Source organism: Anomaloglossus baeobatrachus, chromosome 2, assembly GCF_048569485.1.
Source record: "Anomaloglossus baeobatrachus isolate aAnoBae1 chromosome 2, aAnoBae1.hap1, whole genome shotgun sequence".
NCBI classification, from domain to species: domain Eukaryota; kingdom Metazoa; phylum Chordata; class Amphibia; order Anura; family Aromobatidae; genus Anomaloglossus; species Anomaloglossus baeobatrachus.
Genome location: NC_134354.1, coordinates 366,966,356 through 367,093,814, shown reverse-complemented (window position 1 = coordinate 367,093,814; position 127,459 = coordinate 366,966,356). Strand labels below are relative to the sequence as shown.

The window sequence follows — 127,459 nt, the reverse complement described above, 5'->3', positions numbered from 1 at the left end:
TGAGCAAGAGGCAGAGGGAGGAGCTAGAGGCAGAGGCTAGAGTCAGCGGGAGGAGCTAGAGGGAGAAGCTAGAGGCAGAGGCAGGAGCTAGAGGGAGAAGCTAGAGGCAGACGCAAGAGCTAGAGGCAGAGGGAGGAGCTAGAGGCAGAGCGTGCAGCTAGAGGCAGAGGGATGAGCTAGAGGGAGAAGCTAGAGGCAGAGGGATGAGCTAGAGGCAGAGGGAGAAGCTAGAGGCAGAGGGAGAAGCTAGAGGCAGAGGGAGGAGCTAGAGGGAGGCGCTAGAGACAGAGGGAGGAGCTAGAGGCAGAGGGATGAGCTAGAGGCAGAGGGAAAAGCTAGAGGCAGAGGGATGAGCTAGAGGCAGAGGGATGAGCTAGAGGCAGAGGGATGAGCTAGAGGGAGAAGCTAGAGGCAGAGGGAGGAGCTAGAGGCAGAGGCTAGAGTCAGTGAGAGGAGCTAGAGTCAGAGGCAGGAGCTAGAGGGAGAAGCTAGAGCCAGAGGCAGGAGCTAGAAGCTAGCGGGACAGAGCTAGAGGCAGAGGGATGAGCTAGAGGCAGAGGGAGGAGCTAGAGGCAAGAGCTAGAGGAAATTAAGTACTTTTTTTTCTTTACAAAGTCCTAAATATTCCTTTTAGTGTCCAAGTGACCTCAAACTATCTGGCTAGGTAATAACGGATGATAAGAAGTGGGAACCAGCTATCTTTTTAACCCCTTCGACACCTTTGACATACATGTGCATCAATGGTTATGTCCCTGCCTTTGATGTGGGCTCTCATGCCAAGCCTGCATCTTTCCCTACCATCTTTTCCAGCCATCTGTACTTTTAACAGTCACAGGTGGAGAGGATATATGGAACGGGGTGGTGCATTACACAAGCGCTCCCTTCTGTGACTTAATATATGTCTATTAATAGCATACATACAGTGGATATAAAAAAGAGTTAGAAGCTAGAGGCAGAGGGATGAGCTAGAGGCAGAGGGAGAAGCTAGAGGCAGAGGGAGAAGCTAGAGGCAGAGGGATGAGCTAGAGGCAGAGGGAGAAGCTAGAGGCAGAGGGAGGAGCTAGAGGCAGAGGGAGGATCTAGAGGCAGAGGGATGAGCAAGAGGCAGAGGGAGGAGCTAGAGGCAGAGGCTAGAGTTAGAGTCAGAGGGAGAAGCTAGAGGCAGAGTGTGCAGCTAGAGGCAGAGGGATGAGCTAGAGGGAGAAGCTAGAGGCAGAAGGATGAGCTAGAGGCAGAGGGAGAAGCTAGAGGCAGAGGGAGAAGCTAGAGGCAGAGGGAGAAGCTAGAGGCAGAGGGATGAGCTAAAGGCAGAGGGAGAAGCTAGAGGCAGAGGGAGGAGCTAGAGGCAGAGGGAGAAGCTAGAGGCAGAGGGATGAGCTAGAGGCAGAGGGAGAAGCTAGAGGCAGAGGCAGGAGCTAGAGGGAGAAGCTAGAGGCAGAGGCAGGAGCTAGAGGGAGAAGCTAGAGGCAGAGGGAGGAGCTAGAGGCAGAGGGAGAAGCTAGAGGCAGAGCGTGCAGCTAGAGGCAGAGGGATGAGCTAGAGGGAGAAGCTAGAGGCAGAGGGATGAGCTAGAGGCAGAAGCTCTCCTAGCTACAGTACACATGGGGTTAATTACCCGATGTGTACTGCAGCTACATGTGCTCAGAGCAGGAGCCGGCACTGAAAGCTGAGAGCGGCGGAGGCTGGTAACGAAGGTAAATATCGGGGAACCAAGGTAAGGGCTTCTTGGTTACCCGCTGTTTACCAGCGTCCACAGAAGCCGGCTCCTGCTGCCTGCACATTTAGTTGTTGCTCTGTCGTTGTCACACACAGCGATGTGTGCTTCACAGCGGGAGAGCAACAACTAAAAAATGGTCCAGGACATTCAGCAACAACCAGCGACCTCACAGCAGGGGCCAGGTTGTTGCTGGATGTCACACACATCGACATCGCTAGCAACATCGCTGTTACGTCACAAAAGTTGTTCGTTAGCAGCGATGTTGCTAGCGATGTTGTTTAGTGTGACTGGGCCTTAAGTGACATCGCTAGAATCCGGCTCTCTGTCTCTATATTATGCTGCTCTCAGATTAAGTGGCAAAAACCTGGTGACAGATTCCCTTTAAGGCCAGAATCACACTTGCTAGTGCCTCGCGTGTTTCTCGCGCGAGTCTCTCATGGTAGAACTCGGCATGGCCTCACACTATGCATACAGGAGCGTCTGAGCTGCATAGAGATACATGCAACCGACCCGCTCCTGTCAGGGGAGTGTGCGGCCATGCCGGGTTCTACCATGAGAGACTCACGCGAAAAACACGCGAGGCACTAGCAAGTGTGATTCTGGCCTAAGTGCAACTTCCCACCTGTTTGTTTTCCCGCTAGGTGCACTTAAATATTTGGCTACACCATAATGCACAGAGCACCTGTATTTAGTTTGAACAATCATTGTGCTGACAGTTTTTTTAAACTAATGTTAAAGGCGTTTTCCACTACTAGGACAGCCCCTTCTGATTCCACATTTCCCCTAGGTGAAATAAAGCCTATTCTCACCGCGGTAGCCAGCTCTGTTCTAGCGGTACCAAAGCTCACGTTGTGTTGTGACGTCATGCACGCCCCATGTTCAACCAGCGTAGGATTCTGTCTCACCACCTTCAGACAAATGAGTTAAAATCAGATCACACACACCACATCCGGAGATACCAATTGCTCCCGGCGAGCAGAGGAAAATGGGACGCAGTGCAGTGGAGCGCGTGAGACTTGACGGTGAAACACATCGATGCGTTCCACCGCAGGTCCTCTATGCGTTCCACTGCACTGCATCCCAGGATTCTCTGCCAGAAGCAATCGGTATCGATGGATGGGGTGAATGTGTGTGCGATCTGATGTGTGATTGTGTGCACAATCTAAATATGTGTGGGTGTGCGATCTGATGTGTGTGGGTATGCGTTCCATTACAGGTCCTCCTCGGCGTCTGGTGAGTATGATTGCAGGATCTTCTCTCTTCTTTCTTCTGGGATGTCTGCTTTCTATAATAAAGTGTCCTGCAGTATTCTAACTTTTTTAGCTGCATGGACACTTTTTTAGGCCTGCGACACACATCCTTGCCGCCGCCACGTGTTTGTCATTTTTTACACATACCGGCGGCACGGAGACACGTTAAGTAATGCTACCCTATTGTAGCAGGCACACACACGTAAAACCACACGGAACGTGTGTCCGTGTGCGTTTGTACGTGTGTGCGTTTTTCAAAGCGCTGACATGTCAGTGTTTTCTCCCGCAGCACGGGTGTCACACGGCCCGCACCCGTACCACACGGGTGTAGTGTGGATGCGGTCCCGTGTGACACGTGCCGGAGAAAACACACGTGTCAGTGAAAAAAACCCAAAACATTAACTCACCTTCTCCAACCCTCCTGTCTCTGCTGCCTCTTGCTGCTGACCGCCGCTCATTATTCTCATTTAATATTCACTTCACTGCCTGGCAGCAGCGGGGGGATGGGAGGGCTGGAGCCGAAGATCAGCACCACGGACAGCAGCGCGGACAGCAGGAAGGACCAGGTGAGTATGTAAATTACCGGTTCTACGTGTGCTATCGCGGATAGCACACGTAGAACACACGTGGCCCGCTCGTACCAGAGACACGAACTTACCTGCACGCAACACGCAGGGGAAATACGTGTCTCTCGGCACATGCGTGATTTTCATGTGAGTGTGGCAGAGGCCTTAGTTGCATGGATACTTCATAGGGCTTATTTTCCAAGGAGGGCTTATATTTAAGCCTTCCGCTGAAAAAGCTGAAAATTCCTGCTAGGGCTTATTTTGGGGGGAGGGCTTATTTTTGTAAAAACACGATTTGTATCAATATTACGCTTTAATATGACAGGTCAGCAGCGGACGTTATACACCAATGTCAGCTGCTGGCCTCTTATTGGCCGGCGGCTGTTATTGGAATAGTTGTGCAGAGAGTTTGTCTCTGTGTGGCACCGGCAAATCAACTGAAAAAAGCGCTGACTGCGGTGGCCCCTGCATCGGCTGCGATTGTCAAGGCGTCTATGTGCCTGCGGGCTGCAAGAAGAAGCCTCAGGGGCCACATGTGGCCCATGGGTTACGTGTTTAAGAGCCCTAGTCTAAAGTGACTGCCTCTTCGTCATAGTAAACAATTCCATCTGGCAATTTACCTGAATTTTTCTTTTTTATTTAGATGGATAAATAGCCTGTGTAGGTAACAGAATATATTTCAACAGAGACTTATATGAATTTTTGTGTGGAAGAATGAACAAACAGCAGTGCAACAATTTGTGTGCTAATTTTGCACATGAAGGAAAATAAATGATTTTGTATAAAATGCATTTTGGTTACTAAATTTAAGAGCTATAAGCTTTGAATACTTTTTTTTGCAGGACTAATCGAAGTTTTTATTGCTTTTTATTCAGATTTTTGGACACAATGAAAATGTATTTAATTTAATGACAAATCAGGATTTAGTAATATTTTTTATTAGCGCTATTAACTTAAAGGGAACCTGTCACCAGTTTTATGGCCTATAAGCTGCGGCCACCACCAGTGGGCTCTTATATACAGTATTCTAACATGCTGTATATAAAAGCCCAGGCCGGGTATAACATAAAATTTATAATACTCCCCTAAACCGGTCGCTGTGGTGCTCGTTGGCCCCGTGGGCGGCGCTGTTCTCCGGGACCAGCGCCTCCTCTCTCGGCCATCTTGCTCATCCTCCTTCTGAAGCCTGTGTGCATGACGCGTCCACGTCATCCACACTCGCCGGCACGGAGGTCCTACGCATTCACAGGAAACACATCATGGCAGCAACAGGGGTCATCACCTGACACCATGCTGCCATCGTAACTCATTGGTGCCCCCTGTTCGTATTTCCGGGCTGCAATCCCCGGTGGAATGTGTTAGATTGTGCTGTCAGATTTTCGCAGAGCAATCTAAGGGGTTAACAGGTGCGGGTGGATCGGAGTCTGTTAGTTGCACATGTCTGCTGATCAGATGAACAGACATGTGGAGATGACATTGCACGAGCCCATAGTAACATGAGGGAGGCAACCTAGGACAAATATATATATATATATATATATACATCCTAGGTCGTGAAGTGATCAATTAATAAGCGAACAGTACACCTTGATTTATACACTGCCCATGCAAATTTACCCTTCTTAATATTTTCAATAGACTACCAGTGATAACCCCCTAATGAGTGATATGCAATTCCCGTGAGGCAGATTATGACAACAGCCAATTTTCAAACCTTAGGCTAGAAGTTATTATTTAGGGTATGCTCACACGAGCGTGAAAATCGGATGAGTGCAATGCGAGAAAATCTCGCATTGCACTGGGACCTTATGTTAGTCAGTGAGGGAGAGCAGTTAGTCAGCTTTTCTCGCATCCAGATTCTGGATACGAGAAAAGCGTCAGCATGCTGCGATTTTCTACTAGAGCCGTATCCCTCGCACCCATTCAAGTGAATGGGTGCGAGAGATACATCGGACTGTACTCGGATGTTATCACAGTGCAGTGCGATATACGCATAGGCTGACAAAGGCCCGTCCTTAGCTGTGACCTGATTGCAAGATCGGGTCACAGTCGCATGACACTCGGCTCACGCTCGCAGCAGAGCCTGAGCCGGGGGTCATTAGCATGTCACATCGGATGCCATACGCTCGTCTGAGTCCAGCCTAATCCTAATAGTTTTAATAGTGGAATAGCTAGTCCTTACCAACATTACTTTGGCACTGTCATTCCCTTTACTACACTGGAAACTTAAGGTGGCTTTACACGCTGCAATCTCGCAAGCGATCGTACCCGCCCCCGTCGGTTGTGCGACACGGGCAAATCGCTGCCCGTCGCGCACAACCTCGCTTAACCCCATCACACGGACTTACATGTCCTGCGACGTCGCTCTGGCTGGCGATCCACCTCCTTTCTAAGGGGGGAGGTCTTGCAGCGTCACAGCGATGTCACACGGCAGCCGTCCAATAGAAGCGGAGGGGTGGAGATGAGCGGGACGTAAACATCCCGCCCACCTCCTTCCTTCCGCATAGCCGGTGGAGGCAGGTAAGGAGATGTTCCTCGCTCCTGCTGTGTCACACACAGCGATGTGTGCTGCCTCAGGAACGACATCGCTAATGAGAGGTAAACGATTTTTTGTTTTGGACGACCTCTCCGCGGCAAACGATTTTTGCCGCTTTTGTGATCGTTTTAGGTAGCACATAAATGTTACACGCTACGATATCGTTAATGACGCCAGATGTGCGTCACAAACAACGTGACCCCGACGATAATTCATTAACTATCTCGTAGTGTGTAGAGCCCGCTTTAGTCTCTCCTGAACCGTTATCCTGCCCATTTCATGGCAATAACTAAAAACTCTCTTCTGGAGAGCAAACCATTGTAGAGCCCCCTGAAGAAGCTTAAATGAGGCCGGCATACTCCACCCACCTTGGGTCACACCTGTACACATCTAGTTAATAGCACTCAGTCTGGAATACACAGCTACACATCCAAATGACAAGAAAAGATAAGGCTGTGTTCACATGAAGCAGCCCTGAGCCTCTGAGACCCCTGAACTTCCTGATATAGAACCGCTAAACACTGCAGGGAAAGCGCTGTTTCACTTGGTAATCTTAATATGTATTAGCTGGATGGTTTTGCTGCGGTTTCTTTTCATGATTCATTGATTCTGGAATGAGGATTTCAGAAACCACAATATTGCAATTATGATGCATTTTTTTGGCAAGTCCTCTGCGTGTGAAAGGAAATCAAGACACACTTATTTTTTGCGGGACGAGCTTTACTTTTAAATGAAAGCATTACTTTTACCCTATAGTTTACTGGAAAACAGGAAAAAAAAAATCTAAGTGCGGTGAAATTGCAAAACAAGTACAACTGCATGATTGTTTTGGGGTTTTTTTATTCCCTGTGTTCACTATATGGTAAAACTGATGGGTCAGTATGATGCCTGAGGTCTGTACGAGTTCGTAGATACCAAACATGTATACTTTTACTTTTATGTTTATATTTTTTAAGTTGCAAAAAAAATGAGCCACATTTGTCGCCATTTTCCGCGACCCGTAGCGTTCTCATTTTTCGGGATCTGGGGTTGAATGATAGCTTATTTTTTCCACCTTGAGCTGACGTTTTTAATGATACAATTTTTGCGCAGATGCAATGTTTTGATTGCCTGTTATTGCATTTTAATACAATATTGCAGCGACCAAATAACATAATTTTGTTGTTTGAATTTATTTTGGCGCTAAACTGTGTACCGATCTGATTAATTGATTTTATATTTTGATGAGCTTCACCCACTTTTCAGTGAGTGGTGGAAAAGTTGTACATTTTTTCTGCAAAACAGCTGTGCACAAAATCTCCAAGTATTGTGTGCCTTGTCTTAAACTGGTGCAAGTCCCTCAGTAAAGCCCCCCTATACTTATTGCCAGAATCCGGGGGGTTCCTTTAGAGTAGCCCCCCACTAATCATAATGTGATTGCATATCAGGTTGACGTCCCCTCACTGTGAGGTTTTTTTTTTTTTTTTGTTTCATTTATATTTTCCTGCCATCCTTCCTGGGGCCTTTAAATGTTTTTTTTTTTTTGCCCTTGATCTCTATATGGGGACTGGGAAGAGTTGCCGTTTTTAATGGCACCATTTAATTTACAAAAAAATGCACTTAACAACTTGGAATAAAAACTGATGCTGTTTTGTCATTTTACTGCGTAGCTGTAGTTTCTATCGCAGCCTTTCTTTGGGAATACAGACTTCTTTTTGATAACGGTTTATTCCTTTTAATGGGAAGTGACTAAAGGAAATGAGCAGAACATGACATGATGATTTATTTGGCTTTTTATGGATACAGCGATATGTTTTGGCTGTTTTCAGGTTCTCCAGCTCAGATGATAAATGGCAGTGATTAGTAGATGAGCAGCAATACCTGAGCAGGGCCATTATACAGTGTAAGGGGCTGATCAGTGAGGGTGGTGGACCCCAGTGGATTTCATATTGAAGACTGGACATCAAAATATCAGTCACTGACAAGCCTTCACAGGGTATTTCCCAAAGACACTGGCCGATCGCTAAGAGTCCCAGAGATCCCAAGATTGGGGCCTGGAACCAGATAATGAAACTCTGCAGAGCCACGTAGTGAATGGAGGGGGATGTCCGGAGCTTGGCCTCCACTCCATTCATTGTCTATGGAGAATTCTATGTAATATTTCTATTATACATGAACAATTGGGCATAATGATCGCGACTGCAACCGGGACCGGCAGGTGTAGGGGCTCGGCACCAACCTTGCACAGAAGCAGCCGGCTGCTCTCAGTGATAGAGGAGATGCGCTGTTAAGTGGCAACCACGCGGCCTCTTCGGGCGGCACCGGGTCCTCCTCGCCCATCATCACACAAAGTAATGATGAAGGATGGAGTGGAGTGCTCCGCTCTATCCTTCGTCATTCTCCCCCTGTCCCTGCGCTTGACATCTCAGTGCAGCAGAACACGGTGACGTCACTACTGCGCCCTGCTGTGCTGAGACTGCAGAGCGCTGGACAGTGACCGGAGCAGCGGGGGAATAAGGAATTGTTATTTAGACAATGAGTACATGGTGGCCAGATGCCTATGATGGTGCATTAAATGGTATGGGGGCTGCATAATACTTTTATGAAAGACAACTTATGCATGGACTATGGTGGGTGCATTATAATGGAGGCCTATGGGGTCCATTAAATGGTATGTGGGGCTGCATAATATAATATGAAGGACTATGGGGCTGCATTATAGTATATGGAGGCATATGGGTGTGCATTAAACAGTATGTGGGCTGCATAATACAATATGGGGTGCATTATAAAGCATGGAGGACTATGATGCTGCATTATAATATGGGGTGCATTATAATATATGGAGGACTATGGGGTGCAGTATAATATATGGAGTACAATGGGGTGAATTATAATATATGGAGGACTATGGGGTGCAGTATAATATATGGAGTACAATGGAGTGAATTATAATACATGGAGGACTATGGGAGGTGCATTATACTACATGGAGGACTATGGGGGGGAGGTGCATTCTGATATATGAAGGGTTATGGCCGGTTTCACACATCCGGCTTTTTGCCGGTTTGCTGGATGCGGCACTCTCCCGTACAGTTAATACAGTACAATGACAGCGCAACAAGCGCCGGTCACATGCTGTCATGTGACCGGCGCATGTGACCCGGAAGTTACAGCGCTGTCATTGTACTGTATTAACTGTACGGGAGAGCGCAGCATCCGGCAAAACGGCAAAAAGCCGGATGTGTGAAACCGGCCTATGTGGGACCTATTATACTATATGAAAGGCTATGTGGGGGCCATTATAGAATTTGGAGAGCCCTATACAAGGGGGAACAAAGATAAAAGCAGGGAATGGGAAAGTTTTGTGCTGAGGACAGAGGCTCTTTCCCAGGCTCTGCTATACATCTTTCCCTCAGCACCCAGCTTTCCCATGCTGTGATATCATAGGACAGCTGGGTTCTGAGGGAAACATGTATATCAGAGCACGGGGAAGGCACATGCCAAGGAGAAGATGGCTATCAGAACATAGGAAAGCTGGGTGCTGATAGAAATAGGGATTTCAGATCATGGGAAACCTGAGTGCTAAGGCAAAGAGCCAAGTGTCAGTGGAACTATTCACCCCAACTATATATACCCCGAGTGTCAGTGTATGATAGGGGGGACACCCTGATCCAAACTTTGCACCGGGGCCCTTCAAACTCTAGTTGCACCACTCTGGACAATGGCATCTGTGCTGCAGAGTGCCTGTAAAATGTAGGCTCAGCCATGAAGCACTGGCAGCCAATTTCATACTATGAATGGGCTGATGGAGGACTGTCTGCAATGTGACCGCACGCTGCACACAACCCTGCCGTCTGCGTCAGCCGGAAGCATCTGTCGCGCTTCTGGTTACAGCAGGTGACGTAGCAGTTCCGCTTCCAACCGGGTGTAGGCAGCAGCTGGTGACGTCAGCCTGTAGCTCTGAGCGCATTGGTGGATCCGCACTGTGCCCCGCCTACCGTAAGGGGCGCGAATTCTGAGGCGGCTGCAGGCTGTATTGGCGGGACTGTCACCGGAGAGCGCGATGGCCGCCAGCTCGGAGCTTCAGGTGAGGGGGAGCGGTGCGGTTATGTACCGCCATTTATTGTCTGGCCCTGAATACACAGTCTGCGGCTTTTCTGCTGGTTGCCGGGCTTTGTGTACACACGGCATTGAGGGCGCTGCTGTGAGCTGCATAAAGGTCTGTAGATGAATATTATCTATAATGTAGCGTGTGTGTGAAACTAATGACTATGTACACAGTAGATATGTATATACACATGTATGTGTATATATAGGTAACACACACGTGTATGTACATATTCATTCGTTACATATATAATATATACATATTTAATATGCATTGCTTATATAGCGATAACATACTCTGCAGTGCTGTGTGTAGCAGACCCCTGTGTGACTGGCGCTTTAAGGCTGTGTGCGCACGTTGCGTAATTACATGCATTTACGCTGCAATCTGCACTGCAGCGTAACTGCATGCGTCCTGCGTCCTCTGCACAATCTATGAAGATTGTGCATAATCCATGCTCACGCTGCGTTTTAGAACGCAGCGATTTGCATGCTGCTAAGACGCTGCATTCTAAAAAGCAATATGTCGCTTATTCCGTGTGCTCAGAGCGCATGAAATTGGCTTTTTCACTGCATTCATTACGCAGTGTTTCTGCAGCGATTTGAAGCGCACGTGTGCTGTTCAAATCGTTGCAGAAATTTCTGCAGGCACAACTCAACGTGGGCACATAGCCTAACTCCGCATTATGATGGGGCTTCACTGCGTGACATTGGCCATTATTGGTGCTATGCGTGCGCAACACTGCCGCCTAATATTAGAGAATGTCGTCACACTGCGACAAGCAGAATATCCAAATGGTGCCAAGGTTTGCGCCTTTCTGGTGCCATTGTGCCCCATTCATTATCATTACTATACATTGTAGCAGCTCCATAGCGCGATCTTTGCTGCAGCCACAGACTCGTCCCTGCTGTATATTTCCTAGACCTTCCTCTATATGAGGAGGGCGGACATATCATTGGTGCAGCCGCACAGGGCCCAAGAGGTAAGGGGCCCATTTCTAACTCGAAAGCAGGTAGAATAGTGCATTTTGATGATTTATTGGACTTAAAGGGAACCTGTCGCCACTTTTTTGGCGTATAAGCTGCGGCCACCACCATCGGGCCCTTATATACAGTATCTAACATACTGTACATAAGAGCCCAGGCCGCTGTGTAGAATGTAAAAATCAATTTATAATAATCACCTAACGGTTGCACGGTGGGCCATATGGGCGTCTCCGTTCTTTCGGCCATCTTCGTCCTCTTTCTGAAGCTTGTGTGCATGATGCGGCTATGTCATACACACTCGCCGGTCCTGCACAGGCGCACTACAATACTTTGATCTGCCCCTGCTCAGGGCCTTAATGCCGGCGAGTGTGGATGACGTAGGACGCGTCATGCACCGCGGCTAGAGAAGGAGGACGAAGATGGCCGAAAGAGGTGGCACAGGACAATGGAGAAGCCCATATGGCCAACCGCACGAGGTAAGTATAATAAAGTGATTGTTTATGTTCTCACAGCGCCCTGGGCTCTTATATACAGTATGTTAGAATGCCGTATGTAAGAGCCCGGTCGGTGGTGATGGCCGCAGCATATACGCCAAAAAAGTGACAGGTTCATTTTTAAAAGGGCCCATATTGCATTCTTTCACAAGGGCCTTCTTCTGTCTGTGTCCGCCAGTGAGGAGAACGTATGATTTTTAAAAATTCATTGTAATCGTACAGTGAAAAGATAAATCAAAATATACAGAGTATCTATCCTCTATACAATGAGAATTTAAAGCGTTCTCTATATTACCGTTAAGGGCTTTGTGCGGAAAGTGAAAGTCTGCCCACCCCGACTGCCGGTTGCTGTACGATTATGTTACAAATATGTGCAGCTTCGGCCACCCCCATGTTGTCTCACCCTTAGACAATGGGGTCAGGGTTGATATGGTCTGATTTTCATAGTTTGACTTGAATGGTGAACTGACTGGAGGGGAGGGGTGCCTGTTGTTATTGGAGCGGACAGGGAGCTTCTGACATTGATGCTTCATACATTCAGGGGCTGCCTAAAATACAGAAGTGGGGGGTCTAGAAATATGGATTGTAATCTGGCATCTTTTTGTAATAAAGGTTGTAGTATCCATGCAGCTCCTCCAGATTTGGATTGTAGGTACCCGATTGTTTTTCTTTTTTTGTTTTTGCAATATAGAAGATGATTCCTTATTATTCTGGTGGATCTGTTAATCTGGTTTTCAATTGAAAACATTACAACTGTTATTACAATATGAAGCCACAATTAAAGGGAACCAGCCGGCAGGATTTTCTCATGTAAAGGCAGTGCCATACTGGTGCTAGCATGGTGATTAAGATCATACCTTCACTTTTCAAATTGGATCTTTGATTGCAGAAAATACATAATGTTTGTCCATAAAGGTCCAGAAACTGGTGCATTCTTTAATTGATTGACGTGTGCAGTCAGGCGGCCTTTGTCAATCGGGTCTATGTAAATTCCTCCTGCATCATCCTCTTGGTTTGCCCCTTTTCTTTATTTAAATTTCATGCTGCGCCACCATTACCGCTGTTGGCAGCGCATGTACATTGCTAGTGTAATGATGCGGCATGTGTGTACAGCAGTCTCCTGCGCCATTTTATTGAAGACACTGTGGAGAAGATTATGAGCGACATCGGCGCATGTGCAGATTAATTTATTTTGTTTTTATTTCATCTGCGCATGCGCCAAGGCTGCGCATAATCTTCTCCACAGTGTCTTCAATAAAATGGTGCAGGATATTGCGGTACACACATGCTCTGACTCTGGCGTCATTTTAATGAAGACAGCATTACACTAGCAACACGCACACCCCACCAGCATTGGTAATAATGGCACAGTGGAAAGGTTTTAGAGCCTACCAGTCGTTTAACATTTTATTTCTTAAATCAATAGTGCGCATGAAAATAAGCAACTTTATAATATATCTTAGAGAAGTCTTCATTCTCTGCCAAAATCCGTCATTATCAAAATTCTCTATTCTGAAGTAAAATCTGTGTTCATTGAAGACTTTCCCATTACTGAGATAAGAGCTGAGAGCTGCTACTAATCAGTAAAGATGGGCGAACCCGTGGATATTATAGTTCGGTGGGTCCAACTGGATTTAAAAAAAAAAAAAATCCGGTTCGGGAGAGACTTGAACCTGAACATCTGTCCGATGTTAGGGCTCATGTGCATGTAACTGCTGAATATTCTGCAGCAATTTGACAGCACATGTGCACTTCAAATCGCTGCGTAATGAATGCTGTTTTTTTTGTAGAAAAAAGCCGATTTCATGCGCTATGGCTGCTGCCCTCACCATAGACAGAGTGGGAGCTGCATCCATAGCGCACGGAATAATTGACATGCTCATTTTATGAACGCACGGATTTGGATCAAAATTTTGGCATCCAAATCGCTGCATTCATAAAAGCATCGTACGCATGTACCATGCACAATCTTTGTAGATTGTGCAGGGAACGCAGTACGCATTTATTTACGCTGCAGTGCAATACGCAGCGTAAATGCATGTGAGTACGCAACGTGCGCATGAGCCTTTATGCAAGCAAGGGATCCACTGGGCCACAGCACACAAAAAACTCAGAGGTGCTTGATTACAGAACCACACCTGGTTCTTCCCACATCCTCTAAGGCTATGTGTCCACGGTAGAATGTACCTGCGGATTTTTCAGCATGAAAATCCGCGGCAAATCCGCACCTTATTTTTGCTGCGGATTACCGCGATTTTGCCGCGGATTTTGATGCGGATTTTTTTTTCTCCCCATTTTATACCCAAAATCCGCACCAAAATCCGCAACAATAATTGACATGCTGCAGATTTTTCCGGATCAAAATCCGCGGCAAATCCGTCGCGGAAAAATCCGCAGCATGGACACAGCATTTCCAAAATGCCATTGAAATGGCTTGGAAGTGCCGCTGCTGCAGATTTTCGGAAAATCCGCGGCAAAATCCGCGGTAAATCCGCAGCGTGGGCACATAGCCTAATGGTGAAGTTGTTGACCTGCAGGTTTGAGAGCAGGTGCCACTCGGGAAGACTGATGCTGCGATGGCTGGCCCCAGGGGCACAGATACAGTCTCTCAAGATAGGAACAGCAGCATCCGGGGTCGTGGATTCAGCCGGGATGGATGTGGTAGCAGCTGTCAATGTGCTGAAAAGCTGGAAAAAAATTCCAAGTGTGTTGACATTAGGAAAAATAGAGGTTAAATTCCACAATTTATTTTTTGGATCTTTCATTTACGGAGTTCAATATATGGTAAAATTTACTGGGCAATATGATTCTCCAGGTCAGTATGACTACGCAGATACCAAATATGTACAGATTTTTGTGGTGAAAATATTTTAGGAAATTTGTAAGAAAAAAACTTACTTGTGTTGTCATGTTCTGTGACACGTAATATTTTATTTTTCAGGATCTGTGACTTACTTTTTGTGCCATGAGTTGAGAATTTTACTTAAAGTTTTGGGGGTAAATACAAATTTTTTTTGCAGCAACCCAAAAAACGTGATTCTGGGAGGTTTTTTTTTTTTTGTTTTTTTTTTTGTCCTGCCATTTATTGATCGGATTAATTTAGGATCATTTTCCTCTCCAACTGCTTCACTGATGCCTCTACCCTGTGACAGTCATTGCACTGGTTGTCTATCCGCTACAGAGTCCAATATAAACTTATCATTCTCATTCACAAAGCTCTCCACAGTTCTGCACCGCCCTACATCTCCCCCCTCATCTGTCTATCACCCTACTGTAAGGGCCCAGGGACAGAGGACCTAAAATGTTCTTTATGTCACAGTTGCTGTTCTGGCACGAGGTTGCAGGGGCCGTGTTCCCTGGGTGGTCTACCAGGCCCTGATGTTCCCTGCTATCCACCCCCACACAGTATCCACAGCTGATGGACAGTCCACAGACACGGTCTTGGGGATAACGGTTGCTTTAATACAGCGGGAACAAAGGAAAACAACACAGAATATACTGTATGTTTCAGTCTTTTGTGAGTAGGCCACGGCAAATACAGCTTGGAGTTGAATGCTGAAGTGCAATTAGGGTTCTGGAGCTTTTAAGAGCACGATTTGTTTCAGATTTAATTTTGGTATGCTTTTAGCAGGTTCAGAGTCTCTTGAGCTTAGAGGGTAGATATGATACAGTAATAAGATAGTACAGACCTGGAGTCCTGGGATTGATTTCACTGCTAGTTAAGACTACTTTCACACTTGCGTTGTTTTCCTTCCGTTACAATCCGCCCTTTTGGAAAACAGCGGAATCCGTTAACGGATTCCGCTGTTTCCCATAGACTTGTATGGGTGACTGACTGTGCCAAAAGGACCTGCGTTGCTTCCGCTGGGTGACGCTCCATTGCTTCCGCCCAGCGGGAGGAACGCAGCATGTAAACGTTGTTTTGAGCAGCGGAATCCTCAGGCTTTCACTGCGCATGCTCTGTGATTTTTAAAGAAAAAAAAAACCTTTTTATTTTGTCTCGCAGTGGCCGAACGTTCAGCTGAGCGCTCGCCCGGCCGCCGGCAAGTGAGAGCGCTCAGCTGAGCGCTCGGCCGCCGGCATGCTCGGCCGCCGGCAAGTGACAGCGCTCAGCTGAGTGACCGGCCACCGGCAAGTGAGAGCGCTCAACTGAGCCGCCGGCTATTGAGAGCGATCATCTGATCGTTCACAATAGTCTGCTGCCGGTAAAACTGTAAAGAAGAAAAAAACAAAAGCTTTCCGTTGTTTTGTACGATGCGTAGCATCCGTTGTGCCACTATATGCAACGCATCCGTTGCATCCGTAACACAACGCAATGCTACGGAAGCTGTCCAACGCAAGTGTGAAACTAGCCTAAGACACATGCAGTACTTGTAAGCAAATGTAGAAAGTTGCCCAGCGTGCTACGGGGACCGGACGGCTGGTGTGTGGACTATGGCATGAAAGCCACTAATATTGCGGTGGGGTGGGAGACCCTCAAACTTTCCCAATCTGCGTGCATTATGGTCTGGTATATACTCGGTATGCCCTACTGTCTGAAGAGATGTATATCTGGCTTATATATTCCCAGCATCCACACCTTAAAGCGGGCCTTAAAAATGCATTTCTTTAGACTAGCCTATCACCTCCCTCTCTCTCATCTAATCTAGTCCCTTTCTGCCCTTCATAAAATTTACTTCTAATTCTTGTCCCTTATGTCTTCTGATTGCATTCATCTTCATGTACTTTTTTACACTCTGTACTGTAAATTCTGGCTGGTCGACTGGTCCACGCAGCTAGTTTTGAATCCCCTACTAAATCGATGGCTGGACCATATATGATCTTTTCCCCTCCCATTTACCTTTTTTGCCTCCCCTCTTTCCTCATAGACTGTAAGCTTACGAGCAGGGCCCTCACTCCTCTTGGTATCTTAATTTTGCTATTTTGTATTGTCTCACTGTCTGTACGTGTCCCCTCAGAATTATAAAGCGCTGCAGAATATGTTGACGCTATATAAATAAAAATTATTATTAATTCACTTTATATTTGATTGCAGCAATAATAAATATTTTGTTTTTTATATATAATATTAATAAAATATATATATATATATATATATATATATATATATATTTATATATAATTTTATTTTTATTTTTTTTAAATTATTTTATTATTAACAGAGCAAAAGATGGTGATTTAAACTTTTTTTTTTTTTTCTCCAGATTTATACAATGTCCCTCCCCCCTTTTTCTTCTATTTACTAATCAGTTTAGGGGACTTGACGCTGCAATCGTCCAATTATTTGTGCTATACAGAGCAGTCCATCAGCCCTGCTACCGTGTTTCCCCGAAAATAAGACCTCTCCCAAAAATAAGTCCTAGCAGGAGTTTTCAGGGAGGCATAAGACATAAGACATCCCCCGAAAATAAGACCTAGCCGCGGTTCACTAATGAAGTGTCCATGCAGCTAAAAATGTTGGACACTTCATTATAGACAGCGGGCACCCCCAAATGAGAGAAGATTCCGCGATCCTACTCGCCAGACATCAGCCGGGAGCGGGGGAGCGCATCAAAGTCCTGCGCTGTAACACACACATCAGATCACATATACACACACATCAGATCACATACAGTGCCTACAAGTAGTATTCAACCCCCTGCAGATTTAGCAGGTTTGATAAGATGCAAATAAGTTAGAGCCTGCAAACTTCAAACAAGAGCAGGATTTATTAACAGATGCATAAATCTTACAAACCAACAAGTTATGTTGCTCAGTTAAATTTTAATAAATTCTCAACATAAAAGTGTGGGTCAATTATTATTCAACCCCCTAGGTTTAATATTTTGTGGAATAACCCTTGTTTGCAATTACAGCTAATAATCGTCTTTTATAAGACCTGATCAGGCCGGCACAGGTCTCTGGAGTTATCTTGAGCTCCTTCCACAAGTTGAGCTTCCTTCCTTTAATCTTGAGCTCCTTCCACAAGTTTTCAATTGGGTTAAGGTCAGGAGACTGACTAGGCCACTGCAACACTTTGATTTTTTCCCTCTTGAACCAGGCCTTGGTTTTCTTGGCTGTGTGCTTTGGGTCGTTGTCTTGTTGGAAGATGAAATGACGACCAATCTTAAGATCCTTGATGGACCAGCGGAGGTTCTTGGCCAAAATCTCCAGGTAGGCCGTGCTATCCATCTTCCCATGGATGCAGCCCAGATGGCCAGGCCCCTTGGCTGAGAAACAGCCCCACAGCATGATGCTGCCACCACCATGCTTGACTATAGGGATGGTATTCTTGGGGTCGTATGCAGTGCCATCCAGTCTCCAAACGTCACGTGTGTGGTTGGCACCAAAGATCTCGATCTTGGTCTCATCAGACCAGAGAACCTTGAACCAGTCTGTCTCAGAGTCCTCCAAGTGATCATGAGCAAACTGTAGACGAGCCTTGACATGACGCTTTGAAAGTAAAGGTACCTTACGGGCTCGTCTGGAACGGAGACCATTGCGGTGGAGTACGTTACTTATGGTATTGACTGAAACAAATGTCCCCACTGCCATGAGATCTTCCCGGAGCTCCTTCCTTGTTGTCCTTGGGTTAGCCTTGACTCTTCAGACAAGCCTGGCCTCGGCACGGGTGGAAACTTTCAAAGGCTGTCCAGGCCGTGGAAGGCTAACAGTAGTTCCATAAGCCTTCCACTTCCGGATGATGCTCCCAACAGTGGAGACAGGCAGGCCCAACTCCTTGGAAAGGGTTTTGTACCCCTTGCCAGCCTTGTGACCCTTCATGATCTTGTCTCTGATGGCCTTGGAATGCTCCTTTTGTCTTTCCCATGTTGACCAAGTATGAGTGCTGTTCACAAGTTTGGGGAGGGTCTTAATTAGTCAGAAAAGGCTGGAAAAAGAGATAATTAATCCAAACAGGTGAAGCTCATTGTTCTTTGTGCCTGAAATACTTCTTAATACTTTAGGGGAACCAAACATAATTCTTGTGGTTTGAGGGGTTGAATAATAAATGACCCTCTGAATAAACTTTTCACAATTTAAAAAAAAGAAATAACATTCTTTTTTGCTGCAGTGCATTTCACACTTCCAGGCTGATCTACAGTCCAAATGTCACAATGCCAAGTTAATTCCGAATGTGTAAACCTGCTAAATTTGCAGGGGGTTGAATACTACTTGTAGGCACTGTATGTATATGTGTGTATATATGTATATAATTAAAATATATATATATAATATTACACACATCAGATCACATATATACACACACACATCAGATCACATATATATATATACACATCAGATCACATATATATACACACACACACACACACACACACACACACACCAGATCACATATTTACACACATCAGATTATATGTATATATATATGTGTGTGTGTATATGTATATACATACATACATACACACACACACTACAGATCGCATGCATATACATACACACACACACACTACAGATCGCATACACACACTGACCACATCCAACGATGTTGATTGCTTCTCGGAAGTGTGCACTTGCGATCCTGTGCACTGAGCAGTGGAGCTTACAGGACCTTGCATCATGTGATGCTGAGCTCTGAGCAGTGGAGCTTACAGGACCTGCAGGACTAATGCATCACATGTCCAGAAGCAAGTGGTATCACTGGATTTGGTGAGTGTGTGCGCGCGCTCAATTGTCTATGCGATATTTTGTGAGGGTAGGCTGTCTGATATGTTGTGAATGTCATCCGAGTTGGTGCTGGTGTGGAGCTCCCTCTGGTGGCCAGGAATGGTAATGAAGCTGAGTCTGAATCTGTGACCCAGACAGGTGTTGAAGTTTATTGGGAATCCAGGAAATCCTATTGCAAATCAGCCTAGTGTATTTAGGGGAGCATTTTCTGCCTGGCGACTGCCGGTGATGTATTTTCCTGCTTGCTTCTGAAGATGTCTGGGAGTTATCCCTTTTTAGTTTCTCCCATTTCTTCTGTGCCTGAATCTACTCCAGATAAGTTTACTAGTTTCTGTGATTTAATTACTGAAATTGCACTTAAGGTTGTTTCTGCATATTCTATTTGGTGCAGTGTTTGGTTTCTTGTATGTGATCTGTCGTTCTGCTTTTGTGAGCAGGGCAGTTCCTCCAGCAAGAAAGGCAGGTTTGCTCCCTGTTCATGTTTGGATTATTTGCACTTTAGAATATTATTTGTTCTGTGATTTGCTCCTTCCCATTATATCTGCAGTAATGTTTAAAGTGTCTAGCAAAAGAGCACCTCATATAGTGGGGGAGAGACCGTGTGGTCTTAGGACTTTTTTTTCTATCATGAGTTTGGTGGTTTTTTTTTTTTTTTTTTGTTTTTTTTTTTTTTTTTTTTTTTGCTGGCTGCAATCAGTTATCTGTCCTGCCCTATTGTATCTAGTAAGTCGGTCCTCACCTTTTCTGATCTATATTTTCTATCTGTGTATTGAGTTTTCTTACATCGCCATTGTTGCATGTTGGGGGCTTGCTATTTCTTTTGTGGACTGCTCCGAGGCAAGTTAGGAATCCTCATTTCTATCTTTGAGGTGTAGCAACTTTCTCAGGCAGTGACGAGGTGTCTAGGTGTGTTGGGAACAGCCCATTGATACTTCTAGTGTTGTCTGATAGGGGATTGCGGTCAGCTTAATTTCAAACTACTCTTGTGTTTTTGTTCCTGATTTAATGGGATTTTTTGTGATCGTCCACTGTTACCAGATCATAACTCTGATGGGTGAGTGTATGCTGTCTGATGGGTGAGTGTATGCTGTCTGATGGGTGAGTGTATGCTGTCTGATGGGTGAGTATATGCTGTCTGATGGGTGTGTGTGTCGGCCAGACGCAGGGGAGGACAGCGTGCAGCATAGCTTCTGGGAATGCCCGCTTGAGAGCACAGGGAGATCTGGCAGCCACGCAGACACCCGGGGCTGGTAAGTATGACGAACCTGGGAAGGGGGGGGTCTGCTTTTTGTGGGTGTACACTTACCCTCAACCATGTCTCCTCGAGAATAAGACACCCCCTGAAAATAAGACCTAGTGCTTTTTTTCGGGGCGAAAAAAAAATATAAGACAGTGTCTTATTTTCAGGGAAACAGGGTGTATGTAGCAGAAATGAGGATCATATCTTTGAATTCAGCCGGTTTTCACAGGAGGATCGAAATGACATACACAGGGATCATCATCAGACCCCTGAATCTCGTGACCTCTCATTGGTGTCCCTCAATCAAGTCACATGCCAATGTGAGCACGGAATTACTCTTTTTGGCACTTGTTAAAAACCATTGTCCCATTCACAGCAGGATTTATCTGGTTAATAGGTGAAGGCAGATCTGAGGTCCGCCGCGGCTGTAAGAAGTACTTGATGGCTGATTAAATCAGCCTAAAGGCCACGTCTCACTAAGCGACATCGCTAGCGACATCGCTGCTGAGTCACGGTTTTTGTGATGCAACTGCGATCTTGCAGGCGATTGTTGCTGTGTGTGACATCCAGCAACGACCTGGCCCCTGCTGTGAGGTTGCCGGTTGTTGCTGAATGTCCTGGACCATTTTTTGGTCGTTGCTCTCCCGCTGTGAAGCACAGATCGCTGTGTGTGACAGCGAGAGAGCAACGATCTGAATGTGCAGGGAGCCGGCTTCTGCAGACGCTGGTAACTAAGGTACACATTGGGTAACCAAGCAAAGGCTTTGCTTGGTTACCCGATAAGTACCTTGGTTACCAGCGTCTGCAGCTTCTAGAAGCCGGCTCCCTGCACACGTAGCCAAGGTACACCAAGTAACTATAAGCAAAGTGCTTTGCTTAGTAACCCGATGTATACCATGGTTACCAAACACAGCATCGTTACATAGGTCTCTGGTGGCTGGCGGCTGATCTCTGATAGCTGTGGAGATCTGCCTGTTTGACAGCTCACCAGCGACCACGTAGTGACGCTCCAGCGATCCCTGCCAGGTCAGATCACTGGTGGGATCGCTGGAGCATCGCTAAGTGTGACGGTACCTTAAGGTGCATCAAGGACAGGGACATGACCTTTGACGTACCAGTTCGTCGAAGACTGTGAAGGAGTTAAATGCTGCACTAGCAAAAGCTGAGAATTCATAAATCTTATGCACAGACTTGTTTTTTTTTTCTCCTGAATGAGAGAACTGAAGCACTTTTTAAATCTGCAGCGTGTCAGTTTTCAGCACTTTTTAGCGTGTCAGTTTTCCGCATTTTTGCAGCGTTTACACTCCTAGAAAGCAATGAAAGTGATAAAATGTTGCAAAAATGCAACCGCGTTTTTTGTGGCATTTTTGGTAAGTAACATTCCTTACTAAACATGCACTGCATATGAACCACATATTTATTCTGCATCTAAAAAAAAGCCTCTAAAATGCTGAAAAACAGTATTTTTTGCTACCAAGAGAGCAGATTTCAATAAATGCCGCAAAAATGCAGAATATGAACATAGCCTAAAAGAGTCATATTTTCATTTGTCACTGTTCTAACCCCAGTGAGACCTCACTTTTGAAAGTGTATTTTATTTTTATTTATTTATTTATTTTTTTACTGTTATGACAAAACTGCAACCCAGTGGGTATAGTTTACTAAACAAAATGTAATTGTAATTGCAGCATAAAAATTCCATAAGACTAATGTGTGTGACTTCAACCTTGTACATTAAAGAAAGACCCTTTGCATAGTTTAGCTGCTAAATATTTTATGGCTGCTTGAACGCCTTTTAATTTTATTGTATTGGTTTATTCTATAAACATTAGGTGTGTTTGGCCACAGAAGATAACCGTAATGGACTGAAAGTCCTGGAGAGCGACTCGGATAGTGGCCAAGGGAGCTGCGGAATGGGCTCTCCTACAGACCAGCAGAAAAGTATGGACTTCCTGGAGAATGAAGGTATACATAGATTTAGAGATGACCTGCATGCTTGTGTGGCATTTTAATAAATATTTTCTCATGATATTATGATACTTAAAGGGAGTCTGTCAGCAGGTATTTGCTATGGAATCTGATAGCAGTATAATATAGGACAAGAAAGCCTGATTCCAGCGATGTCTCTTACTGGACTGCTCAGTGCTGTTTTGATAATTACTGTTTTGTCTAATATAAATGTAGCAGTGCTATGAATGCTGAGCTTTCTATAACCCCACCTATACACCTAACTGGCAGCTTCCTGTGTACAGTTAATTGTCAGCAAGCTGCCAATCATTTTAGGGGCGGGTTTACACAGATTAGTCTGACTGCTATATGTAGTAAAGCATTGATAATCTGCTGATAAAATACTGATTGTAGTGAAACTACAACACACAGCCTAGTAAGTGACACATCACTGGAATCAGTTTCTCTGCCTTCACATTATGCTGCTCTCAGATTAAATATCAAAAACCTGCTGACAGATTCCTTTTAATGATCTTTTCTTAGAATTCTACTTTTCGCCCTGTATTTCCTTTTTGAAATGTAACCTCTAATTGACCCATGTTACTCTTCCTCTTGGGCTGGGTGCACATGATCAGGACACAGCATGTCCCCACCTGTGATGCCGCGAGTGCTCTCCGCAGGAGACCACAGCGGCACATGCCCACTATCAGGGTTCAGGGCGCTGCGGGATTTTTCTGTGTTCTCCCTGCAGAGATCACTTAAATTGACATGCTAAGGCTCAGAGAGCTGCGCCGCAGGTCAGTCTACGCTGCGGAGAAAAGCACAGTAGTCATGGGATTTCTGTAAATCCATCCGCTGTGGTTGTACTGCACAACACAGCACAATCACTCCGCTCCCAAAAACACTGCAAACCCTGATCGTGGGCATGCACCCTTGCACAGTTCACCCTGTGATACTGTCAGTATTTATTGGACTGTCAAGACTGTGTATAAGGATACAACTTATTTCCCACTTTTTCAATTCCAAGGAAAATAGAGGAATATCTTAAGGCAAATATCTATGAAGAGAACGTCTATAGTATTTATTACAACAAATGACTTAGAAAAGCTGGCAGATTTTATACTTCTGAATTTTTACAAACCGCTTTTATTTAGCACTATTATACATCAAATTGTGAGCTTTATGGCTCCAATATAGGGACTGGGTCCTTTTTTTATAAGGGTTTTTAGCTTTTCTAAAAGTAGATGCCAAGTGATTCCTGTAATGAAAACTAATAGTGGGCAGTCCTCACTTTCCCCTGTTTCACTGCAGCTTCTCAACATCGGCTCTGGTCTCAGTGGACTGCACTGGTGACATCAACGCTGCAGTCAGTCAATGAGCTCAGCAACTCTGATGTGCAGAGAACAAGCTGTTGCACTCAATGATTGTCAGCAGCCGGGATGTGAGCTGTCAACGTGATGGTATCGCAGCAGTCTGAACAGGTCAGAGCGAGGAGGATGAGTACTATCTGGATTTGTTTTTTACAGTGCAGGAATTGTTTGGGCTTCACTTTTCTAGAACTGTAAGGCTATATGCGCACGTTGCGTAATTACATGCAGTTACGCTGCGCTTTGTAGCTGCATGCGTCCTCTGCATAATCTATGAAGATTATACAGGAGCCGTGCGCACGTGGAGTCTTAGAGCGCAGCACTTCGGCTGCTGCCCGAAGCGCTGCGTTCTAAGAAGTCACATGTCACTTCTTCTGTGCGCTTTGCCTGCAGCCCCTGCTCTGTCTATGGGAGGAGCTGCAGGCAGAGCGCATGGAATCGGCTTTTTTTTTTCTTTTCACTACGGACATTTTCTGCAGCAATTTGAAGCGCACGTGTGCTCTTCAGATCGCTGCAGAAATTTCTGCAGTGACTGTACGCAACGTGCGCACATAGCCTAAAGCTCCATTAACCCCATAGCGACGGCCTAACGTCTCAAGACGTCGGAAAAACAGGGTACTTATTCTGTTCCGACGTCTTGAGACGTCAGGCCGGAAAAAGCTTGTAGCGCCCCCCAGTGACGAAAAATCTCGGGGGTTTCATCTACCGGAGGTAGCTGAGACCCCCAAGATTATGAATCGGGGTGTTTTTTTTTGGACCCCGATAATGTGATCGCCGGTATACACCGTATACCGCCGGTCACATTAAAAAAAAAAAAAATGGCAAATAATACTGATTTCTTTCTCATCTGACATGATCAAACATGTCAGATGATAAAGAAATATAAGCCCCTAGTGCCCCCAAAGCCCCCGGTACCGGAGAAATCAACCCACCCCCACCGGACATCCAAAATGGCGCCGACGCGCGGCGAAAACTGCCGCCGCGGCCGGCTCTGCATTCATTTCCCTCCGATCTGAAATGATCAAACATTTCAGATCGGAGGGAAATGTCCTCCCCCTGATCCCTCCTCCGGTACACCGGAGATCTCTGGTCCCCCGGAGCACCCTCCGGTTCTCCAGAGCTTGCAAGATGGCGCCGACGCGCGCTGAAAACTGCTGCTGCCGCTGCCAGTGCATTCATTTCCCTCTGATCTGAAATGATGATACATTTCAGATCGGAGGGAAATGTCCTACCCCTGACCCCTCCTCCGGTCCACCGGAGCCCTCTGGTTTACCGGAGCCCCCTCCGGTTCTCTATAGCGCTCCCCCTCCCCCCCCCCCCCCCCCCTCCGGAGCATGCAAGATTGCGGCGCACAGCGCGCGGCCGCATTCATCCTGCTCTTTCTGCCGCATGTGACACGTCACATGTGGCAGAAAGTTGTCCCCAGGTCCCGCCGTCACCCCCCCCAGCCCCCGGTTTTACGTTACCTGGCTGCTGGTGCTCCGTCCCCGCGATCACGCCGCCTCCTTCTTGAAAGCTGGCGGCGCATGCGCAGACAGCGGCTGTCAGCTGGATCCCTGCAAGCAGGGACGCTGACGTCGCTGCTGCACAGGCTGCTGCACTGTGGACCGGGGGAGGGTGAGTGCAGTGATCTGCAGCCACACTCCTCACATGGAGAGGCTGCTGTTCCAGAAAATGGGGGGTACGTTCTGTGAGCGTGCCCCTCATATTCTGGAATGAGGTTACTGCAGGTCACTCTGCCCTAAGTTGGACCGGGGCAGTGTGAGTGCAGTATTCTCAGATTACTGCACCCACACTGCTCATGGAGAGCTTGCGCTTCCAGAAAATGGGGGATACGTTCTCTGAACGTGCCCCCCATATTCTAGAAGGTCCAGAGTCGCCGAGGGACCTCCAAAATGGATTACAGCGACCGAAATTTATTTATTTTCAATAAATTGGTGAAAGAGGAATGTTTTGGGGAGTTTTTTTTTTTCAAATTTTTTTTTTGTCTTTATTTTTTTCTATTACTTGACTGGGTTAGTGATGTCGGGTATCTGTTTAGATGCCATGACATCACTAACCCCAGGGCTTGATGCCAGGTGACATTACAGCTGGTATCAACCCCGTATATTACCCCGTTTGCCACCGCACCAGGGCGTGGGATGAGCTGGAGCGAAGCGCCAGGATTGGCGCATCTAATGGATGCGCCACTTCTGGGGCGGCTGCGGCCTGCTATTTTTAGGCTGGGAAGAGTCCAATAACCTTGGCTCTTCCCACCCTGAGAATACCAGACCCCAGCTGTCCGCTTCACCTTGGCTGGTGATCTAATTTGGGGGGGACCCCACGTTTTTCTTTTTGTGGTTTTTTTTTTTTTTTTTTTCTTTTCAAAAACGCCTGGGGAGCCCTCCAAATTGATCACCAGCCAAGGTGAAGCTGTCAGCTGTGGTTTGCAGGCTACAGCTGTCTGCTTTACCCTAGCTGGCTATCAAAAATAGGGGGGACCCCACGTCGTTTATTTTAATTATTAATTTTTTGGGGGGCTAAATGCAAGGCTAGGTACCCTTTAGTGCGCACTAAAGGGCGCCAGCTTAGAATATGCAGAGGGGTGGGACGTTATATATGTTTGACATCTATCCATTCATCCATTGTAGCATTTTAGGCTATGTGCCCACAATCAGGGTTTGCATCGTTTTGGGCGCAGAGTGTTTCTTTGTCGCTCCATTGGGAGACCCAGACAATTGGGTGTATAGCTTCTGCCTCCGGAGGCCACACAAAGTATTACACTTTAAAAAGTGTAACCCCTCCCCTCTGCTATACACCCTCCCGTGCATCACGGGCTCCTCAGTTTTTATGCTTTGTGCGAAGGAGGCACACATGCACGCATAGCTCCACAATTTAGTCAGCAGTAGCTGCTGACTATATCGGATGGAAGAAAAGTGGGCCCATATAGGGCCCCCGGCATGCTCCCTTCTCACCCCACTCTGGTCGGCGGTGCTGTTAAGGTTGAGGTACCCATTGCGGGTACATAGGCAGGAGCCAACATGCTGTTTTCCTTCCCCATCCCTGCAGGGCTCTGGGTGAAGTGGGATCCATAATCGGTCTCCAGACACTGGGACCGTGCTCCCTCCGCAGCCCCTGGGGAATCTGCTGGACAGGAGCTGGGTATCGTCAGGGACATGGCCCTGCTACTGTGAGGTACTCTGTGTCCCCTTGGGGACGGCGCATGGAGCGCTTGTGTCATAACACGCTGCAGCACTGCTGGGCGTGTTAGTGCGCCGGGACTACCGCGCTGACCGCGCTTGTTTGCCGGCCGCGCTTATAACTCTAGTCCCCGGCTTCTGCGGCCTAGTACCGCATATTCCCTCCCCGGGCCTGCCAGTCAGGGGAAGGGAGGGACGCTGCACTGGAAGATTCCCGCACTTTCTAGGGCAAGGTGCTCTGTGTCCCCGTTGGGACGGTGCATAAAGCACCTTGGGCCCAGACGCTGCAGCGACTGCGGCGTGCGTATGGGTCCGGGACTACCGCGCCGACCGTGCACTGCCGGCCGGCCGCGATTTTAACTTTAGTCCCCGGCTTTTGCGGCCTAGTATGGGATTCTCCCGCCCCAGGCCTGCCAGTCAGGGAAAAGGGCGGGACGGTCGGTATGACGCCGACAGTGAGGGCTGGAGTACACTGAGCTGTCCTCCGCCCCCCTCACTACCCACGCTGGGGCACCAGATTCCCGCACTTTTTGTGACTACGCCCACGCCTCCCTCCTCCTCAGAGAACGCCGTCAGCCATGTTTTCAGCAACTTCTGGCTGCAGCTGAGGGAGACCCGGGGCAGGGAATCTGGTGGCCACAAGCCACATCCGCAGCCCCTGGGGGAATCTGCCGGACAGGAGACGGAGTATCGTCAGGGACATGGCCCTGCATCTACAGGTACTCTGTGTCCCCGTTGGGACGGTGCATGAAGCACCTTGGCCTCAGACGCAGCTGCGACTGCGGTGTGGATTTTTTGTCCGGGACTACCGCGCCGACCGTGCCTGTTTGCCGGCCGCGGTTTTTACTTTAGTCCCCGGCTTTTGCGGCCTAGTGTGTTAAACTCCCGCCCCTGAGCCTGCCAGTCAGGGAGAAAGGCGGGACGGTCGGTATGATGCCGACAGTGAGGGCTGGAGCACACCTCGCTGTCCTCCGCCCCCCCTCACTGATCACTATAGGCCACCAGATTCCCGCACTTTTGTGACTACAGGGACAGAGCCCTGCATCATAACGTACTCTGTGTCCCCTGAGGGACGGTGCATGCAGCATCTGTGTTACAAACGCCGCAGCGGTTGCTGACTGGTTTGTGAGACTGGGACTACCGCGCCGACCGCGCCATGTCTGCCGGCCGCGTTTTTAAATTTAGTCCCTGGCTCTTACGGCCTAGTGCCATATACTCCCGTTCTCGGGCCTGCCAGTCAGGGGTAACGACGGGACGGCCGACTGGACGTCGGCAGGGAGGGCTGGAGCATACGTTGGTATCCTCCTTCCCCCTCACTGAGCACTGGGGGGCACCAGTTTTTCAGGTGCTGTCCCCCCCCTTGGTGCCGCAGTGTGTGTATATATATATATATTTATATGGTATATGATCTCACTGTTCGGCAGCATTATTTGTTTTTGGCTGTATACCCTCACTGATTACTCTGCGGACAACATGCTGTTGTCTGCTCTTAAAGAGTAAGGGTGCCTAGGCACTGGCTTATTTTACAACCGGTACCTCTTGTGCGGCTATATTACGGGCACTGCACAGATGACAGCGACAGAGTTTCCATGATGAAATCAGCAAATCTCTGAATAGCTTTCACATCACAGGACTCTGTCTATGGACAGGGGGTCTGCTAAGATACTGGAAGCCTTGCAGTCCAGACCGATACCACAGGGCCAGGGAGCTGTGAGTTCATCGCTCCCGGGTCCCTCTGAGTCGGTACAACATCCTGGGGTAACACTCAGATCCCACGGTGAGAACTCCGTCACGGATCGCGGCCTATGATAGGCTAAGCGGGCCCGCTGGGAACCTTCCCCGACTTCATCAGGAGTGCGTGTTTCGATCACTCTAACTCCATAGGGGCCGTCCAGTAGCACAGAACTTGACGGACAAGCGCTTACTAAGCGCCTTATTGACACGCGTTACCCTTTTCCCCCCTGACGTGCTTAACGGTTGGGCTCAGTGTCACAGGGTGGATCCTCCAGTCTCTAGGCTGGCGGCTAGATCCGTAGTATGAGGGGCAGATGTCCATCTCTCACGAATGCCACTGACAGGCAAATAACGCTTATGATGAAATCCATCTATGAAGCCATAGTCGCATCTTTTGCTCCAGCCTTCGCAGCCGTGAGGGCACTCCAAGCTATCTCAGCTTCTGCGGCTGAGATTATTGCAGTTGCACATAACTCTGCCACGCAGGTTGTGTCCTTCACTTCTCAGGCGTAGGTTTTTTCGTTCTACGCCATGAACGCCGTTCCTGGACTCTGCGAGCCGTACAGCGGTAGCATCCACCAATTCAGTGGCAGTCTGCAGGGCCATGTGGCTACGTGAATGGAAAACAGGCTCTGCTTCCAAGAAGTTCTTAACCGGTTTGCCATTTTATGGCGACCGTTTGTTTGGCGAGCAATTGGATGAAGTTACTAGACAGTCTCGTCCTTGCCGCAGTCCAAGACCGATGGGTGAGAGACATTCTGTCTCACGGTTACAGGATACAGCTCGGCTCTCGTCCTCCGACTCGTTTCTTCAGAACATCTCCGCCCCCCGAGTGAGCCGATGCACTTTTTCAGGCGGTGAACACTCTGAAGCCTCGATGTCACAAGGAGACTTCCTACCATCAATTGACATCAAGGATGCTTATCTCCATGTGCCGATCGCACCCGAGCTTCAACGCTTTCTGCGTTTCGCCTTCAGGGATGAACACCTTCAGTTCGTGGCACTGCCATTCGGCCTGGCGACAGCCCCACGGGTCTTCACCAAGGTCATGACAGCAGTGGTGGCGGTCCTACAGGGCCACTCGGTGATCACTTACCTAGACGATCCTCTAGTCAAGACACCCTCCTGGGTGGCATGTCAACACAACCTGACCATTGCTCTGGAGACTCTCCAGGGGTTCGGGTAGATAATCAACATTCCAAGGTCAAAGCTGACACCGACCCAATCACTGACTTATCTCGGGATGGAGTTTTATACTCTCTCAGCGATAGTGAAGCTTCCGCTGCATAGTCAGCGTTCACTACAGACAGGGGTGCAATCTCTCCTTCGGGCCCAGTCACCCCTTGAGGCGCCTCATGCACTGTCCCAGGAAGATGGTGACAGCAAGGGACGCAGTTCCCTTGCGCAGTTTCGTCTGCGTCCGATTCTTTCGGACACCGCAAATGGAACAGGAGGTCGACGTCCCTAGACAAGAACGTCTCTCTTGCAGCAAAACCTCTCTTCAGTGGTGTCTTCTTTCCACTTCCTGGGCGAAGGAAAAATCCTTCCGGCCCCCAGCCGGGGCTGGGGTCACGACGGACGCGAGTCTGTCAGGGTGGGGAGCGGTCTTCCTCCACCACTCGGCTCAGGGAACCTGGACTCCGACAGAGTCCTCCCCTCGGTTAAATGTTCTGGAGATAAGGGCAATGGATTTAGCCCTAAAGGTGTTCCAGCGGTAGCTGGACGGCAGGCAGATCCGAATTCAGTCGGACAACGCCAAGGCAGTTGCGTACATCAACCACCAGGGCGGCACACACAGTCGTCAAGCCTTCCGAGCAGTTCGGCAGATGCGGCTGTGGGCGGAAGCCACAGCCTCCAACTTCTCCGCAGTTCACATCCCGGGCGTAGAAGACTGGGAAGCAGATTTTTCTCAGTCGCCAGGGCGTGGACACAGGGGAATGGTCTTCACCCGTATGTGTTTCTAGAGATCTGTTGCCGTTGGGGAACGCCGGACGTCGATCTAATGGCGTCTCAGCACTACAACAAAGTCCCGGCATTCAGGGCTCGGTCCAAGGAGCTCAGAGCTCTGGCGGCAGACGCGCTAGTTCACGACTGGTCGCACTTTCGACTGCCTTATGTATTTCCTCCTCTGGCACTACTGCCCAGAGTGTTACGCAAGATCAGGTCAGACTGTCGCCGCGCCATCCTCGTTGCTCCAGACTGGCCGAGGTGATTGTGGTACCCGGATCTGTGGCACCTCACGGTGGGTCAACCGTGGGCACTCCCTGACCGACCTGACTTGCTGCCTCAAGGGCCATATTTCCTTCGGACTTCTACGGCTCTAATCCTCACTGTGTGGTGGCTCCTAGCGTCATCAGGGATATCTCCAGATGTCATTGCCACCATGAGACAGGCCAGGAAACCAACGTCCGCCAAGATCTATCACAGGACTTGGAGGATCTTCTTATCCTGGGGCTCTGATCAGGGTTTTACTCCCTGGCCGTTTGCCTTGCCCACTTTCTTTCGCAAAGGGTGGCCTTCCTAGTGGCAGTCACATCACTCAGACGAGTATCTCAGCTGGCAGAGCTGTCATGCAAAGCCACCTTCCTGGTGTTTCACCAGGATAGGGTGGTTCTACGTCCGGTCCCGGCCTTTTCTCCCTAAGGTATCCCCGTTTCGTCTTACCCTCTTTGGGTCCGCATGCAGTTCACCAATGTGAAAAGGATTTGCATTTATTAGATCTGGTGAGAGCACTCCGGCTCTACATTTCTCGCACGGCGCCCCTGCGCCGGTCTGATGCGCTCTTGTCCTTATCGCGGACCAGAGTAAGGGATTTCAGGTTTTCAAGACAACCTTGGCTCGGTAAATCAAGGAACCGATTCTTGAAGCATACCGTTCTTTTGGGCTTCCGATTCCTGCAGGGCTGAAGGCCCATTCTACCAGAGCCGTCGGTGTCCTGAGCATTGCGACACCAGACTACGGCTCGGCAGGTGTGTCAGGCGGCTACCTGGTCGAGTCTGCACACTTTCACGAAACACTATCAGGGGCATGCCGATGATTCGGCAGATGCCAGCCTAGGTAGGCGAGTCCTTCAGGCGGCAGTTGCCCACCTGTAAGAGGGGGCCGTTTTTCGGCTCTTTTTATCGAGGTATTCTTTTACCCACCCAGGGACTGCTTTTGGACATCCCAATTGTCTGGGTCTCCCAATGGAGCGACAAAGAAGAAGGGAATTTTGTTTACTTACCGTAAATTCCTTTTCTTCTAGCTCCTATTGGGAGACCCAGCACCCGCCCCTGTTCCCTTCGGGCTGTTGTTCTTTTGTGTACACATGTTGTTCATGTTGAATTGTTCTTTTGGTCCATGGTTTCAGTTCTCCGAACATCCTTCGGATTGAATTTACCTTAGGCCAATTTATAAGTTTCCTCCTTCCCGCTTTTGCACCAAAACTGAGGAGCCCGTGATGCACGGGAGGGTGTATAGCAGAGGGGAGGGGTTACACTTTTTTAAGTGTAATACTTTGTGTGGCCTCCGGAGGCAGAAGCTATACACCCAATTGTCTGGGTCTCCCAATAGGAGCTAGAAGAAAAGGAATTTACGGTAAGTAAACAAAATTCCCTTCTTTCCCTGCATCCATAGCGCTGCATTGTGCAGTAGAAGCACAGTGGAAGGATTTTTAGAAATCTCATGCCCACTGGGCTTCTTTTCTCCGCAGCATAAACCGACCTGTGGCGCAGCTTCCTGAGCCTCAGCATGTCAATTTATGCTGCGGAGATGAGTGTTCTCTGCAGGTAGCATAGAGCTCCACAGCAGCCTGAACCCAAATCGTGGGCATGGGCAGCTGCGTTCTCCCGTGGACAACACTCACATCTCTGCAGGAAGGTTGACACTCTGTACTAGACGCCGTGTCGCTGGATCATGGCCACATAGCCTAAAAGTGAGAAATTTGTTGCTACAGCAACATTTTTGTGAAGTACCTGTGGATTCAAAATGCTTACTATACTCCTGAATAAAATCCAGTTTCCAAAATGGAGTCACTTGTGGGGGGTTTCTGCTGTATAGGTACCCAAGGGGCCCTGCTAATGTGACATGGTGCCCGCAATTTATTTCAACTTTTCCAGAATTCAAATGGTGCTCCTTCCATTCCAAGCCCTCCCATTTATCCAAACAGAGGTTTTTGGCCACATGTGGGGTATCCCTGTGCTCATATGACATTGGATAACAAGCTGTGGGGTCCACGGTTTGTTGCCTCTTGAAAAAGTAACAAATATGATGCTAAAGCAACATTTTTGTGAAAAAAATGAAAATTTTCAATATGGCAACCTAAGCTTATCAAATTCTGTGAAGTACTCTTGGATTCAAACTGCTCACTATACACCTAGATAAAAGCCTTGAGGTGTCTTGTTTCCAGAATGGGGTCACTTGTGGGGGACCGCCACTGTTTAGGCACCTTAGGGGCTTTCCAAATGCAACATAGCGTCCGCCAATGATTCCAGCCAATTGTGCAGTCAAATGGCGCTCCTTCCCTCCCGAGCCCTGCTGTGCACCCAAACAGTTGATTTTCATCACACATAAGGTATCAGCATACTCAGGAGAAATTGCACAATAAATTTTATGCTGAATTTTTTTCCTTTTACACTTGTGAAAAAAAGCTACCTGGTTGAAGTAACAATTTTGTGGTAAAAATGTATTATTTTATTTTCACAGCTCAACATTATAAACTTCTGTGAAGCACCTGAGGGTTCAGGGTACTCACCAAACATCTAGATAAATTCCTTCAGGGGTCTATTTTCCAAAATGGGGCCACTTGTGGGGGACCTCCACTGTTTAGGCACCTCAGGGGCTCTCCTAATGCAACATAGCGTACGCTATTGATTCTAGCCAATTTTGCAGTCAAATGGCACTCCTTCCCTTCCGAGCCCTGTCATGCGCCCAAACAGTTGATTTCCACCACATATAAGGTATCGCCAAACTCAGGTGAAATTGCACAATAAATTTCATGGTGATTTTTTTTTCCTGTTACCCTTGTGAAAAAAAAGCTACCTGGTTGAAATAACAATTTTGTGGTAAAATTTTATTTTTTTATTTTCATGGCTCAACGTTATAAAATTCTGTGAAGCACCTGGGGGTTCAGGGTACTCACCAAACATCTAAATAAATTCCTTGAGGGGCCTAGTTTCCAAAATGGGGTCACTTGTGCGGGGTTTCTGCTGTTTAGGTACCTTAGGGGACCTCCAAATGTGACATGGTGCCTGCAATCTTTTTCAGCCAAATTTCCTTTCCAAAATTCAAATATTGCTCCTTTCGTTCCAAGCCCTCCCATTTGTCCAAACAAAGGTTTCAGAGCACATGTGAGGTATCACCGCGCTCATAAAAAAGTGGTTAAACCTTGAGGTCAAATTTTTGGAATTGCCTCTTGAAAAAGTGAGAAAATTGATGCTAAAGCAACATTTTTGAGAAAATTTATTAAAATTTTCAATATGACAACGTAACGTTAGCAAAATCTGTGAAGTACCTGTGGATCTAAAATGCTCACTATACCCCTAGATAGAAGCCTTGAGGGGTCTAGTTTCCAAAATGGTGTCACTTGTGAGGGGTTTCTTCTGTTTAGGTACCTTAGCGGACCTGTAAATGCAACATGGTGCCCGCAATCTATTTCAGCCAAATTTGCTTTCCAAAATTCAAATATTGCTCCTTCTGTTCCGAGCCCTCCCATTTGTCCAAACAGAGGTTTCTGACCACATGTGGGGTATCGGCGCGCTCATAAGAAAGTGGGGAACAAGTTTTGGGGTACATTTTGTTGTTATTTCCTCTAAAAGTGAATAAATTTGGGTTAGAGCAACATTTTTAGGTAAAATTAAATTTTTGCTTTTTTTCATTCCACACTGCTTTTGTTCATGTGAAGCACCTGAAGGGTTAATAAACTTCTTGAATGTGGTTTTGAGTACTTTGGGGGGTGCAGTTTTTAGAATGGTGTCACTTTTGGGTATTTTCTATCATCTAAGCCTCTCAAAGTCACTTCAAATGTGATGTGGTCCCTAAAAAAATGGTTTGGTAAATTTTGATGTAAAAATGAGAAATCGCTGATAAACTTTGAACCCCTCTAACTTCCTAACAAAAAAAAATTTTGTTTCCAAAATTGTGCTGATGTAAAGTAGACAAGTGGGAAATGTTGTTTATTAACTATTTTGTGTCACAGAAATCTCTGGTTTAATGGTATAAAAATTCAAAAGTTGAAAATTGCTAAATTTTCAAAATTTTTGCCAAAATTCAATTTTTTTCATAAATAAACGCAAAAAATATTGTCCTAAATTTGGTACTAACATGAAGTCCAATATGTGACGAAAAAACAATCTCAAAATTACCAGGATCCGTTGAAGCGTTCCAGAGTTATAACCTCATGACGTGACACTGGTCAGAATTGCAAAATTTGGTCTGGTCATTAAGGTGAAAATTAGCTCCGTCACTAAGGGGTTAAGGGCAGTGCAGAAAAAAAACTTTCCAAAAACAATGGCAAATGTTTTTCATGATTTCCCCAGCAGGGATCTTTTGTTGTTCTGCAGTAATGGATTTAGCACTTTCTGATAAAATCTCTAAAACAGCAAACCATGAATCCAGTGTGTGAATGTTGGACAACGGCAGTTGCTTCAACCACAGCGCAAAATATGGCACTAGTCACCTAATTTGCGCACCTGACCATTTTCATGGCTGTATTTCTTTCTACATTTTTTTTTCTTTAGTGCTGTTGTAAAGCAATGTGTGTGGTGGGGGAGGGGTGGTGTAGGAAGAGAGTTTAAGGACTTTCAATGCCAATTTATGCCGTTTTTCAGATTTCATCAGACGATGATCTAATTTTTAAAGCCTCATTCACACATCCTTGTAAGGTTAGTGATGCACAGACTGGCTGCCATTCTCCTGACCTGAACTTGACAGTGTTATATATTCCAATGAGGCTGTCAGGTTTGGGTCAGGAGCCCTTCAGCCATATGGTGTAACACAGACGTCTGCATGAAGCTTTAGATTGTAAGATTTGCGCATCACTTCTCTGGACATGTTTGGCATGAACGCCAAGAGATTTCCTGGTGCTTGTGTCATTTGCTATATGCAGTATATCACAAAACTGAGTACACCCCTCATGCATTTGGAAATTTTTTTTTACATCTTTTCATGGGACAACACTGAAGATATGACACTTTGATACAATATAAAGTAGTCAGTATACAGCTTATATAACAGTGTAAATTTGTTGTGCCCACTAAATGACACAACACAGCCATTAATGTCTAAACTGCAGGCAACAAAACTGAGTACACCCCTAAATCCAAAATGGTGAAATTATGTCAAAATGTACATATTTTGTGTGGACACCATTATTTTGAAGCACTGCCTTAACTCTTGGGCATGGAGTTCACTAGAGCTTCACAGGAGCCACTGGAGATCTCTTCCCCCTCCTCCATGAGGATATCACACTGCTGGTGGATGTAAACCTTGTACACCTCCACCTTCTGTTTTGAGGATGCCCCACAGATGCTCAATAAGGTTTAGATCTGGAGACATGCTTGGCCAGTCCAGCACCATTACCCTCAGTTTCTTTAGCAAGGAAGTGGTGGTCTTGGAGGTGTGTTTATGGTCCTTATCATGTTGGAATACAAAGGGAGAGGATCCTGCTCTGCTCAGTATTACAGTACATGTTAGCATTCATGGTTCCCTCAATGAACTGTAGCTCCCCACATCCGCAGAACTCATGCAGCCCCAAACCATAACACTCCCACCAATATTCTTGACTGTAGGCTAGACACACTTGTCTTTGTGTTCCTCACCTGGTTGACACCACACGCACTTGACACCACCTGAGCCAAATAAGTTTATCTTGCTCTCATCAGACCCCTGGACATCATTCCAGTAATCCATGGCTATATTCTGCTTGTCGTCAGCAAACTGTTTGCGGGCTTTCTTATGCATTATCTTTAGAAGAGGCTTCCTTCTGGGAACACAGCCATGCAGAGCAATTTTATGCAGTGTGCAGCATATGGTCTGAGCACTGACAGGCTTGCCCCCCCCTTCACCCCCTTTAACCTCTGCAGTCATACTTCTATTCTGAAAAGTCAACCTCTAGATATGGCGCTGACTATGTGCACTCAACTTCTTTGGTCGACCATGGCGAGGCCTGTTCTGAGTGGAACGTGTCTTGGTAAACCTCCGTATGGTCTTGAGCATTGTGCTGTAGCTCAGGTTCACGGTGTTGGCAATCTTCTTATAGCCCAGGCCATCTTTATGTGGAGCAACAATTCTCTTTTTTTCAGACCCTCAGAGAATTTCACACCTGAAACCTTGTAACACTGACACACCTGACCTTGGGGAGGAAAAAAAGGCTAATTGAGCATGATATGGCCATTTCCACTTAAAAGTAAACTCACTTTTGTTGCCATTGGTTTAGACATTAATGGCTGTGTTGAGTTATTTAGAGGGCACACAACGTTTACACTGTTATACAAGCTCTAAACTGACTACTTCACATTGTATCAAACTGTCACATCTTCAGTGTTGTCCAATGGAAAGATGTAATAAAGTATTTACAAAACCGTGAGGGGTGTATACACGTTTGATGTACTGTACAATAATATTGTCATTTTAGCTTTTTAATACAATGTTATTTTTCTCTGAAGATTCAGATGATGAAATCCTTGTACTTAAGAAATCTAAAAATAAGAAAGTGTTTGAAGAAAGTGACAGTGACCCTGATTGTGACACCAATGTCGTTCCTACCAACACTGAGCCGAGTCCTGAAAGTGATGAAGAGAGCAAACCGTCAGATAGGTCAAAGCCTCGGAGAATCCGAGCAGCTCTTCTGGACAGTGATGATAGTGATGGAGACCTAGATGCAAATGATGAGCTAAATGATGTAGGAGCAACCAGTGATAAAGACAGTCCACAGAAAAACAAGTCTTCCAAAAATCAAAGTGGTGTAAAAATGAAAGAAAAGAGCAAATCAAAGCGAAGAGCAGAAAAGGAGAGCAAGAAAATGGCAGCAATTGAAAGGAATAAAAAGGATAAGAATACATATGTAAGTATTAAGAGGTTGAGTAATGGGGTATTGGAGCCACAAGACTCCATCTAAAAATCACCATCAGTTCAGTGGGCTAATCTTAAAGAATCAGTTCTAGGACATTGCTGCTTCTTAGGAACGGTCTAAAAATGATTATTTTTTTTTTTTTTTTTTTTTTTATGTATTAAAAAATAAATAAATAAATAAAATACATAAATACGTATACATTTGAAAAGATTGATAATTTTTGAGTTTTTGCTAGATGTGTAGCATTAGGTGCATCTTTTCTTCAATCACATGGTCATAACATGATATCTAAAATATCGTCCCCCATATTGTATTAGTGTCCTTTCCACATGCACACGTCTGTAATGTTTACTGCACACAGGATTTTTTTTTCTGTGCAATTGCATTTAAGTATGACAAAAAATAATAGTGCCATCCTCCATCACATGCCATATTACAGGCAAGGCACTTTGTAACTAGAAGCCTTGGTTTTCGGTAATCATATCTTACATAGTGTCACCAGCACACCAAATTTTTCTTCTGAATGCCACCGTGTGGCCTTTTGTGTTTCCTTATCTATTTAACTTAAATTATGCCTATTGTTACATCTTCAACTGTCTTCATATTTTCCTATCAAAATGCACTAAAGTGTTTTTGTCTTTTTTTTTTTTTTCTTCATTGTAAATTTCTTTTATTAGCCTCAAAGGGAAGATTCTCAGCCTCATTTCAATGACAGTGGCTGTCTTTTAGCTGATGGGGATCTCTTTGATAAAGATGAGGAAAGCGATAATCCTGAAGAGGAATCTCTAGATGCCATACGTGCCAACGTGAAAAGCAGGTTGAAAAGTGGCCATGTAAGTACAGTATTACTGAAGAGTCCAGTGATAGTTTACCTATAGCCACTCTTAAAGCAATATAATCAGCATAGCTCAATCTGATGTATGGTGTTTGTGATGCTTATTTGCAACTTTATGCATGACATCAGTAAAACAGAGAAAGAACACAATATATAGGTAGATAAGGGTTTTCGCCACAAATATTGATCTATATGGATTTGTAAGCATCATGTAGAGCAGTGTTTCTCAACTTCAGTCCTCAAGACCTACCAACAGATCATGTTTTCAGGATTTCCTTAATGTTGCACAGGTGGTGGAATTATTCCCTGTCTAATGTTGAGGGGAAACCTGAAAACATGATCTGTTGTTGGGTCTTGAGGACTGGAGTTGAGAAACACTGATGTAGAGGGTATAATTTGTGGCAATAACTGCTGCAAATCGACATTTATGGATTTTGCTGCAAGTTCATTGTAGATTTGCAGTGAAAGTTTCAGGCGGATTTTTCCTTGTACCCTTGAAGAGAGGAACCACTGCAGGCCACATGTGCACCATAACCTAGAAGAAACGCCGTACCTGCCTCCCAGACTGGTGTGGCCTCTCTGATCACAGTTCGAGTGGCTCAGGTCCAGGAGGATAGTAGGGCATCAATGTAGCATTTCTCCTCTGTTTGTGAATAAAGGCAGTTTGATATATTTTTTTGTAGTTGGGTTATTAACTTCCATAAAGCCTGGAAGTAGAAAAGTGAAATTGCAGTCTGACGGAAGATGCCACTTTGCTAATAAGACATAATTTTCTTATGTTAAGATTTTGAGCATTGTCTTGGAGAGCGGGTGCACATAGCTGCTGCGTGCAGTTTACACAAACTTCTCTTAATTGCCAGTCAGAGGGCAAGCTGCTGATATACTGCAGACAGATTTTGATGTATGTGGTGACTCTCCTATATAGTGACCACACTTGATGCCCTGTAATTGCTTCCCGCTGCCTCCTCTGCTCAGTATGGCCATTTGTACCTCTTGCTTTCAAGATGGCAGCTGCAGTAGCATGTGAAACCTCGCTTTCCCTGGCTTGCTATTCCTCAACAAAGGTTGGAGTGGTGTGCTTCTATCTTACGACTTCACCCTCCATGCCACTGCAATTTCTATCTAAAAATCATGGGGAGCGGGCCGATGGTCTGAGCAGAAGTAAAGGGAGAGCACCATGCAGTACTGTAGTGACTGTACATGAGACATGTATATTGCCGTGTCAGTCTGAGGGTGGAGGGGCACTTTAAGTACTGATAACGCCATTACTGTTTAAACAGTTTGATAATTTTTATGCCTCACAGTCTCATTTATCTGATGGTGTAATGGAGGAAGAAGCGTTTGAGGAACAAGTAACAGAGCCTTCAAAAAGAAAGGTTAGATCTTTTTGTTCGGTTTAAAACTGTTTCCTATGTCACAATACTGGGCTGCTCTGATGTATGACCATCCAACCTATCAATCAAGATAAAGACAATCTATTCTATGTAATACGCCTGTTATAATTATAAAATTTGTGTCCTTTTTTTTTTTTTTTTTTTTTTTTTTTTAATTCCTGATAAATACGCTGCCTTTCTTTGTCGCTCCATTGGGAGACCCAGACAATTGGGTGTATAGCTTCTGCCTCCGGAGGCCACACAAAGTATTACACTTTAAAAAGTGTAACCCCTCCCCTCTGCCTATACACCCTCCCGTGCATCACGGGCTCCTCAGTTTTATGCTTTGTGTTGAAGGAGGCACACATTCACTCAAGCTCCCATTTTAGTCAGCAGCAGCTGCTGATTGTATCGGATGGAAGAAAAGAGGGCCCCAACAGGGCCCCCGGCATGCTCCCTTCTCACCCCACTAAGTCGGCGGTGCTGTTAAGGTTGAGGTACCCATTGCGGGTACAAAGGCTGGAGCCACATGCCGTTTTTCCTTCCCCATCCCTTAGAGGCTCTGGGAGAAGTGGGATCCTAACCGGTCACCATTCACTGGGACCGGGCTCCCTCCGCAGCCCCTGGGGGAATCTGACGGACAGGAGACTGAGTATCATCAGGGACAGGCCCTGCATCTATAATGTACTCTGTGTCCCCTTGGGGACGGTGCATGGAGCGCCTGTGTTACAGACGCTGCAGCGGCTGCTGTTTGTTTTTTTTTGTGACGACCGGGACTACCGCGCTGACCGCGCCTGTTTGCCGGCCGCGTTATTAAATTTAGTCCCCGCCTTCTGCGGCCTAGTACCATAACTCCCGCCCCCGGGCCTGCCAGTCAGGGGTAAGGGCGGGACAGTCGACTGGACGTCGGCAGTGAGGGCTGGAGCATACTTAGGTGTTCTCCTCCCCCCTCACTGATCACTGTGGGGCACCAGATTCCTGCACTTTATTAGTCACGCCCACGGCTCCCTCCTCCCCTGAGAGCTCTGGCAGCCATATTTACAATCACTTCTGCCGGTGGAGGATTTCAGAACGAGCTCTACAGCTCTGGGAGGCCCAGGCAGGGAATCTGGTGGACACACAACCGCTTTGGGCGGTCGGTAAGCCACACCGGTTACCCGGTGCTGGCCCCCCTTGGGTGCCGAAGTGTGTGTGTATATATATATATATATATATATATATATAATATATTACATTTTCTCTGTTCGGCCGCATTGTTTTGCTTTTGGCTATATACCCTCAGTGATCACTCTCAGAGGAGACTACAGCATGTCGTCCGCAAAGAGCAAGGGTGCCAAGGCACAGGCTTATTTTGCAACCTGTACCTCTTGTGCGGCTATGTTACCTGCAGGTTCCACCTACCCTCACTGTGTGCAATGCTCGGCCCCTGTGGCACTCACTCAGCCGGAGCTTCGGGCACTGGTGGGACCCTCTGCTCAGGTAGAACCGCCGGCTTCCACTGTCCAGGTGGCAGGGACAGAGTTTGCAGTTTTGGCTGAGAAACTCTGAGTCGCTTTCACAATCCATGGCTCAGTCTATGGACAGATGGTCTGCTAAGATACTAGAAGCCTTGCAGTCCAGATCGGTCACACAGGCCCCGGGCACTGTGAGTTCATTGCCCCCAGGCCCCTCTCGGTCGGTGCAGCAGAGTGCTCCTGGGGTGACACCTAGGTCCCACGGGGAGGACTCCGACACGGACCGCAGTCCCAGACCGGCTTCATCACGCTGTTCGGGGTCTCAGCATGAGGACTCTCTGGAGGATGAGGCGGAGGTCGCAGCTCAGGGCTCTGATCCTGACGTTGCTCTCAATCTTGATACACCTGAAGGGGACGCCATAGTAAATGACCTTATAGTGTCCATCAACCAGGTGCTAGATCTTTCTCCCCCAACTCCACCTGTAGAGGAGTCGGCTTCACAGCAGGAGAAACACCAGTTTAGGTTTCCTAAACGTACACAAAGTGCGTTTTTCGATCACTCTAACTTCAGAGATGCTGTCCAGAAGCACAGAGCATTTCCGGACAAGCGCTTTACTAAACGCCTTAATGACACACGTTACCCCTTCCCCCCCTGACGTAGTTAAGGGTTGGGCTCAGTGTCCCAAGGTGGATCCTCCAGTCTCTAGACTGGCGGCTAGATCCGTAGTATCAGTGGCAGATGGTTCATCGCTCAAGGATGCCACTGACAGGCAAATAGAACTCCTGATGAAATCCATCTATGAAGCCATAGGCGCGTCTTTTGCTCCGGCCTTTGCAGCCGTGTGGGCACTCCAAGCTATCTCAGCTTGTCTGTCTGAGATTAATGCAGTCACACGTACCTCTGCTCCGCAAGTTGTGTCTTTGACTTCTCAGGCATCGGCCTTTTCGTCCTATGCCATGAACGCCGTCCTGGACTCAGCGAGCTGTACAGCGGTAGCGTCCGCCAATTCGGTGGCAGTCCGCAGGGCCATGTGGCTACGCGAATGGAAGGCAGACTCTGCTTCCAAGAAGTTCTTAACCGGTTTGCCATTTTCTGGCGACCGTTTGTTTGGCGAGCAATTGGATGAAATTATTAAACAATCCAAGGGAAAGGACTCGTCCTTACCCCAGTCCAAACCAAACAGACCTCAGCAACGAAAAATTCAATCGAGGTTTCGGTCCTTTCGGCCCTCAGCCAGGTCCCAATCCTCCATGTCCAACAGGTCAGAGAAGGGCCAGAGGAACTCTTCTGCATGGCGGTCTAAGTCACGTCCTCCAAAGACCGCCGGAGGAACCGCCTCCAAGGCGGCCTCCTCATGACTTTCGGCCTCCCCAAACCGCATCCTCGGTCGGTGGCAGGCTCTCCCGCTTTTGCGACGCCTGGTGGCCACATGTCCAAGACCGATGGGTGAGAGACATTCTGTCGCACGGTTACAGGATAGAGCTCAGCTCTCGTCCTCCGACTCGTTTCTTCAGAACATCTCCGCCCCCCGAGCGAGCCGATGCACTTTTTCAGGCGGTGAACACTCTGAAGGCAGAAGGAGTTGTGATTCCCGTTCCCATTCAAGAACGTGGTCGCGGTTTTTACTCCAACTTGTTCGTGGTGCCAAAAAAGGACGGATCATTCCGCCCCGTTCTGGACCTCAAACTGCTCAACAGACACGTGAGAACCAGACGGTTCCGGATGGAATCTCTCCGTACTGTCATCGCCTCGATGTCCCAAGGAGACTTCCTAGCTTCAATCGACATCAGGGATGCTTATCTCCATGTGCCGATTGCACCAGAGCATCAACGCTTCCTGCGTTTCGCCATCGGGGACGAACACCTTCAGTTCGTGGCACTGCCTTTCGGCCTGGCGACAGCCCCACGGGTCTTCACCAAGGTCATGGCATCCGTGGTGGCGGTCCTACACTCTCAGGGCCACTCTGTGATCCCTTACTTAGACGATCTCCTAGTCAAGGCACCCTCCCGGGTGGCATGTCAACACAGTCTGACCATTGCTCTGGAGACTCTCCAGAGGTTCGGGTGGATCATCAATTTTCCCAAAGTCAAAATTGACACCGACCCAATCACTGACTTACCTCGGGATGGAGTTTCATACTCTCTCTCAGCGATAGTGAAGCTTCCGCTGGACAAACAGCGTTCGCTGCAGACAGGGGTGCACTCTCTCCTTCGGACCCAGTCACACCCCTTGAGGCGCCTCATGCACTTCCTAGGGAAGATGGTGGCAGCAATGGAGGCAGTTCCCTTTGCGCAGTTTCATCTGCGTCCACTTCAATGGGACATTCTCCGCAAATGGGACAGGAGGTCGACGTCCCTAGACAGGAACGTCTCTCTTTCACTGGCAGCCAAAACCTCTCTTCAGTGGTGGCTTCTTCCCACCTCTTTGTCGAAGGGAAAATCATTCCTGCCCCCATCCTGGGCTGTGGTCACGACGGACGCGAGTCTGTCAGGGTGGGGAGCGGTCTTCCTCCACCACAGGGCTCAGGGAACCTGGACTCCGACAGAGTCCTCCCTTCAGATCAATGTTCTGGAGATAAGGGCAGTGTATCTAGCCCTAAAGGCGTTCCATCGGTGGCTGGAGGGCAGACAGATCCGCATACAGTCGGACAACGCCACGGCGGTCGCGTACATCAACCACCAGGGCGGCACACGCAGTCGTCAGGCCTTCCAAGAAGTTCGGCGGATTCTGCTGTGGGCGGAAGCCACAGCCTCCACCATCTCCGCAGTTCACATCCCGGGCGTAGAAAACTGGGAAGCAGACTTTCTCAGTCGCCAGGGCATGGACGCAGGGGAATGGTCTCTTCACCCGGACGTGTTTCAAGAGATCTGTTGCCGCTGGGGAACGCCGGACGTCGACCTCATGGCGTCTCGGCACAACAACAAAGTCCCGGCATTCATGGCACGGTCTGAAGATCACAGAGCTCTGGCGGCGGACGCATTAGTTCAGGATTGGTCGCAGTTTCGACTGCCTTATGTATTTCCTCTGGCACTGCTGCCCAGAGTGTTGCGCAAGATCAGGTCCGACTGCCACCGCGCCATCCTCGTCGCTCCAGACTGGCCGAGGAGGTCGTGGTACCCGGATCTGTGGCACCTCACGGTGGGTCAACCGTGGGCACTCCCAGACCGACCAGACTTGCTGTCTCAAGGGCCATTTTGCCATCTGAATTCTGCGGCCATCAACCTGACTGTGTGGCCATTGAGTCCTGGCTCCTAGCGTCCTCGGGGTTATCTCAAGATGTCATTGCCACTATGAGACAAGCCAGGAAACCAACGTCCGCCAAGATCTATCACAGGGCTTGGAGGATCTTCTTATCCTGGTGCTCTGATCGGGGTTTTATCCCCTGGCCGTTTGCCTTACCCACTTTTCTTTCTTTCCTTCAATCCGGAATGGACAAGGGTTTGTCTCTCGGCTCTCTCAAGGGACAAGTATCGGCGCTTTCCGTGTTTTTTCAAAAGCGTCTAGCCAGGCTTCCGCAGGTCCGCACGTTCCTGCAGGGAGTTTGCCACATAGTCCCACCTTACAAGCGTCCGCTGGAACCCTGGGATCTTAACAGGGTGCTAACGGCTCTTCAGAAACCACCTTTCGAGCCGATGCGGGATGTCTCTCTATCACGCCTTTCGCAGAAGGTGGCCTTCCTAGTGGCAGTCACATCACTTCGGAGAGTGTCTGAGCTAGCAGCGCTGTCATGCAAAGCCCCCTTCCTGGTGTTTCACCAGGATAAGGTGGTTCTGCGTCCGGTCCCGGAATTTCTCCCGAAGGTGGTATCCCCTTTTCATCTCAATCAGGATATCTCCTTACCTTCCTTTTGCCCTCATCCAGTTCACCAATGTGAAAAGGATTTGCACTTGTTAGATCTCGTGAGAGCACTCCGGCTCTACATTTCTCGCACGGCGCCCCTGCGCCGTTCGGATGCGCTCTTTGTCCTTGTCGCTGGCCAGCGTAAGGGGTCGCAGCCTTCCAAGTCAACCTTGGCTCGGTGGATCAAGGAACCGATTCTTGAAGCCTATCGTTCTTCTGGGCTTCCGATTCCTTCAGGGCTGAAGGCCCATTCTACCAGAGCCGTGGGTGCATCCTGGGCATTGCGGCACCAGGCTACGGCTCAGCAGGTGTGTCAGGCGGCTACCTGGTCGAGTCTGCACACTTTCACGAAACACTATCAGGGGCATGCCTATGCTTCGGCAGATGCCAGCCTAGGTAGGCGAGTCCTTCAGGCGGCGGTCGCCCACCTGTAAGAGGGGGCCGTTTTTCGGCTCTTTTTATCGAGGTATTCTTTTACCCACCCAGGGACTGCTTTTGGACGTCCCAATTGTCTGGGTCTCCCAATGGAGCGACAAAGAAGAAGGGAATTTTGTTTACTTACCGTAAATTCCTTTTCTTCTAGCTCCTATTGGGAGACCCAGCACCCGCCCCTGTTCCCTTCGGGCTGTTGTTCTTTTGTGTACACATGTTGTTCATGTTGAATTGTTCTTTTGGTTCATGGTTTCAGTTCTCCGAACATCCTTCGGATTAAATTTACCTTAGACCAATTTATAAGTTTCCTCCTTCCTGCTTTTGCCCCAAAACTGAGGAGCCCGTGATGCACGGGAGGGTGTATAGGCAGAGGGGAGGGGTTACACTTTTTAAAGTGTAATACTTTGTGTGGCCTCCGGAGGCAGAAGCTATACACCCAATTGTCTGGGTGTCCCAATAGGAGCTAGAAGAAAAGGAATTTACGGTAAGTAAACAAAATTCCCTTCTTTTATGGTAAAGATTGAAAGGGACAAATGGTCAGTTTTTTTAAACTTCATCCTATAGTTGATCTAACTATTGTTTCTTCTTTAAGGAAAGAAAAGCAGCACGAGTAAGTAAGGAAACCATAAAGCAGTTGCACAGCGAGACCCAACGGCTCCTGAGAGGTAAGCTTTCACTGTTACATTTGTGCGCATCGTTACACCGCTCCTAGTATAGGACTAGCACAAGAATAACACTGTACCACTGTTGTTCCTAGAGTCTGCAGTGTCTCTGCCATATCACCTACCTCAACCGAAAAGCATTCATGACTTTTTCAAGCGTCGATCAAGACCAGCTTGTCAAGGAAATGCAATGCAACTAATCAAGTAAGAACTTATCAATTAAGAATTTGTATTACTTTTGTTAGGGAACAGTGCCTGAATGTTGCTATTCTTGTGGGGGTGAAAATAGAGCATCAGTCTGCAATATACACTGGAATTTCACCGCAGTCTGGTACTGATGCTGACACTTTTTGCAGGAACTATACTTAAAGGGCAGTTCTTCTGTTACAGCCGTGTGGGGGACTATTTTGTACTCTTGTCATTTATTGTAACATTTTGTATATTATAGGTCCTCAACCTATCATCTAATAAATGCTGAAGAGAAAAGGGAGGCTGATGCAAAACCCGCCGAGCATTCTAGTTGTGACTCTTTATCCGCACCAGAATGTGCTGTAAACTCTGAATTACCTCTCCAAAATCCACAGGCTGCTAACCTAGAAGAAGCTGTGACAGATCCCGCTGCAGATGGTGAACATCAGTATGTTGGGGACTTGGAGAACAAAGCAATAGATGTTGACAATTCAGAAAAATCAACTTTACTTTCTGCTACGGTTGATGTGTTAGATAATCTGGAAAGTAAAGATTGCATTGAGGAAAAGACCACTGCAACCACTGAAGAGATACAGGATGTTTCCGAGGCAGAACTCAGGAGTATGACAAATGATCATGGTGACAAAATGGAGAACAGCGGCTCGAATATTGCTGGGGCTCAAGAGAAGCACAAGATTTCAAAACTGGAAAAACTACGTGCCTTAGGGATCAGCCTCTCAATAAAGCCTCGCCTCTGTCCAGATGACGGGTCTTTTGTGAACTTGGATGAGCCAAAGCCAAACAAAGGTACTAGATTACTTCAAAATGAGGGTTGTCAGGAAAGTGTAAATGAACTCCGAGTACCCCATCACCCACTCCTAGCCCCACATCTCTTGCTACATATTATTATTATTATTTTTTTTTTTAAATATAGAGTATATACAAGAGATTAAAATTTAAAAGATCCATATGCAAATTTCTATCCAGTTGAGAGACGCTTCCCAATGTGGAGTACTGCAATTGCTTTAGTGATCATACATGATCTGCACAGTATGATGCATTGCTTTGATGCCTGGCAGGCTGCAGTGGCTGTCCATCATAGAAGCTTTATAAAGGGCCTAGATGCCTTTTATTGAGAAATCTGATATTACACATCATGGGTAGAAAGCTCCTGTAATGTGACACTAATTCATGGACTTATTCTAAAAGTCATGTTTAGAGTCATGAAGGAATTTTTCTCTTAACATGAGGCAGATGCCAATTGCCTCACAGATATTTTTTTTTTTTTTTTAAACTTTCTCTAGTGGTAGAATATCATAGTACTTCTAACAAGATGGTGCACAAGTAGGATCCAGTCCCATGCAATGTAAGAAGTAAAGCTTGGCACTCTTATGTTGATTTGTTGAATTTTATTTCAAGTATCCAAATTTAAACAGGCACATCGTTTCAGTCAATGACGACCTTCATCAGTTTGCGAACATGTTTAATTTCAACTGGTTTTAGGAGGGTCGAGCACTGAGAGCTGCGGTGGATGCCACGGTCAGCTCCCATCACTCGGCCTTCCTGAAGTCAGTTAAAATTAAACGTCCACAAACTGATGAAGTTCGTTCTTGACCAAAACATTTGTGCCTGTTTAATTTTGGATACTTAAAATAAAATTCAACAAATCGCCATATGACTGCCAAGTTTTACTTCTTAGGATTTTAGGTTAAACTTGATATGATCTATTAGCACTGAAAAGGGTTTTCCATGCTTACTATGTTGATGACCAGTTCAGATTTGACACCCAGCACTCAACCCATCAACTGTTTTTAGCTCTGGCAGTGTTCAGATATAAAAAGGATTGGAGCCAAACAGTACAGGTCTGCTCGCTGTGTAGTGGCCATTCTACTGAAGTAGCTCCTCTAGAAGTAGATAGGAGCTGAGCTGCAATACTCTGGCATGGCTACCACACATCTGGAGCAGTGATGGTCACTTTCATTCACTGTTTGTACCCAGCCTGGCCTGAAAACAGCTGATTGGTGGGGTGTCAGGTCCCCCATCAATCTGATATTGTTGACCCATTCTATGGATAGGTCATCAATATTTTAATCCTTAAACTCCTTTAATAACTATAAAAGTATAAAATATTTTCCAGATCTGTGCAAATAGTCCACAAAAAATGACCACACAATTCACCAATTTAGTTTAGTAATTTGAACAGGTCTATCCATTTGGTATAGAGTCCTATTTAAAGGAATCTTTCTTGCACTAAATTGAGTTTACGGTACTTGTTTTAAGTGTGTGATCAATATTAAAGTTCCGGACAACCTCCCTCCCCCCCCCCCCCCCCCCCCAATTTAGATAAAGTGAAAACCAATTAAAATACATCCCTTGGATGAGACCGCTTTCATCCAAGGACTGGCCACCCAAAAAATATATATAATATTTAATGTCAACCTCTCACTTGTCATGTGGCCTTGAGCATCATTTACAACTTACTGATGACATCTCCTGCTGTTCACAATTTATTGTCTGCCGAGGCATGGCATCCATCTCTTCTTGAAGGATAGCCCTCAGGTCACTGAGGATCTGGGGTACAGAGTTGCGAGCCTCTACACAGTGACTTAATTGATCACATATTATTTCCATGGGATTTCGGTCTGGAGAAAGTGCAGGCCACTGGATTTGAAGTACCCCAGTCTCCAGGAGCTGTTCCCTAATGATGAGACCTCGATGAGCAGGAGCATTGTCGTCCATGAAGATGACACTGTAAGCTCAGTGACCATTTCTGTCTGAGAACATTCTGCTTGATGGCAAGTTACTGTTGATCAATATTTAGGTGTTCTCATGATGGCAAATTGTAAACATTATGATTTTGAGGTTAGTGTAATTACCAATTCTAATTGAACCCCGTAATGTATTGGTGGATTCATGGATCAAACACCTGTTGTCAATTTTGCGTTAAGCTCCTTGTTAGAGAACAGCAAGTTGTGCAAACAATCCTGAAACATTGAACAGTTGGACATGTGCGCTCAAATTCCTAGAGAAAGTCACATTAAGTTCACCTGAAAAGGTTAGAGGGCATTAAATCTGCATCTTCTCGCAGAAAAAAAATGCACTAAAAAAATGTGTGCTCTTTTTGGGGGCTTTTTTTTTTTCTTTTTTGCATGCGTTTTTTAAAATTAAATCAATGGATGGAAGTGCTTTCAGCACCAAATCTGGAAGGAAAAGTAAGGAACGTGCGCGCTGCACTTCAGAATTCTCTTTTGGCTTTGCTGGCATAAATATGGACATGCAGACAGTGGTGGCGGCACAGCCTTCTCCATTATAGTTTATGGGAGTTGTGAAACAAATGTTCCTAATACAACAACCATAAAGGGCTGTTTTATCAAGTCCTGGGGTAGTGAAAACCCGCACTATGCCAGCCCTGACAGTACACCATGCCAAATTGATTGAGGAGCTCACCACTTAATGAATTTGGTGTGGCTAGTAAATTTCCATGTGCGCTATGCAAGAAATGCTACTACAGTCAGGGGTTTGAGTAGAATTTCCAGCGTAGAAAATGCTGGAAGATTTGATTAATTTGAGGGGGGGGCATGCATGTATCTTACTATATCATTTTGGCGAAGTCGATTCAAAGTTGCTTTGATAAATCAGTTTCATAATCTTGGAAAAAAAGAGCATCACATGCATGCAGGATATTTTTCCTCTAAGGTATTAATTGAGTTAATAGGGAGCCATATTTTCCAGATTTGTAGAGTTTCAAGATACCCACCATCAAACGTTTGACACATACTTTTGTTATCCCGTAATAGTCTTAAGGTAACATCCCTTTTAATGTTTTTTACTTGTACCAGAAATGATTGTGCTTCCACAGCATCTGCATTAAGGCTGAACCATATAAAAAAACTCGTCCTACGTCTACAGAAGAACAATTTTTTGTGTGCTTTAATTCAAATTTTATATAAAATGAGGGTTTGTGTTTGTTTGTTTTTTTTTTTTCTTTTTAATTTTTCTTTTCCCACAATATCTTTCCAATGCTGTCTTTAGATCTTGAAGCATTAAAGGAGCGATTCCTGAAACATAGCTTGCGCAAAGTAAAGGCTGTGACTGAGAAGAAAGTGAATCTCAACATTGTCCGCAAAGAAGTAACTGCTGATGGCAAAGAAGAGCTAAAAGCAGATGTTGTGCCTGTCACTGTAGATGGTGAGAACCATGAAGACAAAGCACATGGCAAGCCAGGTAGTGTGGATTGTACAGTTTTTTTTTTTGTTTTTTTTTTTTTTTTTTTTTTCTGAATCATCTTAGTTAAATTGTATCTTGCTCTTTATACTTAAATGTGTATTTGCTTTTAACCAGGTGAAAAACTTGAGACTCTTAAGGCAAAGCTTCAGGTGGCAATGAAGCAGAGACGATTTGAAGAGCGTCAGAAGCGCATAGCGCTGTTTAATCTTGACAATGAAAATGGCTATGATGATGAGGAAGAGGAGGAGGAAGAAGAAATGACAGACGAGTCTGAAGAAGAGGAAGAACAAGAAAGTGAAGCAAATGGCAATACAGAGGTAAGTGTAAATTTAGGACCGTGCATAATTTTATTTAACTCCTTAATGATCTACGACATTCCTTAGCGTCCTATGATGAAAATGTAAGTATGAACAGGCACTGGATCTGAGCTTTTCATTCCAGTCAGATGCCGGCTTTATTGACATAGTCTACATCTGCAGAAACCTTCAGCTTGATGTGGTTGCTGCAGTTTAATCATCTGAAAGCTGCTCTCAATCACAGACCGAGGCATTTAAATAGGTATCGCTTCTACTTCACTGAGGGTGAAGGAAGTTGGAGCTGCTTATTCCCACTATTAATTGGGAGGACTGGGAGATCTTTGAATCTCCCCTTTAGTAAACAACAAATTGACTCAATTATACATTATTCACCAAGCCTACCTAACTCCATCCATGTTGTACTGACTGGCTAGATTACCCTCTTCGGAATGTCTGTGATGTCGCACCTTAAACACTGATTTCTTTGTCGCTCCATTGGGAGACCCAGACAATTGGGTGTATAGCTTCTGCCTCTGGAGGCCACACAAAGTATTACACTTTAAAAAGTGTAACCCCTCCCCTCTGCCTATACACCCTCCCGTGGACCACGGGCTCCTCAGTTTTATGCTTTGTGTGGAAGGAGGCACACATCCACTCATGCATTCTCATACATAGTTATGTCGGATGGAAGAAAAGAGGACCCCGATGGGGCCCCCGGCATGTTCCCTTCTCACCCCACTATGTCGGCGGTGTTGTTAAGGTTGAGGTACCCATTGCGGGTACGGAGGCTGGAGCAGGGACAGAGTCACCGGTGTTGGCCTCTTTCGCTGAGAAACTCTCTGTCACTTTCTCAATCCATTGCACAGTCTATGGACAAATGGTCATCTAAGCTCCTGGAGGCTTTGCAGTCCAGACCGGGCCCTTCACAGGCCCCGGCCCCTGTTAGCTTGTCTCCTCCAGGCCCCTCTCGGTCCGCGCCGCAGCGCGCTCCCAGGTTAGCCCCTAGGTCTCAGGCGGAGGACTCCTGCCCGGACCGCAGTCCCAGACCGGCTAAGCGGCCTCGCTGGGACTCTTCCCCGGCCTCCTCACGCTGCTCGGGATCCCAGCTTGAGGACTCTCAGGAAGACGAGGCGGACGTGGGAGCTCAGGGCTCTGACCCTGACTTCGCCCTTATCCTTGATACACCTGAGGGGGACGCCTTAGTAAATGATCTTATCTCGTCCATCAACCAGGTGTTGGATCTCTCACCCCCGCCTCCTCCGGTAGAAGAGTCGGCTTCTCAGCAGGAGAAACACCAATTTCGGTTCCCCAAACGTACGCGCAATACGTTTTTTGATCACTCTAACTTCAGGGATGCTGTCCAGAAACCCAGAGCGGTCCCGGACAAGCGCTTTGCTAAACTGCACACTGACACGCGTTATCCCTTTCCATCTGAAGTCGTTAAGGGCTGGGCACACTCTCCCAAGGTGGATCCTCCAGTCTCCAGATTGGCTGCTAGGTCCGTTGTGTCTGTTGCCGATGGCTCATCCCTGAAGGATGCCACTGACAGACAGATAGAGCTCTTGGTGAAGTCCATCTATGAGGCCACGGGCGCGTCTTTCGCCCCGGCCTTTGCGGCTGTGTGGGCTCTCCAAGCAATCTCGGCTTGTCTGACTGAGATTAATGCTGCCACACGGAATTCTGCTCCGCATGTTTCTTCTTTGACCTCTCAGGCATCAGCCTTTTCGTCCTACGCCATGAACGCCGTCCTGGACTCCACTAGCCGTACGGCTGTAGCATCTGCTAACTCCGTGGCAGTCCGCAGGGCCATGTGGCTGCACGAATGGAAAGCAGACTGCTTCCAAAAGGTTCTTAACTGGTTTGCCTTTTTCTGGCGACCGTTTATTTGGCGAACGATTGGATGAGATTATTAAGGAATCCAAGGGAAAGGACTCCTCCTTATCCCAGTCCAAACCTAAGAGACCTCAGCAGAGAAAAATCCAATCGAGGTTTCGGTCCTTTCGTCCCTCCGCCAAGCCCCAATCCTCTTCGTCCAACAGGCCGGAGAAAGGCCAGAGGAACTCCTATGCGTGGCGGTCCAAGTCACGTCCCCAAAAGGCCGCAGGAGGCACTGCCTCCAAGACGGCCTCCTCATGACTCTCGGCCTCCCCTAGCCACATCCTCGGTCGGTGGCAGGCTCTCCCGCTTTGGCGACGCCTGGTGGCCACATGTTCAAGACCGATGGGTGAGAGACATTCTGTCTCATGGTTACAGGATAGAGTTCAGCTCCCGACCTACGGCTCGTTTCTTCAGAACCTCTCCGCCCCCCGCACAGGCCGACGCACTTTTTCAGGCACTGGCCGCTCTAAAGATAGGAGTTGTGATTCCCGTTCCCCTTCAGGAACGTGGTCGCGGATTTTACTCCAACTTGTTCGTGGTGCCAAAAAAGGACGGGTCATTCCGTCCCGTTCTGGACCTCAAGCTACTCAACAGACATGTGAGAACCAGACGGTTCCGGATGGAATCTCTCCGCTCGGTCATCGCCTCGATGTCACAAGGAGACTTCCTAGCATCGATCAACATCAAGGATGCCTATCTCCATGTGCCGATCGCACCCGAACATCGTTTCCTGCGTTTCGCCATCGGAGACGAACACCTCCAGTTCGTGGCATTGCCTTTCGGCCTGGCGACAGCCCCACGGGTTTTCATCAAAGTCATGGCATCCGTCGTGGCGGTCCTGCACTCTCAGGGCCACTCGGTGATCCCCTACTTAGACGATCTCCTAGTCAGGGCCCCTTCTCGGGTGGCGTGTCAACAAAGCCTTGCCGTCGCTCTGGCGACTCTCCAGCAGTTCGGGTGGATCATCAATTTCCCGAAATCCAAGTTGACACCGACCCAATCACTGACTTATCTCGGGATGGAGTTTCATACCCAGCCAGCGTTGGTCAAGCTACCGCGGGACAAACAGCTTTCTCTGCAGGCGGGGGTGCAATCACTTCTTTGGAGTCAGTCACACCCCTTAAGGCGCCTCATGCACTTCCTGGGGAAGATGGTTGCAGCTATGGAGGCAGTGCCGTTCGCGCAATTCCATCTACGGCCACTCCAATGGGACATTCTTCACAAATGGGACAAGAGTGCGGCTTCCCTCGACAAGAACATCTCTCTTTCCCTTGCAACCAAAACATCACTTAAGTGGTGGCTCCTACCCACATCTCTGTCTCGGGGAAAATCCTTCCTACCCCCAACCTGGGCTGTGGTCACCACGGACGCGAGCCTGTCAGGTTGGGGAGCGGTTTTTCTCCACCACAGGGCTCAAGGAACCTGCACTCCGACAGAATCGTCCCTTCAGATCAATATCCTGGAGATAAGGGCAGTATATCTAGCCCTATTGGCTTTCCATCGGTGGCTGGAGGGCAGGCAGATCCGAATACAGTCGGACAACGCCACTGCCGTCGCCTACATCAACCACCAAGGCGGCACTCGCCGTCGTCAAGCCTTCCAGGAAGTCCGGCGGATTCTGCAGTGGGTGGAAGCCACAGGCTCCACCATCTCCGCAGTTCACATCCCGGGCGTAGAAAACTGGGAAGCAGATTTTCTCAGTCGTCAGGGCATGGACGCGGGGGAATGGTCTCTGCACCCAGACTTGTTTCGAGAGATCTGTCGCCGCTGGGGAACGCTGGACGTCGATCTCATGGCGTCACGGCACAACAACAAGGTCCTGGCCTTCATGGCACGGTCTCAGGATCACAGAGCTCTGGCAGCGGACGCTTTAGTCCAGGATTGGTCGCAGTTTCGACTGCCTTATGTGTTTCCCCCTCTGGCGATGCTGCCCAGAGTACTACGCAAGATCAGGTCCGACTGCCGTCGCGCTATTCTCGTCGCTCCAGACTGGCCGAGGCGGTCGTGGTATCCGGATCTGTGGCATCTCACGGTGGGTCAACCGTGGGCACTTCCAGACCGCCCAGACTTGCTGTCACAAGGCCCATTTTTCCATCTAAATTCTGTGGCCCTCAACCTGACTGTGTGGCCATTGAGTCCTGGCTCCTAGCGTCTTCAGGGTTATCTCAGGATGTCATTGCCACCATGAGACAAGCCAGGAAGCCAACGTCCGCCAAGATCTATTACAGATCTTGGCAAATCTTCCTATCCTGGTGCGCTGATAACGGTTTTCCTCCATGGCCGTTTGCCTTACCCACTTTTCTTTCATTCCTACAATCTGGAATGGACAAGGGTTTGTCCCTCGGCTCTCTGAAGGGCCAAGTATCGGCGCTCTCCGTGTTTTTTCAAAAGCGTCTAGCCAGGCTTCCGCAGGTCCGCACGTTCCTGCAGGGGGTCTGCCACATGGTCCCACCTTACAAACGTCCGTTGGAACCCTGGGATCTTAACAGGGTCCTGACGGCTCTTCAAAAAACACCTTTTGGGCCGCTGCGGAATGTCTCTCTCTCACGTCTTTCGCAGAAGGTGATCTTCCTGGTGGCAGTCACATCACTTCGGAGAGTGTCTGAGCTTGCAGCGCTGTCATGCAAAGCCCCCTTCCTGGTTTTTCACCAGGATAAGGTGGTTCTGCGTCCTGTCCCGGAATTTCTCCCTAAGGTGGTATCCCCTTTTCATCTCAATCAGGATATCTCCTTGCCTTCCTTTTGCCCTAATCCAATTCACCAGTGTGAAAAGGATTTGCACTCTTTGGATCTAGTGAGAGCACTCCGGTTCTACGTGTCTCGCACGGCGCCCTTGCGCCGTTCAGATGCGCTCTTTGTCCTTGTCGCTGGCCAGCGTAAGGGCTCTCAGGCCTCCAAGTCAACCTTGGCTCGGTGGATCAAGGAACCGATTCTCGAGGCCTACCGTTCTTCCGGGCTTCCGCTCCCTTCAGGGCTGAAAGCCCATTCTACCAGAGCCGTAGGTGCGTCCTGGGCATTGCGGCACCGGGCGACGGCTCAGCAGGTGTGTCAGGCAGCTACGTGGTCTAGTCTGCACACTTTCACGAAACACTATCAAGTGCATACCTATGCTTCGGCAGACGCCAGTCTAGGTAGGCGAGTCCTTCAGGCGGCGGTTGCCCACCTGAAAGAGGGGGCCGTTTTCGGCTCTTTTTATTGAGGTATTCTTTTACCCACCCAGGGACTGCTCTTGGACGTTCCAATTGTCTGGGTCTCCCAATGGAGCGACAAAGAAAAAGGGAATTTTGTTTACTTACCGTAAATTCCTTTTCTTCTAGCTCCTATTGGGAGACCCAGCACCCACCCCTGTGCCCTTTGGGCTGGTTGTTCTTTTGTGTACACATGTTGTTCATGTTGAATTGTTCTTTTGGTTCATGGTTTCAGTTCTCCGAACATCCTTCGGATTGAATTTACCCTAGACCAATTTATAAGTTTTCTCCTTCCTGCTTTTGCACCAAAACTGAGGAGCCCGTGGTCCACGGGAGGGTGTATAGGCAGAGGGGAGGGGTTACACTTTTTAAAGTGTAATACTTTGTGTGGCCTCCAGAGGCAGCAGCTATACACCCAATTGTCTGGGTCTCCCAATAGGAGCTAGAAGAAAAGGAATTTACGGTAAGTAAACAAAATTCCCTTTTTCTGGCACATGGTTTGTGTTGTGCAATTCTTCTCTACTTCTGGAAAAGTATAGTCCTCTTCCTATCCTCCCTGATATACATTCACGTTCCTCTAAATCCTAAAATACGTTTATTTGGGCTACTGGAGGAGACTATAGAGTCCTCATACTGAAATCTTTCTTAGAGACACTTATGCCAGGAAATTGATAGCTACAACATGGATGGTTACCTCTCCCCCAAGGTTAAAGGCCTGGATTGAACCTGTAAACAATATAATCTCATATGAGATAACACTGCATCATAATAGAGGATACCCTCAGAAGTTTGATAAGGTATGGGACACAAGAAACTCATCGTCGCAGACGGTCTTTCACAAATTGGGTATTACCGTGTTTTCAGGGGTATAAGACGACTGGGCTTGTAAGACGACCACCAACTTTTCCAGTTAAAATATAGTTTGTGATAGACCGTATATACTCGAGTATAAGCTGACCCGAGCAATGTACCAATTGTAAAGTTATCTCCCCTACAGTAATGTGCCCATTGCTTAGTAATGTGTCCTCTAGTAATGTGCCCTACATTATTGTGCCTATCCTCCAACAACCCCCTACCCCCTCCTTGTAGTAATGTACCCATTGTTTAGTAATGTCCTCCTACTGGTTACCTTCTTGTCCCCAATTATGCCGATGTTTACACACAATAAACATTATTCTCACCTGTCCTCCATTCCAGCGGTGTCCTCAGCTGCTTCTTGCAGACCGCAGGCACATGCACAACTCGGTGATCTTGTCCGCTGCACAGAGCTGCCGCTGCAGGCTGCCATCATGGCTTTAATGCAGTTGAATGCTTTGCGACACCGTAAAGCATTCAACTGCAGTAAAGCGCTGACAACAGCGGCGTCCCAGTGTATGGGATGTGATCATGGAGGAGTGCTTCTTGCAGACCGCAGGCACATAGACCCCTCCATGATTGCGTCCAATACACAGGGCTGCTTCTGCTGTCAGCGCTTTACTGCAGTTGAAAGCTTTGCTGTGGCGCCATAAAGCATTCAACTGCAGTAAAGCCATAATGGTAGACAACAGCACCATGCATCGGACGCGATCATGGAGGGGTCTACGTGTCTGCGGTCCGCAAGAAGCACTCAATGATTGCAACCCATACACATGGCCTGCCGCTGCTGTCAGCACTGTACTGCAGTTGAATTCTTTACAGCGCCGCAAAGCATTCAAGTGTAGTAAAGCCATGACAGCAGACAGCAGCACCATGCACCGCCCTCTAAGATGACACCCGACCTATAAGACAACCCCCAACTTTTGAGAAGATTTTCAGGGAAAATACAGTATGTATATTACCAGTTAAAGGTTACATATAGCTTGGAATTGTAGGTGGGAATCTTACAGTGGGCAGCAAAAGGTTTTATTGTTATACCTGAACAGTTTAAAAATGCTGAGCTTGTACTTCAGGTTTGATGACCGAAGAGTAACATGTATATTGTTTCTATGCTTCTTCAATACTGCATGGGTTTTAATTGACTTGCTATTATCGAACTATGCAATGATGCATGGCGCTGAGGAACTTTTTTTTTCTTTTTTCTCTTGCCAATACACCTGTTGAACAGTATGCTATTCTTTTGTTTCCTACTTCTGAAGAAGTATTGTGGAATGCATGTATTATTGTTAGGTAACAGTTTTCAATCAAACAAAAAATAAAAAGCAAACTTACCCCCCCCCCAAAAAAAAAATCTATCAAAATGACCCATGTGACCTAGAATAATTATCAATAAAAAAAGTCCTCTCCGGATGCAAAAAATAAGCCCTTCCCAAGCTCCATCCACGGAAAGCTGAAGTTACAGGTCTCTGAAACTTCCGACACTAACACATTATTTTTTTTTTCTCTAACTTGAAGATATTTTTTGCACCATTAAAGTTAATTAAAAAGTTGTAGCAATTAAATAAACCCCGTTGTTTTACCTGTTTTTCTAGTTGACGCACTGAATTTACCTATAGAAGAACCAATGTTCCATGTTTTTATTCTGACTTCATAGACTTTAGAGTATCTCCTTGGAGAAGATGGCAATGAAGAGGAGTCGAAAGATGAGGGTCTGGAGGAAAGTGATATAAGTAAGGTGACACTCTTTGTGCCACGGCCTGTACGAACAGAATCCACTTTAATGCTATTTAAAGACAGTTCAAATAAACTTGGGTAAGTTGTCTTCTCCTTGGCAACCAAATCTTTTCCATCATTATGTTTCTCATAGAACCTTAGCCTTTTTATTGCAACAGGTTTTGTGACATTTTGCACCTCTGGTATCCTGGACAATTTTCTCAATTTTGACATGTACAAATAAAAACTAAAGGAAAAAATAAAAATAGTTAAACCTGCAGCCTGTCTACTTCCCTCCCAGCCATTCTCTCATCCTTTTAAAATGGCTCAATTTTAGGCTAAGTTCACACATTGCATCTTTTGATGCATCTTTGGTGCATTTTTGACATCACAAAGATGCACCAAAATGCATGAATTTCCTGCCTCCAGCAAAGTCTGAGATTTCTATTTTGCTGTCCACACTGACGTCTTTTGTTGGCTGCGGTTTTGAAGATTCACCCAAGATGCAGCAAGTCAATTATTTCTGTGTTTTTACTGCGTTTTTGAGCCCTTCCAGTCAATACATTTGACTTAAAAACGCGATGCATTTCTTTGTCGCTCCATTGGGAGACCCAGACAATTGGGTGTATAGCTTCTGCCTCCGGAGGCCACACAAAGTATTACACTTTAAAAAGTGTAACCCCTCCCCTCTGCTATACACCCTCCCGTGCATCACGGGCTCATCAGTTTTTATGCTTTGTGTTGAAGGAGGCACACATGCACACAATGCTCCACATTTTAGTCAGCAGCAGCTGCTGATTATATCGGATGGAAGAAAAGAGGGCCCCTAACAGGGCCCCCGGCATGCTCCCTTCTCACCCCACTGAGTCGGCGGTGCTGTTAAGGTTGAGGTACCCATTGCGGGTACACAGGCAGGAGCCACATGCCGTTTTCCTTCCCCATCCCTTAGGGGCTCTGGGGAAGTGGGATCCTAACCGGTCATCCAGCCACTGGGACCGGGCTCCCTCCGCAGCCCCTGGGGGAATCTGCCGGACAGGAGACGGAGTATCGTCAGGGACATGGCCCTGCATCTACAGGTACTCTGTGTCCCCGTTGGGACGGGGCATGAAGCACCTTGGCCTCAGACGCAGCTGCGACTGCGGTGTGGATTTTTTGTCTGGGACTACCGCGCCGACCATGCCTGTTTGTCGGCCGCGGTTTTTACTTTAGTCCCCGGCTTTTGCGGCCTAGTGTGTTAAACTCCCGCCCCTGAGCCTGCCAGTCAGGGAGAAAGGCGGGACGGTCGGTATGATGCCGACAGTGAGGGCTGGAGCACACTTCGCTGTCCTCCGCCCCCCTCACTGATCACTGTGGGCCACCAGGTTCCCGCACTTTTGCGGTTCCGCCCACGGCTCTCTCCTCCCCTCAGAACGCCGGCAGCCATTGTTCTAATTCTGCCGGTGGAGGATCTCAGAATCTGCTCAACACTGCTCTGGGAGAGGGGGATCCTAACCGGTCGCCATGCTCTGGGACCGGGCTCCATCCGCAGCCCCTGGGGGATTCTGACGGACAGGAGACTGGACATCATCAGGGACAGAGCCCTGCATCATAAGGTACTCTGTGTCCCCTGAGGGACGGTGCATGCAGCATCTGTGTTACAAATGCCGCAGCGGTTGCTGAGTGGTTTGTGAGACTGGGACTACCGCGCCGACCGCGCCATGTTTGCCGGCCGCGTTTTTAAATTTAGTCCCCGGCTCTTGCGGCCTAGTACCATATACTCCCGTTCTCGGGCCTGCCAGTCAGGGGTAACGACGGGACGGCCGACTGGACGTCGGCAGGGAGGGCTGGAGCATACGTTGGTATCCTCCTTCCCCCTCACTGAGCACTGTGGGGCACCAGTTTTCAGGTGCTGACCCCCCTTGGTGCCGCAGTGTATATATATATGTTTATTTATATGGTATATGATCTCACTGTTCGGCAGCATTATTTGCCTTTGGCTGTATACCCTCACTGATTACTCTGCGGACGACATGCTGTTGTCTGCTCTTAAAGAGTAAGGGTGCCAAGGTACTGGCTTATTTTACAACCTGTACCTCTTGTGCGGCTATATTACAGGCAGGTTCCACATACCCTCATTGTGGACAATGCTTGGCCCCGAGGGCACTCACTCAGCCGGAGCCTCCGGCACTGGTGGGACCCTCGGCCAGGTGGTACCGCCGGTTTCCACTGCACAGATGACAGGGGCAGAGTTTGCATGTTGGAATCAGCACATCTCTGAGTAGCTTTCACATTCCAGGACTCAGTCTATGGACAGAGGGTCTGCTAAGATACTGGAAGCCTTGCAGTCCAGACCGATAACACAGGGCCAGGGAGCTGTGAGTTCATCGCTCCCGGGTCCCTCTGGGTCGGTACAACAAGGGGCTCCTGGGGTAACACCCAGATCCCACGGTGAGAACTCCGTCACGGACCGCGGCCTTTGATAGGCTAAGCGGGCCCGCTGGGAACCTTCCCCGACTTCATCAGGAGTGCGTGTTTCGATCACTCTAACTCCATAGGGGCCGTCCAGTAGCACAGAACTTTACGGACAAACGCTTACTAAGCGCCTTATTGACACACGTTACCCTTTTCCCCCCTGACGTTGTTAAGGGTTGGGCTCAGTGTCACAGGGTGGATTCTCCAGTCTCTTGGCTGGCGGCTAGATCCGTAGTATTAGTGGCAGATGCCATCTCTCACGAATGCCACTGACAGGCAAATAAAGCTTATGATGAAATCCATCTATGAAGCCATAGTCGCATCTTTTGCTCCAGCCTTCGCAGCCGTGAGGGCACTCCAAGCTATCTCAACTTCTCTGGCTGAGATTATTGCGGTTGCACATACTCTGCCCCGCAGGTTGTGTCCTTCACTTCTCAGGCGTAGGTTTTTTCGTTCTACGCCATGAACGCCGTTCCTGGACTCTGCGAGCCGTACAGCGGTAGCTTCCACCAATTCGGTGGCAGTCTGCAGGGCCATGTGGCTACGTGAATGGAAGGCAGGCTCTGCTTCCAAGAAGTTCTTAACCGGTTTGCCATTTTCTGGCGACCGTTTGTTTGGCGAGCAATTGGATGAAGTTACTAGACAGTCCAAGGGAAAGGTCTCGTCCTTGCCCCAGTCCAAAGGTTTCGGTCATTTCGGTCCTCAGCATGTTCCGTTCCTCCACGTCCAACAGGTCAGAGGAGGGCTAGAGGAACTTTTCTGCATGACGGTCTAAGTCACAAGGCGGCTTCCTCATGACTTCGGCCTCACCAAGACCGCGTCCTCGGTCGGTGGCAGGCTCTCCCGCTTTTGCGACGCCTGGTGGCCACATGTCCAAGACCGATGGGTGAGAGACATTCTGTCTCACGGTTACAGGATAGAGCTCTGCTCTCGTCCTCCGACTCGTTTCTTCAAAACATCTCCGACCCCCGAGCGAGCCGATGCACTTTTTCAGGCGGTGAACACTCTGAAGCCTCGATGTCACAAGGAGACTTCCTAGCATCAATTGACATCAAGGATGCTTATCTCCATCTGCCGATCGCACCCGAGCTTCAACGCTTTCTGCGTTTCGCCATCAGGGACGAACACTTCAGTTCGTGGCACTGCCATTCGGCCTGGCGACAGCCCCACGGGTCTTCACCAAGGTCATGGCAGCAGTGGTGGCGGTCCTACAAGGGCCACTCGGTGATCACTTACCTAGACGATCTTCTAGTCAAGACACCCTCCTGGGTGGCATGTCAACACAACCTGACCATTGCTCTGGAGACTCTCCAGGGGTTCGGGTGGATCATCAAATTTCCAAGGTTAAAACTGACACCGACCCAATCACTGACTTGCCTCGGGATGGAGTTTCATACTCTCTCAGCGATAGTGAAGCTTCCGCTGCATAGTCAGCGTTCACTACAGACAGGGGTGCAATCTCTCCTTCGGGCCCAGTCACCCCTTGAGGCGCCTCATGCACTTTCTAAGGAAGATGGTGGCAGCAAGGGAGGCAGTTCCCTTGCGCAGTTTCGTCTGCGTCCGATTCTATCGGACACCGCAAATGGGACAGGAGGTCGACGTACCTAGACAAGAACGTCTCTTTCCCTTGCGGCAAAACCTCTCTTCAGTGGTGTCTTCTTTCCACTTCCTGGGCGGAGGAAAAATCCTCCCGGCCCCCAGCTGAGGCTGTGGTCACGACGGACGCGAGTCTGTCAGGGTGGGGAGCGGTCTTCCTCCACCACTCGACTCAGGGAACCTGGACTCCGACAGAGTCCTCCCTTCAGATCAATGTTCTGGAGATAAGGGCAGTGGATCTAGCCCTAAAGGTGTTCCAGCGGTGGCTGGAGGGCAGGCAGATCCGAATTCAGTCGGACAACGCCACGGCGGTTGCGTACTTCAACCACCAGGGCGGCACACGCGCAGTCGTCAAGCCTTCCGAGCAGTTCGGCGGATTCTGCTGTGGGCGGAAGCCACAGCCTCCACCATCTCCGCAGTTCACATCCCGGGCGTAGAAAACGGGGAAGCAGATTTTCTCAGTCGCCAGGGCATGGACGCAGGGGAATGGTCTCTTCACCCGGACGTGTTTCTAGAGATCTGTTGCCGCTGGGGAACGCCGGACGTCGATCTAATGGCGTCTCGGCACAACAACAAAGTCCCGGCATTCATGGCTCGGTCCAAGGATCACAGAGCTCTGGCGGCAGACGCGCTAGTTCACGACTGGTCGCAGTTTCGACTGCCTTATGTTTTTCCTCCTCTGGCACTACTGCCCAGAGTGTTACGCAAGATCAGGTCAGACTGTCGCCGCGCCATCCTCGTCGCTCCAGACTGGCCGAGGTGATCGTGGTACCCGGATCTGTGGCACCTCACGGTGGGTCAACCGTGGACACTCCCAGACCAACCAGACTTGCTGCCTCAAGGTCCATATTTCCTTCTGAATTCTGCGGCTCTAAACCTGACTGTGGGCCATTGAGTTCTGGCTCCTAGCGTCATCAGGGATATCTCCAGATGTCATTGCCACCATGAGACAGGCCAGGAAACCAACGTCCGCCAAGATCTATCACAGGACTTGGAGGATTTTCTTATCCTGGTGCTCTGATCAGGGTTTTACTCCCTGGCCGTTTGCCTTGCCCACTTTTCTTTCTTTCCTTCAATCCGGAATGGACAAGGGCTTGTCTCTCGGCTCTCTCAAGGGACAAGTATCGGCGCTTTCCGGTCCCACCTTACAAGCGTCCGTTAACACCCTCGGATCTTAACAGGGTGCTGACGACTCTTCAGAAGCCACTTTTCGAGCCGATGCGGGATCTCTCTATCTCGCCTTTCGCAAAGGGTGGCCTTCCTAGTGGCAGTCACATCACTCAGAAGAGTGTCTCAGCTAGCAGCGCTGTCATGCAAACCCCCCTTCCTGGTGTTTCACCAGGATAGGGTGGTTCTACGTCCGGTCCCGGACTTTCTCCCTAAGGTATCCCCGTTTCATCTCAATCAGGATATCGTCTTACCCTCTTTGGGTCCGCATCCAGTTCACCAAGGTGAAAAGGATTTGCATTTATTAGATCTGGTGAGAGCACTCCGGCTCTACATTTCTCGCACGGCGCACCTGCGCCGGTCTGATGCGCTCTTGTCCTTATCGCGGGCCAGAGTAAGGGATTTCAGGTTTTCAAGTCAACCTTGGCTCGGTGGATCAAGGAACCGATTCTTGAAGCCTACTGTTCTTTTAGGCTTCCGATTCCTGCAGGGCTGAAGGCCCATTCTACCAGAGCCGTCGGTGTCCTGGGCATTGCGACACCAGGCTACGGCTCGGCAGGTGTGTCAGGCGGCTACCTGGTCGAGTCTGCACACTTTCACGAAACACTATCAGGGGCATGCCGATGATTCGGCAGATGCCAGCCTAGGTAGGCGACTCCTTCAGGCGGCAGTTGCCCACCTGTAAGAGGGGGCCGTTTTTCGGCTCTTTTTATCGAGGTATTCTTTTACCCACCCAGGGATTGCTTTTGGACATCCCAATTGTCTGGGTCTCCCAATGGAGCGACAAAGAAGAAGGGAATTTTGTTTACTTACCGTAAATTCCTTTTCTTCTAGCTCCTATTGGGAGACCCAGCACCCGCCCCTGTTCCCTTCGGGCTGTTGTTCTTTTGTGTACACATGTTGTTCATGTTGAATTGTTCTTGGTTCATGGTTTTTAGTTCTCCGAACATCCTTCGGATTGAATTTACCCTAGACCAATTTATAAGTTTCCTCCTTCCTGCTTTGGCACCAAAACTGATGAGCCCGTGATGCACGGGAGGGTGTATAGGCAGAGGGGAGGGGTTACACTTTTTAAAGTGTAATACTTTGTGTGGCCTCCGGAGGCAGAAGCTATACACCCAATTGTCTGGGTCTCCCAATAGGAGCTAGAAGAAAAGGAATTTACGGTAAGTAAACAAAATTCCCTTCTTTTAGTGCATTTTTGATGCACTCAAGATGCATTGGCAAAAAGATGCCACGTGTGAACATAGCCTAACAATGACTCAATTTTACAATGGTTTAAGTTAAGAGGATGTTTACTTAAACAGGTAGAAGAACAAGAAGAACAAACAAATCAATTCTGGAACAAATCAAGCCAGACATGTCAATTGAAACAAGGATCACCAAGCTAAAGGCCCCTTTACGCACTGAGACTTTCTAGCGATCCCACGAGAGATCCCGACCTGGCCAGGATCACTGGAAAGTCGCTGGTGAGCTGTGGAACAGGCAAACCCGGCCAACGACGCAGCAGCGATGCGGTCCTGCAGAACGACCTCGCTGGTCGTTGGGGACGTGTCACACAGCAGGGGACGCTATAGCACGCTAGGTTCTAAGTCGCTAACGATGTCGTAACGGTGTCAAACACACCGATATATGCTTCGCAGTGGGAAACAAAGGACCACCGAATGGTCCTGAACGACTTGTAGCGATCAGCAATCTCACAGCGGGGGCCAGGTCGCTGATGCGTGGCACACACTGCAATGTCGCTGGGGAGGTCGCTATTGCGTCACAAAACCAGTGACGTTAGTGATATCGCTAGCGATGTTGCAATGTGTAAAAGGGCCTTAAGACTTACCTACTTTGGATACAGCATATGAAGAGAGCCATTACTGGAGAATGACATCATGGTTGAAAGAATAAAAGAAACAAGGCGAAGAGGAAGACCATCAACCCAATGGCTTGATACTGTCAAGATAATGGCAGAGAAAACCCTGGTGGACCTATCTGGCCTTGCACAAGATCAATCTTCATACAGATCGTTCATCCACCAAATCGTCTTGGCTCAAGATTGACCTGAAGGCGCTTAAAAACATACAGCTAGGGACTTTAGATTGTGAGCCCTAATGGGGACATGTAAAGCGCTGTGGAATTAATAGCGCTATATAAATGAATAAACATTATTTCTTCAGCGCTCTATTGGGAGACCCAGACGATTGGGGTATAGCTACTGCCCTCTGGAGGCCACACAAAGCACTACATTAAAAGTGCAAGGCCCCTCCCCCTCTGGCTATACCCCCCCCGTGGTATCACGGGTTCTCCAGTTTTAGCTTTGTGTGCGAAGGAGGTCAGACATTCCATGCATAGCTCCACAGATTTTAGTCAGCAGTAGCTGCTGACTGTTTCGGATGGAAGAAAAGAGGACACATATAGTGTCCCCAGCATGCTCCCTTCTCACCCCTGGATGGTGTTGTAAGGTTGAGGTACCTATTGCTGGTACAGGGCTGGAGCCTGACATGCTGTTTTCCTTCCACATCCCCTTGTAGGGCTCTGTGGAAGTGGGATCCTGCCGGCCTCTCAGCTCTGATGCCGGGCTCCATCCACAGACCCATTAGAACCTGATGGAGACGGAGCAGGAGTACGATCAGGGACAGGCCCTGCATCATACAGGTACTCTGTGTCCCCGGCAGGCACAGACACACTCCGGGCTGGCTGGGTGTTATAGTGCGCCGGGGACCGCAACGTGGAGTTGGTGTCCCTACAGATTACTGGGGGACTTTTTTGTGTATGGGAACGCAGCGCCGACCCCCTCTGGACCGGGCGGCGCTGCTGTGACTTGTGGTGCGCCGGGGATCCGCCGTCCGCGCTTTTACGGCGGCGGCGGTTATAAATTTAGTCCCCGGCTTTTTGGGCCTAGGACGCCGGCAGCTCCGTTTCGTTCCCGCCCCCACCCTGTCATTCAGGGTAGGGGAGAGACGCTGTTCGCTAGCAGCGACGAGGGCTGGAGCCTGATTTACATGCTCCAGCCCTCTCACTTGGCACAGAGGGAAGCAGGCTTCCCGCTCTTGGCCAGGAACGCCCAGGGCCCGCCCCCCTTCCTCTCTCGAGACGCCGGCAGCCATTACATGCATGCCTGGCTGGAGGAAGGACGCAAGGCTCTGGGAGACCTGGACTAGGGGCTATCTGGCGACCACACACCCGCTTTTTAAGCGGGCGGTAAGCGATTTTTCTGTGCTGGTCCCTCTAGTGCCTCACTGTGTATCAGTGTACTGGGTACAGATATATAGATAGTGTATTTCTTGCACTGTGAGGTGCGCTTCTGGCTGCATATCCCAGATCGCTCTGTGGAAGCAGCAACATGTCATCCTCAAAACGCAAGGCGGCCAAGGCAAAAAGGGCTGTGTATACTGCGTGTGCTGCATGTGGGGCTAATCTACCAGCAGGCTCCGATGACCCCCATTGTGTGCAATGCTCCGACCCGGTGCTGCTTCGCCAGCCGGAGTCAGGAGAGGTAGCGACCCAGGCTGAGACGCTTGTAAGTTCTGCCCCGGTGACAGGGACGGACTTTGCAGTTTTTGCAGATAATATGTCTGTGTCTATGGCAAAAATCCTTGAGACCTTGCAATCTATGCATGGGGCTCAGTCTCTGGGCACGGCGAGGCCTCTGTCCTCAGGTCCCCCTTACTTGGAATGTATCCAGCCCACAGGGGGGTCCCCGGCTTCACAGGCCGAGGATTATGACTCAGATGATGGCCCCAGCCACCCTAAGCGAGCTCGCTGGGAAAGACCCTCGACGTCTTCACACTGCTCAGGGTCTCAGCGCAATCAGTCTCCCTGTGATGTGTCTGATGAGAGTGATCAGGAATCCACTCCTGGAACCCCTCTCAACCTGGATACCCCGGATGGGGATGCCATGGTAAACGACCTTATCTCAGCCATCAATAGGCTGTTGGATATTTCTCCCCCAGCCCCTTCAGCAGAAGAGGCGGCTGCGGAGCAGGAAAAGTTTCGTTTCCTTTATCCCAAGCGTAAATTGAGTGCTTTGTTAGATCACTCTGACTTCAGAGAATCAATCCAGAAGCACGACGCTCACCCAGAAAGGCGTTTCTCTAAACGATCTAAAGATACGCGTTTCCCTTTCCCCCCTGAGGTGGTCAAGCGCTGGACACAGTGTCCAAAGGTAGACCCCCCGATTTCCAAACTTGCAGCTAGATCCATAGTTGCAGTGGAGGATGGCGCTTCACTTAAAGATGCCAATGACAGACAGATGGACCTTTGGTTAAAATCTGTCTATGAAGCTATCGGCGCGTCGTTTGCTCCGGCATTCGCAGCCGTATGGGCACTCCAGGCTATTTCAGCTGGCTTAGCAAAAGTGGATGCTATCATGCATCCAGCAGTGCCGCAAGTGGCGCACCTTACCACGCAGATGTCGGCGTTTGCGTCTTACGCTATCAATGCGGTCCTAGAATCTACCAGTCGCACCTCAATGGCGTCCGCCAATTCGGTAGTTTTGCGCAGAGCCTTGTGGTTAAAGGACTGGAAAGCAGATGCTGGTTCCAAAAAATGTTTAACCAGTTTGCCTTTGTCTAGAGAGAGACTGTTTGGCGAGCCATTGGCTGACATCATTAAGCAGTCCAAGGGTAAAGACTCCTCTTTACCACAACCCAGAACATCCAAACCTCAGCAGAAAAAGTGGCAGCAGAGGTTTCAGTCCTTTCGAGGTTCGGGCAAGACACCATTTACCTCGTCCAAAGGGACTCAGAGGACGCAAAGAAACTCAGATTCGTGGCGGACTCACACACGCCCCAAGAAAGCAAATGGAGGTACCGCTTCCAAAGCGGCTACCTCATGACTTCCAGCCCCCCCCCTCCGCATCGCCGGTCGGGGGCAGGCTCTCCCGCTTTTCCGGCATTTGGATGTCACAGGTCAAAGACCGGTGGGTGACGGACATCTTGTCTCGCGGGTACAGAATCGAGTTCAATTCTCGTCCTCCAGCTCGGTTCTTCAGAACCTCCCCACGTCCAGACCGAGCAGATGCTCTGCTGCAGGCGGTGGATTCCCTAAAAGCGGAAGGAGTGGTTATCCCAGTCCCTCCTCAGGAACAAGGGCAAGGGTTTTACTCCAATCTCTTTGTGGTTCCAAAAAAGGACGGCTCGTTCCGTCCTGTTCTGGACCTAAAACGGCTCAACAAACATGTGCACGCCAGGAGGTTCCGGATGGAAACCCTCCGCTCTGTCATTGCCTCAATGTCCAGAGGAGACTTCCTTGCCTCAATAGACATCAAAGATGCTTATCTCCACGTGCCAATTGCTACAGAACATCAACGTTTTCTACGTTTTGTGATAGGAGACGACCATTTTCAGTTCGTAGCTCTTCCATTTGGTCTGGCGACAGCCCCACGGGTCTTCACCAAGGTCATGGCGGCGGTGGTAGCAGTCTTGCACTCTCAGGGACACTCGGTGATCCCTTACCTAGACGACTTATTGGTCAAAGCTCCCTCTCAGGAGGCATGTCAGCACAGCCTGAATGCTACGCTGGAGACTCTACAGTCTTTCGGATGGATCATCAACTTTCCAAAGTCGATCCTATCACCGACTCAGTCACTAACGTATCTTGGCATGGAGTTTCATACTCTAGCAGCGATAGTGAAGCTTCCGCTGGACAAGCAGCGGTCACTACAGACAGGGGTGCAATCTCTTCTGCAGGGCCAGTTGCATCCCTTGCGGCGCCTCATGCATTTCCTAGGGAAGATGGTGGCAGCCATGGAAGCAGTTCCCTTTGCGCAGTTTCATCTGCGCCCACTTCAATGGGACATTCTCCGCCAATGGGACGGGAAGTCAACGTCCCTGGACAGGAAAGTCTCTCTTTCCCAGACGGCCAAGGACTCTCTACAATGGTGGCTCCTTCCCACCTCATTGTCTCAGGGAAGATCCTTCCTGCCCCCATCCTGGGCAGTAGTCACGACAGATGCGAGTCTGTCAGGGTGGGGAGCAGTATTTCTCCACCACAGGGCTCAGGGGACGTGGACTCCGCAGGAGTCCACCCTTCAGATCAATGTTCTGGAGATCAGAGCAGTGTATCTTGCTCTACTGGCCTTCCAACAGTGGCTGGAAGGAAAGCAGATCCGAATCCAATCGGACAACTCCACAGCGGTGGCATACATCAACCACCAAGGAGGGACGCGCAGTCGGCAAGCCTTCCAAGAAGTCCGGCGCATTCTAATGTGGGTGGAGGACAGAGCATCCACCATATCCGCGGTTCACATCCCAGGCGTAGAAAACTGGGAAGCAGACTTCCTCAGTCGCCAGGGCATGGACGCAGGGGAATGGTCCCTTCACCCGGACGTGTTTCAGGAAATCTGTCGCCGCTGGGGAGTGCCGGACGTCGACCTAATGGCATCCCGGCACAACAACAAGGTCCCGGCATTCATGGCGAGGTCGCGCGATCAAAGAGCTCTGGCGGCAGACGCCTTGGTTCAAGATTGGTCGCAGTTTCAGCTCCCATACGTGTTTCCGCCTCTGGCGCTCTTGCCCAGAGTGCTACGCAAGATCAGATCCGAGTGCAGCCGCGTCATACTCGTCGCTCCAGACTGGCCGAGGAGGTCGTGGTATCCGGATCTGTGGCATCTCACGATCGGTCGACCGTGGTCACTGCCAGACCGACCAGACTTACTGTCCCAAGGGCCGTTTTTCCATCAGAATTCTGCGGCCCTGAACCTGACTGTGTGGCCATTGAGTCCTGGATCCTAACATCTGCTGGATTATCTCAGGGAGTCGTTGCCACAATGAGACAAGCTAGAAAGTCGAATTCGGCTAAGATCTACCACAGAACGTGGAAGATTTTCTTGTCCTGGTGCTCTGCTCAGGGAGTGTCTCCCTGGCCATTTGCATTGCCCAAGTTTCTTTCCTTCCTGCAATCGGGGTTAGAAAAGGGCTTGTCGCTCAGCTCCCTTAAAGGGCAAGTTTCGGCACTATCCGTGTTTTTTCAGAAGCGTCTAGCACGTCTTCCTAAGGTGCGCACGTTCCTGCAGGGGGTCTGTCATATTGTGCCCCCGTACAAGCGACCGTTAGATCCATGGGATCTGAACAGGGTACTAGTTGCTCTCCAGAAGCCGCCCTTCGAGCCTCTGAAGGAAGTTTCCTTTTCTCGGCTGTCGCAGAAAGTGGCGTTTCTTGTTGCGATCACATCGCTTCGGCGAGTGTCTGAGCTGGCAGCTCTGTCATCTAAGGCTCCCTTCCTGGTGTTCCACCAGGACAAGGTTGTGCTGCGCCCCATTCCGGAGTTTCTTCCTAAGGTCGTATCCTCTTTTCATCTTAATCAGGATATTTCCTTGCCTTCTTTTTGCCCTCATCCGGTTCACCGGTATGAAAAGGCCTTACGTTTGCTAGATCTGGTGAGAGCACTCAGAATCTACATTTCCCGCACGGCGCCAATACGCCGTGCCGATGCACTTTTCGTCCTTGTCGCTGGTCCGCGCAAGGGGTTGCAGGCTTCTAAAGCCACCCTGGCTCGATGGATCAAAGAACCAATTCTAGAGGCCTACCGTTCTGCGGGGCTTCCGGTTCCTTCAGGGCTAAAAGCCCACTCCACCAGAGCCGTGGGTGCGTCCTGGGCATTACGTCACCAGGCTTCGGCTCAACAGGTGTGCCAGGCAGCTACCTGGTCCAGTCTGCACACTTTCACCAAGCATTATCAGGTGCATACCTATGCTTCGGCGGATGCCAGCTTAGGTAGAAGAGTCCTGCAGGCGGCAGTGACACCCCCGTAGGGGAGGGCTGTTTTGCAGCTCTAACATGAGGTATTTATTTACCCACCCAGGGACAGCTTTTGGACGTCCCAATCGTCTGGGTCTCCCAATAGAGCGCTGAAGAAGAAGGGAATTTTGTTACTTACCGTAAATTCCTTTTCTTCTAGCTCTTATTGGGAGACCCAGCACCCGCCCTGTTGTCCTTCGGGATGTTTTTTTGTTGTTTGCGGGTACACATGTTGTTCATGTTGAACGGTTTTTCAGTTCTCCGATGTTATTCGGAGTTAATTTGTTTAAACCAGTTATTGGCTTCCTCCTTCTTGCTTTGGCACTAAAACTGGAGAACCCGTGATACCACGGGGGGGGTATAGCCAGAGGGGGAGGGGCCTTGCACTTTTAATGTAGTGCTTTGTGTGGCCTCCAGAGGGCAGTAGCTATACCCCAATCGTCTGGGTCTCCCAATAAGAGCTAGAAGAAAAGGAATTTACGGTAAGTAACAAAATTCCCTTCTTATCATTATTATTATATAATCTCAGCTGCAAAAGTGTTTTAGGGCTCATTTTTATTTATTTTTATTAACTTATATAGCGCCATTTATTCCATCACACTTTCACTGTTGGAGCTCACAATCTCTAAATTCCCTATTTGTCTTTGAAGTGTGGGGAGAAGCCAAACAGTGCTGACGGATGAGCCACCATGCTGCCCTCTTGTTTGTTTTTTTAATAATTGGGTTAAAGAAAGTCAGAGGTGCAAATTGCCACAAATCTGCAGCTATCATTTTAACCTCAGAGATATTGGGATAGGTTGTGATTACAGCAGCTATTTTGGTTTGAGCTGGCAGAGATATGACCATCAGTAGCTATGTTGTCACACTGGCCCTAATTTATGAGTTACGTTGTTGGAGGGAAAATGGGTAATCTGGTGATAATCAGGACAAGGTGATTGCAGCCTCTTCCCCTCAAGGAGGTTTTTAGCCTTTTATATTATGAGGACATCACCCTTCTTTATTCTGTCAGAGTTGCTTCTTACACAGCTGGATCTTGTGTGACATGATGGACTTTTTTTTTAATCTTTTGTAGTGTAGACAGCATCCTTGTTCACAATGGCCCATTCCAGTGAAACACAAGTTATTGATTTTTTTTTTTTTCTATCCCCTATAAACGAAGGCTGTTCTGTACAAATGTTATCCGTTCCACTTCAGAGTTTCATGAAGTACATTGATGTGTGTTCTGTTATGCATTTCCAGATCTCATGGATTGGGTCAGTAATGCTGTGTCTGTGATCTTTCTTCCTTTTTTTTTTTTTTTTTTTTTCTCCTTTCCCACCTCCCTGGTAACACCCCAATGAACTTAACACGAATAATTTTCTTTATTTTTTGTCATGTTTATTGAGGGGCACAGCATCCATCCAGTTTTTATCTGTAAGGTGCACAATATTTTTTCTTTAGGGTCGTATTCTTCCCATTTAGATCTCAGATGTTCTGTTGATGATTATTTCTGGTGACCATCGAGGTGTTTCTCTGCTTCTTTTACTGCTAGCTACAACGGTGTTTCCCGAAAAACTAGTTTTCTGGCATAAGCACATTAAGGTTTATTGGTCCCTTAGTGACCTCCTGCAAGTGGCATAAAGTGTGTAACAAAATATCCTTATAGGCACAGCCAAATCTTGCAAAAATCCTTATTTGAAGAGTGCAGGCTGCTACAATTTCTGAAGTGGACCCAACTCTATTTTAACACCTATGATTTTGTAAATCTGTAATATTTTCTAGCATGTTAAAGAGAACCTGGCATCACTACAGTTAGGTCCAGAAATATTTGGACAGTGACACAAGTTTTGTTATTTTAGCTGTTTACAAAAACATGTTCAGAAATACAATTATATATATAATATGGGCTGAAAGTGCACACTCCCAGCTGCAATATGAGAGTTTTCACATCCAAATCGGAGAAAGGGTTTAGGAATCATAGCTCTGTAATGCATAGCCTCCTCTTTTTCAAGGGACCAAAAGTAATTGGACAAGGGACTCTAAGGGCTGCAATTAACTCTGAAGGCGTCTCCCTTGTTAACCTGTAATCAATGAAGTAGTTAAAAGGTCTGGGGTTGATTACAGGTGTGTGGTTTTGCATTTGGAAGCTGTTCCTGTGACCAGACAACATGCGGTCTAAGGAACTCTCAATTGAGGTGAAGCAGAACATCCTGAGGCTGAAAAAAAAGAAAAAATCCATCAGAGAGATAGCAGACATGCTTGGAGTAGCAAAACAAACAGTCGGGTACATTCTGAGAAAAAAGGAATTGACTGGTGAGCTTGGGAACTCAAAAAGGCCTGGGCGTCCACGGATGACAACAGTGGTGGATGATCGCCGCATACTTTCTTTGGTGAAGAAGAACCCGTTCACAACATCAACTGAAGTCCAGAACACTCTCAGTGAAGTAGGTGTATCTATCTCTAAGTCAACAGTAAAGAGAAGACTCCATGAAAGTAAATGCAAAGGGTTCACATCTAGATGCAAACCATTCATCAATTCCAAAAATAGACAGGCCAGAGTTAAATTTGCTGAAAAACACCTCATGAAGCCAGCTCAGTTCTGGAAAAGTATTCTATGGACAGATGAGACAAAGATCAACCTGTACCAGAATGATGGGAAGAAAAAAGTTTGGAGAAGAAAGGGAACGGCACGTGATCCAAGGCACACCACATCCTCTGTAAAACATGGTGGAGGCAACGTGATGGCATGGGCATGCATGGCTTTCAATGGCACTGGGTCACTTGTGTTTATTGATGACATAACAGCAGACAAGAGTAGCCGGATGAATTCTGAAGTGTACCGGGATATACTTTCAGCCCAGATTCAGCCAAATGCCGCAAAGTTGATCGGACGGCGCTTCATAGTACAGATGGACAATGACCCCAAGCATACAGCCAAAGCTACCCAGGAGTTCATGAGTGCAAAAAAGTGGAACATTCTGCAATGGCCAAGTCAATCACCAGATCTTAACCCAATTGAGCATGCATTTCACTTGCTCAAATCCAGACATAAGACGGAAAGACCCACAAACAAGCAAGACCTGAAGGCTGCGGCTGTAAAGGCCTGGCAAAGCATTAAGAAGGAGGAAACCCAGCGTTTGGTGATGTCCATGGGTTCCAGACTTAAGGCAGTGATTGCCTCCAAAGGATTCGCAACAAAATATTGAAAATAAAAATATTTTGTTTGGGTTTGGTTTATTTGTCCAATTACTTTTGACCTCCTAAAATGTGGAGTGTTTGTAAAGAAATGTGTACAATTCCTACAATTTCTATCAGATATTTTTGTTCAAACCTTCAAATTAAACGTTACAATCTGCACTTGAATTCTGTTGTAGAGGTTTCATTTCAAATCCAATGTGGTGGCATGCAGAGCCCAACTCGCGAAAATTGTGTCACTGTCCAAATATTTCTGGACCTAACTGTATGTTGCAAGTTAAAGTAAATACGTGGCCGTAATTGCAGAATAAATCGAAATCTTTGGTAAAGATATCCACGTTGTTGTTCTTGAATGAGACTTTAGTGCACAGGGTGGGATTGTGTATTGGGTCTTCTGCTGCCTCCGATGTTTGAAGGACAAGTTAGTACTTTTTCAGTGACCTGCCTTTTTTATTTGAAATTTCGCGCCATCTGCAGCATTGTCGGTGCGTGTGCGGATTATTTCACGTTTGGTTTTTAATACAATTTTGCCAGTGGTGCCATATGCGCAGATTGAGTTCTTGGCTCTCTAACTCATCTAAAAGACATCATTAAGCTGAGATCGCAGTCTGAGCATGCACGGCCCGCAGTGCCATTTCATTGTAGACCAGCCGGGAATCAATCTTCTCATTCGCCGCCTGCAACAATGACGATGCTGGAGCAAAATGTCAAACGGGAGATAGGTCATTGGAAAAAGCAGTGACCTTTCATGGAAACACTGGAGGCAAGTGGAAGAGTCGAGGTAGGAGAATGCATGGTCCTGGCCCCCGGTCCCACCCCCTTTAAATGAATTCATAACATGTACTACTAAATAACAATTCCATATTTGTAAAAACAATTGAATAATTCTTTGGATTGTTGTATTGTCACAGCTACAAAGGCATGTATTAATGTGGATCTGTTTTATGTCATGTAGTGACTCCACACCTGATAAGGAGGAGCATGATGATTGCAAAGGCAATGATAAACTCGGTAATTAGCAGTACATATTTTTTTTTTTTTTTTTTTTACATTTATACGAAGAAGAAAGCATTTCACTGAAACTTGTGGCTTTTACATGCCTAATTTTATTTTTCATTTGTTCAGCAGAGGACGATGATTTCCTTTTACCCACCACAAAAGATAGCAGCCACAATAGCAGTTTTGAACTTATTGGGTCCATGATTCCTTCTTACCAGCCTCTTAAGAGTGGGCGAAGCTCCTTCCTTCCTGGCACAGGGGGATTCCGGTCACCATCCCCTGTTACCTTCAAAGCCAATTTTCTCAGCTCTGCATCGAAGGTTAGATAATTTTCTGCATGATTTTCCTGTGATTTTTACCCTTTTATTTTATTTTTTCTTTTATTGATGTGCAAGTAGATTTTGTTTTTGGCTTTACATGATTATGATAATAGTGGCTTAATGGATTTTAATGGTGACTTTAGAGTTCAGGGAAGATGTCCGAACCATCGCTTCCCGTAGAAGATTCCCAGGATCTGTACAATGCCTCACCTGAGCCTAAAGAGTCCTTTGCTTGTGCTGGTGTCAACTCTGAATTCCAGTTTTCTTTGGATGACACGCAAAGCCAGTTACTGGATGCTGATGGGTAAGAACTAGTGTGTATGAATATAATCACTTTGTGCTCCATTAATACTGTTTGTAAATATTTCAGTGTAATGGGAATTTTTGTGTGCGCCGTAGTTATAATCCAGGAGAGAGCTTAACTCTTCAAATCCAAGCCACTTCTCTGCCGTCCATTAATTTTTACACAGCTGCTCACTTCCATTCCTCTCCTCTTCTGAAGAGGTGCAGTTATAAATCAGCAGCCCCACAGATCTCAATGCAGGTCTAATAAGGGCTCTCGGCTCTTCCTGTCTGCAGCTGTGTGCTTGTTCAAGTGCCCTCTTAAAGGGAACCTGTCAGGTCCAATATGCACTCAGAACCACGAGCAGTTTTGGGTGCATATTACTAATCCCGGTCTAACTGTCCTTGTATACACTAGCATAAATAAAGAGATCTTTAGATAAACTATTTGTAAAGATCTTTTACTTTATGAGCGAGGGTACTAGTCCCCTGGGCGTTAGTTCCCCTGGCAAGTCAGTTCCACTAGCAGATTAGTATGTCCCTGTGGGCGTGCTAACATATTAATGAATGTGCAGTGTCACAGGATGATATCACTCACCTCTTAGTCGCCATCGCGTCCAACGCTGGATTTCGACTCAGTGCGCATGACCCCAGAGGTTCGGTCATGTGCACTACTTCAGTTTGAAGCCACGACACATACACCCGGCTTCATAGTGCGCATGACAGAAACTCCGGGGTAATGCGCACTGAGCTGAAATCCAGCGTATGGCAGCGGAGAGGTGAGTGAGATCAGCCTGTGACACTGCGTATTCATAAGCATGTTAACAAGCCCACAGGGGCGTACTAACATTCTAATGGAGTTGACTAGCCAGGGAACTAACGCCCCAACAACTAGTCCCCTCACTCATTAGAATACGATATAAGATCTTCAGAAATACTTTTCTAAAAATCTCTATCTGTGCTAGTGTATACGGTTAGGTTGGACGGTTAGGCAGGGAATAGCAGTATGCACCCAGAACTGCTCCTGGGTCTGGGTGCATATTGCACCTGACAGGTTCCCTTTTATCTCTGTGTAAATACAGTGATGACATTGTAAATTGCAGAACAAACCACAGGTAGCTGAATTTGTAACAGCAGAACGTTTACTGGGCTTTACATTTCTGCTAATACTACAGCTCTACTATTCACCGGAGCTGTCACTTAAGGAAGGGTGCCCACCCTGCTGCAACCAGTAAATAAGGAAACTGCAGAGTGGTGGCTGCTCAAGAGGCCCCTTGAGAATACCCCTTCCATTTTAAATAAAATGTACATATGATTAACATCACTAAAATGTTGTTAATTTGGAGAATCTTTTTGTCAGGTGTTTCACCTCCACGCCTCCCCCTCCCCCAATAAAAAAGCTGCTTTACAATTCAACCACACGTGGGATTTTGTTTTCACATTTTCAAGTACCTAATGTTAACATTAGTGATATCATTCAAAACCACAACAACTTGTACATCAAAAAAGAAGTCCTCTTATGTCTATTTGAACTGAAAAATCAGGGACTAAATTGTTAGTGTTGTATCGATTTAGTGTGCTGTCGTATTCAGTGTCTATATATTCATTTTTTAAAGGTTTCTAAACGTAGGGCACAACAGGAATAAATACAGCTCTGCTAAGCAAAGGCTAGTACTGGATACGATGGATGAGAATGCTATGGATGCCAACATGGGAGAACTGCTAGATCTGTGCTCGGGGAACTTCAGGGGCTCCCTCTCAGACTCCAGTCAGCATGATGAGGAATTGTCCAAGAAAGATGGCATGGATGAGCTGCTGGGGTTATGCTCTGGAAACTTTGGGTCACAAGGTAAGGGCAGCTGCTACAAATATGCTGCATCCATTGTAGTAAATGCCTATTTGGTTTGGTGCCTTGTCTTTTCTAAAGCAGACACTGTCTTTCGGTAACCTGTCCAAACTACATTTTATTCAGATTTTCAGCCAAATATAGATGACAAAACAATGTTTATAGGATCTTCTGTATTGTTCATATATGGGTGACCATGGCCCAGAAAAGGGGTGGGTTGTATTTCAACTTTATAAATTACAAAACGTTGTGCTGGAGATTCATCTCATTGAAATAAATATTCACATGCCCTCACATGAATGTTTAACCCTTACACTACCATGACCATTATTACATTATTAAATGGAATCTGTCACCAGGTGTCTGCCACCTAATCTGAGAGCAGCATAAGGTAGGGGTGTGTCGCTGCTTGGTATAGTTTTGATAATCTCCTTTTTATTAAACAGGGATTTTATCATTACAGGACTTCCTGGCGTGCTGCAGGTAGTCCAACATATCCATGAGCTCTGTATAACTGCTAGATCTGCAGCAGAGAAAACATTGATTTTATCAAAATGACAGCAAACAGCTCAGTTAGTGACACATCGCTGGAAAGTGTACCTACAGTGTGCACTCATTCTTTATCTGACTTTGGGCATGGGCAGACATTTCTACACACTGGGCAGTATAGTTTCCAAATGCACTTCATCTGGCAAATACTATGCACCGGTTTAATAGGACTTGTGCACAATTCTTTCCAGAAGTCATGCGGTTGTCAGCTGTACTGCAGATTGTCTATGAATATTGTTTAGAGCATGTGAGTTTCATTCAATTTAAGCCACTCAGTAATTCATTGATCTGGTAACAAGAATGGTAATGTTAAAGTGAACGTTTCAGGTGCAATATGTACCCAGAACCACGAGCAATTCTGAGTGCATATTGCTAATCTCTGCCTAACAGTCCCTGTATCTAGCAGTATAGATAAAGAGATCTTTAGAAAGAGTGTTTCTAAAGATCTTTTACCGTATGCTAATGAGGCCAGCGATTAGTCGCAAGGAAGTTTTTGCCCTTGGCTAGTTGGACCCCATAACATGTCAGCACGCCCTATGTCGATCGCGATGGCAATAGGGAGGTGAACGCTACCATCCTCTGATGCTGCACATTCATTAGCACGTTTGCACACCCACAGGGACGTAAATAGTAGGATTTTTGTGTACTCACCGTAAAATCTCTTTCTCTGAGTCTTCATTGGGGGACACAGGACCATGGGTTATGCTGCTGTCACTAGGAGGCTGACACTAAGTAAACATAAAAAAGTTAGCTCCTCCCTAGCAGTATACACCCCGAGCCGGAGGCGGGCTCAGATCAGTTGGTGCACAAGCAGTAGGAGAAGTACCAGAATCACCATACATAAAAACAAGTTGTAACTAAAACAATGCAGCCGTGCAAACAAGAGGTCTATGAACATAAGACCGCTGAAAAATAGCAGGCAAATGCAATTGAACAACCAAAAAACCAAGCAGGGTGGGTGCTGTGTCCCCCAATGAAGACTCAGAAAAAGAGATTTTACGGTGAGTACACAAAAATCCTACTTTCTCTATCGTTTCATTGGGGGACACAGGACCATGGGACGTCCAAAAGCAGTCCCTGGGTGGGAATACCGAAAAACCCGCAGATAGGAAGAAAACAACAACCTCCCTCGGCGGGCTTGCACTATAATTGAATGCTGCCACCCTATTACAGGTGTGAAACTGCTGCCTGCAAGACCATTCTCCCAAAACTAGCATCTGCCGATGCTTGGGTGTGAACCTGGTAGAACCTAGTAAAGGTGTGCAGGCTAGACCAGGTGGCGGCCTTGCAGACCTGGTCGGCCGACGCCTGATGCCTAATCGCCCAAGAGGCTCCCACTGCACGGGTAGAGTGCGCCCTTACCCCCCGCGGCGGAGACTTGTCCCGAATCCGATAGGCCTCTGATATGGCGGAACGGATCCATCTGGCAATTGTGGCCTTGGATGCCGATTCACCCCTCTTGGGACCAGAAGGGAGGATAAACAGACCATCTGACTTACGGAACGGCGCGGTTCTGGAGACATAAATTCTAAGTGCACGCACTAGGTCCAGGGTGTGCAAGGACCTCTCCAAGCTGTGAGAGGGGCCAGGACAGAAGGACGGAAGAACGATTTCTTCGTTAAGATGGAACGGGGAGACCACCTTTGGGAGAAAAGCGGGATCTGGCCGGAGAACCGCTTTGTCCTGGTGAAAAATCAAAAAGGGAGAACGACAAGAGAGAGCTGCCAGCTCTGACGTCCTGCGAATAGAAGTGATGGCAACGAGAAACACCACCTTCCAAGACAGGTGAGAAAGGGAAGATTCTCGCAAGGGCTCGAATGGGGGGCCCTGAAGTGACCCTAGGACTAGATTAAGGTCCCACGGCTCTAGAGGCCGACGGTACGGCGGTGCCAGGTGGGCCACTCCCTGGATGAAGGTCTTAACCTGTGAACGAGCGGCCAGTGGCTTCTGAAACAGGATTGATAACGCCGATATCTGGCCCTTTAGTGTTGCGAGCGAGAGACCCGCATCTAGGCCTGACTGCAAGAATGCCAATAGGGAAGGAAGGGAGAAGGCGAGTGGAGAAGAAATATTATGTTCTTCACACCACCTGAAGAAAACCTTCCACGTGCGGTAGTAAATTTTTGATGAAGATGGCTTCCTGGCCCTAATCATTGTCTGAATCACTCTTGAGGAAAAACCAGCCTTAGCTAGAACCCAGGATTCAATGGCCAGGCCGTCAAATTTAGGACCTGTGAGTTCTGATGGAAAAGAGGTCCCTGCTGCAGGAGATCTGGACGGTCTGGAAGGCGCCACGGAGCGTCTGCGAGGAGCTGAGTTAGTTCCGCGAACCATGCTCGCCTGGGCCAGTCCGGAGCCACTAGGATGACCGGAATTCCTTCCGCCTTGATCTTCTTGAGGACCCTCGGAATTAGAGGGAGCGGAGGGAAGATGTACGGGAGACTGAACTGGCTCCATGACAGGGTGAGGGCGTCGACTCCTAAAGCCAAGCGGTCGCGGCACCGCGCTACAAACTGCGGAACCTGACGGTTGAACCGGGAGGCCATTAGGTCCACGTCCGGAACTCCCCATCTGTCGCAGATCTGGTTGAAGACTTCCCGGTTGAGGGACCATTCTCCGGAGGCGAGGCCTTCCCTGCTGAGGAAGTCCGCCGCCCAATTGTCCACGCCTGGGATGTGTACCGCTGAGATCAGGGAGTGATGACATTCGGCCCAGTGCAAAATCTTCTTGACTTCTCGCATTGCCCCGACACTTCTTGTGCCGCCTTGGTGGTTGATGTACGCCACCGCCGTCGCATTGTCCGACTGGATCCTGACCGGGCAACCCTGTACTAGGTGCCGAAACTGCTGCAAGGCTAGCCGGATGGCTCTTATCTCCAAAATGTTGATCTGGAGACAACTCTCCCTCGGTGACCATCGGCCCTGCGCTGTGTGATGCCGAAACACTGCTCCCCAGCCCTGGAGACTGGCGTCGGTGGTTACTATCTTCCAGTGGAGCGGGAGGAAAGACCTTCATGATGCGAGGTTGCGTTGATTGAGCCACCAACGGAGGGAATGGCGGGTCTCCGGCGAAAGATGAAACCTGCGGTCCAGAGAAAAGGGAGATCTGTCCTACTTCTTCAGCAAGGCCAGCTGGAGGGGCCGGAGATGGAACTGTGCAAAGGGTACCGCTTCCATCGCCGCCACCATACGACCGAGGACCCGCATGCCGAACCTGATGGAAACTTGGCGCTGACGCCTGAGAGCGCGGAGGCCTCGTTGTAGGAAGGACATCTTCTCCTGTGTGAGGAAAACTCGCCCTTGGATGGTATCGAATACCATGCCTAAAAAGGTGATCCGACGGGCCGGGGTCAGAGAGGACTTCTTCCGATTTATCAGCCACCCTAACCGTGAAAGGGTGTCGATCGTGACCTGAACCCCAAGACGACAGTCCTCGAAGGAAGAGCCCTTTATCAACATATCGTCCAAGTACGGGATGACCATGACACCCCTGGAATGCAGGACGGACATGGCAGCAGCCATGATCTTCGTAAAGACCCTGGGTGCGGATGCGAGGCCGAAGGGAAGAGCCGTGAACTGGAAGTGATCTTCCGCTATCGCAAAGCGGAGGAACTGTTGGTGAGAGGTGGCTATCGGGACGTGAAGATAGGCGTCTTGAATATCCAGCGATGCCAGGAATTCGCCTACCTCCATGGACGCGATGACGGACCGGAGTGACTCCATTCGAAACGGCCGAGGCCTCACCGACCTGTTTAGAAGCTTTAGGTCGAGGACGGGACGGACAGAGCCGACCTTTTTGGGGACCACGAAAAGGTTGGAATAGAACCCCTTGAAACGCTCTGCGGGAGGGACTGGTACCACGACTCCGGCTCGGAGGAGGGAGTCTATGGAGTGAAAGAACGCGCGAGCGACTCGGGAGGGCGAGATAGGAAAAAACGTCTCGGTGGCTTTGCTTCGAATTCTATTTTGTAGCCTGATGTGATGATCTCTCTGACCCAGGCATCGGCGGTCAGGGGGATCCACACATGCTGAAAACGAGACAGACGCCCTCCCACAAGTCTGGCGCTGTTGCGCGCCGACCGCGAGTCACTTGGAGGAACGTCGGCGGTAACCAGAAGAGGATCTCGTGGGCTGGCGGGGGGCGTGAACGCCAGGTGGGATTGGTCTTGAATGACGGGGTCTTCCTGTCTCTCGGAGGAGAGCGGCTTTTCCGCGGCTGGGGACTGGAGTTGAAGCTGCGAAAGGGCCGGAAACGAGCGGTGGGGCGCCGATTCTGGAAGCGCTTAGGGCGCAATTGGGGGAGAGATGTACTCTTTCCTCCCGTTGCATCGGAGATCAACTGGTCCAGCCTATCTCCGAAGAGACACTCCCCTAGGAAGGGCAGGGAAGTTAGTGACTTCTTAGAGGCCGCATCCGCGTTCCAGGACCGGAGCCAGAGGGCTCGACTGATGGCCACATTGTTGCTGGCGGCCTGGGTCGCGCAACTTGCAGACGCCAGGGCTGCATTGAGCAAGTACTCACCCGCGAGGGAAATCTGCGAGGCGATGGGAACCAGGTCCGGATTGGCAGGAATGGCGCGGAGACCGCAGCGTAGCGTGTCCGCCCAGGACATCAGGGCCTTCGCAACCCAAACCGAGGCAAAGGCCGGAGAGAGGGATGTGCCCGCTGCCTCGAAGGCGGAACGGGCCAACCTGTCAATAGTACGGTCCGTAGGGTCCTTGAGAGACGTACCGTTAGTGAGTGGAAGGACTGTGTGAGAAGACAGGCGGGAGATTGGGGGGTCGACCACAGGGGAGCCTGCCCAATCCTTTCGAAGACCCTCAGGAAATGGATAATGCAAATCGATGGACTTACCGCTGGTAAATACCCTGTCCGGCTGTTGCCTGTGGCTGCGCAGTAACTCAGCGAATTCTGGATGTCCGCTGAATGTGTTCTGGGCCCGCTTCACCCGCTTAAACGAGACCTGGGTGCTCTGGGAGGAGACGGGGTCCACCTGTACCTTCAAGGTCTGGTTTACTGCTTCTATCAGGCTATTCACCATGCGCCGAATATCAGCCGCCTGCTCTGAGTCCTGCAGGGGTGCCGCATCGGAATCCTCATCGGAGCAGTCAGAAGCCTCCCTGGAGGACTGACGGTCTGGACCTGGGGATGAAGGTGAAACCTGGGAAGAGTCTGAGGACGAGACCTGGCGGGTCCGTTTTTGAGCAGCAGAGGAGGACCCTGCAACGGGGCTCACCTGCTCCGGAGGCGATTGCGCCGGGTCTGCGGGAATCTGGGCGAGCGACGGCAGCAGGCGCAGAGCTTGCGCGATGGTCCGAGAAGCCTCAGAGAGGGAATCTACGGACTGGGACAGGGACGCTAGCCAGTCGGGGGGGGGGGCGGGACGCAGGGCCCTGCAGCATATGGCGCTGTGGCGTCTGCGGTATCAGAAGCGTCGGCCGCGGAGTCCTGCGGAGGCTGTGCGTCTGTAGAACAGACGGAGCATAGTGGGGCGTCCTGACCCTGGGAAAACTTGGACTTGCAGGAGGAGCATGCAAAAAATAGTGCAAAGGGGGCCTGCTTGGATTGGGTGGGCTTAGCCTTAGGCATGGTGAAAACAGGTACTCTCCCTGGTGGCTGCTAGGAAGGAGACAGGAGAGGGTTAACTCGTCCCTAAACTCAGAGAATGCTGCCTAGTGAGGGCTACTCCTTAGGAGCAGAGCTTACCCAGGTCCTGCGTGCTGCCCACCAGTCGAGAAGAGGGAGTCCAGGAGTGAGCTGGCCAGAAGAGTCAGGGGACCAGAGGCAGGCTAAAATGGCGAGGGGACGCTGGAGGAGGCTGGGGGAGGAGCAGGATTCCGGCGCGAAAACCCGGAGGATTCACAGCCCCCACCATCAGCCAGGAGGCAGAGCAGTGGGAGGATACAGAGGGAGACGACCGGCGGCCAATAGCGCTGCAGCGGGGGCGTGGCTAGGATGCAGGAGCGACTAGGCCGAGACCGGGGACTAAATTTATGGAGAGGGCCGGGGGAAAGTGCAGGAAAGGTCGGTCCTACCTGCAATCGGCGGCGCCGGCCCAGCGATGGATGCGGTGCAGGCAGGGCTCCCTGGCCCTGCCTGTGTACAGCGCTGCTCGTCCAGGAAGGCTCCGGGGGAGAGCGTGCTGAGGCAGGGTAGTGGACATCATGATGGGGGTAGCAGCCCCTTTCAGGAGAAGGCAGCGTGACAGGGCCCCATCTATTACACACGCTGCGGAGGTTCCATCCCTGCTGTACTCCCCTGTACGCCCTTTGGGGTGATACCGCAGGGCGAATCAGGGGTGCCCACAAAACAACCTGCCCACACGCGCACCCCAGGGAGTGGTACCACGGGGACGGGCGGGGGAGAGGGACCGAAGTCTCAAGCCCCCTGCGACCCTGGGGAGTGGTACCCACAGGGCTGCGGAGGATGAGTGAAGCGAATACCTGCAGAGAAAAAGACGACCGGTATGAGAGTGATGAGCGGCGCCGAAATAAAAGAAAAAAAGCGCAAAAACATACATGGCTGAGGGGGGCCGAGACGGCCCACATCAGCCTCCTACGACACTAAGCTAAAACTGATCTGAGCCCGCCTCCGGCTCGGGGTGTATACTGCTAGGGAGGAGCTAACTTTTTTATGTTTACTTAGTGTCAGCCTCCTAGTGACAGCAGCATAACCCATGGTCCCGTGTCCCCCAATGAAACGATAGAGAAATATGCTAAGGGGACAGATTAGCCAGGCGAAGTAACGCCTTTGTGACTAGTCCCCCTCGCTCATTAGCATGTCATAAAGTATCTTTAGAAACACTTTTTCTAAAGATCTCTTTATCTATTCTAGTGTATACAGGGACTGTTAGGCAGGGATTAGTAATATACACCCAGAACTGCTCGTGGCATTGGGTGCATATTGCACCTGATAGGATCACATTAAACTTCAAGTTTTTCAGTGAAGGAGTAATACAACCTAAATGATAAACTTCTTCTGCAAATGTTGTTAATAGAAACACCGTGCCCACAGGAGACTGGGGACTAAGGTGAAGCAAAGCTAAGTGTTGGTGCTACTTGTGTCTACTGAAAAGACACCATTGATTACTAACTGATGTTATACTATTATATTAAAAGTAAAATTACCCGCAGCACACACGGGTCATTTTTTTTTCTCATAGAGCGCTGTTTTGAGATTTCATATTACGGACTTTACACATGTATAACTATATGTCTGGCTTCTCTTGTTCAGCTGCTTCATTATCACAAAAGTTATCCGACTTGGTCAAAGGGAATTCACAGACAAAAAAACAGGATCAGTTGTCTGAAGCGGACACTGCGACCTTCCCAGCAGAACGGTAACTAGCAAAGTGATGATTTCACTAAACCTGGGAAGCCATTTATTCAGGAAATATTACTCTTTAGCATCTCTCTTATGCATAGTTTACTTCTAGTTTATGCTGATACACATTTTGTACTTTTATTTCTCTCCAGATCTCTACTGTCCTGTATTATAACACAGGTGTTGTTCTCTGCCATTTATGTATCCCACATTTTTATTTTAATTCTTGCCTGAAAGTGTGCTTCTTCCTTTATCATACTCTCCATTTCTTTATCGTTCCTATGGGAGACCCAGACATTGGGTGTATAGCTTCTGCCTCCGGAGGACACACAAAGTACTACACTAAAAAGTGTAGCTCCTCCCTCTGAGCCTATACACCCCCTGGAGAACCAGATCTAGCCAGTTCATTGCTTTGTGTTCAGGAGGCATACATCCACACATGCATTCTCATCTGATTTTTCATTTTTGGAAAGAGTTTGAAGAAAAGCGGGTCCAAGCCTGGACCCCCGACATGTCCCTTCTCACCCCACTGTGTCGGCGGTGCTGTTAAGGTTGATTCCAAGGCTGGAGCCTTACATGCCGCGCTCCTTCACCATCCCTCGGGCTCTGGCTTGAAGTGGGAGCCAGCATGGTTCTCCATGCTTGGCAGGAGACCGGTCTCCATCCGCAGCCCTTCAGGATCCTGCTGGACGGAGCACTCATCCCCAGGGACTTGGAACCCTGCGTCTCAGCAAGCTAAGTACCTGAGACGTTTATATTCTGGGGGTCCCTGTACTTTATTATGGTGGGAGAGTGTGCTGAGTGAGTTTTCTAACATTTCCGGCCGGTTCTCTGGCTGTCGCCTGAGAACCGCGCCGAGGGTGCCTGCGCGCCGCCCGCACCGCTCAAATTTAGGCCCCGGCTTCGCCGGAGGCCTACTTTCGATTTCACTGCCCTCGCATGTCATTCGTGCAGAGGGGACAGTACGGCTCCGCCCAGCGGCCGTTCTGGCACAGGGGAGGGACACTCCTCACTGGGTACATGTCTCCTCCCCTGTAAGTCTCTTTGGCCCTCCAGATCCCGCTCTCAGAGCAGGTCCCGCCCCCTCTCCTCGCTCCGGCGCAATTTTATCAGCGTTTTTCTCTGCGATCAGCACTGGCTGCAGCATCCCTGCTCAGGTGCTTGGGGGTCCGGGCTTCGGGATCTGGAGGGCACACAACACCGCTCCAGCGGTCTGGTAAGCCACAACCTCTGGTTGTGGGCCTCTGTATATACTCTCTGGGGGTCACTCTGGCAAGAGCCCCCACTTCAGCAGCATGTCTCACACGAGGAGCAAGGCTCCAAAGCTATATTGAGTATGCACTGCATGTAAGCTCCCACTGCCTGAACCGAGCAGTTATCCACATTGTGCTGCCTGCTCTAACCTGACGGTGCCTCAGCCTGTAGCCCTAGTGGTCTCTCAGGCTGCTCCTGCTCCTGTGGCTGAACCCCCGGCTTGGGTAGAATCCTTGTCTAGGTCAATCTCCCAGTCTTTTGCCGACTCCATGGGACAGCTGTCCCGGACTTTGCTGAACATGCATCAGCCCCCTTCACAGGGCGCCTCTGCTGCTAGGGCTCTCTCAGCGGAGCTCACAGAGGATTCTTCATCTGGTCCCAGACCCCGTCCTCCTAAGAGGAGACGCAGGGCTCCCTCTCCTTCCTCGTCCCGCGTCTCTTTTTCAGAAGCTGACTCTCAGGACGAGGAGGATGCCTTTACAGGGGGCTCGGAGGCTAACTCCATGTGCCCCATTGATCTGTCCGAGAGTGACTCAGATGTTAGTGATTTGATTGCGTCCATTAATTCAGTACTGGATCTCAATCCGCCAGTATCAGAGGAGCAACCCTCTCTGGCAGAAAAGCACCAGTTTACCTTGCTTAAGAGGTCAAAGAGTGTGTTCTTTAACCACTCCAGTTTTCAGGCCACTGTGACCAAGCCTAGGGCCTGTCCTGACAAACGCTTCCCAAAGCGTGGTTCTGATGACCGTTTTCCCTTTCCACCTGAGGTGGTCAAGGAGTGGGCTCATTCACCAAAGGTAGACCCCCCGGTGTCTAGACTCTCAGCCCGGACCGTTGTATCAGTGGCTGATGGCACCTCTCTTAAGGATTCCACTGACCGCCAGGTTGACCTTCTGGCCAAATCTGTATATGAGGCGGCAGGGGCCTCGTTCTCCCCATCTTTTGCAGCAGTGTGGGCTCTCAAAGCCATCTCTGCTTCTCTAGAGGAGATGCATTCCCTCGCCAGGGAATCTATGCCCGAAATGGTTGCCTTAACTTCCCAAGCTTCCGCTTTTTCATCCTATGCCATGTCTGCCATGCTGGAGGCTTCTCGCCGCACTGCGGTGGCTTAGGCTAATTCCCTCGCTATCCGCAGAATCTTGTGGCTTCGAGAGTGGAAGGCAGATGCTTCTTCAAAGAAGTACCTTGCTGGGCTCCCTTTTGCTGGGTCCCGGCTGTTCGGCGAACAGCTGGATGAAATTATTAAGGAAGCTACTGGCGGGAAAAGTACTTCCATGCCACAAACCAAAACCAGGAAACCTGTCCAGGGTAGGAACCAGTCGAGGTTTCGTTCCTTTCGTTCCTCCAACTGGTCGTCCTCTAAGCCCTCGGCCTCGTCCACTAACTCAGCCAAGGACCAAAAATCCAACTGGCGCACAAAGGCGCGTCCACAGAAGACCGCAGGAGCTGCTGCCACTAAGGCAGCCTCCTCTTGACTATCTGTCCGCGCCAGCAACGTCCTTAGTCGGTGGCAGGCTCTCCCACTTTGGCGACGCGTGGTTTCAACACGTCTCCGATCAGTGGGTGCGGGATGTCATCTCCCACGGCTACAGGATAGAATTCTCTTCCAGCCCGCCAAACAGATTTTTTCTGTCAACTCCCCTCTGTTCCAAGGCCGCCGCCTTCTCTCAGGCCGTGGCATCCTTGCAGGCCAACGGAGTAATTGTACCGGTTCCCGCCCGGGAACGGTTCAGAGGTTTCTACTCAAATCTCTTCCTAGTCCCCAAAAAGGACGGTTCCTTCCGGCCCATCCTGGATCTCAAGCTTCTCAACAAGCATGTTCAGGTGCGGCATTTTCGCATGGAATCTCTGCGGTCAGTCATTGCCTCAATGACCCAAGGGGATTTCCTGGCATCCATCGACATCAGAGATGCCTATCTGCATGTGCCAATTGCAGTTTCTCACCAGCGTTGGCTACGTTTTGCAATCTGAGAGGAACATTTCCAATTCGTGGCTCTCCCCTTCGGGTTAGCCACGGCCCCTCGGGTATTTACCAAGGTCATGGCAGCAGTGATTGCGGTTCTGCATCTCCAGGGGTTGGCAGTGATTCCTTACCTGGATGACCTTCTAGTCAAGGCTCCATCCAGCGCAGACTGTCAGCGGAGTGTCTCGCTCACTCTCGGCACTCTAGCCCAATTCGGGTGGCTGGTCAATCTTCCCAAATCCACTCTGACTCCGACCCAGAGGCTCACGTACCTAGGGATGCAGTTCGAGACTCTGCCGGCACTTGTGAAGTTGCCCTGGATCAAACAGCAGTCCCTCCAACTGGCGGTGCGCTCTCTGCTGAGGCCCCGCCGTTATTCCATCAGGCACCTGATGCAGGTGCTGGGTCAGATGGTGGCGTCAATGGAGGCTGTTCCCTTTGCCCAGTTCCATCTGCGTCCTCTGCAGCTGGACATTCTCCGTTGTTGGGACAAGCGTCCTTCCTCCTTGCACAGGTTAGTGGCTCTGTCGGCACAGACCAGGAGCTCTCTTCAGTGGTGGCTTCGGCCCCTCTCTCTGTCTCAGGGACGCTCCTTCCTGGCTCCGTCCTGGGTGATCCTCACCACGGATGCCAGTCTCTCCGGCTGGGGAGCGGTATGTCTCCACCACCAAGCACAGGGCACTTGGACTCTGTCCGAGTCAGCCCTCTCGATCAATGTGCTGGAAACCAGAGCCGTGCTCCTGGCTCTCCTAGCTTTTCACCACCTATTGGCGGGCAAGCACATCCGAGTCCAGTCAGACAACGCGACAGCGGTTGCCTACATCAATCACCAGGGCGGGACACGCATCCGCCTGGCAATGTTGGAGGTACAACGTATCCTTCAATGGACGGAGGACTCCAAGTCCACCATATCCGCAGTCCACATCCCAGGCATGGAAAACTGGGAGGCAGATTATCTCAGCCGTCAAACCATGGACAGTGGCGAGTGGTCCCTGCATCCGGCAGTGTTTCAGTCAATCTGCCACAAGTGGGGCACTCCGGACGTGGACCTAATGGCATCCCGTCACAACAACAAGGTTCCGATTTACGTGGCTCGCTCCCACGATCCTCAGGCCTTCGCCGCGGACGGTCTGGTTCAGGACTGGTCCCAGTTTCGTCTGTCCTACGTGTTTCCCCCCTCTAGCTCTCTTGCCCAGAGTCCTGCGCAAGATCAGAATGGAGGGCCGTCGGGTCATCCTCATTGCTCCGGACTGGCCCAGGCGAGCTTGGTACCCAGACCTGCTCCATCTGTCCGTAGAGGTGCCGTGGCATCTTCTGGACCGTCCAGACCTTCTCTCACAAGGTCTGTTTTTCCGCCAGAATTCTGCGGCTCTCAGATTGACGGCGTGGCTCTGGAGTCCTGGATCTTGACGGCTTCTGGTATTCCTCCTGAAGTCATTTCCATTATGACTCGGGCCCGGAAGTCTTCCTCGGCCAAAATCTATCACAGGACTTGGAAAATGTTCCTGTCCTGGTGTCGCTCTTCCGGCCATGCTCCTTGGCCTTTTTCCTTACAGACCCTTTTGTCCTTTCTACAGTCCGGTCTGCAGCTAGGACTGTCCCTCAATTCTCTCAAGGGACAGGTCTCGGCTCTGTCAGTGCTGTTCCAGCGGCGTATCGCCCCGCTGGCTAAGGTCCGCACCTTCATGCAGGGCGCGTCTCACATCATTCCGCCTTATCGGCGGCCCTTGGATCCCTGGGACCTCAATTTGGTCCTCACGGCCTTGCAGAAACCCCCCTTTGAGCCTCTTAGGGAGGTTTCTTTGTTTCGTCTTTCACAGAAAGTGGTTTTTCTAGTGGCCATAACTTCCCTCAGGAGAGTCTCTGATTTGGCTGCGCTCTCTTCGGAGTCACCTTTTTTGGTTTTTCATCAAGACAAGGTGGTTCTCCGTCCGACTCCGGACTTTCTCCCTAAGGTGGTTTCTCCTTTCCACCTTAACCAGGACATTACCCTGCCTTCCTTTTGTCCGGCTCCTGTTCAATCGCTTTGAAAAAGCGTTGCATACTCTGGATCTGGTGCGGGCGCTCCGGATCTATGTGTCTCGCACCGCTGCTCTTAGGCGGTGCACCTCTCTTTTTGGGCTAACCACAGGTCGGCGTAAGGGCCTCTCTGCTTCTAAGCCGACCTTTAGCCCGTTGGATTAGGTCGACTATTTCCGATGCCTACCAGTGTACTCAGGTGCCTCCCCCGCCGGGGATCAAGGCACACTCGACCAGAGCTGTCGGTGCCTCTTGGGCTTTCAGGCACCAGGCTACGGCTCAGCAAGTCTGTCAGGCTGCCACTTGGACTAGCCTGCATACCTTTTCAAAGCACTACCAAGTGCATGCTCATGCTTCGGCAGATGCGAGCTTGGGCAGACGCATCCTTCAGGCGGCTGTCGCCCATTTGTGAAGTTAGGCTCTGCCTACTTCTCAGTTTTTCTGTTTATTCCCACCCAATGGACTGCTTTGAGACGTCCCAATGTCTGGGTCTCCCATAGGAACGATAAAGAAAAAGAGAATTTTGTTTACTTATCGTAAATTATTTTTCTTATAGTTCCGTATTGGGAGACCCAGCACCCTCCCTGTTGCCTGTTGGCACTTTCTTGTTCCGCGTGTTATCACCGGCTGTTGTTGTGAATAGAGTCTCCGGTTTTTCCGGTTCTTGCTCTGTTTTTACTTGTGGGTGGCTATTCTCCTTCAGCTTTTGCACTAAACTGGCTAGATCTGGTTCTCCAGGGGGTGTATAGGCTCAGAGGGAGGAGCTACACTTTTAAGTGTAGTACTTTTGTGTGTCCTCCGGAGGCAGACGCTATACACCCAATGTCTGGGTCTCCCAATACGGAACTATAAGAAAAAGAATTTACGGTAAGTAAACAAAATTCTCTTTTTTGCCTTCCTCCAAAAAGTTGCATATTTAATAGTATGAGCTTGAAGCATGTAATGCTTGATATTCATTGCAAATATATTTACAGGGAGAATAACGACGAAGAGGAAGAAGAGGTGGATGACTTCCAGCTGCTTCCATATGATGAATCGGACAGTGAAAAGGTTGGTGAAATAGCTCAGTTCAAATGTGGAGGGTTATTAATGACTTTACAAGACAGTGCTGTACAATGTGCACAGGAAGAAATGTGTTTTCCTCTGGGCTACAATAATGGCACACAACTGTCACCCGGGCCAGTAGTTTCGGATTGGCCAAGACCTGGTGATTCTCAGCTGAAAATGTTTTCACAAGTAATTTCTTTAAATCTAGGAAGACGATGAAGAGGAGGAAAGTGAAGAAGAGGAGGATGATGATGATGAAAAAGAAAATGAACACTTTTTTGATGATGAAGAGGAGGTTTTGAGAAAACAAGGGAAAAAAAGAAAGCTGTAAGTAGTTGTTACAATATAAAAAAAAAATGTACAACCCGTAGATGCAAATCTGATTTAACACTTGCTGAACCATGTCAGCTTCTTATACAAAAACTCAAATTAACATTGAGATTGAATTTATAAATTGCAGCAAGCTCAAGGATTTCATGGAAAATGAGGCAGAGCTTTCTGGAAGTGATATTGGGAGTGGAGATGAGGATGAAGGAGATGTTAATGAGTATGAAGACGAGGCCATAGATGAAGAACTACCTTCAGATGAAGAGCTTCAGGACCAACTTAACAAAATCCACATGTATGTATCTGTTCCTGAAGTTCACAAATCAATCATGAAGGCACACCGTAACACTTTGACTTATCTTTCTATGTATAGGAAAGTTACTATGGATGAAGACAAACGCCGCTTGCGATTATACCAGGAGCGGTACTTGGCTGATGGGGACCTTCACAGTGACGGTCCAGGAAGAATGAGAAAGTTCAGATGGAAGAACATTGGTATGTTTTGACATGTAACGTTGATAGTCTGTTTAGTATCTGTGGTTTTGAACCCAGAATAGATTAGCTATTTTGTACCGTAAAACTCCAAACAGCACCAAAAACTTTTGTTGTGCTTCAGCTCTGTCTTTAGAGACTGGCACAGTCTATGAAGCACAACAAAAGTGATGATGACATGTGGAAATAACATTTGTAGTTTCTATGTAGATTTGACTACGGTTAAATTTGTATAGAAATGATTCCTGATTGGGAAGATATGAGCACTGTGGTTCATGTCACAGTCACAAGAGATCAGCCTTGATTGTTTAAACAATAAGGCCCTGTGCGCACTTGCCGGTTTTTGCCGCGGATTTCCTGCGGTTTTGCTGCATGTTTCGATGCAGGAAATGTTCATAACATCTCTGCAGTGATTCACCAGCAAAACCTATGGGGAAAAAAATGCTGTGCGCACTATGCGGATTTTGACAGCTGCATGTTTTGCTGCGGGATTCCCGCAGCGAAAACAATGGCATGTCACTTCTTTTCCGCAGGTCCCTGCGGTTTCGAGGGCTGGCAGATCAATCACCCGCTGACTCTGGGTCGGCGGAGGATTGGTCCCCGGTATGTGGCCAGATGCTGCTACCCATATAAAGTTTATGGGGAACAGAATCTGGCCCAAAGGGGTAGGAGCAAGCGCTTCATACTCAACTGATGACCGGTCGGCTGTCACACTGCTCCCGCGGCGGCTCTTTCATCTTCCAGAGCCTGCTCATTATTCAATCTCGTATTCACATCTTCCCTGCTCACCGGTGGCTGTGATTGATTGCAGGCAGACACCCCCCCCACGCTGAGTGACAGCTGTCTCAGTGCAACGGATCACAGCCGCCGGTGGGCGGGTCTATAGCGTACAGTAAATAAATAATTAAAAAAAAGGCGTGCGGTCCCCCCCAATTTTGATAACCAGCCAGGATAAAGCCTCACAGATTGGGGCTGGTATTCTCAGGCTGAGGAGCCCCCCAGCCTAAAAATATCAGCCAGCAGCCGCCCGGAATTGCCGCATGCATTGGATGCAACAGTCCCGGACTTTTCCCGGCTCTTTCCGTTGCCGTGATGCGGTGGCAATCGGGGTAATGAAGGAGTTAATGGCAGCAGTGCATAGTTGCCACTAAGTCCTAGTTTAGTGATGGCAGGCGTCTATATGACACCCCCTCATCACTAAACTGTAAGTGAAAGTAAATAAGCACAAACACCCCAAAAATACTTTATGTGAAATAAAAGACAAAAAAGCCCCCTCTTTCACCACTTTATTAACCCCTAATAACAGCCCTCCAGGTCCGACGTAATCCACAAGATGTCCCACGACACTTCCAGCTCTGCTACACCTAACACTCACAGTGAGCGCCATAGACCATGACTGCTCACTGTGAGGGTCAGGACGCAAGTGAAGTGAGCTGCCGGGATCAGCGGTGACTTCACTGATGTGCTTTTCAGTGACAGGTGAAGGACTCCATGTGGAGGACTCCAGCGGTAACTGCACATCAGCTGACTGAAGTCACCGCTGATCTTATACTCGCCTTCTGCTGCGAGGCTTCCTCAGGACACTGCTCTCCTGCTGTCCGTGGTGCTGAATTTTCCGGGCTGTGCTTTTGTCCCACGTGGCTGCCTCCGGCGCTCTGCTGTTTGCGGGTCAGCTGTGCATTGCATAACTACATATGCATGAGCCGGCCTGGCTCATATGCAGTGCACAGCTGACCTGCAAACAGCAGAGCGCCAGAGGCAGCCGCGCGGGACAAAAGAACGGCCCGGACACTTAAGCACCACGGACAGCAAGACGGGGAGAACTGTGAAATCCCGCAGGGAACAACGTGCGGAAATTCTGCACCAAATTTGCAACAATACGTAACATACCGCATGCGGATTTTATGCGTTATTTTCTTTGTCGCTCCATTGGGAGACCCAGACAATTGGGTGTATAGCTTCTGCCTCCGGAGGCCACACAAAGTATTACACTTAAAAAAGTGTAACCCCTCCCCTCTGCCTATATACCCTCCCGTGGATCACGGGCTCCTCAGTTTTATGCTTTGGAAGGAGGCACATATCCACTCATGCATTCCCATTTTAGTCATATCGGTTGGAAGAAAAGAGGGCCCCCACGGGGCCCCCGGCATGCTCCCTTCTCACCCCACTACGTCGGCGGTGCTGTTAAGGTTGAGGTACCCATTGCGGGTACAAAGGCCGGAGCCTCATGCCGTTTTCCTTCACCATCCCTTAGCGGCTCTGGGAGAAGTGGGATCCTGACCGGTCATCCATTTACTGGGACCGGGCTCCCTCCGCAGCCCCTGTGGGAATCTGTCGGACAGGAGTCTATGTATCCTCAGGGACCGGGCCCTGCATCTATAAGGTACTCTGTGTCCCCATGGGGACGGTGCATGGAGCGCTTGTTTCCCGGACGCTGCAGCAGCTGCTGTTTTTGTGAAGACCGGGACTTCCGCGCCGACCAAGCCTGCTTGTCGGCCGCGGTCTTAAATTTAGTCCCCGGCTTCATTGCGGCCTAGTAGCATAACTCCCGCCCCCGGGCCTACCAGTCAGGGGTAAGGGCGGGACGGCCGACCTGACGTCGGTGGTGAGGGCTGGAGCATCCTGTATTTCTTTGTCGCTCCATTGGGAGACCCAGACAATTGGGTGTATAGCTTCTGCCTCCGGAGGCCACACAAAGTATTACACTTTAAAAAGTGTAACCCCTCCCCTCTGCCTATACACCCTCCCGTGCATCACGGGCTCCTCAGTTTTTATGCTTTGTGTTGAAGGAGGCACACATTCACTCAAGCTCCCATTTTAGTCAGCAGCAGCTGCTGATTGTATCGGATGGAAGAAAAGAGGGCCCCAACAGGGCCCCCGGCATGCTCCCTTCTCACCCCACTAAGTCGGCGGTGCTGTTAAGGTTGAGGTACCCATTGCGGGTACAAAGGCTGGAGCCACATGCCGTTTTCCTTCCCCATCCCTTAGAGGCTCTGGGAGAAGTGGGATCCTAACCGGTCACCATTCACTGGGATCGGGCTCCCTCTGCAGCCCCTGGGGGAATCTGACGGACAGGAGACTGAGTATCATCAGGGACGGGCCCTGCATCTATAAGGTACTCTGTGTTCCCTTGGGGACGGTGCATGGAGCGCCTGTGTTACAGACGCTGCAGCGGCTGCTGTTTTTTTTTGTGACGACCGGGACTACCGCGCTGACCGCGCCTGTTTGCCGGCCGCGTTATTAAATTTAGTCCCCGGCTTCTGCGGCCTAGTACCATAACTCCCGCCCCCGGGCCTGCCAGTCAGGGGTAAGGGCGGGACGGTCGACTGGACGTCGGCAGTGAGGGCTGGAGCATACTTGGGTGTTCTCCTCCCCCCTCACTGATCACTGTGGGGCACCAGATTCCTGCACTTTATTAGTCACGCCCACGGCTCCCTCCTCCCCTGAGAGCTCTGGCAGCCATATTTACAATCACTTCTGCCGGTGGAGGATTTCAGAACGAGCTCTACAGCTCTGGGAGGCCCAGGCAGGGAATCTGGTGGACACACAACCGCTTTGGGCGGTCGGTAAGCCACACCGGTTACCCGGTGCTGGCCCCCCTTGGGTGCCGAAGTGTATATATATATATATAATTACATTTTCTCTGTTCGGCCGCATTGTTTTGCTTTTGGCTATATACCCTCAGTGATCACTCTCAGAGGAGACTACAGCATGTCGTCCGCAAAGAGCAAGGGTGCCAAGGCACAGGCTTATTTTGCAACCTGTACCTCTTGTGCGGCTATGTTACCTGCAGGTTCCACCTACCCTCACTGTGTGCAATGCTCGGCCCCTGTGGCACTCACTCAGCCGGAGCTTCGGGCACTGGTGGGACCCTCTGCTCAGGTAGAACCGCCGGCTTCCACTGTCCAGGTGGCAGGGACAGAGTTTGCAGTTTTGGCTGAGAAACTCTGAGTCGCTTTCACAATCCATGGCTCAGTCTATGGACAGATGGTCTGCTAAGATACTAGAAGCCTTGCAGTCCAGATCGGTCACACAGGCCCCGGGCACGGTGAGTTCATCGCCCCCAGGCCCCTCTCGGTCAGTGCAGCAGAGTGCTCCTGGGGTGACACCTAGGTCCCACGGGGAGGACTCCGACACGGACCGCAGTCCCAGACCGGCTAAGCGGGCTCGCTGGGAACCTTCCCCGGCTTCATCACGCTGTTCAGGGTCTCAGCATGAGGACTCTCTGGAGGATGAGGCGGAGGTCGCAGCTCAGGGCTCTGATCTTGACGTTGCTCTCAATCTTGATACACCTGAAGGGGACGCCATAGTAAATGACCTTATAGCGTCCATCAACCAGGTGCTAGATCTTTCTCCCCCAACTCCACCTGTAGAGGAGTCGGCTTCACAGCAGGAGAAACACCAGTTTAGGTTTCCTAAACGTACACGGAGTGCGTTTTTCGATCACTCTAACTTCAGAGATGCTGTCCAGAAGCACAGAGCATTTCCGGTCAAGCGCTTTACTAAGCGCCTTAATGACACACGTTACCCCTTCCCCCCCCTGACGTAGTTAAGGGTTGGGCTCAGTGTCCCAAGGTGGATCCCCCAGTCTCTAGACTGGCGGCTAGATCCGTAGTATCAGTGGCAGATGGTTCATCGCTCAAGGATGCCACTGACAGGCAAATAGAACTCCTGATGAAATCCATCTATGAAGCCATAGGCGCGTCTTTTGCTCCGGCCTTTGCAGCCGTGTGGGCACTCCAAGCTATCTCAGCTTGTCTGTCTGAGATTAATGCAGTCACACGTACCTCTGCTCCGCAAGTTGTGTCTTTGACTTCTCAGGCATCGGCCTTTTCGTCCTACGCCATGAACGCCGTCCTGGACTCAGCGAGCCGTACAGCGGTAGCCTCCGCCAATTCGGTGGCAGTCCGCAGGGCCATGTGGCTACGCGAATGGAAGGCAGACTCTGCTTCCAAGAAGTTCTTAACCGGTTTGCCATTTTCTGGCGACCGTTTGTTTGGCGAGCAATTGGATGAAATTATTAAACAATCCAAGGGAAAGGACTCGTCCTTACCCCAGTCCAAACCAAACAGACCTCAGCAACGAAAAATTCAATCGAGGTTTCGGTCCTTTCGGCCCTCAGCCAGGTCCCAATCCTCCACGTCCAACAGGTCAGAGAAGGGCCAGAGGAACTCTTCTGCATGGCGGTCTAAATCACGTCCTCCAAAGACCGCCGGAGGAACCGCCTCCAAGGCGGCCTCCTCATGACTTTCGGCCTCCCCAAACCGCATCCTCGGTCGGTGGCAGGCTCTCCCGCTTTTGCGACGCCTGGTGGCCACATGTCCAAGACCGATGGGTGAGAGACATTCTGTCGCACGGTTACAGGATAGAGCTCAGCTCTCGTCCTCCGACTCGTTTCTTCAGAACATCTCCGCCCCCCGAGTGAGCCGATGCACTTTTTCAGGCGGTGAACACTCTGAAGGCAGAAGGAGTTGTGATTTCCGTTCCCATTCAAGAACGTGGTCGCGGTTTTTACTCCAACTTGTTCGTGGTGCCAAAAAAGGACGGATCATTCCGCCCCGTTCTGGACCTCAAATTGCTCAACAGACACGTGAGAACCAGACGGTTCCGGATGGAATCTCTCCGTTCTGTCATCGCCTCGATGTCCCAAGGAGACTTCCTAGCTTCAATCGACATCAGGGATGCTTATCTCCATGTGCCGATTGCACCAGAGCATCAACGCTTCCTGCGTTTCGCCATCGTGGACGAACACCTTCAGTTTGTGGCACTGCCTTTCGGCCTGGCGACAGCCCCACGGGTCTTCACCAAGGTCATGGCATCCGTGGTGGCGGTCCTACACTCTCAGGGCCACTCGGTGATCCCTTACTTAGACGATCTCCTAGTCAAGGCACCCTCCCGGGTGGCATGTCAACACAGCCTGACCATTGCTCTGGAGACTCTCCAGAGGTTCGGGTGGATCATCAATTTCCCAAAGTCAAAATTGACACCGACCCAATCACTGACTTACCTCGGGATGGAGTTTCATACTCTCTCAGCGATAGTGAAGCTTCCGCTGGACAAACAGCGTTCGCTGCAGACAGGGGTGCACTCTCTCCTTCGGACCCAGTCACACCCCTTGAGGCGCCTCATGCACTTCCTAGGGAAGATGGTGGCAGCAATGGAGGCAGTTCCCTTTGCGCAGTTTCATCTGCGTCCACTTCAATGGGACATTCTCCGCAAATGGGACAGGAGGTCGACGTCCCTAGACAGGAACGTCTCTCTTTCACTGGCAGCCAAAACCTCTCTTCAGTGGTGGCTTCTTCCCACCTCTTTGTCGAAGGGAAAATCATTCCTGCCCCCATCCTGGGCTGTGGTCACGACGGACGCGAGTCTGTCAGGGTGGGGAGCGGTCTTCCTCCACCACAGGGCTCAGGGAACCTGGACTCCGACAGAGTCCTCCCTTCAGATCAATGTTCTGGAGATAAGGGCAGTGTATCTAGCCCTAAAGGCGTTCCATCGGTGGCTGGAGGGCAGACAGATCCGCATACAGTCTGACAACGCCACGGCGGTCGCGTACATCAACCACCAGGGCGGCACACGCAGTCGTCAGGCCTTCCAAGAAGTTCGGCGGATTCTGCTGTGGGCGGAAGCCACAGCCTCCACCATCTCCGCAGTTCACATCCCGGGCGTAGAAAACTGGGAAGCAGACTTTCTCAGTCGCCAGGGCATGGACGCAGGGGAATGGTCTCTTCACCCGGACGTGTTTCAAGAGATCTGTTGCCGCTGGGGAACGCCGGACGTCGACCTCATGGCGTCTCGGCACAACAACAAAGTCCCGGCATTCATGGCACGGTCTCAAGATCACAGAGCTCTGGCGGCGGACGCATTAGTTCAGGATTGGTCGCAGTTTCGACTGCCTTATGTATTTCCTCTGGCACTGCTGCCCAGAGTGTTGCGCAAGATCAGGTCCGACTGCCGCCGCGCCATCCTCGTCGCTCCAGACTGGCCGAGGAGGTCGTGGTACCCGGATCTGTGGCACCTCACGGTGGGTCAACCGTGGGCACTCCCAGACCGACCAGACTTGCTGTCTCAAGGGCCATTTTTCCATCTGAATTCTGCGGCCCTCAACCTGACTGTGTGGCCATTGAGTCCTGGCTCCTAGCGTCCTCAGGGTTATCTCAAGATGTCATTGCCACTATGAGACAAGCCAGGAAACCAACGTCCGCCAAGATCTATCACAGGGCTTGGAGGATCTTCTTATCCTGGTGCTCTGATCGGGGTTTTACCCCCTGGCCGTTTGCCTTACCCACTTTTCTTTCTTTCCTTCAATCCGGAATGGACAAGGGTTTGTCTCTCGGCTCTCTCAAGGGACAAGTATCGGCGCTTTCCGTGTTTTTTCAAAAGCGTCTAGCCAGGCTTCCGCAGGTCCGCACGTTCCTGCAGGGAGTTTGCCACATAGTCCCACCTTACAAGCGTCCGCTGGAACCCTGGGATCTTAACAGGGTGCTAACGGCTCTTCAGAAACCACCTTTCGAGCCGATGCGGGATGTCTCTCTATCACGCCTTTCGCAGAAGGTGGCCTTCCTAGTGGCAGTCACATCACTTCGGAGAGTGTCTGAGCTAGCAGCGCTGTCATGCAAAGCCCCCTTCCTGGTTTTTCACCAGGATAAGGTGGTTCTGCGTCCGGTCCCGGAATTTCTCCCTAAGGTGGTATCCCCTTTTCATCTCAATCAGGATATCTCCTTACCTTCCTTTTGCCCTCATCCAGTTCACCAATGTGAAAAGGATTTGCACTTGTTAGATCTCGTGAGAGCACTCCGGCTCTACATTTCTCGCACGGCGCCCCTGCGCTGTTCGGATGCGCTCTTTGTCCTTGTCGCTGGCCAGCGTAAGGGGTCGCAGGCTTCCAAGTCAACCTTGGCTCGGTGGATCAAGGAACCGATTCTTGAAGCCTACCGTTCTTCTGGGCTTCCGATTCCTTCAGGGCTGAAGGCCCATTCTACCAGAGCCGTGGGTGCATCCTGGGCATTGCGGCACCAGGCTACGGCTCAGCAGGTGTGTCAGGCGGCTACCTGGTCGAGTCTGCACACTTTCACGAAACACTATCAGGGGCATGCCTATGCTTCGGCAGATGCCAGACTAGGTAGGCGAGTCCTTCAGGCGGCGGTCGCCCACCTGTAAGAGGGGGCCGTTTTTCGGCTCTTTTTATCGAGGTATTCTTTTACCCACCCAGGGACTGCTTTTGGACGTCCCAATTGTCTGGGTCTCCCAATGGAGCGACAAAGAAGAAGGGAATTTTGTTTACTTACCATAAATTCCTTTTCTTCTAGCTCCTATTGGGAGACCCAGCACCCGCCCCTGTTTCCCTTCGGGCTGTTGTTCTTTTGTGTACACATGTTGTTCATGTTGAATTGTTCTTTTGGTTCATGGTTTCAGTTCTCCGAACATCCTTCGGATTGAATTTACCCTAGACCAATTTAGAAGTTTTCTCCTTCCTGCTTTTGCACCAAAACTGAGGAGCCCGTGATCCACGGGAGGGTGTATAGGCAGAGGGGAGGGGTTACACTTTTTTAAGTGTAATACTTTCTGTGGCCTCCGGAGGCAGAAGCTATACACCCAATTGTCTGGGTCTCCCAATAGGAGCTAGAAGAAAAGGAATTTACGGTAAGTAAACAAAATTCCCTTCTTTTACCGCGGGTGCAGTAATCTTTCAGTGCCTGCGGGATTTTCTTAAGAAAATTCCATTTTCTAGTGCGCACAGGGCCTAAGAAGTGACAGTTTTGTGTTGTGTAAATATAGTTACCTCAAGTTTGGAAGGCTCCTTTCACGATTGGGTTAGCTTTTACACAAATTTTCAACACCAATCTGCATCCCATGCTTGTAAATGCTGCATGCACAAGCTCGTTCACATGCCACAATAAACACCGATACAGAAAAAAATGTGGAATTTCACGGTAACTGTTTTGCATTACATAATCTGTTTTCTTGTATATCTTTAGATGATGCCTCTCAGATGGACATGTTCCACAGATATTCTGAACTGGAAGATCAGGAAGCAGAGAATGAAGAAATGGATGAGGCGGAAGCCAAAAGGAGGAAAGAACGATTTGAGCGAGAGCAGTGGCTGCGTCAACAGGTAGATGGCTGAATATTTTGTATGACTAAAACTAAATGTTATAGGTTGTTCCTTGCATATTGATCCATGCTTCATGCAAAACCTGAACTTGATTATTTTTTATATTTTAGTCTGAAAGTGGCAACAAGGAAGTAGAGGAGGAGGAGGAGGAGATTGGAGAAAACAGTCAGTTCATGAAGCTGGCAAAAAAAGTTACAGAAAAAGTTTTACAGAGGAGAGGTGATTATTTTATGTCAATAACAATTCTCTGAATGGTATTTGGGTAGTAAGGTTAAGGCAACTTTGAGCTCTACCACCTTACTACACCATATATTTTTTTTTTTTTTTTCAGGCAGTTTGATTTAAAAAAACAAAAAACAAAAACCCCATCTTGTATGTCTCCGCTGACAAATAATACAAAGAATTTCCTTGTGTAAATGTGATTATTTATTTTTCTTCAGCGCTCTATTGGGAGACCCAGACGATTGGGGTATAGCTACTGCCCTCCGGAGGCCACACAAAGCACTACACTAAAAAGTGCAAGGCCCCTCCCCTTCTGGCTATACCCCCCCCGTGGTATCACGGGTTCTCCAGTTTTCAAGCTTTGTGCGAAGGAGGTCAGACATCCACGCATAGCTCCACAGATTTTAGTCAGCAGTAGCTGCTGACTATTTCGGATGGAAGAAAAGAGGGCCCATATAGGGCCCCCAGCATGCTCCCTTCTCACCCGTGGATGGTGTTGTAAGGTTGAGGTACCTATTGCTGGTACAGGGGCTGGAGCCCCACATGCTGTTTTCCTTCTACATCCCCTTGTAGGGCTCTGTGGAAGTGGGATCCTGCCGGCCTCTAAGCTCTGACGCCGGGCTCCATCCACAGACCCAGTTGAACCTGATGGATATGGAGCAGGAGTACAATCAGGGACATGGCCCTGCATCATACAGGTACTCTGTGTCCCCGGCAGGCACAGACACACTCCGGGCTGGCTGGGTGTTGTAGTGCGCCGGGGACCGTAACGATTGAGTTGGTGTTCCTGCAGTTTACTGGGGGACTTTTGTGTTGTGGGAACGCAGCGCCGACCCCCACTGGACCGGCGGCGCTGCTGTGACTTGTAGTGCGCCGGGGACACGCCGACCGCGCTTTTACGGCGGCGGCGTTTATAAATCCAGCCCCCGGCTTTTGCGGCCTAGCTCCGCTTCGTTCCCGCCCCCACCCTGTCAATCAGGGTAGGGGAGAGACGCTGTTTCGCAGCAGCGACGAGGGCTGGAGCCTGATTTACATGCTCCAGCCCTCTCACTAGGCACAGAGGGAAGCAGGCTTCCCGCTCTTAGCCAGGAACGCCCAGGGCCCGCCCCCCCCTCCTCTCCCAGGACGCCGGCAGCCATTACATGCAGTCTGGCTGGAGGAAGGACGCAAGGCTCTGGGAGACCTGGACTAGGGGGCTTTTGGCGACCACACACCCGCTATTAAGCGGGCGGTAAGCGGCATTTCAGCTGGCCCCTCTAGTGCCTCAGTGTGTATTGGTGTACTGTGTCACCAGATATATATATTTATTTATTTCTTGCCCTGTGAGGTCGCTTCCTGGCTGGATACCCAGATCGCTCTGAGGAAGCAGCAACATGTCATCCACAAAACGCAAGGCTGCCAAGGCTAGGGCTGTGTACACTGCGTGTGCTGCATGTGGGGCTGCTCTACCAGCAGGTTCCAAAGACCCCCATTGTGTGCAATGCTCAGATCCGGTGCTGCTTCGCCAGCCGGAGTCCGGAGGGGTAGTGACCCAGGCTGAGACGCTTGTAAGTCCTGCCCCGGTGTCAGGGACAGACTTTGCAGTTTTTGCTGATGGAATGTCTGTGACTATGGCAAAAATCCTTGAAACTTTGCAATCCATGACTGGGGCTCAGTCTATGGACACGGCGAGGTCTCTGTCCTCTAATCCCCCTCAGTTGGAATTAATCCAGACTGCAAGGGGGTCCCCGGCTTCCCAGGCTGAGTATTATGACTCAGATGATAGCCCCAGCCACCCTAAGCGAGCTCGCTGGGAAAGACCCTCAACGTCATCACACTGCTCAGGGTCTCAGCGCAATCAGTCGCCCTGTGATGCGTCTGAAGAGAGTGATCAGGAGTCTTATCCTGGAACCCCTCTCAATCTGGATACCCCGGATGGGGACGCCATGGTAAACGAGCTTATCTCGGCCATCAATAGACTGTTGGATATTTCTCCCCCAGCTCCTTCTGCAGAGGAGGCAGCTGCAGAGCAGGAGAAGTTTCGTTTCCTCTATCCCAAGCGTAAATTGAGTGCTTTCTTGGATCACTCTGACTTCAGAGAGTCAATCCAGAAACACGACGCTCATCCAGAAAGGCGTTTCTCTAAACGTTCTAAGGATACACGTTTTCCTTTCCCCCCTGATGTGGTCAAGCGCTGGACCCAGTGTCCAAAAGTAGACCCCCCGATTTCCAAACTTGCAGCTAGATCCATAGTTGCAGTGGAGGATGGCGCTTCACTTAAGGATGCCAATGACAGACAGATGGACCTTTGGTTAAAATCTGTCTATGAAGCTATCGGCGCGTCGTTTGCTCCAGCATTCGCAGCCGTATGGGCACTCCAAGCTATTTCAGCTGGTTTAGCAAAAGTGGATGCTATCATACATCCAGCGGTGCCGCAAGTGGCGTCCCTTACCTCGCAGATGTCTGCGTTTGCGTCTTACGCTATCAATGCGGTCCTAGAATCTACCAGCCGCACCTCAATGGCGTCCGCCAATTCGGTAGTTTTGCGCAGAGCCTTGTGGTTAAAGGACTGGAAAGCAGATGCTGGTTCCAAAAAATGTTTAACCAGCTTGCCTTTATCTAGAGATAGACTGTTTGGCGAGCCATTGGCTGACATCATTAAACAGTCAAAGGGTAAAGACTCTTCCTTACCCCAGCCCAGATCAAGCAAACCTCAGCAGAAAAAATGGCAGCAGAGGTTTCAGTCCTTTCGAGGTTCGGGCAAGACACAATTCTCCTCGTCCAAAGGGACTCAGAGGACGCAAAGAGTCTCAGATTCCTGGCGGGCTCACGCACGCCCCAAGAAAGCAAATGGAGGAACCGCTTCCAAAGCGGCTACCTCATGACTTCCAGCCCCCCCCCCTCCGCATCTCCGGTCGGGGGCAGGCTCTCCCGCTTTTCCGACATTTGGATGTCACAGGTCAAAGACCGGTGGGTGACAAACATTTTGTCTCGCGGGTACAGAATCGAGTTCAGTTCTCGTCCTCCAGCTCGGTTCTTCAGAACCTCCCCACATCCAGACCGAGCAGATGCCCTGCTGCAGGCGGTGGACTCCCTAAGAGCGGAAGGAGTAGTGGTTCCTGTACCGCCTCAGGAACAAGGGCGAGGGTTTTACTCCAATCTCTTTGTGGTTCCAAAAAAGGACGGCTCGTTCCGTCCTGTTCTGGATCTAAAGCTGCTCAACAAACATGTGCACGCCAGACGGTTCCGGATGGAAACCCTCCGCTCTGTCGTTGCCTCAATGTCTCAAGGAGACTTCCTTGCCTCAATAGACATCAAGGATGCTTATCTCCACGTGCCAATTGCTACAGAACATCAACGTTTTCTACGTTTTGTGATAGGAAACGACCATCTTCAGTTCGTAGCTCTGCCATTCGGTCTGGCGACAGCCCCCCGGGTCTTCACCAAGGTCATGGCGGCGGTGGTAGCAGTCTTGCACTCTCAGGGACACTCGGTGATCCCTTACCTAGACGATCTACTTGTCAAGGCACCCTCTCAAGAGGCATGCCAACTCAGTCTACATGCTACGCTGGAGACTCTACAGACGTTCGGATGGATCATCAACTTTCCAAAGTCGAATCTGTCGCCGTCACAGTCGCTAACGTATCTTGGCATGGAGTTTCATACTCGAGCAGCGAGAGTGAAGCTTCCGCTGAACAAGCAGCGGTCCCTACAGACAGGGGTGCAATCCCTCCTTCAAGGCCAGTCGCACCCCTTACGGCGCCTCATGCACTTCCTCGGGAAGATGGTGGCAGCCATGGAAGCAGTTCCCTTTGCGCAGTTTCATCTGCGCCCACTTCAATGGGACATTCTCCGCCAATGGGACGGGAAGTCAACGTCCCTGGACAGGAAAGTCTCTCTTTCCCAGACGGCCAAGGACTCTCTACAATGGTGGCTCCTTCCCACCTCATTGTCTCAGGGAAGATCCTTCCTGCCTCCATCCTGGGCAGTGGTCACGACAGATGCGAGTCTGTCAGGGTGGGGAGCAGTGTTTCTCCACCACAGGGCCCAGGGGACGTGGACTCCGCAGGAGTCCACCCTTCAGATCAATGTTCTGGAAATCAGGGCAGTGTATCTTGCCCTACTGGCCTTCCAACAGTGGCTGGAAGGAAAGCAGATCCGAATCCAGTCGGACAACTCCACAGCGGTGGCATACATCAACCACCAAGGAGGGACGCGCAGTCGGCAAGCATTCCAAGAAGTCCGGCGCATTCTAATGTGAGTGGAGGACACAGCATCCACCATATCCGCGGTTCACATCCCAGGCGTAGAAAATTGGGAAGCAGACTTCCTCAGTCGCCAGGGCATGGACGCAGGGGAGTGGTCCCTTCACCCGGACGTGTTTCAGGAAATCTGTCGCCGATGGGGAGTGCCGGACGTCGACCTAATGGCGTCCCGGCACAACAACAAGGTCCCGGCATTCATGGCGAGGTCGCGCGATCAAAGAGCTCTGGCGGCAGACGCATTAGTTCAAGATTGGTCGCAGTTCCGGCTCCCATACGTCTTCCCACCTCTGGCACTCTTGCCCAGAGTGTTACGCAAGATCAGATCCGATTGCAGCCGCGTCATACTCGTCGCCCCAGACTGGCCGAGGAGATCGTGGTATCCGGATCTGTGGCATCTCACGGTCGGTCGACCGTGGTCACTGCCAGACCGACCAGACTTACTGTCCCAAGGGCCGTTTTTCCATCAGAATTCTGCGGCCCTGAACCTGACTGTGTGGCCATTGAGTCCTGGATCCTAGCGTCCGCAGGATTATCTCAAGGAGTCGTAGCCACAATGAGACAAGCTAGGAAGTCAACGTCTGCTAAGATCTACCACAGAACGTGGAAGATTTTCTTATCCTGGTGCTCTGCACAGAGAGTATCCCCTTGGCCATTTGCATTGCCCACTTTTCTTTCCTTCCTGCAATCGGGGTTGGAAAAGGGCTTGTCGCTCAGCTCCCTTAAAGGGCAAGTCTCGGCACTATCTGTGTTTTTTCAGAAGCGTCTAGCACGTCTTCCTAAGGTGCGCACGTTCCTACAGGGGGTCTGTCATATTGTGCCCCCGTACAAGCGGCCGTTAGATCCATGGGATCTGAACAGAGTACTAGTTGCTCTGCAAAAGCCGCCCTTCGAGCCTCTAAAGGACGTTTCCTTTTCTCGCCTGTCACAGAAAGTGGCGTTTCTTGTTGCGATCACATCGCTTAGGCGAGTGTCTGAGCTGGTAGCTCTGTCATCCAAGGCTCCCTTCCTGGTGTTCCACCAGGACAAGGTAGTGCTGCGCCCCATTCCGGAGTTTCTCCCTAAGGTCGTATCCTCGTTTCATCTTAATCAGGATATATCCTTGCCTTCCTTTTGTCCTCAGCCGGTTCACCGGTATGAGAAAGACTTACGTTTGCTAGATCTGGTGAGAGCACTCAGAATCTATATTTCTCGCATGGCGCCTATCCGCCGTTCAGATGCACTTTTTGTCCTTGTCGCTGGCCAGCGCAAGGGGTCGCAGGCTTCTAAAGCCACCCTGGCTCGATGGATCAAAGAACCAATTCTGGAAGCCTACCGTTCTGCTGGGCTTCCGGTTCCTTCAGGGCTGAAAGCCCACTCAACCAGAGCTGTGGGTGCGTCCTGGGCTTTGCGACACCAGGCTTCGGCTCAACAGGTGTGCCAGGCAGCTACCTGGTCGAGTCTGCACACTTTCACCAAACATTATCAGGTGCATACCTATGCTTCGGCGGATGCCAGCTTAGGTAGAAGAGTCCTGCAGGCGGCAGTGACATCCCCGTAGGGGAGGGCTGTTTTGCAGCTCTAACATGAGGTATCTCTTTACCCACCCAGGGACAGCTTTTGGACGTCCCAATCGTCTGGGTCTCCCAATAGAGCGCTGAAGAAGGGAATTTTGTTACTTACCGTAAATTCCTTTTCTTCTAGCTCTTATTGGGAGACCCAGCACCCGCCCTGTTGTCCTTCGGGATTTTTTTGTTGTTTGCGGGTACACATGTTGTTCATGTTGAACGGTTTTTCAGTTCTCCGACGTTATTCGGAGTTAATTTGTTTAAACCAGTTATTGGCTTCCTCCTTCTTGCTTTGGCACTAAAACTGGAGAACCCGTGATACCACGGGGGGGTATAGCCAGAAGGGGAGGGGCCTTGCACTTTTTAGTGTAGTGCTTTGTGTGGCCTCCGGAGGGCAGTAGCTATACCCCAATCGTCTGGGTCTCCCAATAAGAGCTAGAAGAAAAGGAATTTACGGTAAGTAACAAAATTCCCTTCTTTTTCTCCTTCTTTTCTTAATATAATGACGTACAGTACATGTATGCAGTTTTGGGGGCCCAGCGCTGATTGACAGCTTGTTTGCCACTAACAGCTGGAGTTACAGCATGCTCTGGTCAATGTAACAAAAGGCCCCAGCACTGACATGGCTGTATGCTTATAAGACCCTGCCATTGCAAATTACACTGATCAGCACTAAAAAATGTAAAAATCACAAATGGTCTTGCCTCAATTATATCTGAATATTAAAGTTAAAGGGTTATTTCCATCTGCAAGATCCTATCCAAAGATTCATTAGGTGTAATAATATTAGCAAATGCCTCTAATTAGAAATGCAGTATAGTTCTCCTGATATACCCATGTCTCTTACCTCATATGCAGAGCATTGTAGTTTAGGTATCCATGTTTACGACGATGAGCAACTAACTGTCACTGCATGAGTGGCTGTAACCATAGATACATAAGATTCAGTGCCCTTCACATGAGGTAAGAGATGTTTGCTAATATTCTTATTACACCTATTACATATTGGGATAGGATCTTGGAGATTGGATTACCCCTTTTAACTTATTTGGTCCTCATGGTGAACATTCTAAGGGTGTTTTCACATTGTGTCGTTCCTCATGTTCAGTGGTCCCATCAGGGCTTACGTCCATATCCCCTGCAAAATGGGATTTGGACTTATGCGCCGATGAGGCCATTGACTATAATGATGTAGTCATAGTCGCTTTGTGCTCAGTCATGCACCGTTTTTGGGTATATACGCCTATTGGAGGTGGACACCTTGACATTGTAGACTGCATCTGGGTGTCTGCCTTCATGACTAGAGATGACCGAACCTTTGGAGGTTTTGGTTCGCTGGCAGCAATCGAACCGAACCTGCACTGGCTTGAATTTGGCCCGAGCACGGTTCGAAATCACTGATTTGCAGTTAGTCTCCTCCCACATACAGCCAACCATAAGCAGATCACTTCCGGGGAAGGTGGGCGGGCTTTTTCAATTTTATTTTTTGCTTGCACACTACATCTCATCACGCTGTTGTTACCCCCAGTATATGCCATTCAAACACTGCTTGAGGCTCATACAGGGCTGAGCACCGAGCGTACCTGAGCACAGTGTTGCTCACGCGAGTGAAGTTCGCACATAAAGCATCGAACTCTGCTTTGTTGGGGTTTTTATGAGTCTGTGTTTGATTCAAAAACCGAACCGCAGGTGACTCCACTTGCATCATTATCAATGGCTCTGTCAGTCCCTGCGTCCGAATCTCATTTTGCGGGGGGTTTGGCATGAACCTCGACGCGACCATTGAACGTGGGGAAACAACTCAATATGAAAGCACCCTTAAGAAATAACTTCACACAATAACAATTAGGTTTTTTTTTCTTTCCCACATCTTCCTCAACAAAAATGAAATTAAACCAGTAATCTTTATGTACCACTAAATGGTTGTATTAAGAAAATGACGTCTTACAAAAAAACAAGCCCACATGTGGTAAAAGCAAGAGACCAAAAGCTACAACACTTGGCATGCTAAAGGTGTGTGTGTGTGTGTGTGTGTGTGTGTGTGTGTGTGTGTGTGTGCGCGCAAGAAAATACGTACTGGGTCATTTTATAATGGTACTAGTCCACAGAATAAATGTGTCCCATACTTAATGATTTTAACTTTAAGCCAGTTAAGTATAAGAACATTTTGCTATTTTCTTTATCGTTCCCTTGGGAGACCCAGACCATAGGTGTTTAGCTTCTGCCTCCGGAAGACACACAAAGTACTACACCTAAAAGTGTAGCTCCTCCCTCTGAGCTTATACACCCCCTGGTGAGCAGACCCAGCCAGTTTATTGCTTTGTGTTCAGGAGGTCATACATCCACACATGCATTCTCATATGATTTTTTCCTTTTGGATTGAGATTGAAGAAGTGCGGGTCCACGTCTGGACCCCCGGCATGTCCCTTCTCACCCCACTGTGTCGGCGGTGTTGTAAGGTTGATTTCAAAGACTGGAGCCTTACATGCCGTGCTCCTTCACCCATCCCTCCTGGGCTCTGGCTTGAAGTGGGAGCCAGCACGGTTTCCCTGCCTGGCAGGAGACCGGTCTCCATCCGCAGCCCTTCAGGACCCTGCTGGACCGGAGCACTCATCCCCAGGGACCTGGCCCTGCGTCTCAGCAGCTAAGTACCTGAGACGTTTATATTTTGGGGGTCCCTGTACTTTATTGTTGGGGAGAGTGTGCTTACTGTATTTATAGGCATTTCCGGCGGGTTCTCTAGCTGTCGCCCGAGAACCGCGCTGATGGTGCCTGCGCGTCGGCCTCGCCGCTCAAATTTAGGCCCCGGCTTTGCCGGAGGCCTAGTTTCTGTTCTCTGCCCTCGCATGTCATTCATGCAGAGGGACAGGCTCGGCTCCTCCCGGTGGCCGTTCTGCACAGGGGAGGGACACTCCCCACTGCTGTGCGTGTCTCCTCCCCTGTAGGTCTCTATGGCCCTCCAGTTCCCGCTCTCAAGCCAAGTCCCGCCCCCTCTCTTCGTCCGGCGGCCATCTTCTCTGACAGAGTTTACTCGGTGCTGGTCTGCACTCTGCATCCCTGCTGAAGTGCTGTGCTTGGTGGTCCGGGCTTCGGGATCTGGAGGGCACACACCACCGCTCCAGCGGTCTGGTAAGCCACAACCGGTCTCTGGTTGTGGACCTCTGTATATACTCTCTGGGGTGCATTCTCTTGCAGAGCCACCACTCCAGCAGCATGTCTCACACGAGGAGCAAGGCTCCAAAGCTTTATTCTGTATGCGCTGCATGTAAGCTCCTGCTGCCTGAACCGAGCAACTATCCTCATTGTGATCTCTGCTCTAACTTGGCGGCGCCACAGCCTGGAGTCTCACCCCCAGTGGTCTCAGGCTGCTCCTGCTCCTGTGGCTGAACCCCCGGCTTAAGTAGAATCCTTTTCTAGGTCTATCTCCCAGTCTTTTGCCTAGTCCATGGGACTTCTGTCCAGGACTTTGATGAATATGCATCAGCCCCCTTTACAGGGTGCCCCTACTGCTATGGGTCCCTTAGGGGAGCTCACAGAGGATTCATCATCAGGGCCCAGACCCCGTCCTCCTAAGAAGAGACGCAGGGTTCCCTCTCCCTCCTCCTCCCGTGGCTCTGATTCCAGAGCTGACTCGCAGGATGAAGAAGATGCCTTTACAGGGGGCTCGGAGGCTAACTCCATGTACCCCATTAATCTGTCCGAGGGTGACTCAGATCTTAGTGACTTGATTGCTTCCATTAATTCTGTACTGGATCTCAATCCGCCAGTATCAGAGGAGCAACCTTCTCTGGCAGAAAAGCACCAGTTTACCTCACCTAAGAGAGTAAAGAGTGTGTTCTTTAACCACTCCAGTTTTCAGGCCGCTGTGACCAAACCCAGGGCCTGTCCTGACAAACGCTTCCCAAAGCGTGGTTCTGATGACCGTTTTCCCTTCCCACCTGAGGTGGTCAAGGAGTGGGCTCAGTCCCCAAAGGTGGACCCTCCAGTGTCTAGGCTCTCAGCCCGGACCGTTGTGTCGGTGGCTGATGGCAACCTCCCTTAAGGATTCCACTGACCAGCAGATTGACCTTCTGGCCAAATCTGTGTACGAAGCTGCGGGGGCCGCGTTTTCCCCGACTTTTGCAGCAGTGTGGGCTCTCAAAGCCATCTCTGCTTCTTTAGAGGAGATGCATTCCCTCACCAGGGACATTATGCCCGAAATGGTTGCCTTAACTTCCCAAGCTTCAGCTTTTTGATCCTATGCCATGTCTGCCATGCTGGAGGCTTCTCACCGCACTGCGGTGGCTTCGGCTAATTCCCTCGTTATCCGCAGGGTCTTGTGGCTTCGAGAGTGGAAGGCAGATGCTTCTTCAAAGAAGTACCTTGCTGGGCTCCCTTTTTCTGGGTCCCGGCTGTTCGGTGAACAGCTGGATGAAATTATTAAGGAAGCTACTGGCGGGAAGAGTACTTCCATGCCACAAACCAAAACCAGGAAACCTGTCCAGGGTAGGATTCAGTCGAGGTTTCGTTCCTTTCGTTCCTCCAACTGGTCGTCCTCTAAGCCCTCGGCTTCGTCCGCTAACTCAGCCAAGGACCAGAAATCCAACTGGCGCCCAAAAGCGCGTCCACAGAAGACCGCAGGAGGTGCTGCCACTAAGGCAGCCTCCTCGTGACTCTCTGCCCGCTCCTGCCACGTCCTTAGTCGGTGGCAGGCTCTCCCACTTTGGCGACGCTTGGTTTCAACACGTCTCCGATCAGTGGGTAAGAGATATCATCTCCCACGGCTACAGGATAGAATTCTCTTCCAGCCCGCCAAACAGATTTTTTCTCTCAACTCCCCCTTGCTCCAAGGCCGCCGCCTTCTCGCAGGCCATGGCAGCCTTGCAGGCCAACGGAGTAATTGTACCAGTTCCCGCCCGGGAACGGTTCAGAGGTTTTTACTCAAATCTCTTCCTAGTTCCCAAAAAGGACGGTACCTCCCGGCCCATCCTGGATCTCAAGTTTCTCAACAAGCATGTTCAGGTGCGGCACTTTCGCATGGAGTCCCTGCGATCAGATTTCCTGGCATCCATCGACATCAGAGATGCTTATCTGCATGTGCCAATTGCAGTTTCACACCAGCGTTGGCTACGTTTTGCAATAGGAGAGGATCATTTCCAATTCGTGGCTCTCCCCTTCGGGTTAGCCACGGCCCCATAGGTATTCACCAAGGTCATGGCAGCAGTGATTGCGGTTCTGCACCTCCAGGGGTTGGCAGTGATTCCTTACCTGGACGACCTTCTAGTCAAGGCTCCATCCAGCGCAGACTGTCAGCGGAGTGTCTCGCTCACTCTCGCCACTCTGGCCCAATTCGGGTGGTTGGTCAATCTGCCCAAATCCACTCTGACTCCGACCCAGAAGCTCACGTACCTAGGGATGCAGTTCGAGACTTTGCCGGCACTTGTGAAGTTGCCCTTTAAACAAACAGCTGTCCCTCCAGCTAGCGGTGCGCTCTCTGCTGAGGCCCCGCCGTTATACCCTCAGGCGTCTGATGCAGGTGCTGGGTCAAATGGTGGCGTCCATGGAGGCTGTTCCCTTTGCCCAGTTCCATCTGCGCCCCCTGCAGCTGGACATTCTCCGCTGTTGGGACAAGCGGCCTTCCTCCTTACACAGGTTAGTGGCTCTGTCGCCACAGACCAGGAGCTCTCTTCAGTGGTGGCTTCGGCCCCTCTCCCTGTCCCAGGGGCGCTCCTTCCTGGCCCCGTCCTGGGTGATTCTCACCACGGATGCCAGTCTATCCGGCTGGGGAGCGGTATGTCTCCACCACAGAGCGCAGGGCACTTGGACTCCGTCCGAGTCAGCCCTTTCAATCAATGTGCTGGAAACCAGAGCCGTGCTTCTAGCTCTCCTGGCTTTTCACCACCTGTTTGCGGGCAGGCACATTCGAGTCCAGTCAGACAACGCGACAGCGGTTGCCTACATCAATCACCAAGGCGGGACACGCAGCCGCCTGGCAATGTTGGAGGTACAACGCATCCTTCAATGGGCGGAGGACTCCAAGTCCACCATATCCGCAGTCCACATCCCAGGCGTGGAAAACTGGGAGGCAGATTATCTCAGCCGTCAAACCGTGGACGGTGGCGAGTGGTCCCTGCACCCGGCAGTGTTTCAGTCAATCTGCCGCAAATGGGGCACTCCGGACATGGACCTAATGGCATCCCGTCACAACAACAAAGTTCCTGTTTACGTGGCTCGCTCCCACGATCCCCAGGCATTCGCCGCGGACGCTCTGGTTCAAGACTGGTCCCAGTTTTGTCTGTCCTACGTGTTTCCCCCTCTAGCTCTCTTGCCCAGAGTCCTGCGCAAGATCAGAATAGAGGGCCGTCGAGTCATCCTCATTGCACCGGACTGGCCCAGGCGAGCTTGGTATCCGGACCTGCTCCATCTGTCTGTAGAGATGCCGTGCATCTCCCGGACCGTCCAGACCTACTCTCCCAAGGTCCGTTTTTCCGCCCGAATTCTGCGGCTCTCAAATTGATGGCGTGGCTCTTGAGTCCTGGATTTTGACGGCTTCTGGTATTCCTCCTGAAGTCATCTCCACTATGACTCGGACCCGTAAGTCTTCTTCCGCTAAGATCTATCACAGGACTTGGAAGATTTTCCTGTCCTGGTGTCGCTCTACCGACCAACCCCCTTGGCCATTCTCCTTGCCGACCCTTCTCTTTTTTTCTACAGTCCGGTCTGCAGCTAGGACAGTCCCTCAACTCTCTCAAGGGACAAGTCTCAGCTTTGTCAGTTCTGTTCCAGCGGCGTCTCGCTCGACTGGCTCAGGTCCGCACCTTCATGCAAGGCGCGTCTCACATCATTCCGCCTTACCGGCGGCCCTTGGATCCCTGGGACATAACTTGGTTTTCACGGTTTTGCAGAAACCCCCCTTTGAGCCTCATAGGGATGTTTCTTTGTCTCGGCTTTCTCAGAAGGTGGCCTTTCTGGTTGCCATAACTTCTCTCAGGAGAGTCTCTGATTTTGGCTGCGCTCTCCTCGGAGTCGCCTTTTTTAGTCTTTCATCAAGACAAGGTGGTTCTCCGTCCGGCTGGGTCTGCTCACCAGGGGGTGTATAAGCTCAGAGGAAGGAGCTACACTTTTAAGTGTAGTACTTTTGTGTGTCCTCCGGAGGCAGAAGCTAAACACCCATGGTCTGGGTCTCCCAATACGGAACTATAAGAAAGAATTTACGGTAAGTAAACAAAATTCTCTTTTTTATTGAAGACTATTTAGACAGTTACCCAATGTTGTTTTTGATAAAGGCTGAACTGATTTATTATTTAGGTGTTGAACGTTTGGGGTTTTCATGTTCTGGGTAGAGATGAGCGGATCCGTGGCAGTTTGGTTTGGTGGGGTCAGCCGGACTTTATCTAAAGTTCAGTTCTGACCCGGACTTGACCTGAACCCCAATGGAAGTCACTAATTGCACAGCTCTGGTCTCTACCCACACGCAGCCAGCCATAAACAGAACACTTCTAGGGAAAGTTGGGGGTGTGGTTTCTCCCCCCCTATCTGATCATAGTGCTGTTACCGCCAGTACAAGCAAGTTCAAACACTGCAAGTGGCTTGGACTTGTCTGAGCACCAAGCGTACCCGAGCACCGCGATGTTCACTCGAATGGTTTGCACACTTACAGCACTCAAACTCCGAACCTGAACTTTTTTTTTTAAATATATAAAGTGTGTGTTTGGTACGAACGCCAAGCCAAACCTCTGGTTCTCTCAGTTCTAGTTATGGGTAATAATATAGGCATAGTACTCATGGGTGCATTTGTGTATAAGCATACATTAATTAATCAGTCTTTTAACTTCATTTACAGCAACCATAGGAACTACTGAGCCCAAAAAGCAAGGTGTTAAAAATACATTTGAAATAAACCAACCCTTTTGTCTCCCAAAGGTGAGTTATTTAAAAAAATTAATAAAAAATTAAAAACAAACCACGTGATCTGTTCTAAAGAAACATTTTGTAACTAGTTGATCAATTTTCTACATATCTCTATTTACTCTCTATCAGATGAAAACAGGCTCCCTGTTAAACAAGCCAAAAGAAATTCTTCAGAAATTGGCTGCAATGTCAGACCTAAACCCCAAAGGACCAAGAAACTCAAGGAAATTTATTTTTCACACTCTGTCACCCCGAAAGAAAGAAGAATCTGCAGATAAATCAAACCCAAAGGTAGTACGTACTATCTGGAGCAAACAATACTTTGGAAGTGCAGTTAAAATTCAATGGTGTTAGACCGTTTATTGAAGCCAGACATTTCCTGGAGCTTGGGCTGCTTTCACACTACGTTTTTGTTTTTTTTTAACATGCCTCATGAACTAGTGATGGGAAATCTAGTTCATGTTGGTGATTAGTTCACCATGAACTAGTTCACTGAAAAGATTAGTTCAAAAGATTAGTGCATTTAGTTCAGTATTTCTCCCCACCCTATCCTGAGGAGCTGATAGGAAATGTGACCTGTGAACTAAATGAACTATATGAGCTGCTGAACTAAATGTTCTATTGAGAATGAATCAGGACAGTCTAGTTCAGTCTGATGCATATCACTGAGCGCAGCAGTGCCCCCTGTGGTAGTGTAGAGTACTGACTCATAATGAATGTGTATGAGGGAGCTGAGAAGCAGTTCAGCAGCCACCATTTTGAAAACAGAACAGGAGCCAGTGGTAAAGATTTTAGCAAGACTGATCGTCTAGGCTACAGGAGGCTGATCCTCTACAGGAGACTGATCTCCTCATAAAGACCGATGAGGGGCATGAACCACACACAAACACTCTCTCTTACACACATATGAGCTGTGTCTGTCTACTGTGCAATTTTTTTATTAATTTTTGTTAAGCTTTTATTAATATTATTATTACTGTTATATTTGTATTTGATGTGTGGTATAGTGTTTTACTACCTTCTTTTCCAGCATCAGGAGTTATAAAGAGCCAGTGTGAGAGCAGGAGCCTCCTGGAGCTGTAGAGGATCACTGTCTGTCTCCTCACACTTGCTGTTTAGTTCATAATGAACTAATCTCTGTCCGGATGGTGAACTAGATGAACTAGTTCACTCTGAAGATTAGTTCATTTCGAACTACTCACTCACGAACTACCCATCACTATCATGAACGTTTTTTGCTACAAAAGCGGATCCTGTTTTTGCAAAGAGAAACTCATGCAAACGCATGTGTTATTTTACAGGATCCTGTCACTTGAAGTTTATGGGCGGGCATTGGAGTCATGTGATCGGGAGTGAGCGGAACTGAACGTGACAGACTGGAAATTCAGACGCAGCTGGGGGCAAAAGAGGAGAGAGGAAAAGAGAGAAGAGAGGAAAAGAGGAAAGAGAGGAGAGGCAAAGAGGAGAGAGAGGGGAGGAGAGAGGAGAAGAGATGGGAGAGAGTTGAGAGGAGGAGGGAAGAGGAGAGGCAAAGAGAGAGAAAAGAGGAGAGAGAGAGGAGAGAGACTGTGATCACGCCAGGCTGGTTTTTGGCCAAACAGGATCCTGTTTATCAGCATACCACCGTTCACATGCGTTTGCGTGCTGTTTAGTCAGGATCCAGCAACTTGCATTATTTGGACGCAGCTTTTGAAAAATGTTAAAAAACTGCAAGTCGCTGGATCCTGACTAAACCGCACGCACATGCATGTGAACGCATGTTGACACGAGTCCATTGCAAATGCATTGAAATTAAAACGTGTTTGCACTGGACGTGTTTTTGCGTTAAAAAAAAAAAAAATCAGGGCGCATGTTAAAATGTAGTGTGAAAGCAGCCTTAGGTCACTGTACACTGAACAAAAATATAAATAACACTTTTTTTTTTTTAGTTCAGCTCATGAAACATGACTTTTTCTATTTACACAAGACCTTTTTTATCTCAAATATTGTTTACATATTTGTCGAAATCTGTGTTAGACACTTATGTTTTGTACAGTTAATTCACCCACCTCACAGGTGTGGCATATTAAGACAGCGTGATTATTGCACAGGTGTGCCTTAGGCAGGCCACAATACAAGGCCATTCTAAAATGTGCAGTTTTATCATGCAGCACAATGCCACAGATGTTGCAAGTTTTGAGGGAGTGTGCGATTGGCATGCTGACTGCAAGAATGTCCACCAGAGCGATTGCTCGTGAATTGAATGGTCATTTCAAGAGACCTCTCCAGAGGCGCTTCAGAGAATTTGGCAGTACATCCAACCGGTCTCGCAACCAAAGACCACGTGTAACCACACCAGTCGAGCACCTCAACATTCAGCATCTTTAATTCTAAGATCGTCTGAAACCAGCCACCCAGGCAGCTGCTGCAACAATCAATTTGCATAAACAAAGAATTTCTGCACAAACTGTCAGAAACCGTCTCTGGGAAGCTCATCTGCTGCTCGCGGTCCTCATCGGGGTCTCCACCTAACTGCAGTTTGCCGTTGTAACCAACTTCAGTGGGCAGATCCTCACATTCTATGGCATCTGGCACGTTGGAGAGGTGTTCTCTTCATGGGTGAATCGCGGTTTTCACTGTTCAGGACACGTGGCACACGGTGTGTATGGGGTCGTGTGGGGTGAGCGGTTTGCTGATGTCAACATTGTGAATTGATTGGCGCATGGTGATGGGGTTTTGGTATGGGCAGGCGTATGTTATGTACAACAAATACAAGTGCGTTTTTATTGATGTCATTTTGAATGCACATTTGTGTGCCATTCATCCATGACCATTACCTGATTTTGCAGAATGATAATGCATAGCCCCATGTTGCAACAGTCTGTACACAATTCCTAGAAGCTGAAAACATCCCAGTTCTTGCATGGCCAGCATACTCACCGGACATGCTACCCATTGAGCATGGTTGGGATGCTCAGGATCGGAGTATACGTGTACAGGTTCCTTCCAGTACCCAGCAACTGCGTACAGCCATTGAAAAGTAGGGGTTCTAACATTATACAGGCTACAATCAACAACCTGATCAACTCTATGGGAATGAGATGTGGTACTCTGCATGAGGCAAATGGTGATCACATCAGATACTGACTGGTTTTCTATGTCTGTGTGATCTGTGTGTGTTTACTCTGCTCCGCTTCTTCTTCCTGTCATAATGACATCACTTCCCTGCAAACCGCAGGCAGCGATGTACATTATCGCAGGTAAACCGCGAAATATCGCAGGGAATAACGCAGGAAAACGCAATGAAACGGCACAGAATTTGCTGCCTGCGTTATTCCCTGCGGGATTTCACGATTACATGGCAGTCAATGGAGTGAAATCCCGCAGCGACGGGCGGAAAAGAAGTGACATGCAATTGTTTTTGCTGCGGGAATCCCGCAGCAAAACATGCAGCTGTCAAAATCCGCATAGTGCGCACAGCATTTTTTTTTCCCATAGGTTTTGCTGGTGAATCACTGCAGAGATGTTATGAACATAACATGCAGCGAAACATACAGCAAAACCGCAGGAAATCCGCAGCAAAAACCGTCAAATGCGCACAGGGCCTAAAGGTCACTGCTCATGGGTCCCCACTGATGTGATCTATGATGTGTCAGAAGTTGTGAGATTGGCAGTTCAGATCATGGTACTCAGACTTGCAGGAATAGTTTGGGTACAGTTATGAGAGGATGGAACTACAAAACGAAATTCCACAAGTAATCGTATCACTGTCTGTGCGAGGATCCTTTCTAACTTAAAATGCCTTTTCTTATTCCTGTCTGCAGGTGAGAAGAAGCCTCAGTGATGCAACCCCTTCGCCCAAACGTTTTAAGTTGGACCGTTCGAATACTAGCACCATCAGAAATCGCAGTATCTTCCCTTTCCTAGAAAACTAAGTAGCCCTTCTTCCATGTTCAATAAATCGGGAACTAAAGCGAGCTTTTGGACTTGTGGACACATGCACTGAATGTTACCTGGATGTGTTGCTTCCTTCTTTGTTTGAACTGTTGGCTAAAAAATAGCTTTTTACCATGTAAAGTTTTTCTTGTGTAAAATGTTCCTGTTTTTAGTTTTTATGTTCATGGACATGAAATCCTTATTAAATTAACTCATTGTTCTGGTGAGAGATGTACATAAGAAATGACATGCCCCGAGCAAATACAGACCCAGATTTTAACTTAAGTTTTAGTCCATATATTAGAGGCTAGTGTACACGTTTGATGAGGAGTGCCAGTTTTCAAGTCTTATCTGCTGCACATGATCTACTTGAAATGCATTACAGGCAATCTATTTCCTGCATGAGGTGAAGACACAGAACACTACCAGAGCTTTTAAGAATAAAATGTGCATCTCTTAGTGTTTTATAATATACGTGTATCCGTTTTAACATCGTGTATTTTTTTGTATGTACTTGTATTGTTTACGTTGTAAAATATTTATGTAAATTGTTATAAATGTAAATTGTTTTTGTTTGATTTTTGCAACTGAGAGCTGTGTTTTTATAAATAAATTTGCCTTTCTAAGTTATGTAAGTTTCTGGTTTCTGTTCTGGGGTGCTTAAGATTAGTTGACTGTTAAGTGACTGCGATATTTTAACCCCTTTAAAACCTTTTGATTTACCTGTGTGTCATAAGTGCGGAACCCTTTCCCGACCATGATGTATAGGTATTTTATGGTGATCATGAGAGCACATGGGCTATAACCATGCGATCTCCTCCAGGAGCACAGCTTAAGTGATGGCCAAGATTCCCATGCTGCCCCTGGGTTTTTTTAAGCCCCTAAATACTGTAATCGGAGCATGTAGGAGTCTGGGAGAAGGACGGGGCTCCCTATTAAATCCGATCGGCATGCCAGCAACGTAATCACGTGCTGATAATCGTTGCCATGGCAACCTGAGGTCAATTAATGCAAGAAAAGGATGAAGGAATTCTGCACACAGTTCCTCATAAAATTCTTTAAGACTTTATTGAGACATTAAAATTCTTCTTTAAAATTGCATATTGTGGGCATCCAGCCCCACCTTGGGGCTGGATGCCCAGAATATGCTGTTTTAAAAAAGGATTTTAATGTGTCAAAGTCTTGAAGAATTTTATGATGAACAATGTGCGGAATTCCTTCATCCTTTTCTTGCATTGAATTGTGGACACCAGCCATTTAATCCCAGCACCTGTGGATCCAAATCATTGAGTGGTGAGCTTGCTAAATTTTTCTATTGAGGTCAGTTAACCCCTTCACGACCGCGGGCAGTAAAATTACGTCCTATTTTAACGTGACTTAACGACCAGGGACGTAATTTTACTGCCTAAACTTCATTTGATTGCCGTGGCCATAGCAACGGCTTTCAAATGATGTCCCCTGCTGTTTCTTACAGCATGGGACCTTTGCTTGACCCCAGGGGGGGTGGCATCGCCACCCCCCATAGGCGATCAATGTGATTGGCTGTTCAAATCGGAACCGCCAATCACATTGATCACGCTGTTTTCGGCAAAAAAAAATGCCAAAAATAGTGAGATCTTGTAAAATCCAGCTAGCACCGGGGCTGCAGCAGCTCCGATCATTGGCTGGAAGCAAGCAGACACCGTGGCCCCCCCCTGCAGCACTGATGGAGCGATCGTGCTATGACGCGCAATCGCTCCAATCAGTGTGCAGTGGGGCGGTCTGATCTGCCGGTGGCCACCCTCCCCAGGCCTGTGCTGGTCTGGGGACCCTCCCCCAACATGTCTGCAGCGTGCAGCACTGGCTTGTACTAGTGGTACCACGCTGCTGCTGCTGTCACGGAGCAGGAGCGGTGAGTATTGTGCTCATCTTGCAGCCCCTGCGCGCTTCCGTAATGGCCCCTGCTCGTGCCCCCCTGCGATCTGCCTTCCCCCCGACATCCCGATCTGCCCCCCCGACATCCCGATCTGCCCCCCGCCATCTCTATTCTGCAGCTCCTCCGGTATCCCTCCTCCCCTGCTTTCTTGCAGCCCCTGCGAGCTCTTGTGATTTTGCTCCTGCGCGCTTCCGTAATGGCCCCTGCCCGTGCCCCCCTGCGATCTGCCCCCCGCCATCCCGATCTGCCCCCCCACATCCCGATCTGCCCTCCCACATCCCGATCTGCCCTCCGACATCCCGATCTGCCCCCAGACATCCCGATCTGCCCCCAGACATCCCGATCTGCCCCCAGACATCCCGATCTGCCCCCAGACATCCCGATCTGCCCCCAGACATCCCGATCTGCCCCCAGACATCCCGGTCTGCCCCCCCCCGACATCCCGATCTGCCCTCCGACATCCCGATCTGCCCCCAGACATCCCAATCTGCCGGCCTCCCCCGTGATCTCTATTCTGCAGCTCCTCCGGTATCTCCCTCCTCTGCTCTCCCCCTCTGCTCTCCCCCTCTGCTGTCCCCGTCCCCCTCTGCTGTCCCTGTCCCCCTCTGCTGTCCCCCCGACGTCCTCTTACCTGTCTTCACCGGCCGATCACATCTGCCTCCATCGCTGGGTCCTTCTTCCTGGGTCTTCTGCTGAGCTGTCCAACTTCCTGCCTGCTGGCTGCTGCTGTAAAGCTGTTCCTTGCCTTCTGTTCCTCCTGCTAATCCTCTGGGTACTGTGAGTATAACTTTTTTTTTTTTCTTTTTTTTTCTTCTTTTTTTTTCCTCTATCCCCTTTCTATTTTTACACCTCATCCGTCCGTGCGTCCCGCCGAGCGCTGATCAGGGATGCAGATAACGTATCTGCATCCGTGGTCAGTTTTCGGCGGGACTTTTTTTCCCGTATTCCCGACGCTTTTTTGTATCGCATCTGTCCGTGCGTCCCGCCGAGCGCTGATCAGGGATGCACATAACGGATCGGCATCCCTGCTCAATTTTTGGCGTGACAAAAAGCATCGGGGATACGGAAAAAAAAGTCACGCCAAAAATTGAGCAGGGATGCCGATCTGTTATGTGCATCCCTGATCAGCGCTCGGCGGGACGCACGGACTGATGCAATACAAAAAGCGCCGGGGATACGGAAAAAAAAGTATCGCATCTGTCCGTGCGTCCCGCTGAGCGCGGATCAACATCCCTGCTCAATTTTTGGCGTGACTTTTTTTTCCCGTATCCCCAGCGCTTTTTGTATCTCATCCGACCGTGCCTCCTGCAGCGGCCGATCAGTGCACCTCGTCTGTGCGTTTGAAAAGTCAAATGGCGTTACTTGTCTTCTGAGCCCCGCCATGCGCCCAAACAACTGATTTCCACCACATGTGAGGTATCTGCGTACTCGGGAAAAATTGCACAATACGTTTTATGGTGCATTTTTTCCTGATACTGTTGTAAAAAGAAAAAAAAAAAGCTACCTTGTTGCTGCAAAAATTAAAATTTTTTTTTTAAAAAAAAATAAATAATTTTCACGGTTCAACGTTATCAACTTTCAGTGGAGCCCCTGGGGGTACAAGGGGCTCACTAAACATCTAAATAAATTCCTTGAGGGGTCTAGTTCCAAAATGGGGTAATTTGTGGGGGAGCTCCACTGTTTAGGCACCATGGGGGGGGTCTAAAAACGTGACATGGCGTCCGCTAATGATTCCAATCAATTTTGCTGTCAAATGGTGCCCTTCTCTTCTGAGCCCCGCCATGCGCCCAACAATTACTTTCCACCACATGTGAGGTATCTGCGTACTCAGGAGAAAATGGACAATACGTTTTATGGTGCATTTTTTCCTGATACCCTTGTGAAAAAAAAAGCTACCTAGTTGAAGCAACAGTTTTGTGGTAAAAATTTTTTTTTTTTCTTTTCACGGCTCAACGTTATAAACTTCTGTGAAGCCCCCAGGTGTTCAAAGTGCTCATCAAACATCTAGAAAAAATATTTGTGGGCTCTAGTTTCCAAAATGGGGTCACTTGTGGGGGAGCTCCATTGTTTAGGCACCTCAGGAGGTCTTCAAACCCGACATGGCGTCCGCTAATTAGTGCAGCTAATTTTGCGTTCAAAAATTCAAATGGCGCTCCTTGCCTTCCGAGCACTGCCGTGTGTCCAAACATTTGATTTCCACCACATATGAGGTATCTGCGTACTCAGGAGAAAATGGACAATACATTTTATGTTGCATTTTTTTCCCGATACCCTTGTGAAAAAAAAGCTACCTAGTTGAAGCAACAGTTTTGTGGTAAAAAAATGTTTTTTCTTTTCACGGCTCAACGTTATAAACTTCTGTGAAGTCCCCAGGTGTTCAAAGTGCTCATCAAACATCTAGAAAAAATATTTGCGGGCTCTAGTTTCCAAAATGGGGTCACTTGTGGGGGAGCTCCATTGTTTAGGCACCTCAGGGGGTCTTCAAACCCGACATGGCGTCCGCTAATGAGTGCAGCTAATTTTGTGTTCAAAAATTCAAATGGCGCTCCTTGCCTTTCGACCTCTGCCGTGCACCCAAACAATTGATTTTTACCCCATATGGGGTATCAGCGTACTCAGGAGAAAATGCACAATAAATTGTAGGGTGCACTTTCTCTTTTCTCCCTTGTAAAAATGAAAATTTTATGGCTAAAGTAACATTTTTGTGTTAAAAAGTAAAATTTTCATTTTTTCCTTCCACATTGCTTTGGTTCCTGTGACGCACCTAAAGGGTTAATAAACTTCTTGGATGTGGTTTTGAGCAGTGTGAGGGGTGCAGTTTTTAGAATGGGGTCACTTTTGGGTATTTTCTGTCACCTCGGCCTCTCAAAGTCACTTCAAATGTGATGTGGTCCCTAAAAAAAATTATTTTGTAAATTTTGTTGGAAAAATTAGAAATTGCTGATGAACTTTGACCCCTTCTAACTTCCTAACGAAAAAAAAATTTCTTTCGAAAATTGCGCTGATGTAAAGTTGACAAGTGGGAAATGTTATTTAGTAACTATTTTGTGTGACACATCTCTCAGATTTATGGGCATAAATTTTCACAAACGCAAAAAGTATCGGCCTAAATTTACCACTGACATGAAGTACAATATGTCACGACAAAACAATGTCAGAATCGCCAGGATCCGTTGAAGCGTTCCAGAGTTATAACCTGTCAAAGTGACACTGGTCAGAATTGCAAAAAATGGCCCGGTCATTAGGGTGTTTTAGTGGCCGGGGGTGAAGGGGTTAATGACCTCCGGGTTTGCCAGCTACTATGGTCTATTAGACCATGTGAGGAGCATGGTCTAAAAGGCGTCCTGTCAGTGTGACATTGACAGGTGTATTGTATTGCACCAGTGATCAGATTAATACAAGTTATTCCCATTTAAGGGACTAAGTAAAATATCCCCCAAAAAAAATAAAACCAAATTAAAAAAATTATACCACTAAACGCGTATATTTATGTAGAAACAAAAATAAACTAAAGAAATGCACATATTTGGTATTGCCGATTTTGGAACAACCTCTTATCTAAAATTCACTAGTTAACCCCCTTTTAGTGAACACTGTATAAAAAAAAAAAAAAAGGAACAAAAATTCATACTGCCAAAAAAGGAACAAAACGTGATCAGTCATGTAAATAAAAATTATATAGCTGAAAATGTCATCTTTTTCCGCACAAAAAAGAAGATACCATGCAGCTCCTTCAGCATAAAAAATCTATAGCTTTCAAAATAGTGATACCAAAACAATTTTTTTTTTTTTTTTAATAAAAATTTGTGTTTGTGGAAAAGCAGCAAATTATATAAAGATTTTTTTGATTTTAAAGGTGGTATCGCTGTAATCATACTGAGCTGAAGAATAAAGTCTTATCACTTATTCTAGGTCGATGTTTTATCTGCATCACTGATACTTATAACTATAATTATTCCACCTTAAATCTTCATTAAAATACAATTTTTTTAGTAAATTCACAGTAGCAATTCTACACTAGAAGCCGTAAAGAAAAGTTTGTGAGGCAAAAAAATGATGTTCATTCATATCAATACGAACACTTAGATAGGGATGATTCAATTATTATGTCCTTGCACCCATTAACCCTATTATAGATACTGAACCACACACAGTGAGGGTAACAGCCTGTGCTAATCTGTGCTAAATTAATGAGATGTTAAGAGAATTAGACGGCAGTTAGAAATCGGACATAATGTGTATTTCTCTGCAAGCTGTGGGGTAGTGAAGCTTTTGTGAAATTATTAACCGAAAATCGAGCATTTCATCATTAAGACTGCAAAATTCAATGCTCATCCTCAGCAGGTAGCTGTCTTCTAATAAATATAACTGCATTTTATAAAAAGTTAATTCAAGGTTATAAAAAGCCAAGTTTTTAAAAATACAAAGATCCATGAGAAAAAAAATTCTCATATCTTCATTGTTTGAATATCTTTATCTAATTGTTATTTGAAACAAACTTTTTAATAAGCATTGTCTTTTGGGATTTAACCCCCTTCTCCCCCTGGCCTGTTTATAGCTTCCAGATCAAGCCAAGTTTTAAAATTCTGACCAGTGTCACCTTATGAGATAATGACTTTGGAACGCTTCAACGGATCCCAGTGATTCTGAGACTGTTTTTTTTTTTCATGACACATTGTACTTTGTTAGTGTTTAATTTAGGAAAATATTTTTTTGTGAAAATATCTGAAATGTGGCAAAGTTTTAAAATTTGCAGTTTCAAGCTTTTAATTTAAACTAGTTATGTCACATGAAATGACAAATATTTCCCACATGTCTACTTTGAATCAGCATCATTTTGAAAATATATATTGTTTTTTGTTGAGAGAGTTAAAAGCTTCAGCAATTTCTCATTTTTCCAAAAAAATTTACAAAGCAATTTTTTAGGGTCACATCACATTTGAAGTGACTTTGAGAGGGCTAGGTAACAGAAAATACCCCAAAGTGACACTATTCTAAAAACTGCACCCCTCAGACTGCTCAAAACCACATCCAAGAAGTTTAGTAATCTTTCTGGTGTTTCATAGAAACTAATGCCGTGTGGAAGGAAAAGATGAAAATTTTATTTTTCCCTTCGCCACGACAGCGCCACCAGAGAGATAGGTCCGCCCCTCAATTTGGACCGAAAACGCACTAAAGTAAAAGGGCGGCACCTCTCAACCGCATCAGTTCGGTTTCCTGTCCTAGGATGGGAGACCCAGAAGTGCTGTGGTGCTGCCACAGTGAAGGCGGCTCTTGGTTGAATCAGGGACCTCTGTTTGTTTTATTTACATTT

At 48.8% G+C, this 127,459-nt stretch overlaps 1 protein-coding gene across 2 annotated transcripts; it reads left to right on the top strand.

The window, feature by feature from the left end:
- Window positions 1–10,065: 10,065 nt before the first annotated feature.
- Window positions 10,066–120,823, top strand: CLSPN (claspin). Of its 2 annotated transcripts, none has more exons than XM_075336027.1 (25): window positions 10,066–10,138; window positions 22,377–22,509; window positions 37,414–37,811; window positions 38,498–38,653; window positions 39,960–40,031; window positions 46,348–46,420; window positions 46,513–46,621; window positions 46,866–47,413; window positions 50,639–50,830; window positions 50,948–51,150; window positions 58,704–58,861; window positions 75,836–75,891; window positions 76,009–76,199; window positions 76,343–76,503; window positions 78,098–78,330; window positions 86,109–86,214; window positions 92,409–92,484; window positions 92,690–92,808; window positions 92,942–93,103; window positions 93,182–93,303; window positions 102,279–102,415; window positions 102,526–102,634; window positions 116,248–116,327; window positions 116,445–116,606; window positions 120,119–120,823. In XM_075336027.1, exons 1-25 carry the CDS (start codon window positions 10,115–10,117, stop codon window positions 120,227–120,229), a joined length of 3,891 nt encoding a protein of 1,296 aa, XP_075192142.1. In that variant the 5' UTR covers window positions 10,066–10,114; the 3' UTR covers window positions 120,230–120,823. The 2 variants fall into 2 exon arrangements, with proteins under 2 accessions (XP_075192142.1, XP_075192141.1); XM_075336026.1 differs by having other exon boundaries at window positions 76,006–76,199.
- The last annotated feature ends 6,636 nt before the right edge of the window (window positions 120,824–127,459 follow it).

Coding starts and splice junctions, on each gene's coding strand:
- CLSPN (XM_075336026.1), top strand. CDS start 10,115: ATGGCCGCCAGCTCGGAGCTTCAG. Junction 50,831..50,947: donor CAAAGCACATGGCAAGCCAG/GTAGTGTGGATT, acceptor GCTTTTAACCAG/GTGAAAAACTTGAGACTCTT. Junction 51,151..58,703: donor AAGCAAATGGCAATACAGAG/GTAAGTGTAAAT, acceptor CTGACTTCATAG/ACTTTAGAGTATCTCCTTGG.